The sequence below is a fragment of the Gasterosteus aculeatus genome, chromosome 8, assembly GCF_964276395.1.
Source record: "Gasterosteus aculeatus chromosome 8, fGasAcu3.hap1.1, whole genome shotgun sequence".
In the NCBI taxonomy this organism is placed as follows: domain Eukaryota; kingdom Metazoa; phylum Chordata; class Actinopteri; order Perciformes; family Gasterosteidae; genus Gasterosteus; species Gasterosteus aculeatus.
Genome location: NC_135695.1, coordinates 20,947,366 through 21,069,261, shown reverse-complemented (window position 1 = coordinate 21,069,261; position 121,896 = coordinate 20,947,366). Strand labels below are relative to the sequence as shown.

The window sequence follows — 121,896 nt, the reverse complement described above, 5'->3', positions numbered from 1 at the left end:
CAATGCCCGTTCTCTGCTGTTATAGGAGTATAAAAACGTGTGTGAGAAAAGCAGTGTGCAAACATAAAGCTGCTGGAGCACTTGGGGGGGGCGTGTTTGACCCCTCTGACCTTTCCTACACCCTAATCTGTGGAGTGGAGCGATATTGGCTCCGTGGTTTTTATTTCTAAAATCTTCCTCGTCTCTAATCGACCCAGAAAAAACAGCTGATAATTCATTAAAATCACAACGTCCAGATCAGCATGAAAAGCATTAGATGAGTGTGTGTGTGTGTGTGTGTGTGTGTGTGTGTGTGTATGTGTGTGTGTGTGTGTTGAGGGGGGGGGGGGGGGGGGGGGGGGGTTGAATGGGTAAGTTGTTCTGCTGTTAGGGCCCCTCCTCCTCTCCCCTCAGACTGCTCGCCTCCTCGCACCGGGGACGACGAAGAGGAGAAGCATCACCTCGTCTTCCTCACAGTGCAGCATCAGCAGCAGGATTCTCCGCCTGCTTTCTGGGGTTTTTTGGTGTGATTTTGACTGTTGGATGTTTATTGTTTGAATTCACAAACTCATCATCATCATCATCATCATCATCACTGTCCTCCTCTTCCCGTTTATCATCATCAAACTTTAAAGGTGAGTTTGTTCACTTACGCCTGCGTCTCTTTCTCTTCCACTCGCCAAAATAAAGGTTTTGAATTTGATGTTTTGAAGTCAGCAGCTTCACATTCCTGCTCCGTCACACCGGTGGGCTTTGTTTTAGGCTTTTTAGGAATTAAGCCCAAACGTGGCTGCACATTAGAGAGCTTAAGCCCACTAAGACGGTAAATGAACTGGTATTCCAACTATTCATGCTCAGAATCATTATTCTGATTTACAGAATGATACATAAGGGTTACGCCTAAAAAGGCCTTTAAATGGCTAAAACAATACAAAATAAAATACAGGGAGACTTTATAGCTGTAAAAAACTTAAATGACTTGCATCTCTTTTTTTATGTTTATTTTTTTTTACCTGTAACTCAAAATGAAAAGGACACATGAAATCTGCACTTTGTTTGTTGAAGGAAATGCGTCTCCAATCGATAACCGCTGTGAACGAATTAGGGAAGCAGTTTGTCTTCGTGGTCTCTCTGCAATCAAAAGGGCCGTTCTTCTGCCGCCTCGGGCGAGGACGTCACGCGTGACCGGCGACGGCGGACCCTTATTTTGAAAAAAACGGCGCACTTGTCATGAAAGAATAAAAAAATGCTCCGTCTGTGAATCAGAAAATCAGTTCCTGATAAGCTTTCATAACAACGGAGGATCACAGCGTCAGGAGAAGGATCAGGTACCTCCTCCCCTCGGGTCCAGAGTCTCGCTCCTCACGGAGGAATTACCCCCCGACGGCTCAAATGTCACGAGTTCCCGCCGCCTTTTTCACGGGAGCGATAATCCCGCCGACTTTCCCGCCGCCTCTGTGCTGGCGAGGGCCGCGCGTCTGCCTCCGCTGACCTCATCCGCTGACCTCCTGCTGAGGAGGCGCTTACATCTAAAATGCTCCCTGTGGACGGACTTCACGGCCTCCTCCTTCCTCCGTCTCCCAGGGAGAAGGAGCTCAGTGGTGTCCTAACGTGACGACGCTCCCGAGGTTCTTCAGTCAGAGTTTTTACTGCGGACGTTAAACCATCTCATCTTCTCCAAAGACACATGACTCCATTCACCAACAGGTCTCGTTCACACCGCGGATGCTGCTTCCATCGGGCAGTTAGTTGTTATTGTGTGACGTTGTTGATGCGAATTGACTCGTAATCAAACCAGAGTCACGTGATAACACGAGCTATTAACTAGTAGAAGGAGTAGAACTAGTAGAAGGAGTAGAACTAGTAGAAGGAGTAGAACTAGTAGAATGAGTAGCACTAGTAGAAGGAGCAGAACTAGTAGAAGGAGCAGCAGAGCAGCAGCCGAGTTCTAAAATCAATGTTTTTGTGAATGTTGACGGGAGCTTCTGTTGCCCCTTTAAGGCGGCAGTTTGCTAGTTAATGACTCATGTCACTGGATGAGGACTTAAAAGGGCATAAAAGTATTACTGCTATTATCAATATTACCGCATTACAAACGGGTCACATGACGCTGTCACAGACTCCGATCACCTGACTCCTTTTTAGTCCTGTTTAGTGTTTTAGCGGCTTTTGGCTCATTGCTCTGTTTTTCCAGCTGTAACGTGGATGTTTCCTTTGCGCTCATGGTTCTCGTAGCGTTGCTGAAGAGGCAGCTGGTGGAGACCAAAAACGGAGCAAAAAATCACATCACACAAAGTTTGCATGTTAAACTCGACCTGTTCTGAGATTTTACACTGGATAACCCCCCCCTCTCCCTCCCCTCTCCTCCATCAGCCCCAGCATGTATCTGGAGAACCAAACGGAGATGGAGATGTCTCCGGCGTCGGCGCAGGGCCACCAGGGCCGGAGCTTCGGGGACCTTCGTCTGCTGCAGGGCATCTCGGAGAGGAGAGACGCTCAGAAGCCTTCGGGCTGCGTCATCCACGCCGAGGGCTTCGTCCCCGTCCGGCCGGACGACGGGTACGAGGCCTTTTCTTCATTATTATTGTTATTATTATTATTTACCAGCGTTGTTGGTGGGAAAGCCGCCCGTTTGGATCCTAATTTCTGGAGTTGAAAGACGAGTCGCGAGTCAAACGTGGAAGAAACTAAACAAACAAGAGTTTATTTATTAATCAGTTATTAAAGACTAGCAATGAATGAACAGCAATGAATATCAGAATAAAAATACAAGCGGATACAAAAGTCCATCCTGACTTTTTATCCACACAGACTTGATTTATTATGCAGCACTTTATATGAAGCAGTTGATCCACATGTTTTGTGCATTTTCTTACAAAACGTGTCTCTTTTCTGCTCGTTTTATGAATTCAGTCTTTTAAAGTATAAACCGTTGAACCAGCAATCGTCTCTCTGAGGACATCGGACAGCAGACGAACAAAGCCGGAGGACAAAGTGCTAAAGACAAACTGAGCTAAAGGGAAACGCAAAGTAGATCTTCATCTGCCAAACGTGTCAGTGAGCAACTTTTTGCAAACAAGTTTCAGCTTAGTTCCAAATGTTCTTCATGTGGGTGAACCGTGGTTCTCTGTTCTCCCCTCGCTGTCTCTTGGTCTCAGGTCAAAGCTTCCGGAGGGGGGGGGGGGGGGGGGGCGCTAATCTTAAACCCGTGGGTTTGACGTTACTGGGATTAAATCAAGGGATTTTTTGCTTTGTGCGTTCAGTTTAAAGCTTCACGTGAAGAGCGTAGTACGGCTACACAACGTGTGCGTGTGTGATCCAACGTTTTCTCCTGCAGAGATTACAGGGAATTCTCTTTAATCTCTGAGGGACACTTTCAGCCCCCTGACTTTGTGTCGGGGGCCTGTGTGTGTGTGTGTGTGTGTCTGTGTGTGTGTGTCTGTCTGTGTGTTTCCCCCAACAATAACGACCATCACAAAACCAAGCGCCCAAAAGGCCTCTAACTCCCGCTGGTGTGAAGGAACTCACGAAGGCCCAGAGGCCGGGGGTCAAAGTTCAAAAGAACAGTTTTTTTAGAAAAGAGTTTCAACAAATTGCTGTTGTGTTTTTCATCTATTTGTCCCACAGTTTCAGCGTGGTGAATATTCTCAGAGGGAAATCCACCTCCGCCAACCTGACGGAGAAGTCGCCTCTGCTGAGATTCTCTCAAGACGACGGGTTTGTTTCTGTGGTGTTTTATTGATCTTCATTGATCCCCAAAGCAAATCTTGATTAACATGGAAACAATTCAAACAGGGTGTGTGTCTCCCCTGCTGGCATGACCTACATGACCTTACACGACCCCGGCTTCGTCGGCGGGGAGGAGCCTTGGCACGGCGGGTCGCTGGACCTGGAGAGGAGGTACCGGCTGGGCAGCGAGGTCACCAGTCTGTCGGCGTCCCGGTCCGGCTCCTCGGAGAAGAGCGACCCGCTGGACGGCCTCAACCTCAGCCGCCGCTTCACCAGCAGCGTGAAGTGAGAGACGCACAGATGTGCTACAGATGTGTGCTGCAAACCACCAGTATGAATCAAAGCATCTTAATGCTGCTTTATTTCGTTCTACTTTATGTCTTTTCAGATGCTGCTTCAGAGTTTCCAAAATTGCCACAATGTTTACAATCGTCGTCCTCTGCAGCGTAAGTCCAAAAGAACTTTTTCTACAAAATACTCCCATTTATAAAAAACACCTAATAACAGAATAGATGTCCAGGTTGTGTTACTCCGTCATTCATGATAACGTGTAACGTTTTGGTAACTGTGCTTATTGGATGTGTTTCAATCCCTCTGATTGGACCGTGTGTGTCCTGCTTGCAGCTCTTCTTCAGCATGTATCCAGACAGAGACAACCCCACCCGGCTGCTGGCCGTCTCCCCGGCAGACAGCTTCTGTATCCTTTCCTGAGGCTTCCAGCGTCGCCGTTTGTCTCTAACAAACAAGGGAGCATCTACGGATGGATCACTGAATGGGCCTGAATGGGGGCCTGAATGGGGGTCTGAATGGGGGTCTGAATGGGGGCCTGAATGGGGGTCTGCGGGTCTGACTAACTGGATGCTGTTGAAAGAGAGGCGTGAAATGATCACAAAGAGACATTCGATTAACACAAACACAAACAGAGCAAATTCAAACGACCCCAAAATGAAGACTCGGAGATGCAACGTGAATTCTAATCAACATAAAACGTCCACCAATGAGATGCAAGACTTCCAACGACCTGAAACGTTCAAACTACTATAAATACCTCGACTTAATTACAAAAGACCCAACGTGAAAGTGTCAATAGATGGAAAACAACCACAAAAAGATCCAAAATCTCAAAAGAGTAGAACTATGAGAATTGATCAAAATATGTTTGTTCGGAAAATGTCATTAAAAATAAGTAAAAGAAATACTAGATTGAAAAGTCTTAGTTGAAAGGTCGAAAGTCTTTTTAAAAAAAAAGTCAAAACATGTTATGGACAGAAATACTAATGTTTTGAAAAAGACGTGATTTCAGACGTGATCTCGTCTTCGTTCACCACATCTGGAGTGAACATGTGTCGCGTCCTCTCACACACACACACACGCTTTTCTCTTGACGCCGCGGCGCCTCAGCGGTGAACCTGACGGACTTCAGAGACAACGCTCTGCTCAAGCTGCAGGTGGGCGGGCCCTTCGCCCGCGGCAAGGTGGACCTCCAAGACCAGGACTACATCCTGGTCCAGGTGGAGCAGACGGAGCAGGCGGGACAGCGGAGGAGGAGGACTCAGCAGGTACGTCCACATCATCATCATCATCTTCTTCATCATCTAAACCTGTGACCTCATGGATGTTCTGCTGCAGGTGATTCATAACTGGACCATCCCTCTGCACGGGGAACGGAGCGACCAGATCCTGGTGACCAAAACCTTTGAGATGCTCAGCAGGTACTTTTATTTGTGTTTATTTAAACACCGAGGTCACTTCAAGACACTTGAACTTTACAGAAGGGAAGATTCATATTTCATTTCAGCTTTCTGTTGTATGTCTCCTTGTAGCTTCTTTGTGTCTCTTTGTAGTGGTTTGTCTCTTTGTAGCTTCTTTGTGTCTCTTTGTAGTCATATTTCTCTTTGTAGCTTCATTGTGTCTCTTTGTAGTCGTTTGTCTCTTTGTAGCTTCTTTGTGTTTCTTTGTAGTGGTTTGTCTCTTTGTAGCTTCTTTGTGTCTCTTTGTAGTCGTATGTCTCTTTGTAGCTTCTTTGTGTCTCTTTGTAGTCGTTTGTCTTATAGCTACTTTGTGTCTATTTTTAGTAATTTGTCTGTTTGTAGCTTCTTTGTGTCTCTTTGTAGTGGTTTGTCTCTTTGTAGCTACTTTGTGTCTCTTTGTAGTGGTTTGTCTCTTTGTAGCTACTTTGTGTCTCTTTGTAGCTTCTTTGTGTCTCTTTATAGTGGTTTGTCTCTTTGTAGCTACTTTGTGTCTCTTTGTAGTGGTTTGTCTCTTTGTAGCTACTTTGTGTTTCTTTGTAGCTACTTTTTGTCTCTTTGTAGTGGTTTGTCTCTTTGTAGCTACTTTGTGTCTCTTTGTAGTGGTTTGTCTCTTTGTAGTTGTTTGGTTTACTTTGCAATTGTTTTCTTGCAGTTATTTATTTTGGTTTAGTCTCTTTGTAGCTATTTATGTGTTTTTCTTGTTTTCCTTTTTTTAAGTGAAAAAAACATACACATTTATAAAAAATAGCTTGTAAACTTCCTCATAATTCATATACAATATTTCTTTCGTGGTTCATTGGACCTCTGTAGTTTGTAGTTCCTTTGTCTATTTGTAGTTCCTTTGTGTCTGATTGATTCATTACACACACCCAGACATTATTATGTCTGCATCCAGAAAGAGACTTTAAATTATTTCATGCTGGCAATGTTAATTTAATAATGTGATTTGATTTATTGTTGCTGAGTAAGTGGCGGCGTCACATAAATACAAACATATATCCAGTCCCATTAAACCACGCGGGTCATTGCGTCTGCCCCCGTCTCCCCCCGTCTCCCTCCCAGTGACCCCATCGTCATCACGTTCCAGGCCTTCCTGCCGGACAACGAGGTGGTGCCGCTGTCCATGACCCACCAGTCGCTCTACGTCACCGTGGAGACGCAGGTGGCCATCGCGGGCGTCATCCTGACCGGAGTCTACGTGCTCATCATCTTCGAGGTGAACGCACAGCCGCTGCCTTTACGGGAGGAAGTTTGACTCATTCTACTTATAGATGTCAAATAAACACATTTAGTTAAACTCTCCTTCTTTTAAGTAAAAACCAATACAAGAGAATTCAATCATCATCATTCAGGCTCCATCATGAGGCTCAAAGGTGAACTGCAGACACAAACGTTTTAGAATATGGAAGTTGCTCCACCCGGAGCAGGTTCTAATAACCACCGTGCATCAAACATGAGATGGCGTCTGTGAGATCACCTTTGACCTCTGCATTTCATACAAAAATGAAGAAAGACACAGTTAACTTCCCATTAAAAACAATACATCACAAATAAACGACAATGCAACAAAATATATATTTTCATTTATCTGAATATCGCGGCCGCGTTGAAGATGAACCTTTTGAATCTTCCAGATTGTGCATCGCACTCTGGCCGCCATGTTGGGCTCTCTGGCCGCGTTGGCCGCTCTGGCCATCATCGGGGACGTGAGTCTCTCCAGTCAGCTTGGACATCCACCAGTAATCTCTGGAAACAACGAAGGAACGAACAAACGTGACATTAATGTATGAACTCTCTTCTTAACGCCCCTCAGAGGCCCAGTCTGGTCACCGTGGTCGAGTGGATCGACTACGAGACGCTGGCTCTTCTCTTTGGCATGGTGAGCCTCAAACAATATACATATCATACATATATGTATATATTATGTGTACTCACGTGTCCTTTGGACAGTTTTACAAAAAGCTTTGTTTGAATTTGACTCATTTTACTTCACTGTCTCTGGCGTCGTCCCGACTGCTCATCTTTTAATAACGGATCACATCCTCTTATTATTATTATTATTATTCGCTCACAAGATCCTTCTGCCACACCAGTGATATAAATGATTAAATGCCACAGACGGTTGGACAACTTCCACAGCCGACAGCTGCTACTGAAATGTTCCTCTCAGTCTGAACGCGGCAGACGGACATTCTGGAAATATTCCACACAAATAAAGATTTTATTGAAATGTGCCGCAAGCAACGAGCCACAACTGTTTGATCTGAAGTCACGTCGCTGTATCATGTAATCAGAGCCTTCTTCTTTGATAAAAAAGTATCTGTGAAAAGAATCCACTAAAATCGTGATGAACATAAAACACCCTGTTCCATAAAGTGAGACGCTTTGTGTCTCTGTCCCAGATGGTGCTGGTGGCCATCTTCTCGGAGACGGGCTTCTTTGATTACTGCGCCGTGAAGGTGAGCCCTCGCACACGGGACCACCGCCCCAGACGCGTCAATCAGAGAGAGTCGTGATGTTGTTGGACGCGATGTCTCACAACAAGTCTCGCGTCTCCCTCACGTGTCCACCGCGTCCCCGCTTACCTTCGGGGTGCTGATGCTTTGAGTCTCTTTGATTTGTGAGGACGTCCGGAGGAGGCGACACGTCGGCGGCTTCACTCATCAGCGCCGCTCTGTCACCATGACAACGAGCCCGAACATCAAACCGGCACATAGAGACAAGAAAGCTGTAGAAAGCTACACGAGACACCATGACAAAAGGACATAAAATGACTGCATGAGACACAATTACCGTCTGGAGAGAATAAACAGCTGTGAAGAGTTTTCTCAGTGAGTGTCGTTAACGTCCGTCCACTGTCGTCCCTCCGAAGGCCTACCAGCTGTCCAGAGGGAAAGTGTGGCCGATGATCTTCATCCTCTGCCTCATCGCCGCCATCCTCTCCGCCTTCCTGGACAACGTGACCACCATGATGCTCTTCACCCCGGTGACCATCAGGTAGCCCGACACACGCAAGCTACAAAGAGACACCAAGCAACACAACTACACGCAAACCTTTAGTTCTTCTTAGTTCTTTGAGGTTTTGTTTCTAAAAGTATTTGCTGGTTATTTTATTGTGTTTCTAAATCGGTCAGTTGACAAATCACAGATTCAGAAGCTGTTTCCTGTAGTATCAGCTGGATGTGAGCCGCCCCCCCTCTGTCCTCCCTGCACCCCCCCCTCTGTCCTCCCTGCGTCCCCCCTGCGTCCTCCCTCTGTCCTCCCAGCGTCCCCCCTGCGTCCTCCCTCTGTCCTCCCAGCGTCCCCCCTGCGTCCTCCCTCTGTCCTCCCTGCGTCCCCCCTGCCTCCTCCCTCTGTCCTCCCAGCGTCCTCCCTGCGTCCTCCCTCTGTCCTCCTAGCGTCCTCCCTGCGTCCCCCTCTGTCCTCCTAGCGTCCTCCCTGCGTCCCCCTCTGTCCTCCTAGCGTTCTCCCTGCGTCCCCCTCTGTCCTCCTAGCGTCCTCCCTGCGTTCCCCCTGCGCCCCCCCCTCTGTCCTCCCAGCGTCCTTCCTGCGTCCCCCTCTGTCCCCCCAGCGTCCTCCCTGCGTCCCCCTGCCTCCTCCCTCTGTCCTCCCAGCGTCCTCCCTGCGCCCCCCCTCTGTCCTTCCAGCGTCCTCCCTGCGTCCCCCTCTGTCCTCCTAGCGTTCTCCCTGCGTCCCCCTCTGTCCTCCCAGCGTCCTCCCTGCGTCCCCCTCTGTCCTCCTAGCGTTCTCCCTGCGTCCCCCTCTGTCCTCCCAGCGTCCTCCCTGCGTCCCCCTCTGTCCTCCTAGCGTTCTCCCTGCGTCCCCCTCTGTCCTCCCAGCGTCCTCCCTGCGTCCCCCTCTGTCCTCCTAGCGTTCTGCCTGCGTCCCCCTCTGTCCTCCCAGCGTCCTCCCTGCGTCCCCCTCTGTCTTCCTAGCGTTCTCCCTGCGTCCCCCTCTGTCCTCCCTGCGTTCCCCCTGCGTCCTCCCTCTGTCCTCCCAGCGTCCTCCCTGCGCCCCCCTCTGTCCTCCCTGCCCCCCCCCCTCTGTCCTCCCAGCGTTCTCCCTGCGTCCCCCTCTGTCCTCCTAGCGTCCTTCCTGCGTCCTCCCTCTGTCCTCCCAGCGTTCTCCCTGCGTCCCCCTCTGTCCTCCCTGCGTCCCCCTCTGTCCTCCTAGCGTCCTTCCTGCGTCCTCCCTCTGTCCTCCCAGCGTTCTCCCTGCGTCCCCCTCTGTCCTCCCTGCGTCCCCCTCGGTCCTCCCAGCGTCCTCCCTGCGTTCCCCCTGCCTCCTCCCTCTGTCCTCCCAGCATCCCCCTCTGTCCTCCTAGCGTTCTCCCTGCGTCCCCCTCTGTCCTCCTAGCGTCCTTCCTGCGTCCTCCCTCTGTCCTCCCAGCGTTCTCCCTGCGTCCCCCTCTGTCCTCCCTGCGTCCCCCCTGCCTCCTCCCTCTGTCCTCCCAGCGTCTTTCCTGCGCCCCCCCCTCTGTCCTCCTAGCGTTCTCCCTGCGTCCCCCTCTGTCCTCCCTGCGTTCCCCCTGCGTCCTCCCTCTGTCCTCCCTGCGTTCCCCCTGCGTCCTCCCTGCGTTCCCCCTGCGTCCCCCCTCTGTCCTCCCAGCGTCCCTCCGTCCTCCCTCATTATTCGTGTCCCTCTCTCTCACTATTACGTTTCAGAAGGTGATGATGTTTAACGGGTGAAACTGGGCTCCAATTAGAAGCAGAGCAGCAGGGCGTAAATCCCGCTCGTCCAAAGGGTCAAAGGGTCAAAGGGTCTCTCCTGTCCTCTGACGTCCGTCTCGTCAGGATCCCGTCGGGCCTGAAGGGCTTTTCTGTCTGATGTTTCCGCAGGTTGTGCGAGGTGCTTAATCTGGACCCCAGACACGTCCTGATCGCAGAAGTCATCTTCACCAACATCGGCGGCGCCGCCACGGCGGTCGGAGATCCGCCCAACGTGATCATAGTGTCCAACCAGGACCTCCGCAAAGAAGTAGGAACCTCCGCAGACGGCCTCAGCGTCTTGACATGCAGACGTGGTCCAGCACACGCAAAGCTTTAGGACATTACAATGATGAGAGGAGCAAAAGATTCTTGTAACATTGGATACATCAAATGTCACAATGTCAACAACACGCTCTGTTCATGACGTACAGTCGCCTTTGAGGTGCAGACACACAAGAGTGTACAAACGGAAGTATTTCAGTTGTATGCGCTCCATCTCCTCCACCGTGACCTTTGACCCTCTGACATGCCGGTGTGCCGGCAGTGAATGAAGATTCAGTGGCGGGGAAACCCAATTTATATGTCCCGCCGCCGCTCATAAATCAGATTAATTGAACCTGTCAAAACAGTAGAGGAAGAAACCGGAATGCAATCTGATTCCAAGGAAGCTGCTGGCTGTTAAAGCGCACGAGGCTCAACGCGTATGATAATAATAATAACGCTGTCATGCTGTTCATCACACACCTGGAGCTGCTGTTTGCCTCATGCAACGTGGCCCAACGCGTCCTGCCGGGCAAACACCATTCAGCCTGCTGGAGGGAAAACTCTGTTCTATTGATCCTTGATGATGATGATTGATCAGCAATCAACAAATGTTCCAGTTCCTTCTTAAAGCCCCCCGGAAGGTCCATTTAGAATAGAAACCTTTTGTTTGCGTCCCTCTCAGAGGGGACAGACGTCGGTTTGTCTCGGCTCGGTGTCCCTGGTGGTGGGACGAACCCGGGGGGACGGAAGAGGACGGGGGGGGGTGGGGGAGACGCAGACGGCCTCATGCTTGGTTGTTTGCATGCGTGCTTGGTCGTTTGCAGGCGTGTTTGGTTGCAGGCATGTTTGGTTGTTTGCATGCGTGTTTGGTCGTTTGCGTGCGTGTTTGGTTGTTTGCATGCGTGATTGGTCGTTTGCAGGCGTGTTTGGTTGTTTGCATGCGTGATTGGTCGTTTGCAGGCGTGTTTGGTTGTTTGCATGCGTGTTTGGTCGTTTGCATGCGTGTTTGGTTGTTTGCATGCGTGTTTGGTCGTTTGCAGGCATGTTTGGTCGTTTGCAGGCGTGTTTGGTCGTTTGCATGCGTGTTTGGTCGTTTGCGGGCGTGTTTGGTCGTTTGCATGCGTGTTTGGTTGTTTGCATGCGTGTTTGGTCGTTTGCATGCGTGTTTGGTCGTTTGCATGCGTGTTTGGTCGTTTGCATGCGTGTTTGGTCGTTTGCATGCGTGTTTGGTCGTTTGCAGGCGTGTTTGGTCGTTTGCAGGCGTGTTTGGTCGTTTGCATGCGTGTTTGGTCGTTTGCGGGCGTGTTTGGTCGTTTGCATGCGTGTTTGGTCGTTTGCATGCGTGTTTGGTCGTTTGCGTGCGTGTTTGGTTGTTTGCATGCGTGTTTGGTCGTTTGCGTGCGTGTTTGGTTGTTTGCATGCGTGATTGGTCGTTTGCAGGCGTGTTTGGTTGTTTGCATGCGTGTTTGGTCGTTTGCAGGCGTGTTTGGTCGTTTTCAGGCGTGTTTGGTCGTTTTCAGGCGTGTTTGGTCGTTTGCGGGCGTGTTTGGTCGTTTGCATGCGTGTTTGGTCGTTTGCGTGCGTGTTTGGTTGTTTGCATGCGTGATTGGTCGTTTGCAGGCGTGTTTGGTTGTTTGCATGCGTGTTTGGTCGTTTGCGTGCGTGTTTGGTTGTTTGCAGGCGTGTTTGGTCGTTTGCAGGCGTGTTTGGTTGCAGGCGTGTTTGGTTGTTTGCATGCGTGTTTGGATGTTTGCATGCGTGTTTGGTTGTTTGCATGCGTGTTTGGTTGTGTTGGGGGGTCCAGAGATAGAATGAATGGCATCAGCCCCCCTCGCATCCCCCCCATCAGTTAGTGTGTGGGACAGAGAAGCCTCCTTTATGTTATCGGTGGCTCTGGTTTGCCACTAATGGGACGGGCTGTTGGTTCCGCGTCTTGTCTCATTCTCAGGACGACCTCGGCCACCTTTCAACATCAGGAAGTGAGATGGTGGAAACATCTAGAGGATTCGGCCTTTTCACATATTTCGTGTCATTATCACAGACTGAAACACAATGTTCTGAATGCACCTGAACGCCTCCATTCTTCGCCAAAAGCACCGAGCTGTAATCACTTGAGCAGAGACAATGAGCAGGTTGAGCCTGATGCTCTTTGTCTTTTGAGATAATTCTCTGTCTCCGTTGGTTCCCTCACAGGGGATCGACTTCGCCAGCTTCACAGGCTACATGTTCCTCGGGATTTTCCTCGTCCTCCTCACCTCCTTCCCGTTCCTGCGGCTGCTCTACTGGAACAAAAAGCTCTACAACAAAGAGTCCATTGAAATAGTCGGTGAGTTCAGACCAAAGGGCACTCATGGTGTGTGTGTGTGTGTGTGTGTGTGTGTGTGGCAGCGCAACTGCGTTATTGTTCTCATGAGCTGATTCATGTCAGAGAAGATTCCTCCCTTTTAGTATTTTGCTCTTTATTAGTGAGGATAGAGAGCAAAATACACCCATTGATCCCTTTCTTTGTCCTTACTGCTTATTAAAGCACTACAGTGTGTATGTGTATCACTCATTTATTAATATATGGATGCTTGATTGTGTATTTGTTTTTTTAGTATCCATCAAAAGAAGGACACTCTGCACGCAGAACCCAATAAAAACAGCTCTTATTTGTGTGAAATTCTCTCTTTGCCGGCGAGCAACTTGTCAGCCGAGTCAGCATGCGATCATTAAAACACAGACCACCAAGGGGAGGGGGGGGGGGGGGGGGGGGGGGCTGTCACACCGACCCGACCCGTCTCCACCGGGACGAAGCCTCCAGCCGGTTCTGTAGATGTTGATGCTCTCATTGCACCGCCGCGCCGGTTAGATCCCATTAAGCAACGCTCTGAAAACCCCCCCGCTGGCATCTCCAGCCCCTCCGGCCGCAGCTCTCCTCCCGCAGCCGGTTGAGGAGGCCAGATTAACCGACGCTGTCCTCCCCCCCCTCTACCCCCCCCCCCCGCAGAACTCAAGCACGAGATTCTGGTCTGGAGGCAGACGGCTCAGCGCATCAACCCGGCCAGCCGGGAGGAGACGGCGGTGAAGTGCCTCCTGATGCAGAAGGTCCTCAACCTGGAGAGTCTGCTCCGCAAGATGATGAAGACCTTCCACAGGTGTGTTTGCGTGTGAGACAACAAATACACACACATTAAATCTGTTTGGTTGTGTGGGAAACAGGCTGAAGTATTACCTGAATAAGGTTTATTATTCCAGGTTCATGAATGACACGTGTGACACACGCTCGTTTATGGACATACCAGTTCCTTTGACATGATTTCATTGCTTAAAACACATTCATTTATTTTTGTTTTGAGACAACGGAGGAGCTTCTACTTCTCTGTCTGTAATAGAAGGTTTCCTGCTTCTAACACGAACCAAATGTGGCCCCATTCAACAGTCAAATTTCTCAAGAGGACAAGAACTGGGAGCAGAACATCCAGGAGCTGCAGAAGAAGGTGAGCCGGCGAACTGCATCGACGTCCCCTCAACGACAGCGCCGGGGTCAGCGTGCACGGCGATAACACCAGCGTTGTCCCCGTGTTGTCCTCTGTCCCCTGTCTCCCCCCCCCCCCAGCACAGGATAACCGACACGGTGCTGCTGGTGAAGTGCGTGTCCGTCCTCGCCGTGGTCATCTTCATGTTCTTTCTCAACTCCTTCGTCCCCAGCATTCATCTGGAGCTCGGTGAGCACTGCTGTCTCATTACTGTCCCCCCACCCCACCTCGTCCCCCACCTCGTCCCCCACCTCGTCCCCCACCTCGTCCCCCCCCCTCGTCCCCCGCTCATGCAATTATGAAACGCAGCTTCTTCTGTCCCCCAAACAAAAGCACGGGAGCGATTCGATGGACGCTGAGCTGCATCCACAGCTTCACTTTGTGACCAAACCGGCGGTTTCATCCACAACTGTGTTTCCTTATTCAACACAAACGAGCCGTCCTCTCCGTCCCGTGTGAACCGCGGCAATATTTACACGTTCGATGTGCGACTCGCTTTGTGTGCTTCTCGTTCCAGGCCGACAAAAGCTCGTCGTTACGAATGAGGACACCGTTTTAAATAATGAATGGATTATTCTGGAAGGTTGCAGCCCTGAACATCAGAACATTTATTATTTTCTGTGTGCGTCAGGTTGCCGGTGTGTGAGTCGATTACCTTAACAACATCTCATTAAATGAAGACCCCCACCGGCCCCCCACCGGGCGCTGCTGAGGCCCTCCAGCCTCCAGTCGTGCTCAGTTAATTGCAGCGGCGGCGGGGGGGGGGGGGGGGACGCCTGTCCACACACGTCTCTGCTTAATGCCGCAGGTCACAGTCTTCCTTCACACCTGCTTCAGTTTCATTCACTTCCACGTCTGATTATCAGCTGCTCGCGGGGTCGTGGGTCATGTGACCTACAACTGCAGTGTGGGTAAAACTTTAAACGCAAAAGAAAAATGCTCGCAACAGTGTTTAGAATGTCCACCGTCGGGAACGTAGCAGCTAATCATTAAATAAATACTTAGTTTGCATAAAGAGCAGCTAGATTGTTTAATATTGAGGTTTTCTTGCGTAACGTTTTCTGGCCGCAGCACAAATGTCTTTCTTCTTTGTTGTTGTGCTCCTCACAGACGAGTCAATCACAAGCTGCTTAAGAGTAAAAGCTCTTTTTGATTGGGGAGCTTTCGGGTTTGTTGTTTCTTGCTTCTCCTCAAAGCAGCTCAGAGAAATATCCAACGTAGGGCGAAAACCAGAAATGTCATATTTCTCTCTATTATTTTCCTCCTCTGTTGCTTGAAGGAATCATAGATCTTTGGAGCGGTAAGATGCTTATTTAAAGGACACACAGTCAGGAGATAAATGAATATTGAGTCATTATGATGGTAAAGGAAATAATGGAACACCAGTGAGCTCTGGAGTGTGACTCCTGTTCTGGATTGGTCACTAAAGGGGGTTTTATACTGAGGGCCCCTAAACTGTGGACCTGTCTACATCTCTTCTAAACACTCACTTTTACCAGCTGGCTTATTTACATATTTGCCGGATTTTATCTGCCTGATTGTGTTTTGTTTAACTCGCGTGTGCGTATTGTTGTTTGGAAGCTGCCGTATCAATAAAAGACAAACCGAATGAAAAGACGTCACACCACTAAAAGCCCCGAAAGAAGGGAAAGGAAATTGTGTGTGTTTCGTCCTGAGGTCACGCGTGGTCTTTTTGGGCTTCTTCTCAGGCTGGATCGCTATCCTGGGTTCACTGTGGCTGCTGGTTCTGGCGGACATCCAGGACTTCGAGATCATCTTGCATCGGGTGGAGTGGGCCACGTTGCTCTTCTTCGCCGGCCTCTTCGTCTTGATGGAGGTATTTAACTGTTTCAGCCACCAAAGTCGTTCAAAGGTTCTCTTCAGAGTAGATGTTTCAATTTAAATTGATGAATATGATGCGTTCAGGCTCTGTTCAGCAAAAATGAGTGTTGGGAGAAAGTAAATGATCATGTCATGAAATGTAATCTAGTAAAATGTGGAAATGAGCAACAATTAGACGAGATATTACAGGAGAACAAGATGCTTTTACTGACACGAATATGTCGCGGTTTGTTGCACGTTAAACCATGAGCGTGTCAGAGAGCAGGGACGAAGCCCCCCGTGTCCCCCTGCTCTCTGCACGACACCCACAGCAACAACACGTCCGTCTAAACAAAAAAAACAATTGCTTTTTGTTTCCCATTCTAATGTCGCCTTGGTCTTGCAGGCTTTAGCTCAGCTGCAGCTCATCGACTACGTCGGGGAACAGACGGCGCTGCTCATCAAAGTGAGTTTTCTCCCCTTGGATTCTCAAAAAAGAAACAATCGTCCCTCGTGGGCGCCGCACGACTGGCAGCATTGATAATTGTGCACAGGTGATGTGTTATTGCGTTTCATGCATATTGATCCTTGTCGTTCGGCGCGGTTGGATTTATTGGTCTGCATCTGGGTCCCGTTGGCGGGCGGGTGGGGTCGGGGGGGTCGGGGGTAATCTTTGCAGGCCGTGTGTTTCATGCGGGCCGAGGATTGCTGCAGTAATGGAGACGTCAGCTCGTGTTTCGGGCCGCGGGCCTCGGGGAGGCCAATAATCACACGTGACAGCTGTGAGCGCGACTTTCTCACCTGCTCGGCCTCCACCAACGACAAACTGCATGCTGGGTAGAAGTGCACAGCACCACCCCTGACGCAAAGGGGGGGGGGGGGGGGGGGGGGCGGTCGCGTTTTCACCATTTTCGGTGCAACCCCTCGACTCCTCCGGCTCCTTCTCCGAGGAAACCCCACTTCCTGAAGTCCCCCCTGAGGAGAAGCCGGGGGGGGGAGGGGGCGAGAGACGAGCAATGAGCCGTGTGCTGTGATGTCCCCTCGCAGGCGGTGCCAGAGGACCAGCGCTTGGCCGTTGCCATCATCTTGGTCATGTGGGTCTCGGCTCTGGCTTCTTCTCTCATCGACAACATTCCCTTCACTGCCACCATGGTGAGGAGCCGCGTCAATGACACTAACCAACCGTCGACCGCTTCCCTGCTGCCCGCCTCATTCTGTCCTTCTGTTCGGGGACAGCAGGAGAAACGACTCTCGGACGCCGATGAATTTCACACCGTAGCTGTGACGCGATATTCTTCAGTTCGTTCTGTTACAACTTATTTACTCTTTTCTGCTCCGCCGCTTTTTGTTGTCGTTGCTGAGAGTCAACAGAGATGAACGCTTGTCTCAGGCGCTCTGTTGAAATGACAGTCAGACCAGCAGAAGACGTGATGCGGGCTGACAGGATGAGTCGGCCGGAGCGTCCAAGACGTCCTTTTCTCTGAGACATTTTCAGGGTGATGCTAAATTTATTCCCCCGATAAAAGAAGACTTCAAACTTGTCAAGAAAATACTTGTTTTTCCACATTCAGAACAATCAATTAAATAATTCTTTTAAATGTAATTGTTAAAAAAGGAATCGTATGACAGTTTGGGGAATATGTCACTTCCAAAACGCTGAACTTGAGACTCAAACAAGCGGGTGACGTCGCAACGACTACGTCCACTTCTTACGTAAAATCTACGATCATTACTTAGTTACCTAGAAAAATAACCAGTCAAAGTAAACCATCTTCTTGGTCCGTCCAACCGTCTTCTTATGATTGTAATGAAGATTACTCACTTTGTTAAACTAAAAAACGTCTCTCTGTGGATGTTTCTAATAATTCCCAGTCGTCTCTGTACTTTCAGATTCCAGTTCTCATCAACCTGAGTCAGGACGCAGACGTGAACCTACCGGTGAAACCTCTCATCTACGCCTTGGCCATGGGGGCCTGCCTCGGGGGTGACATGTTTCTGTGTTCTTTGTTTAGAGAGACATGAGGGGGAAGTGAATGAGAGACAACAGCGCGCAGCCGGGAATATGTGGACATGTGACCAAACCCACCGCGTCAACATCTCAGCCTGAAGTAGTGAAATACAGACGGTTGCTTTCTGAAGAAATAACGACAATTAGAAATCGCACACTAAGTGCATGTGACGTACTTTCTGATATCTGAGGGAAGGCGTTTGGTGGACGTGAGGGGAGAACGACGGGACCCGCAGGGGATGAGAGGGTGAGAGAGGGTGAGGGAGTGAGAGTGTGAGAGAGTGAGGGAGTGAGAGAGGGTGAGGGAGAGAGGGTGTGAGAGAGTGAGGGAGTGTGCGATGGTGAGAGAGTGAGATAGTGAGAGGGTGAGATGGTGAGAGATAGTGATAGAGTGAGAGGCTGAGAATGTGAGAGAGTGAGCTGGTAAGAGGGTGAGGGGTGCGATGGTGAGAGAGTGAGATAGTGATAGAGTGAGAGGGTCAGATGGTGAGAGAGTGAGAGAGTGAGATGGTGAGAGGGTGATAGAGTGAGATGGTGATAGAGGGTGAGATGGTGAGATAGTGAGAGGGTGAGAGAGTGGGAGGGTGAGAGTGTGAGATGGTGAGAGAGTGAGGGAGTGAGAGTGTGAGAGAGTAAGGGAGTGAGAGATTTAGAGGGTGAGAGTGCTGTCATTGTGTAGAGATAGTGAGAGGGTGAGAGAGTGGGAGGGTGAGAGTGTAAGATAGTGATAGAGTGATGGGGTGAGATGGTGAGTGAGTGAGACGGTGAGGGTTGCGATGGTGAGAGAGTGAGATAGTGATAGAGTGAGATGGTGAGAGAGTGAGACAGTGAGAGGGAGAGATAGTGAGAGGGTGAGAGGGTCAGATGGTGAGAGAGTGGGAGGGTGAGAGTGTGAGATGGTGAGAGAGTGAGGGAGTGAGAGTGTGAGAGAGTGAGGGAGTGAGAGATTTAGAGGGTGAGAGTGCTGTCATTGTGTTTCAGTTTTAATCAACTGCTCCGTGTCGTGTCGGCATCGATCGGCAGTGCGACGCTCGCCTCCTCTGACGCTGACACCTTGTCGAGACGTGAGCCGTATCGAACGGGGGGATTGAGACGCAGCCCAACTGTCAAAACGCAGCCTTGAGGGAATCAGAGTAAAGCTTCCTGCAGGATTCAGGCCTCTGACAGAATGCTGACTGATGCTGATTGTCTCCGTCCTCGTAGCTCTGCGTGAATGTTGGAGTCCTTTATTCAAGGATCATTTCCTGTCACCATCCAACCTGTTTGTACCAGAACGAACACTTGACAAACTGCTGTAGAGACTTTATCTAAGTTGCGTCATAACGAATGTAAACAGTAGCAAAAAAGACATCATGTACATTCTCACATTTTATTGTGCATCTTTGACAGTGTTTGAGCAGCAAACCTCGTGATGTAAAAAGACACAGTTCACATGTCTTCCTGTGGACAGCGGGACAGAAACCTCGACCTGAAGGGAGAATTAGAGAAGAAGTGAACATTAAACAGGAGCCTCATAAATCCAGTGGTGCATCTTCACTAAAACCCGAATGTCTAAAAACACTCTTCTTTGCTCGCCTGCAACCAGCGTGAAACCCCTCAATCGTTATTTCCTGAACAACACGCTCATGTTCCTTTTGGATTAAACTTGCTTTCCCGTCTGTTTAGGAAACGGCACGTTGATCGGCGCTTCGGCCAACGTCGTGTGCGCGGGCATCGCCGAGCAGCACGGCTACGGCTTCTCCTTCATCGAGTTCTTCAGGTGAGCTTTCCTCGTCCCCCGAGTGGAGAAACGCGTCACCGCGGCGCCGTTAAACATTTGGCCAGACTCTGGCACCAGTGCGAGCCCCGTTCTGAGGCCCAGAGGGCTGCTCGCATCTTAATGACCATCATATGCTCCGATACGAGAGCCAACGGCGCCCTGAGAACATTCAGAGATCTCACACGTGGAGACGAGGAGAAGAGCGAGGCATCTCCATGTGGGCTTCGGTTCTACAGCAGATGGCGTTTGAACGTCGACTGCTGGCGTTGACACGAAGCTCTGGGCTTTGTGTCACAGCGGGACGCTTGTTCTTTGAGGCGGCGTTGAAAACCAAAGGGCCACGTCGAGGTTACCAAGGAACGTTTGCACTGGAGCGAGTGACAAGAATTGATCGCGGCTGGCGAGCTAATGGAGAGTCCTCTCACGGATGAGCGGCCCTTTTGTCTGCCATCCTCTGGACATTTAGTGTGTTTGTTTCTTTGCTATTTTCATCCACCAGCGGTGGGATTTTAGGGATTTCAACGTCGGTCGTGGCTACATTTAAGTCTTTTGTTTGTCATCGTGTTTTATGGCGTCGTGGAAAGAAAATCCTCAAAGAAAATCCTCTAACTGAATTAAATGATGAACTAGATTAGTTTTTCAGAGGCTAAACGGTAACAAAAATAAAAACATAACAATAACTTTTTAATAATAATTAATTGGAGCTGTTGTGGTTGATTGCTCAGGGTTTTCCACCTCGTCAGGAAGTGGACAGGAAGTAATATTACAACAGCATTAGTGTAAAGAAAAACAAATGCACAATTACAGAGGGATTCCGTTATGCTCGTAATGAGCGTAAAAGATCCTCACAGTTGGTTCTAATTCTGTTTCAGTTTGTTTTTTGCGCAAAAAAAGACTCTTGTGATTTCCCCGTCTGCACGAGATCTCACAGGAATAAATTAGCGCCCTTGCAGCCTGTCGGCTCCGCTCCTCTCACACACAGCCGTGTTTACGGTTATCTGCCCCGTTATCTTCAGTTCAGCCTGTAATTGCCTTTCTGTGGCAAAAGGTCTCAGCTGGTCAGAGAGACAGGTAGGATAGTGGGGGGGGGGGGGGCGTCTGTCTGCAGACTGGGACTGATTGGTGCCGTATCAGATGGTGCGATTCGTGGCCCAGATGAGGCGGCAGAGACGTGGACGCCTTTAAAAGTGAGGGACCCCGGAGCGCTGGGCTCAGTTGGTGCCTGTTGCTTCCTTCACGCCTCCTGGTCCTCGTCCTCCTCCATTCCTCCAATTATCAACATGGGGGACATGAGCAACTTACTCAACAGCTGTCAAAATAGGATGAAGAGATTTTAAGTTTCCATTAAAGAGGCATAACAGCAATTACAAAGTACTGCCCACCTCCAACGTTTAAACGTTGTTTTCCGATTTCCTCTTTGAACTGTGACTAAGTTGTTCTCATGCGGGTGAATTACGGGGCCATACTGAAGACAGCTTGACACTGTCGCCAAGATGCCTTCAAGGTCTCTTACAGCAACCGTGAACAATATTACATTACAGGTCATTTAGCTGACACTTTTATCCAAAGCGACTTACATTGTGTTATTGACACATGGCTTTTTACATTTTAGCCTGGGGAGCAATTAGGGGTTAGGTGTCTTGCTCAGGGACACTTCCACATGGGACATGAGGGAAGCCGGGGCTCGAACTGCCAACCTTGCGGTTCCCTGCAGTTAGGTCAGGCCCTCTCTACTCCATGCGCCACCTTCGACCCTAATATCTCCAAAACGCGTCTAAACTGAATATGAGAGCACGTTATGGTCTCATCCAGCTCATCCTTCAAATACACTTCAGTAACTTGACTTCCTTTAATGAGCTAACATTGACACAGTGTTGCTGGATACCCTTAGGTCAAATAATGAAATATGAGCAGTAACCTTTCGTAAGATAAAATACGAGGCACCGCATCAGGGTACGTTTCATACATATCTGATTTTGGCGGGGCTCCCGGTCCGCCGTCCACCAGACAGGGAACAAACGGAAACCATTTTCGCCGACGCGAGTGGATTTAGAGAGAGGGGGCTATTATTTTCCACATGTGACAGGATTAATATTCCCATTTTCCATCAATTGAAAGAAATCCAGCATAAACTGCATGTTAGCCACAGTCACTCTGCCCGTTGAACGGGTCTGTCAGCCGGCACCGACTGACGACAGGGGCCCTCTGGTTTATCTAAACAAAGCCCGTGTGATTGCAATCGGTTCGTCCGGGGAGAGTACCCATCACGGGCAATTTAAATCAAAGTGGTAGATTATAAAGTATTTTTTTGACAAGGTGAACCTCGTGCCCTACCGCGGCAGATTTCTCATCTGCCCTCGGTCCCGTCGTGATGTGCCTCTAATGGGGGAAAGAAAAGTGTCTCTCAGCGGAAAGAGACTCACTTGAGTGGAGGTGAACTCGGCCTGTCTGATTGTGAGAGGTTACGGATTCCACGACCCCGTCCGTCTTCTAGTCGGCGTTCATTCATCAAAGAATAAAGGCAGCACTGCTCTAATGTTGATGGAATATTTAAAGAAATACTTCACCCACTGAATCTGCACATCAGTTGTTCTCCCTGTTTTATCGTGGATCCTTGAGGAAACGTTTTTTCAACAAAAAAATAAGAGAGAGAAAAAATAATTCAACAACTGTATAAAAATATCTGTTTACAAGCTATCACATATTTAATAAAACTTTAACCTCTTTTTCATTTTCAGAGTTTCATGTGTTAAAGCTGCATTCTCTCACATCACCACCAGGGGGCGACTCCTCTGGTCCCATAGAAGTCCATGAGAAGATAACTCTCTTGATTTATTCCCTCAGTAAACATTGTAAACACGAGTTTATGGTCTCAATCTCTAGTTTCAACGACAACGTGCGCTCCTTATATTCACTCTGTTATTCAAACGCTTATCACCGTGTTGTCTAGAAATAATGTAAATGTGGAAAAATGGAGTTAATTGCTAATTTTATCGAAAGGCAAAAGTCTCTTTCCTCTTAAGACGTTTCAGTGGCAAATGGCAAAAAACTTCTCAAAGGCTACAGGAAGTAAAAGGTCAGGATAGTCGGATCATGACAAATCTTTGTTTAGCCGGCTGACACGTCTGCCTCTCCCTATTATTAGAGCTTTTTTTCTGAGGTTTCCCTCATTATTCACATCCTGTTTTAAACCTTTGATGTGTAAATACAAATGATAATCACCTGACCTTTGCAGCTCAGTTCAGTTTGCCAATCAAAAAGGTGTGACTCCGTCACAATTTAAATGCACCGTCACGCCGGGCTGAACTCATTATTAATGAGCCTCATTAGTCCTTCATCAACTTTTAATTTGACATTTACACATGCATATTAAATAGAAACGCCATCATTTTATTTTATGAATAAATGCTGAATAGAAGAAATAGTTGAGGCGATAAAGAGTAATACATCAACAGACTCACACACAACAACATTTACTCTTGATTTACTTTCAACTTTAATTTGAGGTCTTCTTCTCCAAGAAGACTCGATACATGGAGGCTTTCGAAAGGTCGTCTTAAAATAGGGATCTGAAATGGCTCAAAGGAACTTATATAATTATATCCAGCTGCTTTTAGTCACTTTTGCCATTCAGCAATGACCATAATATGGCATCCGAATCAAAGGATTTATCATCTGCTGATTTTGAATTTCTGTTATTGATGTTTGATTAGACAAGGGCCTAAACTCCCACGAAATCCCCCAAACATTTCACTTTTTTCAGCTGTCAGAAATATCTGGAACAAGGAGCTTGTGCAATACCGCCTTAATTGGCCAATTGGGGGATCCGTAATTAAAGCTCAGTTTTGACCACATCACACATGTGAAGCTTGTTACACTCACACTTACATGTTCTTCCCTTGCTGTTTTGTTTATTGACCATTTTCTTTACAAAGTAGGAATATAAACTCATTGAAACACATTCTGAAATGATTGTTCACCAATAAGCGCTCCATAAGCCTTACCACAATACTCAATTAGGAAAGTACTAAAAACATCATGATAAACATCAGTTATCAGTGTGCTGAACTTTATTTACATGAAACGTATTGGCCTCCAATCAGCGTCCAAAAAGTCATATTTTCAGTAGTAAAAGAAGTGTTTAGCGCAACGAATGCCTGTTGTTAAAAATATATTGAACTCATATTTAAGGCTGGCCAGTGAACGGCTCATTAACCAACTGCTCTTGTTCGTCGTCATGACAACCGGACATGCGGGCACGCAAACCTCCGGCCTTTGGAGCAGCCATGTGTCCACATAGGACGTGGTAGACGTCCAAGTGACGGCCCATCAGCAGGTCCGGAGTCCTCTAGGGCCACGCACTAAATCTATGACGCTGGCTGAGGATCCCCAGAACCCGGGAGAGCAGTCTGGACTGTAGTTTGACTGTTGCTATTTAGCTCACTAAATTCCAGACGTAATGAGAATTGTCCTTTTCAAAGGCATGGAATCACTATTCAAATATGATCATATTCATAATTCAACGCGTGCATCACTTCTCCAGCTTTATGAACTAACTACTACTATGAGTGTTTTTTTGTTCAAGCTAATAACTCATGTTTACAAAAGACATCTACGAGACCAGAGGAGTCGCCCCCTGGTGGTCATTAGAGAGACGGCAGCTTTAAATCCTGCAGCATGGACACGACGACTTACACGATCCCCGACGCAAATCTGTCCTTTCCCTTTTTTCTCACAGGTTAGGATTCCCCATGATGATCATGACCTGCATGATCGGCATGTGCTACCTGCTGGCCACCCACATCGGACTCGGCTGGAACATGTGATCCATGCAAAGAGACATTTGGCTCGCTGTGATTCACCCGATGGAGCGATCAGATGACGGGCGCTTAATGGTGCACGGCGGCCATAATCACAGCAGGGACCAGAGCAACGGGAGCTTTGACCAGAATTCTGAACCCTACGTGCAGAAATTCAAAGTCACAAATTCTCTTTTTGTCCTCACAAAAGTTGATCCAAGGGACGTCCCCCAGGAAAGGTCCCAGTCCGTAACGCTGCTCATGGTGCTACTGGTGCCTCTACTGGTGTAACTGGTGTTATTCCAGGTAGTTCCTCTGGTGTCACAATCATTTCCGTTTACAAATGTTTTCCTGATGAATTGTATGACTCTGACTTGCTTTTAGAGACACTGAGGACACCGATGACTCACAAACATTTCCCTCACTGTGATATTTTAAAGGAACCGTTAATACCCAGTGAAAGGGATTTCATCTTTAAATGTTAGTGTGCTCAAGATTCCCAAATTTTAACGTGAATGAAAAGCGGAGATCAAACTGGAGCGTTGGCGGAGTGATTAAATAAGACGGATTTAGACTGTTATAAAGGTAATATATCAACAATTGTACTATGTACACGATGATGGCATGTAAACTCAATGATTTTAGTCTACCACATTTAATGTAGAAGATGCTGAGACATGTAATGGATTAATATCACCTGTATTTATTGTACATTTATGATTCACGTTTGAGACCAACACGAACAATAAAGGTTGTGATGTTTCTGCTTTTCACTTTCGGCTCAGTTTCACATTTGTCTTTACGAACTCTTTCTACTAAAAAGTCCTTAATGAAAAGCTTCAAAAGAAGCCAAGCAGCAAAACATTTTTTACATTATTAAAACATTAAAAACCTTGTGTACAACTGTATGGGAACTAAAGGAAGGTAATGCTGATGAACACCATCCAGAACGAGGTCGCGATGATGATAATCATTAATAAAGCATTAATAAAGCTGTTAGTCACAAAGCGCCAACTCTTTCCAAACGGGTCTGAAGTGGTTTACACAAGCTTTTTTTTTTTAATTATTCCATCCACCCACGCTTTGCCATCCAGCTACGGGAAACCTTAAATGTGGTAAATGGAAAATAGATGGATGCTCAACGCAACAGAACGACAAACGTGACAAAATAACTCTCGCCGAGGACGGAGAGCGTTCTCCTTTGTGTGAAAAGCTTTCTGGCGCTTCGCCGTGTTTCATCTGAAGTGCTCAACTCCTCCTGTGTTTATCATCCAGCTCTCCTGTTCCCCTTTAAACGAGTCCGTCTGCAGGCCAACTGGGTTAGAACTTCCCTCCCAGAGGACCACGCAGGTTCAAGAGAAGAACAGCCCTGTTTGATGGAGTTATTGGGGATCTGTTTGTGTTGTCCACTTTGTTGCCACCACAGAGCCGTTGTTCTGGATCACAACGTTAATTAGCAGCTAAGCTAATAGAGGCGCTAGCAATAACGCCGTGCATCCCAAGTGTCTTCAACGTGTAACTGGGGTAATTCTTGGCCGGGAGTTCAGACCCTCATTATTCTGCACTAAAATGAGCCGTGTATCATTTGCTAAAGAAATCATCCGATGTGGAGGGTGGGAACCTGACCGGGACGTTTCAAATGACACCTACTCAGATGTAATGGTGGAACTTTTAGCCTCTCTCATTTCACAGAAGGTGTTATTTTATTTCAATCAGGGCAATTTTCTGCCTTCACATGACACACAACTGACTTCAAGCAATGTCCTCCTCGTGTATGATCTACGGATGCTCTATAAATTGTGCATTGTCCATGGAGACACATGGACTTTTTAGACTATATTTCAGATTTTTACTCCTTTCGTAAAATTAAAGTGGTGTTTCCACTTCTTGTAGAAGTCAATGTGTTTTTGGTCAGATGTCTGAAATAAGGTGAAGGAATGTCATTTTGTAGAGGGAGCCATGTCGGACTATTAAAGTCATCCCTGCAGTTCAGAGAGAGAACCATTTTTTGTAGGTAAAGGACACATTTCACATTCTAAACATGCCGTCTCGTTGCATTGGCTTGTTTTGTTGATTATTGCCTTACTTTCGGTACTTTGCCTGAAAAAAGAAATGAGTTGGCTCCTGTCTTGTTTGCTGTGCTCTTTTGCATAACTGCTGACATTCTGTTGGGGCTGGAGGTAATCCAGCAGCTGTAAGCCACTTATCTTTTTGCTTTGCCCGTCCTCAGTGAGAGCTAGGAGCATATTTATTATGGACACTGATCCAGACGCCTCTATGAAGACAGTCAGCTAAATATTCAATCTTTGTTTCCTGGAACAAATATTCAAATCAATTACAATGACCCTGCTTTTAATGTAATCCGATTATCGTTTTCATAGAAGTGGTAATGCGCGGTCTTTTTTGATTTTGATGTCAACATTTATTAATAGAAAGCATTCTTAATAATGGGTGACAACTCAATTTTCCTGCCGATGCAAAGGTCAATCAATAGGATGGGTTTACTTGAGCAGGTTGTGTTTCTCTTGATACTATTGTTCCTGTGACCATGTGAACTAATTAATTAACGCTGGTTCAATGAGAACTCATTCTCCTCTCTGGCTAATGCTCTTATTCACCAAGAAGGGATTAAATGTTTTCTGCCCTCTGTAATTAAGAACCGGAGGGAGAGAGCTTAACAGGATTCACTTTAAAGGCTATTTTTAAAAAGCCGGATCCTCTTGTTACAAGACAAAGTAATGTGATATAAACCGGAATAAAAACGTCTCGCTTTGATCAGCCTAACAGCGGGAACTGACCTCATGCAAGGTCTTTTTTAATTAGCACGAGGGGGAGAATTACACAGGTCATTATCAAATACCAAATAAGTCTTTTATGTGAAATGTTATTGTTGGATTAACATGTGCAGATGATAAGAAGGTTGCAACAGTTGAGGAAAACACAATGTGAAGAACAAGACCTTTTGAGTTGAAACAAAGGTTGAGAAAATGCCGATCAAACCGGATTTTATTATAGAAATAACTTTTAGGACCGATAAAGATGAAGATAATTGGAAATAAAATAAAAGTAAAGCGAGCAGGAAAGTAATGAATAGCCTATACTGAGAATCGGAATATTCAAAAAGGAAGCTGGAACGTTAGATAAGAGAATAGTGACGTTCAGATCGCTGATACACTGTACGATGCACGAGACTAAGTGAACTTTCCAACAACCCAGAGACTTTCTACCTTTCATGAAGATAAGTGCTGCCACCATTTTGGTTAGCGAAAGCATTAGCTAAAACATTAGCAAAAGCGTTAGCTAAAACATTAGCAAAAGCGTTAGCTAAAACATTAGCGAAAGCATTAGCTAAAACATTAGCAAAAGCGTTAGCTAAGACGTTAGACAAAGCGTTATCTAAGACATTAGCAAAAGCGTTAGCTAAGACGTTAGACAAAGCGTTATCTAAGACATTAGCAAAAGCGTTAGCTAAGACGTTAGACAAAGCGTTATCTAAGACATTAGCAAAAGCGTTAGCTAAGACGTTAGACAAAGCGTTATCTAAGACATTAGCGAGAGCGTTAGCTAAAACATTAGCAACAGCGTTGAAAAACTGTGAAAACTGAGACTGGAAAACTTGTAGAACTAGAAACTTAAACCCGGGAGCTTTTAGCATGAACAGCGGGAGCAATAAGCTTGAATCCTGGCAGGGCAGGGTTCGTACGGTCATAGAAAACCTGGAAAAGTAATGGAATTTTAAAAAAGGTCGTTTCCAGGCGTCGTTTGCAAATCCCAAAGGTTTTGGAAAAGTTATGAAAATTAGTTATATGTGGTTTATTTAGGATACGTTTTAAATAATTCAGATGGTTTTGAAAGAGACGCTCAAAATATAAGCAGGACGCTCTCAAACCATTTCCGCAAGTTTGGTGGCCGTAAAAACAGTAGCTTAGGGAAGTGTAGATTTAACCGTGGTTGGCTACATATGGAAAAGTGCATGTCATGAGTTACAACAAACAAAGACCCGGGACGAGCAGAATGTAAGTAATGTGGAGGCAGAACATTAGATATTTCAAACATGGGAGAGCGGCGTTAGTGCTAAAGGAAGCAGACTGCTGGCGAAGCAGAAAGCCCATCAGAGGGCGACTCCTGGCGAAGCTTCTACGCCGACCAGCGCGTCTCTCTCTTCGACCACCGGCTCCGTACACGACACCGACATTTTCCAACGCACGCTGTATAATATGTACACTGTATGAACGCTGTATGTACGCTGTAAAATATAATTGAGCCGAAGCGAATGAGGTGTGAACATGAACCCCCATGACGTCTTTAACGAAGGCCTTCCTGAACAAACGTTCTGCAGTTTTTAAATCCTCGATGCGTCTCATTCGTTCAGGTCATTGAGGTCCAGCTCCGATCTGTACCCGGAGGTCTGGGAGAAGTTCAGGGTCGTCTGGTTCTCCTCGCCGACCTGGAGCTTCGACAGCCACCCGAGAACGTTGTCCAAGCGGCGGGAGGAATTTCCCCCCTGAGACGCCGGAGTCGCCGCGTTTACTGTGGAAAGTAACACAAGGCCACGCTCAGGTTACCATGGTGATGACGGGGAGGATAAGCCCCACCCCTCAACAGGAGCATCATGGGACATTGTTTTCCTGGTGTCCTTAAAGGTTTAGGTTTAAGTAGGCTACTAAGTTCAACGTCTCCTCATACCAACGGTTTGTTAAGTTATTCCTTGTGCCCTTTCTACAAAAGCCACCAACATGTGACAGTTCAAAAAAAAACTTCTGTCCTCACAGGAAACAACTTTTTGGAAACGACTCATAAAAGAGTCGCTGGAGTAAGATCCAGTATATTTTGAACAGAGCTAAGCTAGGCTTAGCTAGCTAGCTAGCGGCTCAACAGAATGTCTGTTTACCGTCGTACAAATTAGGTTGAATCATCAGTGAGCCCGGAAGGGGCGGGGCTTAGCCTCATTACTTACAATCGGGGAAGATGAAGTCCATGCTGCTCTGCACATCAACTGAGGATTTTGTTTTTTCCATTTCCTTATCCAGCTTTTCAATTTCCAGGCAGATTGTTCTGTCAATTATTTCCTCCTCCTTTCCGACTTCCTTCTTCTGGAGGAAACCTGTGGCTTTGAAAACGACAAGAAAACAAAATATCAGAAGAGCAGGATATCGATGGGGTAGAAATCGAAGGACTCGCGAAGCTCGAGGGACTCACGAAGCTCGAGGGAATCAAGAAGCTCGAGGGACTCACTTGGCGACTTTGATCTGCTCCTCACGCTTCCCTGCAGGCGGAGGAGCGTCTCCTTGAAGCTCTCCATCAGCTCCAGCTCCCTCCGCCTGAACTCCGCCTCCATCCGCCGCTTCTTCACCTCCTTCAGCCGCGTACTCGCAAACTTCTCCTCTATCCTCAGGTGGACCTTGCCCGCCTCGGGGTGGAAGAGCTGCCCGCCGTTTCCCGCCACCATTTCCTCGATCTTCTGGAAGAGCTCTGCGGTCTGACCCGGCTCCGCCCTTTTGGCGTTGTTAACCACGTGGTAGCGATGCTCGCACCTTTCGACCAGCCAGCGCAGGGCGCCGCTCTCCAGCTCGATGTGCTCCTCCACGGGTCGGCCCGCCAAGCTGTCCCCGTGGGTGAGGAGGACCACGGCGTGCCCCCAGACGCCGGCGCCCAGGAGGCCCACGTGAGCCTCCAAGGCGGCCCGCTCCTTGTCTCCGAAGTTCTGGTCCAAGGCGACCACCAGCAGGACGGCGTGGACCCCCTGGGGGCTTAGCGAGAGACCTCGGACTATTTCTTTGTCCCGCGCTTCGGTGCAGGCAGAGGGATTATTCCGCCAGCCCGGGGTGTCGATGACAGTGAGAACCCTGCCGGCGACTGCCCCCCCCGCCACCTGGCAGGTCTTGTTCTTGCAGGTGGGGAACACCTCTTTGCTCAGGAGGTGGTTTCCCGTGGCGCTCTTCCCAGAGGTCTTCTGACCGAGCATCACGATGGTGATCTCCAGAGGCTCGCTAGTGGCGTCTGAGGAGGGAAAAAAATGAATAAATAATACAAAATATAAGAAGTGGACGAATAGCTCTTGTTGGTTTGTGGTCGATCTGAAGCCTCTTGTTTGGCATTTTGACCGTCGCCATTGGTTGTTTGACTCTAAATGGACCATAATTTACTAAATGAACATCATGCTGTGTCGAAGAAGACCTGAAACTAGAGATTAAGACATAAACTCTTGTTTACAATATTTACAGAGGGAATAAATCAAGTCATTTTCTTATAGACTTCTATGGGACCAGAGGAGTCGCCCCCTGCTGGTCACTAGGGAGAATGCAGCTTTAAGACATTGAGGCTTCCATGCGGCAGTAAAACAGATTTTGAGGAAGTGAAGCTTTGAGGTGCATTTGAATCGTCGGTAAAACGTCACCTGGAAAGAGTTCCCTCCTTTGTCTCCTCTGCTCTTCGGTCCTCCTCTTCCTCTCTTTCGCCCTCTCTTCCGCTTCCCGCTGCTTCTCCTTGACGGCGTTCAGCGTCGCCTCGTTTAGCCGGAAGAAGCCGCCACGCTGCGCCATCTCCTCCACCTTCTCCAGCAGCCCCTGTACCTGACGGAGGTTCCCCTTCTCCTCGTTGTGGAACACGTGGTACCTGTTCCCGCACCTCTCCGTCAACCACCTGAGCGACTCTCCCTCGCCCTCGATGTGCTGCTCGATGGTCTTCTCCCCGAGGAAGTCCCCGCAGGTGAAGAGCAGCAGGGTGTGTCTCCAGGCCGCCTCCCCCAGCAGCTTCATGTGCTCCTCCACCGCCCGCCGGCTCCCCGACGAGAAGGCCGTGTCCAGGGGCACCACCAGGAGGAAGGCGTGGGGCCCCGGCGGGCACGCGGAGGCGTGGAGTTTAAACCGCTGCTTCTCGGCGAGGGAGAGGGAGCCGCTCCACCCGGGGCCGTCCACCACCACCACCAGCCGCCGGCCCTCCACCCTCGCGTGCCTCACCTGGGTCTGAGCTGTCCGCGTGCGGCCGCACTCCAACGCGTCCTTCCCCAGGATGGTGTTGCCGGAGAAGCTCTTGCCGGACCCCCGGCCGCCGATCAGGACGAGTCGGACCTCCGTCAGGGTGGTGCTCCCCGGCTCCCCTGGAAGCAATAAGATAAGGTTGACGCACAGCAGATATCAAACATAAGCACCACCTCCATAACTAACACAGCGTTAGTTTCACTGTTTTGACGACCTGATGGAGTTTAAATAGTTTTGTCTCTCTACAACTGATCCAACTGGTTGAGGAATGCTGTGTGTGCAGTCTTAAAACCAAGGACCCAGAATGCATCTCTGCAGGAGCTGGTCAGGAAGATGAGACGGGAACCTTTTCAGAATGACCCTGAACCAACACAAATCATTTAGAGGCAAATGAAAAGAAGCTGCTGGGGGAAGAAAAGAGTGACTCATCACCAAACCTCATCCCACAATAAGACAACCAGCAGTGATGAGACAGGAGGCAGAAAGTGGACACGTTCAGAGGCTTTTATCTGAGCGTCACAACTTTAAAATAGTTTGTCCGTAGATATACAAGTAAATAGATCCAAAGAATCTGCACCGTTAAATGCATTCTAGGAATAATGGAACAATTAAGAAGGGTCAATTTAAATTCTAAAAAGCATAATTTGTGCGTGTGACGCCTCGGCTCCTCTTACGACTCGCTGTTCACACGAAGCCGTCGGGAGTCTTTGAGGGAAGAGTTTTGTTCTTTTTCTGGAGATCTAGTCGGGTCCAAGCGGTTTCTCACCAGTCGGAGGAAGCGATCAAAAGGTCGTTGCCATGAAAACGAGAGTGCTTTAACAGCTGATCTGAGCTGTGAGTAAAACAAGGGGGGACCTGAATGCCTCTCGCCGCTCAGACGTCCTGGTGAAGGTTGATTTGATCTGAAAACAACCTGCACTGCAACTTCCACTGATCAAATACAATCACAGTCATATGAAGAACAACAAATCTATTCCTCGTTACTTTTACATTTATCTGGACCATAAACTCACCGAGAGGACTTTCCATCGTTTACCCGTCTCCTCTTCTCAAAGCCGGCTGAAGAGGGACGAGCGTTTCTCCTCGAACACCCAAGAAAACATGAAGTGAGGCGTCTGTTGCCGCCGGCGGCCTCTGTTCCCACTGAAGGAATGAGACAGCAGAGCGAGCGCCACGACCGGTTCCACCGGTTCCACCGGTTCCACCGCTGCCTCGTCATAGATCACGTGGAATCAGAAGCATCTGCAGACCCTGACATGCTTTCATAACCTTTGTGCTCTTTGTGTTGAAGTCCAGGGAGAAGAAGCAACAGTTTATTAGCATCAGTATTTATGAGCAGCAATGAGCCAAAAACAAGTGCGAGTTAACTGGGACTGAAGACGGATTATCGGATTTCATCACATACTGTGAAAACACCACAAGCCCTAAAGACAATACAAATTATAAATAATATATTTAGTCACAAACACATGCACGTTGCATGTGTGATTCCTGCAGAGCGCCGTGCCTTCACGGACAGATATAAATATACTAATACACCCCACAAGTAAAGGTCCTGCCTTAAAAACTTTATTCAAAGCCGCTATGAGGAGCTTTCGTGTCGTGTTGCTTGTGTCTGTTGAAGTGTCCCCGACCACCAGAGTCCCTTTAGAAAACCTCTCCTTCTACTGCAGGGCCTCACAGTCGGTCCCCCCGGTCCTGCTCCTGGTCCTGGTCCTGGTTCACCTCGCTCACCGCCTCACTTCCCTCCAGCGGGTCCAGCACCACGTCCCGCTTCAGGAGCTCTGCAGGAGGATCAACCCAAGTACTACTAATCACAGAGAAGTTCAAGTGTCATAATGACCATCAATGCTGAATCTGTTATTATTAAGTATTGCAGATGTGATTAGATGCGCAGTTGAAGGAGCAGCTTCAGAGGATTTGGGGATGAACGCGTCCAGCGACAGTATGAAGCTGACTGCTGTGATGGGCTCAACGCGGGTATTATTCTTTATTTGAATTAACCAGGCAGGAGCAGGTGATGGTACAGGTCACCTGGCAGAGCCCAAACCCTCAAACTGTCTGACCTCCAAAGCACGAAAGGCTTTTCCCGCCCGGGTCCGACTGGACGGAGCAAATTACTCGCGACCTTTATCGCACGCATCAGAAACCCTCAAACAGGCGCCATCGAAGGCCTATTTTTCTTTTCAAAGCGGCTGCGAAAAGGTCTCACAGGGTAAAAGCTGCAGTGTCTCTAACTGGTTGAACCCCAGTTGTCATTGCAGCTAATCAAAAACTCACTCGTTTTGTTACCGATCCCTCCCCTAACAATAGAGCATTTGCATATCTATGACGAAAATGTATTACACTTTCAATGGCTCATTGTTTATAGACATGTATGAGATGATGGGAAATAACCCTGTGCTGCATCGACTTAATTGGATTCCTTATCTCGGCATTGTGTGCGTGATGAAATCGAATAAGAGTGCGAATGTTGAAGTTATGAACCACGCAGAAGAAACTCTCTTGGACAAACTTTGTTTCTTGCGCTCAAACAATCAGATTTATATCTACACGTTAGACGCTAAGAGATGAGCTCCTTTCACGGGCTCACGCAAAGCCAACCTGCATTTTATTGCAGTGTCTTTGTCCTGGAGAAGGGGGCCTGAGCGGGGACTCGATGGCTTTGTGTTGTAGAGAGAGGACCTGTGGGGTACCAGTGTATCGTCATGGCGACCCGTCCAATACTTTTCTCGCCATATTGTTTCCATCGGTGAACCAGATGTGATCGCAAGCGCCGAGTTACAAAAAGTTAAGAGAGCGGAGAGAGAGAGAGAGTTAGCGAGCTACCGTAGACGGGCGGAGCGCAACATGGTGTCAAGGCCGGGAGACAAAGCGGTGTCAGATTCTCCCTCGCTGCCTGCCATTCAAATCTCTCGCTGCACACACTTCAAAGAATACGGTTACCGTGGCAACTGGCCACTTGTAGTGGCGAGCGGGCGACGGTACGAGATGAGACTGGCTTTTGGTTTGTTCTGTAGCTCCATCACGCAGATCTCCTTAGAGCCGTGGTGCCCCACTTCCCCTTTTCTCGACCCCCAACGACACGCTGCTCGCTGCCGGGACACTAAGAAAGAGACTGAGGACGCACACCAGACACAACCCAAACCCCAGGTTAGACCGGTGACTCTATGAGGCTCTATGAAATGGATGTCTGAGGATTGATTGTGACACAGCACTTAATAAAAGTCACATTTGACAGTTTTGATTCTCTAATCCATTGATTAGGTATTTGAGAAGTATAAAAAACATGTCAAGTGAAGTCAAAATGCAGTTTGAATAAAAGAACCCTCTATTTAAACGTGCATAAGTGGTACTAATTTGATTTCACTTGTTTCTGTTCATCAATATAAGCAGTTTAAACATGTTTTAATAGTTTTAATGACAGAAGAGAACAAATGATAGTAATGGTTGGATTAGTGTTAAATTCAAGAACATGAGCTCTAAGCTGTGATGCAACAAACATCACAGGCCGGGTTGGACTCACCGGGCTCGTCTCCGTCCACACTTCACCGCTCCCACAGCAACATCTGGAGGTCATCGACCCGCTCAGCGGTCACGGGCATGTTCTACTAGTAGTGAGCGAGGAGTCAGTGGCCGAATAAATGCAAGAGCTTGTGAGTTTACTGCACCAGGATGAGGCGATTTGTTTCTTTTCACTGTTGATTGAATGTTTCTCTCGCTGGTCTCCTACACACAGTTGGTTTAAAGGACGTGCATGGTGATAAATTGACGGCAATGATTTACACTTATGTAAAGAATACTTTATTACAAAGAAAACAGTGGTATGAAAAAAGCACTTGAATGGATTGTAGATGCTTCAGCAAAAAGAGATGAAACTCAGCTCACTAAGAGGACGCCACGCTGCGGAAGCCAATGACGTCTACGTGACGCTGAAGCTGCAGGTATGAAACACAACCGGGCCAATTATCTCCAACGACACGTCACGGCGCTGCAGAGAAAACACGGAAACCAAAGCCTGGACCCCAAAACACGGCAATCAGAGAATAAACTGAAACAGAGACATCTTTGGCTCATTCGTCACATTGACAAACTGTCAGGCAGCTCCAGCTTGTTCAGAACGCCGCTGCTAGAGTTCTAACAATCATTTAGTTACTACGCAACAAACAGCTGGAATAAACTTCCTGAAGATTTAAGACTTGCCCCAACTCTGACCACGTTTAAAACAAGACTGAAAACTTTTACGTTCGTAAGAGTCCAGTTTGTGTGTCCAATCTGTCATCTAAAGCATCGAGTGTGAACTACAGCTATAATCTAACAATATTAGAAATGACATCAAATACCATGACAACTATCATTATTGTCCTGCATGTAAATCACAACCCTAAAACACACACGTTTAGCGTTGGTTTGCAACACACCTTCTTATGTCACGTTATGAGCGTGGAGAAAGAATAACCTTTGACCTTTTGAATTTGAGACACTGTTGCCTGATGATACATAGTCGGCATGATTTGAACAGTCTGTTGTGCGTTCGTGGTGCTCGGCATTGACCGATGGAGGGATGAACACTCACCCCTGATTTGTATTGTATTAAATCACATTGTGGCGAAACAAAACTTCCTCGTGTGGCAGGTCAGAGTTTATGATTAAATATGATTAACTAAAAAAAAAAAAAAAAAAGCGTAAAGAAACGAAGTGCTTGGCGCGATGAACACATGAACCACGACTCGGCGTCAGTCGGTCCCTCACACACAACGCCGGAGCCGTTTATTACCACACAGAATGATCGACAGGGACCAAAGCAGCGAGCATCATGGGACATTAATCCACACTTTACTCTGCGCCTCCTGTGGGTGAAGTACACATTTAAGGTTCAGTATCAAAACACACACTCGTGTCACCGTTACTGGGCAGTTTGAACTCGCCTGAAAACACAGATGACACGTGGCACATACGTGAAATATCCAGCGCATATACAGCAACTATATTGAAAAAAAACACAGTTCAAAAAGGGACATAAAAAGTCCCACTTCAGTGAACTGCCAGGCGGAATGAGTGAAGTCTCACTACCGGAGGTAAGGACGCTCTCGTGGGCGCGGCTACACTAAACGCCAAAATGAAACACAACATGATTAGAAGATATCCATATTGGAACTATAATCGTAACCCGGATCGTTTAACAACTTCTTCAGCGGTCGAAAGTCTATTGCATGCAAACAAGAGTCAGACGGGGAGATAAGTGATGCCGAATAACATACGTGTGCCTGCCGTCATGTGCAAACGTTATCCGTTATATTGACTGTGGGAACCCGGAGGTCGTCGTGAGAAGAATCTATCCGTCTATTCACTTCATCTAATCGGTGACAGTGCAGCCGGACACGAGGTTTGTGTCCACATACGTTTAAACAAAGAGCCGTTATTTGTACAACAAATACAGTCACGCCCCATAAATCAAGTATTACTCCCAATGATGCAAAAGGAATAATATTTGCAGTTTAAATATGGAGCAGAAAACGAGCATCCTGATTAATATCACCGGGTTTGTGTTGAGCTAAAGACGTCTGCTGGGCCGATGAATACGTGAATAACGTATAATAATAATAATAATAACGTTGAATAATGTCCAACCCGAGGACAGCAGTCCACAGAGCAACATATTTAGTGTGAAGATATGTCTTAAAACATCCCAAAACTCTTCCTGTGAAGGAAAGGTATTTAAAAAAGGTGTCGTTGAAACTATCGGCGAGACACTCGGGCCGTTAGATCTGCGCCAATGAACACGTGAAATACACGAGAAAAGGGGACAAATTAAAGCCTCAGAGCTCCAACGAGAGCAGCCATAATCAGTCAAAGCCAGGCCTTGTATTAATAAATGACTCTTCCCTGATAGTTGCAGCAGACAGCATCTACCCCTCCAGAGGAAGGCACTGGGAGTGTTGGAACGTCCTTGGCTTTTTCATCGACTGGGTTTGACTGATTGCTGGATAACGGTCCGCTGACGCGCCCCGCCGTTGGGGTAGCGGAGCCCGTTCCCTCCTCCTCCTCCTCTGCCGTAACGCCGCCATTCGCGCGCCGAAGGGAATCGGCATTGTGGAACATTGAAGGCGTCTCCGGGGCAGAAAACCCCATCGCATCCGGGCGGTGACGGCTTCAGAGTTTTATTGGGTGTTACCGTTTTTTAATCTCCGAATCGATTCCTCCCGTCGCACCGTCCCGGCGTGGCGGGTTAAAGGTAGAGGTATCCCACCCAGTACACGATGTTGAACAGCAGGAAGGAGGTGGGGAAGAAGACGCGCGAGTACGCGTCCAGATCCAACAGGTCCAGGTGGACCCGTCCTTTCCTCCAGCCTCCTCCTCTGCACTCCTCGAAGCAGCAGAAGAAGCTCCGGCAGTCCTTCCCGTCCAGACAATCGTACACGCACGCGTCCTCAAAGTCCTGCCAGTACAGCGAGTTGTTCAGGGCGATGACGGCGTGCGGCGGCCTCGCGTCCAGGGCCGAGTAGTTCTGAAAAGAAAAGGGCGGGTCTTAAAAAAGAAAAACGATTTCTGGGTCTACGTCACTGCTGCGTCGACGAACCCGACCCGACACACACGCGCTCATATTAAAAAGACGATAGAACGCCAACTCACGGGTCGCTTGGGCTCCCTGCATCTGGGTCCGCGGGCGCCGCTTGAGTAGTAGTTCAACGCGGCGTACTCCATCAGAGCCGCGAAGACGAACAGGAAGCAGACGGTGACGAAGAGGTCCATGGCGGTGATGTAGGACACTCTGGGCAGGGACGTCCTGGCCACGCTGCTGAGGGTCGTCATGGTCAGGACGGTGGTTATGCCTGCAGAGGACACCAACGCGGGAACCCGTCACGCGGCGTTTGAAGGTCCTCTGGGCAGCGAGGAAAGCGGAAGCTCGGCTGCGTCCGTCCCTTTTCACAACCACATTTAAAGAGCCGTGACGCGTATTACCGAGGCCAACAACTATCACCTTGAACAAAGATGTGTCCATTAACTAGTAACTAACAGATACAAACCGTAAAAGTAACCTCATCTTCATCTTGACACCTAGTTGCAGTAACGTGTCGCCGTGGCGACCAGATGTTTTCTGTGGACACACGTTCTTCTCCTCTCTCCCGTCTCCTGCTCCAGGAGCATTACGGAGGAGACAAAACGCCTGTGACTGTTTCCCTGGCGTTGCCATGGCAACAAGCTGGCGCCGTCTATTTCGGGACCTCGCACTTTTCCTCGAACCTCCGCCTGCCACATCTACTACGCTCACCTGCCTCCTGCAGGCGCCGGGGCACAAATTCCGAAAAATACTGAAAAACAGAATGAACATACGAGCTTGAAGAAAATCGTTTGTAATCTCCTGATGAAAACTTAAAAGAGAGACTAAAAGTGAGCTCGAATCTGAGCCGCACCCGAGTCGGTCGGCCTGTAGCCTCTTTGCTAAACCTCCCTGCGTGTCTGCACTAGGATCCGTCCGCAGGCTTCATCCTTCCCACGAGTTGAACGCAAAACGATCCAGACGCTTCGCGGCGGGGGCGGCCGATACGTAGCGCACATTCATTTCCCGCCTTCATCTGATACAGCTTGAGTGACACAAGCGACGTGGGTGAGTGGCAGGTGAAATGTTTGACACTTCGGGTCACTCGTGAGAGGACGAACACGTGTTTTCCGCGGTGAGCTCAGAGAAAATCTGCCGTTCACACAAACGATTCATGAAAACGTAAGTTTGGGTGGTTACTTGTTTCGACCGAGGAGCCCAATTCGACTGGCGAGTCGCGGCTAAGAGGCGGGACGATTCCAGTCCGGCTGCATCTGAATGTCTGATTTAACTTTGAGGGGCGTCGGCTCGTGTAAAGCGGGTTTCCGATCGCGCTCAAATTTGGTATAAAGTATAAAAGATCCAAATGTTTCTTTGTCACGACTCCGCATCAGCTCACTCCACACGGTCACGTTTCATGTCTGTCTAGAAGAGTGACATCATTCTTTCATTGAAGGACAAACGGCGCCTCACTCAAACGAAAGAATATCGATCAAATGTTAACAGAAAAAGAAAAATGGATGGATGTAGTGAATTACCTTCACCAAAGCGTTCCACGGGACTGCACAACAACAAGTGGAGAGCATGCAGCAGAGAAAGAAGCAAAACAAAACCGTGACTCAAGATAACAAAGATGAATAGTGAAGCGGAGAGTATTCAAAACCCGACGCAGAGACGTGGCGTTTGCATCAGAACTTTCCTCCCTTTTAACAGCCGAAGTGTCGCCGACGTGAAGATGCCGCTGAGTCTCGGACTCGTTGAGAGGACGGAGAGGACGGAGAGGACGGAGAGGACGGAGTACCTAAAGCCGTTCTGGCTGGCGTGGCGTCTTTCTTGATCCAGAAGGACACCCAGGAGAGGACCACGGTGAGGATGCAGGGGATGTAGGTCTGGATGGTGAAGTAGCCCATCCTTCGGCTCAGGTCAAAGTACACCGTCATCAACACGTACTCGCCTGTGTGCGAAAGGGACGGCACGAGCCGGCGAGACGAGCCGGCGAGTCATTTAAAGAGAAATCAGTGAGGGTTGAAAAAAGGAAATGGACTCATTATCCTCTCTGGGTCACAGCTGGTTCCTCTGAAGTGGAGAACAGAGAAAGTAGCACAACGGTTTACATGCATGAGGCTGTAAACATGTTTATTCCTGCTTTAAACGTCATTTTAACATTGAGTTCAATGGGGATTGAGTCACAACAGTCAAAACTCTGGGATTTAGTTACTCTTTAAACTCTCTAAAGATCATCCGACACGTTAAACGCAACTTCATATGAATGTGGAAGACGATATTTATCAGAGGAGGACGAAGTCGTCTTTAGTGCTCATTGCTCATAGAGTCAGAATCAGCATTAGACGGCTATTTTTGTGAGTTGCCAGCTCAGTAACAATGACAATAAACAAGCGAGGACGGGTCAGCGTGTCGGCTAGTTTGTTTATCTTCAATGGACTTCAAGTTCACAGAAACCGAACCCTGTCGACGTGAGTTGCAGTGCTCATGCTGGGAGACGTCTTCAACGCTTCAGACTCTCCAACCGGTTCGTCCAGACTTTATTTAAGAAAACGGGCAAAAGACTCTTCGGTCAAGGGGACAACTGTGTGAGAAGTCACGACAATTTCAAGCCAACCGACCTGCCGTAGTCTTTATTATGTCCGTGGTGTTTCTCAGTCCCATGAAATCAAACTGGTAGAGACGCCAGGACTTCTGGTCAGCCGCCTCCACCGAGTTCTTCCGCCACTTGTAAATCAGCTCATCTCGTGGGTACCCATCTGCAATCACACAGAGCATGTGTGTGTGTGTGTGTGTGTGTGTGTGTGTGTGTGCACGTGGTTGCTTACGGGCCAGAACCTAATGATGGAAGTCCTGAGCAGACTGACCACCCAGGGCAACATTTGTCTCCTGCTAAAGGCAATGGAGGCCTTCGACACACAGGCAAACGGGCAAGTGGATTAAATGAAAGCTTAAAGCTTATAATAATGTACGGGATCCATCTTGATGTCGGGCCTGACCTTCACGCGGCGCGCCAGGAGCCTGGCAGTGCTTTAACAATCGATCATGGGAGGTTAATGGTGGGTTAATGATTCCAGTTCTGCCGCGCTGTGGCACTAGCCGGATCTTCCCCGTCTTCAACGGATGCATAATTGTTTTAAGAAGGAAAACAGAATTATCGTCTTGCCTGACAGCAGTTTGATGTAACAGGCTTTCAATTAACAAAACCATTAACTGTGGAGGAAGATGCTGCCCGAACTACAGATTGTTTAAACATGAATGGATTCTGCCCCAGTTCTCTCTTTTGTTATTAATGATTCCATCAAACATTCAGGAATACTTATGTAAGGCTTTTAAATAAAACATCTAATGTGCTAATCGGTCACAATTTATGATGCATTCGTTTTTTTTTAACAATATTCTAAGCAGACTAGACTAAATACTCCTTTTTTATGTGTAAACTCTACTTGAGGATAATCAAGAGGAGAATGATGATCTTACGTTAACTCCCTTTCCAACTCTGTTTTTGGTCTCCACCGCCTTCCGAAGGCAAACTGGCTTCATTCTGTCCGCCAAGTTGCGGCTGCCGTGTCCGTGTGCCACATGGTGCGTGCACGTGCACATTACGGGTTGTTTTTAACTGCTGGTCATTGTGCAGCACGTTTACTGTACTTAGTTTCACTGTAAGACGCCCGCTGTCTGAGCTTCTGCTGAGTCTCATTGATCAGATGTTGCCACGGTTACCAACAAAGCAGCGAGCGGCTAAGGATTCGACATGCTGTCCCTGTGACGGCCTGCGAATCAATAGGTTTTGGGGGCAGGTACGACGCGAGGCAGGAGGTATTATGTGGATCTAGTTACCGAGGGGGGAGAAATAATCATCTCTTTGTCCTTTCATATGGCCTGGAGTCATGAGCAGCTTATATCGTTATAAAACTATTATTGTATAAGTATTATATATTATATTATATATTTATTATATTATATTAAGAGAAAATGGGCCCCTCGTCTCAAATATGTAAAAGTACCGCCATATTTTTTTTAACATATTAGCAAAACATTCAGACATTTCTTTTGTCTCTTTGTAGTCTTTTTGCATCTGGTAGTGTTTGTTTTTTGTCTCTAAGTCCTTTGGCGCCCACATGGTCACCTTGTAGAGTTTTCTTATTGTTTTGTCATTTTTTTGTGGTTGTTTTCCACCACTTTGTCATCCTTTGTGTTTTTCTCTGGTCCTTTAAGTCTATTTTCTTTTTGTTTTGTAGTCACCTGATTGACTCTTCCTCAAAACACCATTATACTTTATACCTTTATCCTGATTTGGGATCCTGACAGGGCTGTAATTGTACGTGGCAGTGATCCATCCATTATACAATTAAACGTCTCTTTCTGATTGAGGTAGGGGGCATCGGGTGGAGACAATCAAGCTGCAGGGGAGGGTGGGGGCTTATTTTCCCTGCTGGTACATTTGAGGCTTTTAAGCCGTCACAGCGAGCTCTGAGGAGCTGTGGCGTGAAACGTGAATGTCCTCCAGTCCCTCGGCCATGCGGGTCTTCTACCACCACTTTCACGGCTAAAACCAAATCTTGTGTTAATTAATCAAACACTTCTAAAAGTGAAGCTCAACCCGGGACACTAACATCAGCTCACATTCAGCGAGCACTTAGTGCGCAGAAATAATTAAGAGAACAGCACAATCACCTGAAACAGAGGAAATACGGTACTCCAAAAATAATACCTGTTTCATACTGGGTACTTCTGGACCGACAGAGAGGACGACATTGTACTCACAGCTGGAGAAGATGAGCGGACAGGAGTGTTCGTCCATCGGAAAGTTGTGCAGCTGAAGCTGGCATTCTGCGTTTATTGTGAGTCTGTAGAGAAAACAATAGTAATGAGCAAGTACTTTATTTTATCGATTGACACCAAACCACATCAATACAGTAATGTCGGTTCAGACTTTCAAAGCAAAGTAATTTGTTTTACATCTTCTTTTTTATGTTTTCTAAATGAGACCAGAATATGGAAATGCATCAGTGCAATTTGGAATAGAAAACAATCTCTCAACCTCAAATGGAATAGCTGTTTGTTTTACAGAAGTCATCCACGTACAGGGTACACAATGAAAAACCATCACTTGGACAGCTGGGAGTGCAAACTGTGGGACGTCATTATAGTTAATCACCAAAGTGCAGAGGTGGAGGAAGAATCTGTCCTTCGCAGTGGAATTCCCTACAAACTGCTTCTGGAATTCCCCTCAAGACTTTCTGCAGTCATTAAATGTTAATCGTTGGTGTCCCTCAAGGTTCGGTTCTCGGCCCGCTCCGATTTGACCTTTACAGGCTCCCACTTGCCCGCATCTTTCAGAGAACCAATTGTTATTATAATTATACTGACATACTCTCATCAAATGATTGCTCATGGAGATAGATGAATACCTGGAAGGTTAGAAATGGCTTACATTCAAAGAAAGACAAAAGAGAGATCATCATATTTGGCATATTAGAGGGTTTTTTCTCCCCTATAGGAAACAGCACTAAAAGTGGAACTGCAGGTTAACAACCTTAGTGTTTTAATTGGCAACCAACAGCGCTGAGAATGATGGACCCGCTGTGAGACGTCTCTCCAGTTAATCACCGAGCTAAAGTACAAGTCCTACAGGGGCAGAGCGCCAGTCTGCCCTTTACGGCCGGGTTCTCTATGAAGTGCTTTTTGAGCTCCGCTCGAGGCCATTTGTAGCCATCACGTGTTAATGGTTTGCTTTTCTGGAACAATTTAAATAATTATCCTGACGATCCCCAGATATACGTAGTTCCCCCATTAAATGATCACGGCCAATAGAGACCGGTAGAGTCTCAAAATGACTTACAATCAAACAAAGACATAACAGGGATCATTATATTTGGCGGCGTAGGGGAGAGCAGGATTGTTTCTCACCTTAAGGGAAAAGCACTGAAAGTGGAAGAGCAGGTTAAGAACCGTGGTGCTCTAATTAAAGGACCTGCTGTGAGTGGAGACTGTGGGATATTTCCACAGTTAATCGCCAGACTGCAGCACAAGTCCTACAGGGGCAGAGGTGGAGAAAAAATATGCCCAGACAGCTCGATTCTCTCGGGCTTCTGGAATTAACCTCAAGGCCATTTGTAGTCTACAAATCACAACGAAACATAAAAGGGTAAAAACATGTTATAACTAAAGTAATTTATAAGATATTAAGTCAATAACGTGTCCTTTTATGACCCTAACCCTTTTTCTAAAACACACAATGATGTTTTTTACCTTGAAAGCTAAAGTGTTTTACCACTTGTTTAGATGCCGAGTCACGTTCTTCAAGTATCTGCACGGCGAAACACGTCTGCCCTCATATAGTGATTACGATGCAACTTCTTTGGAATCCACAAAGTACAATTATTTTTTGTAATGAATACAGTATAAGGCCAATTATGCAGCAAGTACGTCACTGACCTTCAATTATGAACCGTTTGTAGAAGCGAAGTAACATTTCTGATCTCAAAGGAAGCCCGAGGGCACAGGAAGCATTAAGAGTTCACTGACCTCTATAAACAGGATGAAATAACACTAATGAGCCCGATGCTTCAATGAAACTGGAAGTGGTGTTTCCAGTACGAACCATCTCACTGAGGAGACACTCAGCCTGGTCAACGTGGGGTTGTGGTGGTTAAATGCTCGCTGGTATTCAATGGTTTTGTTCTCTCGGACACGGAAGCAAAAGATAAAAAAAAAAGTTTGGATTCAATTATAGACCTAATGTTCCAGAATAGACACATATAACAGGAACTAGCCGGAGATAGACTCCTCTGCAGGTGTGATCTTTAAAACTTAATTAAAGCGTGGAATTGGGACAAAAAATGAATGTTGGAGAGTCACGGATATCACAAAATGTCATCTGTGTTTACTGTGGCCAAGCCAATGGACAATTAATACCACCTGACATTTCATATTCTTCCTCACATGCACATAAGCAGATATTGCTCCTGAACGTTTGCACTCATTTGTCAATATCAGTAGAGCTGCATCAGGAAGAGCGGTGCAGGTTGTTGGCAGATACCGTTCCTCTTCTCTTGTGGAGATGAAAAAAGTTCTGCACAGTTCTGCAGGAATGAGTCCAGAACAACAAACTGGATGTGACCATATTTGGACTGTCTCTGGTAGAAACCTATCAATCATGAGGTAGCCCCGCCCCTAAAGCATGCATTATGGTCTTTTTGGCTCTAAATTGACCATTATTTTTGAATTATTCATGAAATGATTATGCCGTTTTAAAGACTTCAAACCATGAATTAATACATGTTTACAATGTTTACTAAGGGAAGAAATCAAACGAACGAGGCGTTTTCTCATAGACGTCTGCAGGACCAGAGGAGTCGCCCCCTGGTGGACATTAGAGAGAATGCAGCTTTGCTTCACTAGCTACAGCATGAGGGACCCGTTAGGTTCTACAATAACACTCGTCCTGCTTTGGCTCAGGGTTGAGACGTGGAGTCATGTGACCGTTGTGGAGTTCCTTAATAGCGTGACATAATCTTTATACTTAAAAAAAAACAAATAAGGATGTTCATTCGTGAGGATATTTAGAGAGATTCTTTTCTGTATGATTTAATCAAAATGGAAGAATCAGTGGATTGAACCAGCGATCGTAAAGTACAGTGTGTGGACGTCTCACAACAGAAGCACAGTGCCATGAAGATTGGGGGAGAAATGTGGAGAAGCTTATTACTGAAGGAGCGGCTTTTATTAATGTCTAGTGGTCTAATTACAAAGAGAGCTCTGGGGCATGAGGGGGGCAGCCGGCAAATTGGTCTGAAAGCTCAAGCAGCCTATTTGCACTCACGGTGGTAATGACGGGAGCTAATTGCGTTTGCGCTGCTCTTTCTGGGTAATGTTGGCACCACAAAGAGTTTTCCGTACAGGGCCAAGGAACCAAGGAACCAAGGAACTGCTTGGTTGATTCCAAAAGGAGAAGTTTAAACTGACAGACTTCTTGCAGATGGAGAAGAATTTTTCTGAAAATATGGATCCAGCTATCAAATACAAAGGGAAAATTTGGGTACTACGAGGAAACCAAGAACTCCAGACAGTGAAAGCCTGAAGCTGTGTGTTCCTTTGTTAAGTAGTAAACGGCAAAATAAAGTATTTAAGCATTTTGTTTAAGAAACATAACTTGTGTAAACTAGCAGACCTAAACTATTAATTAAACTATTAAACTACTACTATTTGGATGGTTAACTGTATATAAATAAATACACACTACGTTTTGTGGCTACATCCTCTGAGATGCTTCTGTCATAAGATCATCAGACATTTCTTTCCACAATTATTCTGAATTTTGATGCAAGTGGTGAAAACAACATATTCTGTCCAGATTTTTTAATTTTCGGATTAAATCATGTCTAATATGGTGTCATTATTCAGGTCTTAGGAGCTTTAAGGAGCTTCACCACGAGTTAAACGCGTTTACCTCAAAGTGTAGAGTATCTTCCCGTCGTTCCATATCCGGAGCAGCTGGTTCGGCGTCGTGATCCAGTGGGAATCTGCGTTCTTGGAGTTTCTGAAGATGGTGTCGGGCAGCCAGATGAGTCCGACCATGTTACTGTTCAGAGTCAATCGCTTCATGGTGCCGTTGTAGCTGAGGCGGCTGTCCATCCACGTCTGGGCGAAGATGATGTCGATCTGGTATTCCTAACGGACAGACGTGGGAGGAGAGTGATCCTGCTACTCAGGATTAGATGGCTCTTAGTAGAAGCATTACGGCTTTGAGAATCACATCTTTCTTCCTTCGCTTCGCGAGTCGTGAAGTGAAGTTGCTGCTTTAACGACATGTGACGTTGACACAGAGAAAGTCTTTGTTTTTTTTCAGTATCCAGAAGTAAAACAAGGTATCAGAAGATCTCTACAAGGAAGCCACTCAAGGTTTTAATTACTCTGCACGAGCAGACGTCCACTGACTGGTCTCCACTTTGTAATCTGACAAAACCAAACAGTTATTAGGCTCCGACAAACGCAGAAATATGTCACCGCATAATCAATCAACCAATAATAACTTCCCTCCTTTGGCCCTCAACACCTTTTCGTACTGCTGCCGCCGCCCGAAATGCATTCAACCTTTTCTCCGGTCCGAGCGAAAAACATTATCGAGGATTTAATGACCAATAGGGGGCGACGCGGTGGTGTGGCGTATTAGCACGAAACCCCCCAGCAGTCAAAAAATCGAAATGTCCATCTCTGCTATCTCATAAAGGTTTTCGCCTGCTGAAGGCGTATTGATCTCACTCCGCTCCCTGTGGTCTCAGCTGGGTTCTTCGGCCTTCACAGCGGGCTTCGCTGTAACAGAAAATGGGTCGTTCACCTCGGCGGCCTCGGAGGAGCTGCTATTTTAAGCCTGCTGGTCCGAAGCTGCTGCGTCGCAGTGAAATCAAAGCTGTGCAGTAAGAAAAAAAGATTCCCGCGTGATAAAATGTGCTTCAAACCGAAGTACAGAACAGCGGATCTCCTGAGACGTGAGGACCTGATGGGACGGGCCAGCCAGGAGACGGAGGAATACTCCATCAGTTTGCCTTTTGAAGTTTGAAAAAGAGCCCGCAGAGGTGGATGTGTCAAAAAAAACTGTCTCCTCCTAGTGTGGAAAACGAAACGCTGAAACACCAGCAGAGAACCAGGCTTTTCCTCTCTGGGGACCCAGGACGTAGTGCTGGACCCAGGGAGGCCCAGGAGAACCAAACCAGAGGGACTGTGAGAGCCTTCTGCAGTAGAAAGAGGGGTTTTCTAAAGGGACCCTGGCAGGAGACACTTCAGTCCACAGGGACACAAAATAGAAGTTCTTAGTAACTTTGATTGAGAAAACACAGTCTTTTGCAGTTTGTTTGTGGGCTGATGATCTTTTACTGTATTTTCTTGTATTCATGCAGGTTTTTGACATCTGAACATGCAAACGGAAACACTTTTTCAGTGTGCAGTAAAATGCTCCACATACCGTAAACTAGGACAAAGTATCCGTCTCAAGTGTGAAGCCGGCCCTCTATGATTATGCAGCAAAACGCATCTGTCCTGTGCCCCGAGACGTCTTGTCATGTCGGGTCTGTCCTCGTGTCCTCATTAGCTGAAGGTTGTTCGGAACGAGGGCGCAAACTTTCCCCGTGCACCTGCTGTGTGCACACTCTTTAAATAACTCAACATGCATACGGTAAGGCCGTGGTTTTCCTTTCTATCTGCTGTATGATCTGCAGATGCACGTTTTAAAGCTGCATTCTCTGCGGTGACCAGCAGGGGGCGACTCCTCTGCTCCCATAGACGTCTATGAGAAAATGACTCTTTTCTCTTGATTTATTCCCTCAATAAACATTGTAAACATGAGTTTATGTTCTCAACCTGTGGTTTAAAGTCTTATTCATGCAGCATGATGTTCATTTAGTAAATTATGGTCCATTAAGAGTCAAATAAGTCCACAAACCAACGGGCGACGTCACTATGCTCCCTGTCTTATTAAAAGGTTTTTGAGAGACGAGCAGTTACATTCGCTGCTCCTCATCTGCATAAAGTTAAGGTCAAAACTACTTTATGCAAATCAGAGGCTCGAGCGTGACTCGCTGCCTTTGAAAAAGTGCCTAAAGACTTTTAAATTAAAAGTTGTTGATCAAAAATGAAAAGGGAAGCGCCTTGTTTTGAAGCTCGTCAGGCCTCCTGTGTGGACTCACGAGGTAACAAAGCACCAGTTACTGTATTCTATCTATTCTATCTTCATCCAGGATGCAGGTAACAGTCCAAACAACAGCCTCATTCATTCAAGCCTAAATTCATTTCTAAAGAGCGAATGCCAACACATCTGTGTCTATTGAGACAACGGGAAAAAGCCCTAAAATGCAGGATTTTGTAATCGATTCCCATTTCCTGTCGCTCAGGATAACGGCAGTCCAACATCATTCAGACTTAACGCATCTCCGACTGCCTACAACAGGGAAACCTACAGGAAACACATAATGTCACCTACGCGGGTAAAACGGGAAATGTATATTAGCGGGGTTATTACAGGCTGATTGAAACACGACAGAAGGGTAATAATGAATTAATATTGCAACCCTCCTGTTGATGAATTCATTACACGAACCCACCCAAGCAAATAAGGAGGCTAATCTGGTGAAATATTTTCTTTTCTTTTGTATCCGAGACATCAGCTGAAGCAGCTGTACGGCCACAAAAAACGTCTTATAGAGCGAAATGAAAGACATGTGAAACCCGTCGAGTCAAACGACGGGCCTGCAGTTGGCGGCACGAAACAAACGGCCGTGAACACATGAACTGGCATGACTGTTGTATTTGGTTGGGGGGGCGGCGTGAGAGCTCTCCACAGGGGGCACCGGCTCCTGGTCTGCCAGGGACTCCTGGGTGACACCCGGTTGCCTTGGACACCGAATGACCCGGCGGGGATAAATGCGGCGTCTTCACGACGACGCAACCCGAGGCTCCTTCAGCTTCCCTCGTCCGTGGCGCTCCGTCGGGTCCGATGAGGAATTTAGGGAGATTTTTACAAACCGTTGCGGATGTGCGAGCAGCAGGAGGCAGAAAGAGGAACGACGCTGCGAAGGGTTTAGAAATGAAGCAACGTAGACGTAGAAAAAGAACAGTTTAAATCACATTTAAGACTTTACTACACATTGTGTAAATGAGGTTAGCATTAGAGAAGTAGTGTTAGTATTAAAAAGTACTATTAAGTAATGATAGCTTGTTAAGTGACGTGAGAGAACATTAAAAGAGATGAATTAAAGTACAAAGATGATTTGAATTAAATAAATGATACAAGCATTTTAAAAGTAACATCATTACCAAAATAAATTAACTACATGAATTACGTTGTTGATTTTCTTTTTGTGTGGATGGCTCCCGATTTGATCATTTATTTCTCTCTTTTTGAAGTGACGACATCATATTTTTGTCAGTATTCTTGTGTCTTCTCTGCTCATGCTGCAGCTTGTGCAACATTCAGCTACTAAATAAATTGAAATCCTTGCAGGCTAATTGATTCCCACCGACGGAAGCTTTTCCTGCTGGGACGCGCTGTTGATCAAAGGGCTTTGGACCACACGGAAATGGATATTTCATGGTGATAATAGGAAACGTTGGGCTTGATGAAGGTGCATTGTGTATTGATTTGGGACGCAGCAATAACTTCCCACCTTTGGTCCATTCGGCCACGAATACATCGGACCAACAGCACAAGTCAACTAAGGAAAAGAAGCATTGGTTCACTAATTATGTAATTAATATATGTCTTCTTTCTTTACATGAACTGAAATGATATGGCCTCAAACCGGTTTGAATCCACGTTCTATTTTAAGAGTTTTTCATTCACTGTGTTTTTTTAATGCACCACCATCATTAATAAGATGATTCTACATTCAAAAGGTTTGTAATGAAGGTGGAATAAAGTAATGCATGTTGAACAATGGAGTCCTTATTAATATGATGAACTTTCGATAGGTGTATTTATTAGAAGTAGTGAAGAAATGAATCACTGACAGCTCTTATCTGGACCTCGTTCTCCATATTAAATAACACATAGTGTGAATCTGGAGAACTTAGAGCTACATAGATATAGAGTGATGGAGCGACTCATTGGATGGATTATAGATCCATGAGTGGCACATTTCTCTTGTATTTTTAAGCTGAAACGCCATCACAGAAGTCTGACCTCATTTCTCCTGAGTTCATCCCTGGAGGAGGCGGATTAATCACCGTCTGTCTCCAGGAAAAGTCACGACACCCAGAATTATACACTGCATTGTACTTAGAAACAATACAGGAATGACATCTGATGGCGATTATGAATCCTTCTCTCACAATGGGGCTTAAATGAGCTCGTCACACTGCGGGGGTGTCGAGTGCCTTGCAGCGCCGCCACCGGCTTCTACTTAACATGATGTTGTACTTTAGTAAGTTGAAATATATCAGTCTAAATAATCTCATCTGAATACCAACACGGAGCACATTACGATTAAGACGACAGGAGAAGGAGGTTGAAATGACAGAGCTGTATTGTTCAATATGTCTTGTTTAAATTCTAAGTCCCTTAAGAAGCCACGATTGATTCATCTGGGACCAACAGAGGAGAGGCTGTGAAACTGCGATGAGCTCAGCGCTCCGATTGCGACTATTCTGCTCTTTGGGTTGAACACGTTCGGACTAATCAAGAGCCCAATGTGAGACTGAAGATCATCAGACGCTCAGAGCGGAGAAGCTGCTGCGTGTGACAGACATGAAGAGGAACCGTCACCCGGTCGGACCCGAACACGCCGTCGCTCAGCAGCAACAGCAGGCGTGGGCTCACCATGTTGATGGAGGAGACGGGCCCGATGCTGTTCACGAACAGGCCCACGTCGACGACGGTCGGCTGGACTGAGGAGGAGCAGAGAGAGAGGAATCGTTATTGATCAGAGGCGGCGTTTTCCGGTGGTATGTCACTCTGTGGTGCCGAACCGCTGCCGCCTGGAGCGGGGGGGGGGGGGGGGCGCCTCGGGGGGGGGAGACGTCGCTGACCGGCGGCAAAAAAACACTAATTGTTTGAGCGCGACAGGCCGCATTAAGCTCCCCGCTGTCGGCCCGTCGCCGAGGACCAGAGCAGCGGCGGCGGCGGCGCCGGGTGGTCCACCAGGAGCTCAGTCAGCCCGCTAATTAAGACCTGGATGGCACCCGGGGAGCCGGATGGACGCAATTAACTGATAAGCAGAGGAGCTCCGATCGGTAATGGAACCGTTGCAAACGGACCTGAAGCGCTCGAGTGGACCGAGATGGTTTTACATTGTAAACAAAAACATATATACACACATATATGTTTATATATATGTATAATATTACAACACATCACGTGCTTCCAAAATGGAGCTTAAGCTTTTTATCAAAAACATTTTATTGATAAAGAGAAGATTCTTTTGTCTGTTTGACGTCGAGGATCATCGTCACCATCATTTAATTACAAATAATGTTGAAATATGTGCAAAGGTGAAAGGTCACGCAGCATGTTGTGCTGCCTCATTATGGGATAATAAAGAGGGGACGGACCAGAAGGAGAGAGACAAAACATGAAATTGATTTTGCCCCTTTATGTAAAACGTTTTTGCTTGTTTTGATTTGGCGACCAAATATTTACTGAAACATTTTTCACAACTTCCTGTTTCTAAAGCGTCTAAAAAACGAATCTGTTGTTCTTTGTAAAAATGCTCCAACGTGCAACCGGTGTTTAATCAGTGACCTTCTTCCGACCTTCCCAGGATCCACTCCAGGCCGCGAAGCGCTGGTTTTAATGCGAGTCGGGATCGGGATCGTTCCCACGGAGCCGCTTGGCAGCTCGCCGCCACTCGCTCCACGTGAATCACCCGTCATTCATCGTCCCGATTACACAAAGCAATACAAGTTTTCCCTCTGAAGAGAGGAGGAGCAGATTGTAACAAAGGAAGACAAGAGAATAAACGAGAGTCACGTCTCTCTGGAGACGAGGAGGATGAGGAGGACGAGGAGGACGAGGAGGACGCGCCCTCTCGGGGTGATTCAGTTCGTCATTCGGGAGGGGAGGGGATGATGAAGATGTCCTATACATATATATGTACATTATGTAATGTGTATATATATATATATATATGGCAAAACACGGGGACGCTGTAAAATTGTCATTGTGTGAAACTAGAAAGCGTCCTTGTCAGGACACGTTAGTCCCTCGTTCTTAGACAAAGAGACTAACAGAAGAAAAAGTAAAAAGCGTGAATAATAAATAGTGACAAAGAGTCAACAGTCCTTCAGTCGGCTGTCGTCTCTGAAGTGTTTAACACACGTCCGTCCTCACCGAGGCGACGGAAACATTTCATGAGTCATCGGCCTCATTCTGCTCCGGAGGATTCACCAAAACAAAGGGAGGGCTTCACATCGGTGATAGACGGCGTAGTTTAACACTGCGGACCCCCTGACACCTCGTCTGATGTGACCCATCAGTGGAACCTGGTTAATTAAAGTCCATGTGATCGATCCATCACTGTCTCCGCTCAGCGACCTCGGCGGCGACGTTACCAACAAAAAGGTGGAGCGACTGATCCGTCCGACTAAAAAGCCAAAATCTAACACATTCTGATCAGGCTTCTTTCAGCTAAACCCTTTCGGTGGACTTGACCTCTGGTGAGTCCGCCGGACTCCTGCTGGATTTCACATTGGATACCGGAGTTATGAGAAATTTACAAACTGTATTAAGTAGCTAACATTTTGTGCAGCTGCCAGGAAACAGACTGTTTTTAAGAACAAATAAGGTACGGTTGAGGAAAATATTCTTGAAAACACGTTGACTTCTTATTTCCCATAAAAATTAATAACTGAACTTACTATGTTTATTATCCGTAATTAATAAATATAAACTACTTAGGGACCATTTGTGTTGTCGATGACATCGTGCTGTCGATGACTTGGTGCTCTGTCGATGACATCGTGTTGTCGATGTCATCGTGCTCTGTCGATGACATCGTGCTGTCGATGACATCGTGCTGTCGATGACATCGTGCTGTCGATGACTTCGTGCTCTGTCGATGACTTGGTGCTCTGTCGATGACATCGTGCTCTGTCGATGACATCGTGCTGTCGATGACATCGTGCTGTCGATGACATCGTGCTCTGTCGATGACATCGTGCTGTCGATGACATCGTGCTGTCGATGACTTCGTGCTCTGTCGATGACATCGTGCTCTGTCGATGACATCGTGCTGTCGATGACTTCGTGCTGTCGATGACATCGTGCTGTCGATGACTTCGTGCTGTCGATGACATCGTGCTGTCGATGACTTCGTGCTGTCGATGACATCGTGCTGTCGATGACTTCGTGCTGTCGATGACTTCGTGCTGTCGATGACATCGTGCTGTCGATGACATCGTGCTGTCGATGACTTCTTGCTGTCGATGACTTCGTGCTGTCGATGACTTCGTGCTGTCGATGACATCGTGCTCTGTCGATGACATCGTGCTGTCGATGACTTCGTGCTGTCGATGACATCGTGCTGTCGATGACTTCGTGCTGTCGATGACATCGTGCTGTCGATGACTTCGTGCTGTCGATGACATCGTGCTCTGTCGATGACATCGTGCTGTCGATGACTTCGTGCTGTCGATGACATCGTGCTGTCGATGACATCGTGCTCTGTCGATGACATCGTGCTCTGTCGATGACATCGTGCTGTCGATGACTTCGTGCTGTCGATGACTTCGTGCTGTCGATGACATCGTGCTCTGTCGATGACATCGTGCTGTCGATGACTTCGTGCTGTCGATGACATCGTGCTGTCGATGACATCGTGCTGTCGATGACATCGTGCTGTCGATGACTTCGTGCTGTCGATGACATCGTGCTCTGTCGATGTTACAGAGTTCGGTGACGTCACACACAACCTCCGTCTGTCTTTCCTCCTCTCGCTGATACCGGGAGATGAACACGTCACCTGAGAGAGGAAGACCTCTATCGCTGCACCTTGCTGCCCTGTGGGAGAATTGCTGTGTAACCAACGCACGTTTTAAAGAGGCACATTTATTCAAGGTCAAATGACCTCAAAGCACCATCTGCCTTCAGAGGACCGGCGCCAATAGCAACGATTCCCTTCTCGGGGTGTTTAGGCAATAAAATAATGAATTAATCATTAATAAAGTGAATTGCAAATATTCTATTTATCTTTGACATTTTCCAGTTAGTCAGCAACAAGCAGGGAGGGATGTGTGTGAGACCCAGTAGTGCCCCGTGGAATGTGTGTGTGTGTGTGTGTGTGTGTTTTGTGAAAAGGTCGCTCTGTTTACGACAGCTGAACCCTTCTTGGGTTTCTATTGAATTGATTCAATTGTTTGAATTTTAATCAAACCTTTGGAATGTATGGAACATGAATGAGAGGAGAAACAGCTGATCGGTAATGACAAGTTGAATGTTTGCGCCTTCGTAATTTATTTAAATAAACCGTTGACATTAACCTCTTCAAGCGGGAGTAAAAATGATTTAATAATGCGACACTTCTCCGCATAACGCACAACTTAAAATATATCTCTGGTCATAGATTTCACTGTTTAACTGGATTACTAATTAGTGGCTGTCATTTCCGAGACGCGTAGCACCACCACACACACACTCAATGCATTGGACGTGATGTACTGACCACACGTGGTGGTGAAATACCCGGGAAGAGGATCCGGCTGTACGGAGCTCTAAAGCCTTTCAGCTCGTTCTTGTGACATCGAATAAAGGTTCAATAAACCTTGAGGTGAGATTGTTGTTGTGAGCTGATGTTTGACTTCACGGCCTTTGACAACAGGGGACATTTCAAAAAGCTCAGCAGTAATGACAAGGAATGTATTCTCTCTAATATATTATTCTCCTTCTGTGGGGAAACCAGGTCAGAATAAACACCCACTGTTTTTCCCTGCCGCTGTTTTCAGTGAAGCAAATAAGGAAAAATAGTCCACAAGATAGACGACCAATTCATGAGATGGACAGGAGGAGGTGACCATTTATAACCCCTGTAAGATGTTTGTAGGTATGTTAAGATGTTTAAAGTGGCCCAGATGTGTGAGGCGGGAGAGATCTGTGAGAGGTCCGAGTTTTCTGCCCGAGGCCAAGTGGCGCGAGGAGGCGGTGACACCAGGAGAAGTGGCACTGGAGCTGTGATGGAGGAGTCCAACCCTGTCAGGACACCAACAGGTCTTCTCCGCCGCCCCGGGAGACGCCCGGTTGCACCGTGGTGTGTCTCCTCTCCGCGAGCCCCAGACAACAGAGCTCTGTGTCCATAGCGACAGCCGAAACCGTGGCGAGACACCAACAGGTGTTTGTCAACAGGACATGGCCAGAGAAGGACCACCTTCAGCTGGATAGTGGTTTAGTTCCTCAGATGGATCGAAACCTTCTCTCTCTGTGGTACGTCGGCTCTTATTATGTCCTCATTACAAACCACAGGTCACGCCGACGGGAAACTGCAGCAGGGCCCAGCAGCATCTCACATCCTCACACACTGCGGATATAAACCCTGCTCTAAAAGTTGTAACCTCTAAATGTAATTTATATTCATGAGGATATGCAAATCAGTTCAATTTGGACCTGCAGGTCAGCTACAAACAAACAAGATTGGAGGTTACAATCAAAAAAGGATTTACGTAACTAGGACTTTATTATTATAGATTATGAAGATAATGACAATTATATGAATACGCTGCTCAGTGGTTCTCTGTATGACATTTAGAACGTATGTACAACCCCTTCTCACAAGTCAAATATCGACGCTTTGCTAAGACTCTGCATCTGAATGAGACACAACAGGCTTTAAATCCGCAATGGGGCAGGAAAGTGCTGACTAAAGATAAAGATCCCCCCAAAAGGAGACACGTGTTCCCGTCCCAAACTGTTGATCTGTTGATTTACGTTGTACGTTGTACAGTGACCTTGGCGAGGGTCGAGAGTGTGACGGCGAGCTCGAAGGAGAAAACGCTGCGCTCTCAACAAAGCGATGACTGAGCCGCAGGCTAGCAGATAGCGGCGCAAACGGCGCTAACAGTGTTTCCGTGAGGGGCTACATCTCCACTACACCACCACCAGCTACCAGGGGCCGATATCATGAATCCCACTGACCGACGGGTGACAGAAGGGTGACTGGCAGGTGACTGACGAGTCACAGACGGGTGACCGACAGCTGACTGACGGGTGACAGAAGGGTGACTGGCAGGTGACTGACGAGTGACAGAAGGGTGACTGGCAGGTGACTGACGAGTGACAGAAGGGTGACCGACGGCTGACTGACGGGTGACTGACGGGTGACAGAAGGGTGACTGGCAGGTGACTGACGGGTGACCAACGGCTGACCGACGGCTGACTGACGGGTGACTGACGGGTGACAGAAGGGTGACCGACGGGTGACAGACGGGTGACCGACGGCTGACCGACGGCTGACCGACGGCTGACTGACGGGTGACTGACGGGTGACAGAAGGGTGACTGGCAGGTGACTGACGGGTGACCGACGGGTGACCGACGGCTGACCGACGGGTGACTGACAAGTGACAGAAGGGTGACTGACGGGTGACAGACGGGTGACCGACGGCTGACTGACGGGTGACTGACGGGTGACAGAAGGGTGACTGGCAGGTGACTGACGGCTGACCGACGGCTGACCGACGGCTGACTGACGGGTGACTGACGGGTGACAGAAGGGTGACTGACGGGTGACAGACGGGTGACCGACGGCTGACCGACGGCTGACTGACGGGTGACTGACGGGTGACAGAAGGGTGACTGGCAGGTGACTGACGGGTGACCGACGGGTGACCGACGGCTGACTGACGGCTGACTGACGGGTGACAGACGGCTGACTGACGGCTGACTGACGGCTGACAGAAGGGTGACTGACGGGTGACTGACGGGTGACAGAAGGGTGACGGACGGGTGCCAGACAGGTGACCAACGGCTGACCGATGGGAGACCGACGGGTGACTGACGGGTCATGACCTTGACCCCCCTCAACCTCTAACCGATCGTCTCAGCCTCAACATGTACGTTCCCATGCATTGCAACATGCAACATTAAATGTTGCATTGCAACATGCAACATTAAATGTTGCGCCTTTAATTATTCACTATAGAGGAGGAGCTATTGACTTGACTTGCGATGTCAATAGCAACATATTTATTACACACACGCTATTGATCAGGTGCATAACGTCCGACACCTCCCGACCGATGGTGTCACCACCTCGTGACCTCCATAGGTGGCGCCGTTTGACGTTAAACAACAACTCCTGCGTCCCTCGCGACCCGACACACCTGCTCGTTTGTCCCACCATCCGGGGACCGGCGGGGACCGGGCGGCGGAGGAACTTTACCTCCGATGTCCGGCCGCAGTTTCTTGTCGTACTCCCTCAGCAGCGCGTTCAGTATCTCCGTGGCGTCGGTGTCCTGCGCTTTGGGGGCCAGCATCTGGCTCGCGGCGACGTCCCCCCCGTAGTCCTCCTCCTCGTCCCCCGGAGCCACACAGCTGTGGAGGCAAAGTGAGACAGAGCTGATGCGTCTCCGCGGGAAACCACCGCGTGTCCCTTATTCGCGCGGAATAAAGTTTCCGCGTGGGAGAAACAAACACCAAGTTTGGATTTGATCAAAACAGCCGCGAACGCAAAGCGTCTCTCGCTCCGTCTCACCAGGTGAGAAGGACAGACAGCAGGAGGACATACGCCAGGACTTTGGGAGACATGTTCGTCTCGGGGGACCCGAGTCGGCGCGACCGAGGAGCTCCGCGTGGTTCGTAATCCAACGGAGGTGTCACTCCCCCCCCTCACCCCTCCCCCCTCTCCCCCCCCCGGACCGCGACCTCCTCTCGCGCAGGTGCGCAACGTGCCGGATGCAGAGACTCCAGGTGGGTCTGGATCGATCCGGACCAGCGGGGACTCGTTACAACAAAAGCTCCTTTAAACGTCCTGGTGGAACAAAGGAAAATGCAATCCTTGTTTGCCTGAATGCAATACAGCAGTTTTATAATGACGACAATTGCATTAATTAAATAGGACAATAAATATTGTCCGCTGATATGAAACGCATGGACAGATTTTGACTTTCAGAAAAGGGATTTTTGTTTTGTTGCAGCAGCACCTTTTCCAGATCTCCCTCTCTCTCTCTTTCTCTCTCTCCTCTCTCTCTTTGTCTCTCTCTCTTTCTTTCTCTCCAACTCTCTTTGTCTCTCTCTTTCTCTCCTCTTCTCTCTCTCTCTTTATATATACAATATGTATGTATCGTATATACCGTCAACAATATGTATGTGTATGTATATATATATATGTTTAAATATACATATCATACATATATATATATATATATATATATATATATATATATATATATATACATATGTATGATATGTACACACACACACACATACATATCGTTGACGTTCATCCGGCTAAAAGCGTTCAATGTGGGTTCATTGTGCCTCTGTAGGTGTTTGTGTCTCCTCTCAGGAGGATCTAGTCGCTGCGATTCTATCGAGTTACTCGGTGCGACACCATGAAGTCAGGAAGAAGTCAGCACCAGTGCATCGGAGGTAAAGATGACACTCTGCTATTAAAATGAGCCAAGATGCAAAACACACTGAATGCTGCGTTTCCGTTATTAAGCCCGAGCCGGTGACCCTGGCAACGTGACGATGACATCATCGGAGCAGGTAAACGGAGGGTCCCTTTGATAAAGAATAAGTGACACGCAAAGACACGCAGAGATATGCTGCGTATTATGAGGTAAATATTAAATCGCATATTCAGGGAATCGTGAGACTGATTTCATCAGCATCCTTTCAGAAGAATCTCAGTGAAGATGAAAAGATTCTGGAAGCTGCTATTACTGTTATTATGATTACTATTATTATTATGAGGTCAATGATGATAAATGTAGGTCCGGTTGACTTTGGATGGTATGAAATAATTAGACTCTTGAGTTCTCATCATGAGAGTGAGAATAAAAGAATCCAGAGACTCGACCAGGAGTCTTTCTATTTCTGTTTAGTTCTCTGCTGTCGCCCTCTGCTGGTTCCAAAGAGACTCTGGGGGCAAATCAGCTGTTAATCCCTGCAGGGAGTCCATTCATACAGTTTACTTAAAGTTACTGTGAGTCAGTTCAGTTCATTTCACAGGAACTATTTTCTACAACGAGTGTCTCCGGTCGGCAGCCATGACGTCACGAGATGAACACGTGGTGTGATTAATTACGTCACGTATGCTCCCATTTTATTGAATGTCCTTCCTGTGAGCACAGAGCCATATTTCATGCTACTAATTGCACCTGTGTTCACTTACGCGGCGGCAGGTCAGCCTGGCTGCTCTGTGCACAGGGGCGACTACTCCGTCACCGCGATGCACGCCGGTGGGATTTGTGTCCGACCTGCTCTGACATCACGCAGTGCATGATGGGAAACACCTGCTCGACGCCTGACCTCTGCACACTGATTCAGACGGTTCAACGTGCAGCACGAAAGGTGGACTGGAGTTGTCTTAAAGACATTTCTACGGCTGAATTCTGAGGGAATGGGGATTAAAAACGTACTTTTACCTTCAGGGCTGGTGACTTTTATTCCCGTGCATCATTTGGAATTTGATAGACGGCTAAATGATCAAGTTTCCTTGCGACCTTTCAAAGACAGAGACCCCAGATCTCGTTAATTACCTGACTGTTTGAAGAGGCTTCATATCTCTACATACATGACGAACACGTCCCTGCTGCGTGCATCGCCTCGGAAGGAAACAGAAGGTCACGTGAATTTGATCAAAGGTCACGCTGGTAATGTAAGTTTTATTTTTACTTTTCAGCTTTTTTGCATCAAACACAAGACTTTTTTTTCTTCAACTTTCTGATCACTTTTTATGTCTTGTTTTATTTGACCTATTTGTTTTCTTCATCCTTTTGTTACTGCATTCTTTTGAGATGGCTGTTATTAACCGGGTGCTACTGCAGGACTTTAATTAAGGTGACCCGATGATTTAGACAAAATAAATCATAATTCGATTGCTTAATACTTTGTATGCTTTCTTTAAATATTACTTTCGTGGTGAGCTGCGAATGTCTAAAATCAACATAAAATGTTTGTCCCTGGTGTCATAAAGGGTCCGTAGGAAGTTCTCCCAGAACATTGACCCTAATAACAGCGAAATGCGCTGGAATCCACAGGCCACACGATTTCAAAGATTACAAATGTTTTATATGCTGAGGAAGTGGTGTAGATAATAAAAACTGCTTCATATTTGAACAATAGATATTCTTAAAGCTGCAGCCTGTAAACTCCTCACTGATAACGCTTTATAGTGTTCTTGCTGCACACATCTGTCTCCTCTGTGTGTAAGAAGATTGTCAGCCAGCAGCAGCTTAGCTTAGCTTAGCATAAAGATGCTTACATCATACAAATATGTACACACTATGTAATCGTTCACTGTGTTTGCTTCGGCTTCAACTGGGGACGCAGTCGGCATTTGGATGGGAGGGATTTGAATCCACAGCCTTTATTTTGTGTGAAAATGAGTTCTAATAAAAGCTTTTGATTTCATGAAGAGTTTTTGGACGCTTGGTAAGAGTCTCTCCTTATTTCTCCTGCAAAAAAAGTCCAGCAGCATGTATCAATCTCTCTTAAAAATACATAATAAATAGGTTAACGTTTTAATGGACTTTGTTTCTACGTAGTGTGCATGGAGGGAGTTTGCTTGGGTCGGAGTCCAGTGTGTTTAAGCAGCATGTTTGATGGAGTTTTCCTCGATGCTTTATTGTTACTGTGGAGGAAAGAGGTCCATCTCTGCTCCTCCAGCTATACGCTTCCATCAGTGGCGGCTTAATTTGCAGAGGAAGCCACGGACCAGCTGAAAGGAGAAAGCAACTTAAATGGAGCTAAATCCTTGACAAACAGATGCGAGCCAGATGTTGAGACCCCCCAAGATGGATTTGTTAGCCCACCAGCCATACAGGCTGCGTGATCTGCATGCATGCGTATAATCAGAGGACAGGCCGCACGTGCAGAGCGTTGTTCCATCAAGGAAGATTAAGGGAGCTTTTTATCACATCGACTGCAGAAACACATCAATATAAACCGTACTTTCATTTGTCATTCCGAGGCATCATGCTGCATCTTTTTCTGTAATCTCTCAGGAGAGAAACAATCAACATGGAGGCTTTTGTTATCTGAGCATCTTGACCAATAATGGCAGACTGAGGGAGTCAGTGAAGCTTTATTGGGAATCAGTTCCGCATAACAAGTAAGAAAGAAAGCAAAGTTTAGGTCTTCATTGTGTCCCGGACCCTTAGATCTGTGCAAGTACTTTACAAAAATAAATGAATAATAGATCATGGTCAGAGAGAACTGTGCTTCCAGAGATGGAGGGGCTGAGCGAGAGGGAATCAGGGCCGTTATAGAAAAAGACTGTCGTCAAATCTGGATAGAAAGACGTCAACAAAGTTGAAGTCAATTATCACCACAAACGGAAGTCATTAATTGTATGAGAATTACTTATTGCTTCAGATATTTGCATTTAAAGAGCTGCCTGCACCTAAAAATACACACGTGTGCGTGTGTGTGTGTGTGTGTGTGTGTGTGTGTGTGTGTGTGTGTGAATAGAGGCAGGCCACACAAAAGGCATGAAGTCACATGATCACATTCAGATCGACGCCGGAGACGAGGCGACTGCGTGCTGTTTAGCAGCATCATCATGTAAAAGGCTCGAGTTCCTTCTGATCGAGTAACGTGAGAAGATCAATACCACTCCTACGTCTGTGCATTCTTAGCTTAGCTTAGCATAAAACCAGAGGGAAACGCTAGCCGGGCTCTCTAGAAGAATGTCTTTCAGCATTTCTAGAACTTTTTAAACAACAACCCTTCTTTTTATATTTCTTATTACAACTTGATCGTATTTACCTTTTATCACTTTGAAATCAAATGAACAATTATTTAATATTGGCTTTTTCTTTTTCTTTCATCATTTTTCGTAGGCGTTAATTGGGGTGCTTTAGTCTTTTCTTCTTCTTTCCCTTTCATCTTGTTTGTGTCTTGTCAATCATTTCCGTTTGAAAGGTGCTTATGAAATTAACCTTATTTAACCTTATTTTATTGGTTAATCGTTGCTTGATGTGTTCAAAAATGAAATAAAAGTTTAAAAAAAGAGTTTCACTGTGACCTCAAAAACTTTTGTTGTGAAGAAGTGAAGACATTTGACATTTGACAGACTTTGATATAAACTGTAACTTGACCAACTGGTGGAAGTGACTCCAGATGGAAATCTGTTCTTCAGCGTGAAGTAAGTCACCAGATTCAAATGTTATCATCGTATCAACGCTTACATTCCTCAACCAAGACACGCTTCATATCACCATTTCAGTTTTAAAACTGCATTCTTAACTACTTTTAGGTTTAGTGAACAAAACCAGCACCTCAAGTTCCTCCCCTGACCCGCTGACCCCACTTGACCTCATCAGGTTTGCCAAAAAAACAATAATGATCCGAACGCAATAATCCTCACGACTTTTAGTCCCTTGGATTTTCCTTATTAGCTCAAGTCAGTCTCTTAACTACAGCTGTTACTCACAATGATAACAAACAAGTGGTCCTGCTCAGAGCATCCAAATGTATGTATGATACATACTATGTATGTATGTATGTATGTATGTATGTATGCATGCATGTATGCATGCATGTATGTATGCATGCATGTATGTATGTATGTATGTATGTATGTATGTATGTATGTATGTATGTATGTATGCATGTATGTATGTATGTATGTATGTATGCATGTATGCATGTATGCATGCATGTATGTATGTATGTATGTATGTATGTATGTATGTATGTATGCATGCATACATGCATGCATGTATGTATGCATGCATGTATGTATGTATGTATGCATGTATGCATGTATGTATGTATGCATGCATGCATGCATGCATGTATGTATGTATGTATGTATGTATGTATGTATGTATGCATGTATGTATGTATGTATGCATTCATGTATGTATGTATGTATGCACGTATGTATGCACGTATGTATGCACGTATGTAGTATGTATGTGTGTATGTATCAGGAATATGTGCAGGCTTCCCTCCAAGCTCAACTGAAAATGAACTACTCCTACTACTACTACTAGAAAAGAAGCTATCCCGTCTGAACATCCATCCAATGAAGCACTAGAGTAACACTGAGAGGCATATCACATAGAAGCTAACCTTACTGGCTTAGTGGTGCTTTTCTAAAAGCAGGGCATATATACAAGTTCCTTAAACTACAACTGTGCATCCGTACAAACAGGATTTTCAACATGGTGCCCTGGGAACAGAAGGTGCCACCGTCACGTCAGCTCAGAATCCGTCCTCATTTAAAAACTCATCTTCATGAAAAAGTGGCATTTCAAAATTTTGAGGAAATAGCAAAAGAAGTAGCAAAACCAGACCACGATTCAATGACTACGCCTACAAGCACCATACAGTTGTTATTATGAAAAAAACAATACGTGTTGACACGGCTGATAAAACTGAATAGTCCACTCATATTCCCGTTCACAGACGTTGTTGACCTCGTGCCTCTTCCTACTCCTCTTCTTCATCACCAGTGACGGACTCGCTCTCTTCTGCGTCCCAGCGTGTTGTTCATCACGTTTGAATTTGGAAGAGTGAAAGATCAGGAGCTTCTTCTGCTGCTTCGCTTCTTAGCGCCACGATCTGTTTTTACCAAAGTGTTCCATCGAAAAGGTCGGCGTTGAGATAATTGTATCCAAAAACCAGTTGATATCCAAGTCCTTCATAATGTTTATAAGTAGGAGGGTTTCTCCTTTTTTTACTACTGGACGTGCGTCTCTGTTCAAACTTTACAAACTGTAAAAAACCTCCTAAAACCAGCAAAATATCGACAAATCACACACGTTTTCATCTGAAAAGGAGCCACCTGAAATAGAACTGAATACCCAAACAGATTATTACTTCAACATTAAATTGAGAATATTGTCTTGTATTATTCAGAATATTAACGGTACATTAATGTGAATGCAAACGTAGTCAGTGAAAGTTAAATGTGGCTTCTGGCAAAAGTAACTGCAGGAGATTTCAGTGCATTCAAAATGAGTAATCACACTCTGAAGGCAACACATTTAGCATGGCTATTCATCTGCTTTTGACAAGGAAGCAAAGTCCTCACTGTTCCCCCGGCCCGACCTCGTACACCTGCACCTCCGGCTCCTCTGTACAAAGTGAGAGCTGCTCTGGCGCAGTGACACATGTAGAGATGTAGCTTTGCATAGCATTCGGCCTGGCTGTACACGTCTACTGCGGACTCGAGGAAAATTAAAAACATTTCACAATTTGGCAGAAACGAACCAGTGACTGAAGTTCTAAAATGAGATTAAACAGTTTTTAAGGAAAGAAAATCGTAACTCAAGGCAACATGAAGTTGACGGACATGCAATGTTATCCAATGACCTAAAAAAACACTTCCATTTACCTCTTTGCACCTGGCATTAAACCGTGTCTCATATTCAGATTGCATTTACTCTGTTCCACTCAAACCACCGAACGTCACTTCCTCCTCCTGCTTGTATTGCACCCACAAACCTTCTCCATGACTTACTTGGGATAAGAAAGGTTCACCTGTGTACCTTTGACCGACGAGAAAGCCCCTCGGTCTCGTCTTGATAAATGTCCTTTCTCGCCAGTAGCGTAGCTCGCTAACTTGCCGATGGTCGTTTCTCTGTGGTTTTCGGATCAGTCCTGCAAGATGTTCCTCCAACATGTGGTGAGAGAGGTGGTCAGTTAGACCACAACCCGTCCTTGACGCGCGTTGGGTGCATTTACACCTGGACTTTCAAGAGTTCACGCTCTATCCGAGCAGCCAAACCACGTTTTAATGCCAAGTGTAAAGGGGATTCTATGGTAAAAGTGGTGTTGTTTTTTGTTTGCGTTCCAGTGGTGAAATCCTGAAGTGGTTTTCAGGAGGATGGAAGATCTTAAACTGCTCCTTTGATCACTGGCTCCCTGTTGAGATACGTGGCCCAGTACACCAGGTTGAAGGTCCCAAAAAGCACCGGGAATACGATTCTGGACATCTTGTCGATCTTGCTGACACTGTTGTAAGTCTTTTTGGGGTCCGGGGCCTTGGTCTCAGAAGGTTTGAGCTGAACAGCCGTGCTGTTGGAGATGGTAGAGATGGACGAGTCCTTCGTGAGGTTGGTCGTGTAATTCACGCCGGACAAACAGGTGTTGTTGGGCTTTTTAGACAGAGCCAAATGGTCCTTCTTCTGTGGGGCCAAAGAAAGAGCAAAGACACACTTCGGTTAACAGCACAGTAACACGCGCACATACACAAAAACACAAAGGCAAGAATGAAAGATGGAAAGTGGCGATCGATGTCCTTGGGCGGCGAGGAACTGGAACAACACTGACCGACTGACGCCGATTCATCTCTTAATTCGTAATCATGTGTGACTCCTTTCTCCATTTCCACAAAGAAGATGGAATGAAAGCAGTCGAGAAGAAAAGAAAAGCCACTCAAAAGCTGCTGTGGCATTAACTTGTAATGTAACATGCTAGAAAACCGCGGATTTCGGGAGGGATATTTTTCATAACGTAACCGCAGATGTAGATCAGCACTTCAGTTTTTCCCTTTTTTCAGTCACCAACCAAGAGACGATACTATGAAAAACGACATCCAGACATTCACACAACAACAACATGATATAATAACATGACAATGGTGAGGACCCCACAACGTTAGTCAGCTGGGTCTCCACACACACACACACACACACCTTGGGCTGCTGGGCCTCCATCGCCTTCTTTCCATCCCAGGCCCAGCTCCTCTTGGTGAAGTAGTTGACCGTGGCGAACTCGATGAGCGCGGAGAAGACGAAGGCGTAGCACACGGCGATGAACCAGTCCATGGCGGTGGCGTAGGCCACTTTGGGCAGCGAGTTGCGAGCGCTGATGCTGAGGGTGGTCATGGTGAGCACGGTGGTCACACCTGGTGGAGCAGAAAGCCGGGTCACCTTTGGCCGAACGTACACATCGACCGCGCAAGCGAGAACAAAGTGTTTCCATTTGCAGCGCGACTTCACCGCGCCGGCTCACCAAAGACGGTGCGCGCCGGCACCGACTCCCTGTTGAGCCAAAAGGAGACCTGCGACAGGATGACAGTCATGAAGCACGGCATGTAGGTCTGGATGACGAAGTAGCCGATCTTCCTCTTCAGGTAGAAGTGAGCCATCATCACGGTGTATTGACCTGCAGGTGAACAACGAGACAGAGGACGGGGACACGCGGCGGATGACTCGGGCACTGGAGGAAATGTTCAAAGATTCGGCCACAGAGTTGTATTAAAGAAAAACTGATGGTGTTTCATCGAAGCTCTTAAACAGATGAGAAAACACTTCACGGAGGAGTACACGAACCCTGAGGGGATTTTGTGTTGACTGTTCATTTATTGGGGTTAATAGCGTTTACTGGGTACGAAATGATCTATATGGAGAAAGAAAGATTTTAGGTTTGAGGGGAAAAGAGAGATTGGAGTCAAGAAATTAGTGCGACTTAAAAGTAAAATCAATACAAGCAAACCAAGGTCTCAGACACGTGATGATGGTGATTATGATGATGAACACAGTGACCACAGTGGGAGCAGTGTGCTGCTGTAAAGGCGCCCGGGGAGCAGTCAGGAATTAGGTGTCCTGCTCAGGGACACTTGGACACGGGGACACGGGGACATGTAGCAGCCAGCGTTCACTTCATGCACCACCGTCGCCCCAAGTTCCTGTTTGAGGTCCAGCTTGGCGCCATGTGAAGTGCAGTTTTCGGCTGTGTTGGCTTCCTCGTGCGGCCGCTCAACTTAAACCGACTCATTGACAAAGCGGCTTTGGCGAGTAAACCTTCACTTCACCGGTCAATCAGCTGACGGTCTCCGTCCCTCTGATGCACTAAAGGAAATCCACAGACGGCTGCTGCTTTCTCAACATCAGGTTTTTCTGTCCCGCTAATCCCTCGACACAATCTGCATCCTGTGCGTGTCTCTCTCCCTCTCTCTCTCCCTCTCTCTCCCCCTCTGAGTGTGAGAGGGACGGACAGCCGGCCCCATTCAGGACACTCCTGATGGGGGGGGACACACATCCTTTCTGTTCTGACGTCCGAAAACAGACCTTGGATCAGCGGAGATTACCAGCAGGTGTCCAGGTCGGATGAGTGAGGCCGGGGGGAGAGGGAGGGGTTGAGAGGGACGCCGGCAGAGGGGGGGGGGGGAGGAGGAAGGGTGAGAAAGTTTGCGCCATGCGGCGACGAGCATCGTGTCTTTAACGAAGGGGGGACACGCTGCGCTGCCTTCGCTCCGAGGACGAGCTCGCTGTGGGGGGGAGCCGGGAGGGGGGGGGGCGAGGTCGGCAGGCGCGACCCCGCTCTGTCGTGACCTCCTGATGACGGGACCCCGGAACCGGACGGAAGCCTCACAGGCGTGAAGGGAAGAAGATGCGGTTGTGGTGGATTTTACTGGCGGGCTTGGGGAGCGTCGGCGGCGAGCTGCCGTTCGTGGGGGAGAACGACGCGGCGATGCTGGTGGACTGGTGAGTGCAGAAGACATAGCGACGGTTGTCTCCTACGACAAATTCCTGTGTCTGTGTTTTCACGCTCCCGGGCTTAACCTGTAAAGGTCAAAGGTCACCCTTTGGCTTTGCTGAGCTGTTCTCGGCTTGTTAAAGAGGGCTTGTACCTCAGATTAGCAAAGCTAATTAAGGCCGTGGTGTGTTTGTCTGAGCAGCGCATGCTGGGTGTCGGGGGGGCGTGAGGGGTGTGTGTGGGTGGGGGGGGGGGGGGGGCTGAGGGGGCGACCACGTTTGGCTGCATCAACCCAATGAAGCACGGCGACACATGAACAACCTGCACGCATCCATTATCATTTACATAGCAGAGTTGAGCAGACGCCGTACAACCCCCCCCCCGCCCCCCCAACTAATGTGTCCCCGCCGGCGGCGGTGACATCACTGGGTAAAAGCACAACTGATGGGCCTGCGTATGGATTAACCCGACACACCCGGATAAGTGATTTCTGTGGTCTCTGTCAGAGACAGCTGGCCGACACGTTCCCAAATCCTTGTGATTCATTTGTTTGGGACACTGTGATAACAACACGGAGCTGGGCGGGGGGGGTTAACATGCTGATGGATCTATTTATATATATATATATATATAAATACAACATTAAGTGTCATTGTAACAGACGATGAAGGGAGGTGAAGTGAGTTTAATCCTGTTCCGTTCTCTGCAGTCACAAAGAACTAACGACGGAAAACACATCTTGCGTAGCTGCTTTTTTACTGCTGATTGGTTACAGAAACGACGCACTTATTTGGCTGTGGGAAAAAAGACGGCTGCATACAAAGAATAATGGCGAGAAAAAAGGGTGTTTGAGCGCCGTTACAAAGCAGCGCTTTAAGGTCCCTCAGTGGAGGGGCTGTAAAAAGCTCAGTGGCATTTATTTCCGTTATTTCTGAGTGAGTGAACGAAGGGATGCCGCCTTGAATTATGGGTATAATTATTCCCTGAATGAATCTCTAATAGTTTAGTACATTAACAAAACGTGCTGTCCTCTCTAATAGTTGAGCCTGTTAGCATTAAGCGGTGTCCATCACGAGGAGCGCTGCGCGTCGGTACCTCGGCTGGTGTAGATGTCCTCGGTCCCTTCAGTCTGACCGATCAGATGGTACTGATTGAGGCGGGAGCCTTCCTCTGCCACCACCACGGACTTGGCTTGTTCCCCAGACCACATGTAGACCACCTCTGAGACGGGATACGCATCTACGACAGCAGCACAGACACAAGGACACATCCAATCGTGATCTGCATCTCGTTTAAGCTGAAAAGGCCCAAATGATTTGAGTAGATGTTAGTGAATTGAATGGTGAATTGCACACGCACACACACACACACACACGCACACACACACGCACACACACACGCACAGAGCGGCGGAAGCCTACAGGTGCATGTTTTGTTTATTACGTTTACCTCTCTTGGCTTTCGTTGTTGTCGTTGTTGTTTCGTTGTACTTTTACCAAGAGTTTATGGATGTGGAGGTTTTCTTGTTGAAACTACCTTTTAAAATAATTAAATATTGCCTTGCTTACAGTAAAATCCCATAGTTATTTTCTTATTTGAACACTCTTGTTGTGAAGCAGCAGAATCGGCACATGTTGTGTGCGTTCACCTGTTCAATCAGTGACCTCTGAGCTCTACAATGATTCTGATCTCCTCCTCGTTGATGCTGATTTGCTGATTGAAAACACGCGAATCGCTAAAAAAGGAGCCGCGGCTCTCAGGCGCCGCGCTGCAGCCTCACGCATCGTGCACACGCTCTGAATCTGCAGCATTAATCCAACAACTGTGGTGTTAGAACAGGGGGGATTTAGATTGACCTCGGGCCTCCCGACGGTGGATTATCGCCTGTGAGACGCGCCGCGTTGTCTCCACTGGGTCTTTGTGCAAGTGCGTTACGTCGTCGGTTGAGTCAATTCTTCTTGTTGTTGTCCGTTTATTTTTGGAACGATCGTGATTTTATTTTTTAAAAGCTCAACCTTCGAAAATAGACAACAAGATCCCACTAACTTGAAACTATAAAGAGTGTATTTGGTTTTGAAGATGCAGTCTGTGCATGTCCTTCTTCTCCACATTCAATAGCTCCACTTTATTTTTAAAAGAACAATGGTCTGTAAATGTGTTTTAAAGCTCGTTGGCTGCCACTAAAATCGCTTTTTACAATTTCACTGCGTTTATGTAAATGTGACCGCATGCTTAAAGGTTGGTGGATGGTCGAATTTAAAATGTATAAAATGTTATTGATCGATTCCACAGTGTTTAAAAGTCTGGAGAAAAAAGGTCAAGCGGAAACAACAAATACTGTTTGAGTTCCACAGCGTTGAAGAAGAGTTGGGAGGCTCAGCTTTAATCTACTACAAACTACATTATCCAACAATGACCAGTTGTCAAGCCTTTTTTAAACCTGTTCCTATTTCGTGCACGAGAGACCATTTAGATCCCACTGAGGAAATCCATCACTTCCTTTTCCCTCCACGGAGGCGGTGGTTTGCAGATGCAGATTTCAGCGCGTGGACCCAAAGGTTTGGACCGCTGAGGACGCGGGCCGTCTCCTCACGAGATGATTCTGAAGAGGACACAGATGAGCTCACCCAGTGACGGGGGTCCAGAGAGGTGATTAACAGGCAGGTCCGGCTCTCATGCTGAGTGCCCCCCATTAAGGTCGAAGGGTTAGCGAGGGTCAACGGAGACAACGGGACACACTGAACTGCCCCACGGTGGCTGTGGCGGTTCATAAACTCCCTGCTGCGCGGTTCCATGCGTGATGTTTCACGATGATTTAACCTGCAAGTTGTATTCGTTGCACTTATGCCGGATTTTGCTTTTATCAATACGTCAACTTTTCGTGCTTTTCCGCTTTTTTTTTTACCAGTGAAATGACCCGTTTGCTTCCTGCGGTGGACTTGAGTGGTGTTTACGACCAGTGCTCAAAGTGGGCCGGTACTCTACGCCCCGTCCGTCCGTCCGTCTACGACAGACCAAACATGGCGTCCGTGAACGCCTCCTGACTCAACAGCAATCGCCCTGAATCTCGGGCCTAACCTGTATTTAGATCTTGTATAATTAAATCAAGCAGGTTTTGTTAATCCACATCAGAGAGCACGCGGACCGACGTGGGCCGGGGTTACTTCCTCAGATTAGACCCGTCCTGGTCATGGCGTCCTGAGGGATTTAATGGCGGTCGGCTGACCGCACGAGGTGCGATTACTCTCCTCGCCTGCGCGGCAGGGAAGACCTCAAAGCCTAATCTTAAACCGACACAACGGGAGATCCTCAAATGTGAGGCCTCTTAAGCGGCTTAGGAGTCACGGGGAAGCCCGGGCACGTGTCACACGCCTGGATTAGCTTTGCATGAGCAAGGTGTCGGGCTTTTAAAGGTTACCCTGGTGGTAAATATAGGCTGTGTGTGTGTGTGTGTGTGTGTGTGGCCGAGGCAGGAGAGCAGCTCTGACACAATGATTAATGGTTTAATCAGGAGTCGTGTGTCGGCGTCTACATGGTTATTTCCTGCACCGCGGCCACAACAATAAGGCTTTGCACCAGAGGGACACGGGCTGTCGAACACACACAGGTGCATCTGCCCCATCCCCCCCCCCCCCGGGTCCAACCCCGTCCCCCGTCCTCCGTGGATAACAGACGTGAAGCATTGTACGCGTGGTCTCATTGAGAAGTGTCGAAGTTCACAAAGAAACTGAATAGGAGCAAAGGAATAAATGTCCTTCATATTAAGAGGAAGTATGAAGCCCGACCTTTTGTTATTAAAGAAAACAGTAACACTCGAGTGTATTGTCGGTAACACACGCGAGTGTACGTGGGTCATGCGATGCGATTGGACCGGAGGTTTAAAAGCCACGCGTATTGGTGGATGCGGCCTCGCTGTTACACACATGTGGAGCACATTAAACATCTGCTCTCTGGACATTCAAAGCTGTACTTTGTGTCTACTCACAGCTTCCAAATTTCAGGGGACAAGCGTGAGCGTCCATTGGGAAGTCCTCCAGCTGCATGGGACACTCTGCCGAGATTGTCAGTCTGGAAAACGGAAGCCATTCACCCAAAGTCACAACACATCATCAGCATCAGCATCATCATCATCAGCATCCTGATCATCAGTTTATTTTACTCTCTGATTATGAATCGTTTCTTTTATTTTGGGTTTAGTTCAGCCAGCGAGAACCATGTTCCGTCTCCGTCGGTGCCTTCGGCAATGAGCCGCTGAGCCGCCAGAGGGAAACCGTGAAGGTTCCCGAGGAGGACGATGGGCGGCGAGGTGGAGCGAGGCTGCCACCTGTCTGTGGAGCTGAAACAGAGCAGGGAACCAAACGAAGGAGCTCTTCTGTGTGCAGCGTGAAGCACGGCGGGGTGCTGACGTCTCCTGGCCACCGACATCATCCCCATGACTCTAAACACACGCTGCTGGTAGATGGTCTACATAGGAAGTAATATACAAGGTGCTTTATACTTCTACCTCAATACTTTTAAGAGGGATGAACTGGACCTTTTCCTGCACTTACCTACTTTTTACACCTACAGTAAAGACTCTATCATTTGACCTAAAGCATAAGCTTCTCTACGGTCTATCTGACTCTAAAAGGAACTTACTCAGAGAGTAATGGAGGTTTGAAAATGTTTCTCTAACAACGCATTACAGGGGCCATCGTGACGACTTTGCTAATGGCTCGTGGTCTTTGACCATGTGAAGCATTTCCTCCAACTTCCTGTGTAAATATTTTATCGGGAGGATTTATCGTCCTGATAAGATGGAGGCGTGAAGGTGGGTGTTTCTATGAGCAATATATATTATCTCTTTCTACATTATGGGGCCCATTGAGGATTTATTATTTAGACCGTAACCTGATGCTCTCAAAAACCATCAATTAAAGCATGAAAAAGATTAGAATGCTTAGATGTGGGAGAACAGTTGGGGACTGAAGGGATGCAGAGCGGAGTGTAGTGGAACTTTAAAATGTTCATTATAAGCTACTGAAAACACAACAATTCCCAGTTTTAAGTTATTATACATTAAACAACTAGAGAGGATCTCTCCACTGAGAAGATCAAACCTTCTTCTCCTTCATATCTTAAGATGCCAGCAAGGAGTTTGTTAAGTTGCTGAAGCTCTCTTAGCTTTTTTTCATAAAACTGTTGAATATCAGTCACACAAGAACCAGAGAATAAATTAAGCTACCTGTTGTGATTTTTGTTTGAATCACAATGACTTCGACTCAACACGTTAGCCTTTGTGCTACTGGGTTAGCCTTTGTGCTACTGTGTTAGCCTTTGTGCTACTGGTTTAGCCTTTTTGCTACTGTGTTAGCCTTTGTCCTTCTGTGTTAGCCTTTGTGCTACTGGGTTAGCCTTTGTGCTACTGTGTTAGCCTTTGTGCTACTGTGTTAGCCTTTATGCTACTGTGTTAGCCTTTGTGCTACTGTGTTAGCCTTTGTACTACTGTGTTAGCCTTTGTGCTACTGTGTTAACCTTTGTACTTCTGGGTTAGCCTTTGTGCTACTGGGGTAGCCTTTATGCTTCTGGGTTAGCCTTTGTGCTACTGGGGTAGCCTTTATGCTACTGGGTTAGCCTTTGTGCTACTGTGTTAGCCTTTATGCTACTGTGTTAGCCTTTGTGCTACTCGGGTAGCCTTTGTGCTACTGTGTTAACCTTTGTACTTCTGGGTTAGCCTTTGTGCTACTGGGGTAGCCTTTATGCTACTGGGTTAGCCTTTGTGCTACTGGGGTAGCCTTTGTGCTACTGTGTTAGCCTTCGTGCTACTGTGTTAGCCTTCGTGCTACTGTGTTAACCTTTGTACTTCTGGGTTAGCCTTTGTGCTACTGGGGTAGCCTTTATGCTACGGGGTTAGCCTTTGTGCTACTGGGTTAGCCTTTGTGCTACTGTGTTAACCTTTGTGCTTCGGGGTTAGCCTTTGTGCTACTGGGGTAGCCTTTATGCTACGGAGTTAGCCTTTGTGCTACTGGGTTAGCCTTTGTGCTACTGGGTTAGCCTTTGTGCTACTGGGTTAGCCTTTGTGCTACTGAGGTAGCCGTCGTGGTAAAGTTACCGACTTTGGATCACCGTTGGTTCCTCGTGTGCTGGGAGAACAGTCCACCTAATCTGACACAGTAGCTAAAAGCAACCCTCAAAACACAACCTAAGAGTCACTTTCACCCTCGATATTTGCAGTGTGGACACAACAACTTAGAACGATGAAAAATGTCATTTCATGAACATTAGATATTGTTTCTATGAAAAAATCCTACACTGCCTCACATTGGCCCTTCAACGGCTGTTCACCTGTCCAATGCAGGTGTAACACAAAACGCTATGAATCTCGTACACCAGTCATGCATGTCAATATTCTATGCAGTTACTGTGATGCGAGCAGGGGAAGGAGGAGCACCAGGTCAAGCCAATCATTTGAAGTTCCTCCCCTCCCGTGTCCACTACGAGGACAACGCGATGACGCATCAACGCAGCACCAGCGCACAGTGCGTGGGCTCGTCGCCGCAGCGGGGGTCTCACAAGCCACCACCTGTCACAGGCCGAGGGACGGCTCGGTCCGCTCTAACCGAAATTGCAACGACACTCCTGCACCGCAATCGTCACTCTGGGATTCAACGTCTCACTCGTCGGTCTGGTTGGTTAGCGGTGAACCCGGCGGAGGGGCTCACCTCATGGTGTAGAGCAGCGTCCCGTCGTCTTTCAGGCGCAGCAGCTTGTTCGGTGTTGTCATATTGTGGGCGATGGATTTCTTGCCGTTGAGGAAGAAGGTGTCCGGAGTCCAGATGTTACTGGCCAGGAGGTTATTCAGAGGAAGCATCTCCATCGGGCCTTTAAAGCAAAGCCTTTCATCTTTCCAGCTCTGACGGAAGAACACGTCGATAGTGTATTCCTACAGGACGAAGCGCATGATTTAAACACATCAATTGAGTAGCACAACTACGACAGGTGTAACAGGGCCGGTTTAGATAAAAGCAAAATGAATAATAATGTAATCAGGTAGAATCAGCCATGATGCAAATGCTTTGAACGTAGTGATGCGTGATGTCCTTGTTTTAATAAGTAGATCACACAATCAGCATTAAGGCTGGATTTGATCAAAATAATTAGTTACAGGAGATGACAACTTAATAAAAGAAGCTTCTTACCATTTCAGTGTCAGAGACCGGACCAAAGCTTGTGACAAAGATGTTGGTTTTGATCTCTGTCACCTTCTCTGTAAGAATAGAAAGAAAATTGATTATTTTTTAGCCCTAAAATCCCTTTTTTTTAATTTTTTATTGAATACAAAGGCTAGATGCAGGTTTTTGTTTTCCTTGATTTTACAGAATTCAAAGTAATTCATTATAAATCCCCTGATTTTAATTCATGAAAGTATAATTTGTCGCAGCGTCTACTGCACATAAAGCAAATACTCACTTTTACTGGAAAACGTTTAAATGTTTAAACAGAAAAACGTTTTCATCAGATTCTGCATTGAGAGAAGAACTGGGAGGACAAACACAAGACTTTCAGCCAGGAGACCAAGCTGTGGCTCGCGTGAAATAACATGAACTTAATAAACTTAATGTAGATCACGTTGACTACGTAAGAAGCACAACAAAACAGCAAGAGTGGCGGGACAAGGTGGCAGGACAAGGTGGCGGGACAAGGGGGCGGGACAAGGGGGCGGGACAAGGGGGCGGGGCAAGGTAGCTACCATGCCGCTTTTATTCTGTCCCTCGCTTTGACCAAAAGAATGATCAATATTCTGAATGCTGCTGCTGTTTCTGATTCACACATTTGGATGAAAGTCTGTGAGAGACTCGGTCATCCTTTGAATAAATCAATATAAAACCACAGTACCAGTCAAAAGTTTGGACACACCTCATTCACTTCGAGGAGAAATTCCAAAGAAAGAACATTTTCTGTGACACTCAACACACAGAGGTTCCTAAACTGGACGAAACTTTGTGATTGAACATGTGTGTTTTACTCTTTATTCATGAGAATACGTTTAAATGCTGAACGTCCTCGACACCACGAGGCCAACAGAGCAGCTCGGCACAACGTACACAGCAAATTCCACTCTGTGAGGTTCGGCCCAGTGTGAAAAACATTACAGGTTTATCCAAAGCAACTTACATTGCATTTTTAACCCATGGTTTCTACATTTCAGCCTGCTGAGGAATTAGGGCTTAGGTGTCTTGCTCAGGGACACTTTGAACCTGGGATACGTAGCAGCCGGGATTCAAACCGCCAACCTTGTGGTTCCGAGCTCGCCATCTCTACTCCACGCGCCACAGTACAACACCAAGAGGTTACATTTCAAACCTATCAAAGAGTTAATTTAACTCTACTGAGTGTCGCTGAATGAATCTGATCCTGACGCTGAATAATGACTCCAGCTCTTTCCTACAATTGACTCTGTAAGAGTTGAATCAACTTTTTGCAGTGTGATTTCAACTCTGCACTTCAACACTTTTGCCAAACACCGGAAAATGAACGCTAAGGATTTTGCTGTGTACGCCTGACCATCGTGATGCAGACAACGGGGAAATGTGCACCTCAAAGTGGGATGTTCGGATGCTAATAGCGTTCACTGTACAAAGTCTATTGGTGTTGCGATCTAAATGTGATCTATTTCATTAAAGCATTAAGACACTAAAAGCACAGAGCGGCAGAAAAAGACAAGTGTCCTCATTTTATTTTAAAGACCAGATTCAGCATCTTTTCAGAGAATCTACGGAGCATCTACGCCAACAATAAAGCTGCTGTTTTATCAGGAATATCGGCCCCCCTCAAGGTCACGGCGGCACACTTTCAGCTCACTGTGACATCAAACCACACGTAGAGGAGGCAGACACGTGTTCTCGGGTGGAATGAGGAGACAGATGTTCTCCGCGTGGCTCTCATCTATCCAAACAAATCTTCTTCCATCACAGTCTGGAGCTCGGCGCATGAGACATTTATAGAATGACATGTTCGGGTCTCCCCCGCCATCTGTGTGGTCGTCCCAATTAATGAAATGTGGAGGAAATGACAGCGGCGTGGAGGCGTGGAGGCGTGGAGGCATCCGGGGAGCCTACCTCCCAGTCCAGGCCGCAGTCGGTTGTCATACCCGTCCAGCAGGCCGTCCAGGATGCGCGTGAAGATGGTGATGTTGTCGTTCAGTTCGGCCTCTTTGGGGGTTCCGGCTACATCCTGGGCGAGGCTGCAGGTGAGAACACCCCCCCCCCTCAAAGTCAGACTCACTTTCAAAAAGCCAACTTGAAAAAAAATGCATTTCAATCATTCAAGAAAAAACAGAACCAGAGCTTTTTTTTTTTTTTTTTTAAATGTGTATCTCTTCCGTCGGAGGTTGTTGAAGACCAAGTTCCCAGCAGTCAGTTCTCACCTCAGACGGCAGGCGATGCTCACAAGCAGGACGCAGACCCACAGACGTCTCATTGCGGAGCTGCAGCACATTCCATCGCCCATTCCTGAAACAACACGTCCAAAAGCACAGGAACTGCAATGTTCACTGGCGGCTTCTTATCAGAGCGGCGTTTATTACATTTGTTTTCCTGCAACCAAAAATCACAAATTTGCCCCCCGGAGGACTTTGGAATCTGTACAATTAAAGAGGTCTAAACGAACAAACGGCTGCTTCTCGTTGCTGTTTTCACTGTGGAAACTAAATGGCAAACATCTCTGAGGAGACAGCTGCTCGTGACAGAGCTTCTCGCATGCAATAAACTGACAGCATCCCAGCACACGATGCAGCACCCAAATGTGTGTGTGTGCACGGGTACAACCTGCGCTTTTCTAAAGAGCAACATCTGTACAGATGTTAGCCCAAATAAAAAGAGGAAAAAAAAAAAGGCTGATCATTCAAAGTTGTCTCCACCTCACTGCAGGCGCCTCTGGTCAATCCCACTCATGCACCTCCTCTCTGTGAGTTGGCGACGGACACGCTGAGCTGCTTGTACACCTGCACAATGTCACATCTGCACGAGCACAGCTGTAAATCCCGCTAATCGGGTCCGCGGCGCAGCGGGACTCTCCTCCTACACAGAAGCCCGCATCGCGCATCCAACTCTCCAATCCCCTTCGGTGAAAGTGTGATGCCTACAGTATCCCCGGTGCAGGGTCCCCTTCGTCCTCCTCCTCTTCCTCCTCCTCCGGCAGCACGCCGTCAGCACGCCGGCCTGGATGTCAGCGCTGCGCACACCGCACAAGACGATGCGCATCCAACTTCTTTCCCTCTTCTCTCTGCCCCGCGGATATCTCACACGCAGATCTCGCTGTTAGTATTTGGCATCAATCCTGCAGAGCGGCCGCTCCATCCAGAGAGAGAGAGAGAGAGAGAGGGAGGGAGGGAGGGAGGGAGGGAGAAGGAAAGGGGTGAAGATGAAGATGATGAAGATGTGGACTAATTCCACAGTCAGCGAGGTTTATTTCTCCCCAGAGCGATTAAAAGGTTGGCAGCGGTAATGCAAAGGGCTTCATCCCAACACTTGTGCTGACTGACCATCCTTTGCCCCCCCCCCCGCGCACACACACAGCCCCCCGCCCTCCCTCCCCTCTGAGGAGGAGCCGCGAGCTCTGCAAGAAAATCCAATACAATGGCGAGGTACAATGCAAATAGACTTTTGGTGCTGATGAAAGAGAGGAGGAGAAAGAAAGCGCCGGTACTGCACGGAGGGGGCGGACTGGAAAGAGTAAGCATCTCCACAATAACACGAACCTCCAATATTATCATAATGCTTCAGCAGATAGAATCCTCCCACACACCTTTATTTCATTATGTTTAACTTCCATTGATTCTGACAGCGTTTATAAAAGTCAGCTGTGCCACGTGGTTAAATTGAGCCACTTGTCATTATTCAACACAGGGATGCACAACAAAAACACAGTACTCTGTGCTGCATTTTCGTTTACATTGTAATAATTAAAACACACAGATACCTACAAATTAGATCATTGTGTAACTTGAGACGTTTTGTGTTTACTTCAGACTCTTGTCAAGAGAATCGACATAAAAGTGAGACAGGACGTCAGGTGACGTGGTATAATGAAGACCAATGAGGAGGAGGTTGTGGTGGGCGGAGGAAAACAAAGGGGGAGTTACAATCAGGACGCCGCTGTTTGTGTCCAATTGGATGAGTGAACGCGGGTAGATAAATAGGTAGACAGCAGGCCAGACCGGCAGACGGGTAGACCGGGGGGTAAGCAGACAGGTGGACCGGGGGGTAAGTAGACAGGTAGACAGGGGGGTAAGCAGACAGGTAGACCGGGGGGTAAGCAGACAGGTAGACCGGGGGGTAAGTAGACAGGTAGACAGGGGGGTAAGCAGACAGGTAGACCGGGGGGTAAGCAGACAGGTAGGCCGGGGGGTAAGCAGACAGGTGGACCGGGGGGTAAGTAGACAGGTAGACAGGGGGGTAAGCAGACAGGTGGACCGGGGGGTAAGTAGACAGGTAGACAGGGGGGTAAGCAGACAGGTAGACCGGGGGGTAAGCAGACAGGTAGAGCGGGGGGTAAGCAGACAGGTAGACCGGTGGTGAAGCAGACAGGTAGGCCGGGGGGTAGGCACACAGGTAGACCGGGGGGTAAGTAGACAGGTAGACAGGGGGGTAAGCAGACAGGTAGACCGGGGGGTAAGCAGACGGGTAGACCGGGGGGTAAGTAGACGGGTAGACCGGGGGGTAAGTAGACGGGTAGACCGGGGGGTAAGTAGACGGGTAGAGCGGGGGGTAAGCAGACAGGTAGAGCGGGGGGTAAGCAGACAGGTAGACCGGTGGGTAAGCAGACAGGTAGAGCGGGGGGTAAGCAGACAGGTAGAGCGGGGGGTAAGCAGACAGGTAGAGCGGGGGGTAAGCAGACAGGTAGAGCGGGGGGTAAGCAGACAGGTAGACCAGGGGGGTAAGCAGACAGGTAGACAGGGGGGTAAGCAGACAGGTAGACCGGGGGGTAAGCAGACAGGTAGAGCGGGGGGTAAGCAGACAGGTAGACCGGGGGGTAAGCAGACAGGTAGACCGGGGGGTAAGCAGACAGGTAGACCGGTGGGTAAGCAGACAGGTAGACCGGGGGGTAAGCAGACAGGTAGAGCGGGGGGTAAGCAGACAGGTAGACCGGGGGGTAAGCAGACAGGTAGACCGGGGGGTAAGCAGACAGGTAGACCGGGGGGTAAGCAGACAGGTAGACCGGTGGTAGCGCACATCGTTTCATGGTACTGACCTCAAAGCACCATCTTTTCTTCTCATCTCAGCTCTTCAGCAGGTGAACTGATGATGTAAAACAAAGAGAGAAGTAACCTTTGGATGGTTACCATAGTAACTGAGGACGCGTTGCACAGTTTCAGTGTCGGGTATCAATATGGATTTTAAAGAGAAGACTGTATCGGATCACAATCGTCAGTCATGATTTCAGATCGAATAATCTCTTCCCTCTCAAGGAGATTCACCGCTCAACTACTTGATGAAGCCTTCAGTTTGTTTTCCCTCTCCTGGTCGGGCGGCCTATATTAGGCCTTACGATGTGGGACACAAACCTGGGAAGGCCCTGATTCTTTTTGGGTCAATGGTCCAGATTGCAGGGGAAGACAAAATGTCTGGAGCAGTTTATCTTCACTCACCTCCTGCGGGCAAGCGGGTCAGCCCGGTCCTCCTGGTTCTTCAGAAACTAAGACCAGTATTTAAAACCTCCTTGTTTTGTGTTTGCAGGAACGCTGTTGACGGGAACAAGAAGCTGTTCGCCATCTACGACACCAGGTAACAATCCCCACAGGACGTCTCCTGAGGAGTGCAGCTCCAATTTCATCACAGATTCTTTCTCACGAAGACCTTTGAAGAGTCCTTAGAAATCCATCCACGCAACACGGACACCCTTATATTTTAGTTTAATTGTTTACTTTATTTATTTACTCTTATTTCTATTACTTTCTGTGTCACACTGTTACCAGTACTACTTTTATTTTTACACCTAATTGTTACTTTATTGCTCACATATGTTTCTATTGTATTCTTCTGAGGATTATCTTTGATCTAATGTTTGACCGAATAAATTCTGCATGAATATACTGTACATACATGTAAAACCAGTGTTTTAGTCCTTTAAAACTCCTAGTACATAATTATGACGTATCGCCATTTCTTAAACCTAAAAATCATTTGAATGATCCTCAGATGACTTTAAGACCCCAAAAGAATGTGTAGCATTTGTTTGGATTTAAAGGAGCCAAATCACACCCATTTACTTGTTTTCAAGGTTTCTATTGGGACATGTTTGCATGGTTTCATTATGAGCTATCGGTAGGTTGAGTGCTAAAACGTACCGGGAGGGTGTCCGTCCATCGCGGGTGTCCGTCACCATTGTCTTCTGTGTGTTTTCAGCGTGAAGGAAACGAGGGACATGTCACATGTCAAAGACACTGTGGACAAACTGTTGAAGGGATACGACATCCGTCTGCGGCCGGACTTTGGAGGTAAACACGTGCGCGATCGCACCAAATCCTCATGGTCTATGATCAATCAGTGTAATGAACCGTGTTCGGTTTGTTTCAAGGCGCACCGGTGGCTGTCGGCATGAGCATCGACGTGGCGAGCATCGACAGGGTGTCAGAGGTCAATATGGTAAGTTAACTGACTTTCTGTACTATTTTATTGATTGGTTAAATTCCTTAGAATATAGAGAACCACTTTCATATGGGACACAAATGATCATTTACTGATGCTGACAACATGTATTTGTTTTAAGATAAAAGAATACTGTATTAATCCTAAAGGAAGATTCTTTAAAGATGACAAAATAATCATTTTTAAAAACGAGAGAATAAAAATATCAACATATATGAACAATTGAACAACAATTAAGTTTACAAAAAATAACTGACACGTCTGCCAATCAGAACAAAATATTGATCAGAGTAAGTAATAAATAAATTACAACATTCTACTGAATTACAAAAGATAAATACAAGAGTAAAAGTTTACAATACTTAATTGGAGGAAGTATTTGTTGGTGTCTATAATAATATAAAACCTCATCTTACCCTGCTTTTGAGTCAATCAAATTTAGAAGAAAAAGTGTGATTTAAGGATGTCGGCAAAACATTTCAGAGACTGAGAGAAAGTCCTAAACTTTCCTGCCTCTCTGCCTCACGCATTGGCTCGAGGAGAGCAGGAGCTAACTAGCCAGCTAACTAGCCAGCTCTGGCTACCTAACGTTAGTCCAGGACGTGCTAGCTAGCTAACTACCCAGCTTTGTAGATAGACATGGTGGCTACCAGTAGCCCTGGACTAGCTAACGTCATGTAGCCCTGTAGATAGCTAGCTAGCTAACTGTCTAGCTGTTTTCCCCGAAGCTCAAACGCTCTCCTCCAGGTCAAGTTGTCTGCCAATGGCGCTAAGGTGGTGCTAAGGTGGTGCTAAGGTGGTGCTAAGGTGGTGCTAACGCCTCACATCCTTCTCAAAAAGTAGTTTTGCATTTCACAACCTTGTAACCGAAAAACTGTTCATATAAATAGAATGTATTAATAGTTGCATTAATATAACAGTTATTAAACCGGCTGGGGCTTTATCTCACAGTTCGGTGCTTCAAAGCATCATTAAATGTGTGCGGTGACACACGCATGTTCTCACATCTAATTTCTCATAAAAATAAAGAATTCAAAGCTCCATTCAAAAGTTTAATAGAAGCTTTAAATGATATTCCTTAAATGCACGAGAAGCACCTCAAATGAAAGGTGACTTGTTATCAAGTAATACCATCTCTAGAACAAACATAAATGAATCTGCACAATCTGCACTGCCTGAACAGTCTGGTTTGTGAGCAGGGCGCCGTGTTGATGTCCACAGCGGTTTGCGTCAGATAATCCTCGCACGGTTTCACATCCTGGTTCAGTGGCCGACTGACTCCAGCACTGACGCCCCGGTGCTCCTGCTCCGGTCGGAGCCTTCAGGGCCTCCAGATTAATGTCTTATGCCATCTATCATCGGGCCGGGCTGCTGACGGAGCACGATGCCCCGTCACATGCAACCAGGAGGAAACAGCGGTGCTGCTGTTTTTTTGTGCGTCTCCGCCCGGCAGCCCAGTGAGAAGAGAAAACACAACCTTATTTCATTGTTGTAGATAATGGGATCAGGTTTTTTTTTTTGTTCTTCAGTTGTGGGAAAGTTCTCATTTTCTCTACAACACATTTTACAAACATTATGCGATGTCAAGGAAAACAAATGAAATGCTGAGCAGAAGTTTTCAAGCTGGCGACGCATTTTTTGTTGTTGTGGTGCCGTTAGAGTGCTGCTTTTGGGGTAAATTGTTCATGCAGATGGAACAGACGGGAATACGTTTCCTCCTCATCTGAACTGGACACCATGAACTCTCTCAGCCCGTCCAGTCAACCTGTGTTACGTATGTGTGGATTACTGTGAGTTGCTCTGAGGCAACACAAACATCAGTTGTTACGTTGTAGCATTTGCATGTCCAGATTATATATTTGGGTAAATTTATTCAAAGTCAAATCTTGTTCTTCAAGTAATTCAATCAATTAATTGCCCTTCTCAAACTGCTTTGATCTCTCTTATGAGCAATTCAATCCTTGATTCTTCCCGGAAAAGATTACATGAAGTCAGCGGGATTTAAAATATGATCTGTTTACGTGGTGAATGAGTTCAAATGCCACTTTACAGTTTACACAACCGTTTGACCTTATGGATTCAATCGTACTCCGTTTTGACAGACGAGGCCGCGTGTCCAGAGCGGTGACGCGAGCCGTCAGTCATCTATTTACAACCCAGTGAACGGACGTCCGTCAAAAGCTGAGCCTGGCCAAAGGAAACACAACTCTTACAGAGCGCCTCACAAAGTGTATCTGTGCACGATGGGCCGTTAATCCGCTGATCATAGACTATACTCCGAGCTCTCAGAAGAGCGGATCTAAAACCAAGAGCAAGTGTTCTTCCTGTTAGCAGCTGGACTCTTCATCCTCACATGTGGGGCGGTCTTCCTCAGCCCAATTCCACTTTACTTATGGAGTGATGACGAGCAGAGCTGGCTGTCCTTCAGAACATCCATCACACGTGTCGTGGGACATTTTTCACTTTTCCACAAGTTATTTTACTCCTTTTTTTAAGCCACATTTCACCAAGTGATCCACCAGGAACTCCCTCTCTTATTTTGAAATACGTCAATAAGATCTAATTCAACAAGGATTCATCGTGGAGCGTATTTTTTTTAAAGTTGTCTCAACAAAATAATAATAATAATAATTGATTTGACTGGCAGTTCTGCTCCTGGAGCCTCCTCACATCCAAAGGACAAAAGAGATTATACATCTGCAATCCATCCTTCGCGAGCCGTCGGACGCGTTTCATTCCTTTTGGAGATGTGAAACGTGGTCGGAGGCGACTTGAGAGTGGGACGAGTTTGTGGTTGAGGCCTCTCTCTCTCTCTCTCTCTCTCTCTCTCTGGTTTCTGTTTTCACACAAGTCTCCCGCCCGTTTTAGCCCGCGTGGGCTGAGCCGAGGCTCGTTGTCTAGGAAATGAGAAGTATTTATAACGTTTCTCGCCCTACTCTGCCGCTCTCCTTTTTCATTTCTACTTCGTAGAGGCGACGTGGAGCGCCGGCGTGTTTTTCGGGGGTCGCTCTTTCGGGGGCCTCGTCCCACCGGTTCCCTTTCTAAAAACAAGAAGCACCCGTCCAGGAACAAGAGCTGCGAAGCACCGACTCCCGGCGGGGCTGTTGGTGTTAAGACTAATCCATCACGCGCTAAACCTCCACATCCCTGCGACACTTTAACATGATCCGACCTCCTGCCCGGAGGAGGCGTCGGCCCTTAAAGCGTCGCCGCCACGACGGATGTTCCCCCGGATTTATGTCCAACGGGTTTATTCGATAGAATAAGTCACGGCGACACATCTGTTGGCCCTCGGGGCTCCTCGGGGCTAACAAGGACTAAAGGCCTCATCATTTTTCTTTTCTTTCCTTTTCCTCCATCTTCTTTCTCCTCCATCCTCTTTTGCTTTGTCTTATTTTTGTTGTCCTCCTCCTTTTCCTTTCAGCTGTAAATGGCAGTTTAAAGGTCCTGATGGTGTTAAATGGGTCCGACTGCACATCTTCTTTTTTTTTAAATCAGATTGACGTTTTTATCCTTGCTAAAGAAGTTTTACTGTTTAAATTGAGACGTATTTAATCAAAGTAATTGATCGAAAGGAATATGCTTTCCTACCATTTTGAGTTCTGGCCTTTTTTGGAGATGAGTAAGCTTAGTTTTGTGATGACGAGAGTTTCTTCAGTTATTGCTCTATTGATGAGATGTTATACAGTTGTGTAGAAGAATTTCTACAAGTCTGATTTTTCTCTGATAGAGTGATTGGAACTGCACCAATTCTGTCAAGAGGATTCAACGAGAAGCTTCCCAGAAGATTGTAAATGGACCAAAAGTGCCACTTCTTTGTCACAAAAAACATTCATGAAGTTTGGTTATTTTATGACTTTATTATGGGTCAACAGATCAAATCTGCTGGGTCAAAAACATACAGTGCATCCGGAAAGTATTCACAGCGCTTCCACATTTTGTTATGTTACAGCCTTATTCCAAGATGGATTAAATTCATTACTTTCCTCAACATTCTACACACAACAACCTGCAAATTTTGCAAAAAAAAATTTGCAAATTTTTTCAAATCTGTTAAAAATAAAGAAGGAAAACATAACATGTACATAAGTATTCACAGCCTTTGCCATGACACTCAAGATGTAGCTCAGGTGCATCCCGTTTCGGATGCACTGTACATACAGCAGCGCTAGGTTTTGGTTACATGTCCGTTGGCCATTTTTACTTCAATTAGGGGCTTTCGGTCCGTCCACAAGCTTCTGGCAAGCTTCTCGTTGAATCCTCCCGACAGAATTGGTGCAGTTCCAATCACTCTATCAGATAAAAATCTGACTTGTAGAAATAACGGGAAACTCAAGAGAGCCTCGACATTATGTTCTTTACAAGTGTATGTAAACTTTTGACCACAACTGTACTTACTCATAATAGTTATTCTTAATGGGCAGCTTCATTTGGCATCACATGAGGCTAAATCCTGATAAGACTCAGGTAGACTTCAGATAGTTTATGTTCATCTGATGTGTCACCAATATCAATATGTATAATGGTCAGGGAATGAAAATGACACTTTGGCACCAAAGAGCTGGTTTAGGACCCTCCATTTGTCAAACCCAACGCCGTCTCCGTGGCGTTTCAGCTCTCCGTTGAGCTCCCACCTTCGCTCTGGTGAGACAGCGGCAGGACATCCGGTGACACGGAGTCGCGTGGGCGGACGCGTGGACGTCGGTTGTCCTCGCCGCGGAGCACGGATCCGCCCGGCGGAGCGGGCCGGGCCTCCCCCGGCAGACGCTGCCTGACGTGGACGAGGTTTGACTGGCGCGCCGTAACCACGTCTGAAGGAGGACAACAGCGGGGAGCGACGCGACCGTCTCGTCCTCCCACCGGGCCTCATTTACTCGCCGGTGCTGAAAGCCGAAACCTCCTTCTGTCCCCTGTGGTTTACGTACCTGACGGCTCCCGTGAATCAGAGGCAGGGGGCCGGAAAACTGGGGTTTTTTTTCGGGATGGTGATTGGAATCCTCACAGACACAATATTATACTTCTTGGTTTTCAGTGGAATGGAGAACAGGAATAAAATATGCCGATATTTCACGTTACGATTCTTGAGGCCAGTTTAGCGACGGCATGCTGACGCGTCGAGTTCCTTCAAAACGTTCCAAAAAAAGGGTAAAAAAACGTTAAAAATAAAAAATGTGCTTAAAGGCCTTTAGTTGTGTGTCAAAAGTCCCTGTTGGCTTTGTATCATATTCAGTCACCTGGTTGTGATAGTAAACACAATATTAAACTCATCAATATTAAAAAAACAATTTTTAAATTTTTAAAAACTGAACAAAATTGTTGGCAACTTCACCATCATAGCGTTAAACATAAAAATATAATATTAACATTTTTTTGCTGCGCAACATCGTTTTTGTGTGCATGTATTTTTTTTCATCTGGTATTTAAGAGAAAGATCAAGCTACACGAGTACACAAGTATTACACAAATTATCGAGTTAAATGAACCTACTAGATGATCCTTGTGCTGCAGAGAGGTGACTTGAAACTAGAGACTGAGACCATAAACTCATGTTTACAATGTTTACTGAGGCGATAAGTCAAGAGAGAAGTAGATTCATTTTCTCATAGACTTCTATGTAGGCAAAGGAGTCGCCTCCTGGTGGACATTAGAGAGAATGCAGCTTTAAGACTTCACTGCTGCATGCTTGCTCACACAATGAAAAACCCTTTGAGGCCTAGAATAGAGCCCTGCGGGACCCCCTCGCCCCCCCGCAGCTTACACAGGGTACGAGGAGGGCGTTCGGTACAGTGAGTACAGGGAGACGGACGCGTATACATTCGTTTCTGAGACTGCTGCTGGGGTGAAATGATCTGGAGGATCTGAAACGGACGGAAATAGTCGAGGTCCAGACGCTGAGTGAGCGGGTTGATAGATGGGCTCCATCTCTGTAGTGGAAGAGCTGTTGTGTAAAGCTGATTCACTCGGCCCACAGCTCAGCTGCATGTGGGAGGGAGCGTAAAGGGGGCGTCTTCTTACCAAGTCTCAAGCCTCAGATTTCCTACAAATATGTTACACGGCCTTCTCCCTCTGCCTCTCTTTACATGCGAAAATGGAGTTCATTATATAACTGGAAAAATACTTTCCAAAACCAGAAATACATTAAATGGAGGAAAATAAACTTTTCGGCACATAAAATAAATATGTCCTCTGACTGTACAAGCAGGCTAAATCATTCACAAGAATCAATACCATATTACACTGTCGGTCCAACCTCGTGGCTTAATTCATTCTAAACACTGAACCAGCCTCCGGTTTTTCAGCCGTGTCGTTGAGAGAATCAACCAAAATAAAGCAATCCTTTATTATGTCAAAATGAGATCAGCAGTTTGGAACCATGCGCACTGGAGATAATTAATTCTGTCTGGAAGTTGTGCTATTGCTATTGATTTTTATATCCAAAGTAAAGATCTGGGCATTTCTTAAACACTTTTTTATGAATATGAGATTGCACCAGAGGATTGAAATGTAGGCATTTTCTGCGATGCCAAGTTTTTGTGTATTTCCTGCGACCTGCTTATTTATTTAAGAGAACATTAGTCAGCAAAACAGCCGAGCGAGCTGGTAAAGAGCTCCATTAACGGACTCGAAAAGCTTTTGTGGCTGATGGATGCAGTAGTGGAGCAAGCTGCGAATGCCAATAAATTATTCAAATAGACTCATGTCGTTGCATGTAAGGCTGTTAATATGTGATGAAATCTATCCAGCTCGCTATCCATCCATCCACCATCTATTCATCCATATATCTATTCTTTCACCCACCCGTCATCTAGTTTTCCGTACATCTATCTATCCATCCCTCCAACATATATTCTTCTCTCTATCCATCCATCCATCAGCTATTTCTCCATATATCCATCCTGCATCCATCCAGTTATCTCTATCCACCCGTTAACATTAACCATCATCCATCCATCCTCCAACAATCTGTCCATTCTCCATCCATCGACTCATCATCTTTTCATCTGTCCTTCATCCATCATCTACCCACCCACCCTGGATCCATTCTCCATCCGTCCATCATCAATCTTCCATCCATCCATCGCTATCCTTACCTCCCTATCTAGAAATACAGTGTTGGTGTTGTCGGGTGAACGTGGTCAGTTGCTGGACTGGAAGCGAGGGGTAGATGGCGGTTCCGCAGTATTGGGAATCCATGTGAAGGCCAGTGCCAGTCTCGTGCACAGAACAGCTGAGAGAGGTGGACCTTGAAGAATGTTCACCCGGGGGCAGACCAAAGAGAATCCGAGCTGTTTGACGATTCTATAAATATCCCCATTGTTCCTTAAAAACAATCCTTCCTGAGCTCCGGGCTGTAGACACTGAAGATAAATTAGAAGAAAGAGTTTGGACATTTCTGTAAATCTGGCCTGAAGAACCCGCCTGGAACAAAAAGCACTTTATTCGTACCGTATCATGTCGTATAGTCGCACATCTCCGACCCCTATTTATTGTTGAGTACATAAAAAAACCTCACACGCTGCAGTTTTTCTCCCCTCAGGACTATACCTTGACGATGTACTTCCAGCAGTACTGGAGGGACAAGAGACTGGCCTACGCGGGGATCCCGCTCAACCTCACGCTGGACAACCGAGTGGCAGACCAGCTGTGGGTCCCGGACACGTACTTCCTCAACGACAAGAGGTCCTTCGTTCACGGCGTCACCGTTAAGAACCGCATGATCCGACTTCACCCGGACGGCACCGTCCTCCACGGCCTCAGGTGAGCCCTGTTGCTTCTCCGATGGTCAACGCCCGTTACCCGGTTGCAAAAAGAACACACTTCGTGTCATTATCAACACCCCCGACGATCGGCTAGCGATCCATTGCTAACGGTTATTAGCCGCATTCGCTGGCGGCTTTTAGGCCTCTCGTCTGTCCGTCGCCGGGAGGCCTCAAGTGGCCAAGTGTCTCATCTGTTTGGTCGACGTCCTCCGAGCTGCAGATCACGTCTCCCTCAGGTTTATCAGGGTAAACCTCTGAAGTGCCATTTGCAGTAACTGACAGAGAGTCTGATCCTCAAACACAGAATAATGAATGTTTCCGCACCGCCGGGATGTTCGTGTCTTTCCGTGAGTCTTTGTTCCGTTTAATGTGTTGCTACAGGGCCCCGGGAAGGAGCTCATGGCTGAGACTTCACTTTGTATCTTCCTCTTCGATAACGTGTCTTCATTACCTTTTTAAGAGACGCTCTGAGTAAAGAACCTCTCGTGTGTTCAGAATCACGACGACAGCAGCCTGCATGATGGATCTGAGGCGATACCCGCTGGACGAGCAGAACTGCACTCTGGAAATTGAGAGTTGTAAGTTTCAGCCCCACATCTTGTTCTCGGGGAAGAAATACAGCTTTGCTCGCTCCCCTCCTTTTGAAAATATGAACAGCGCCATGATTCCCGTAAAAGAAAAAAAGCTTCTCACACAAGAAGCACCCGGAGACGGAAAACTGCACCGACGGCTGAACTGCTCTTCGATTTATTAAGCGGTCGTATCTCAGCCAGATTGCTCGCGTCTGCGTCTCCGGCGAGAGCTGCTGAGTCGCTGCAGTCGTTTCTGTAGTGAAGCGGCGAGGGATGTGAGACGAAACTATATCAGGAAATGATTAAATTAACTAATCCATCATTATTATCCTCGTTATTTGATGCTGCTTGATTGTCAACAGAAATAAATACACCACGGATTAAATGTGTAATTTATTTATTATTTTATAAAAAAATATATATATGCATCTCAACATACCCATATTCCTTTATTATTTTTAGTTTTTTGGTTATTTACTTAACTTATTCAGACACAGTGCTTAAGCGAAATAAGTCGATTTCGTTAAAACACTTTAAATGTAAACTTTTAGAACCACAGATTCCTCCACTCGTAATAATCCCGCCTCCCTCCTTGTTCCCCGTGTCCACGTTTGCAGACGGTTACACGACGGATGACATCGAGTTCTACTGGAAGGGAGGCGACACCGCCGTGACCGGGGTGACGCGCATCGAGCTCCCTCAGTTCTCCATCGTGGACTACAAGCTGGTCTCCAGGAACGTGGTCTTCTCCACAGGCGAGTTTCGCCTGAAGCTCACGCCTTGAAGCTTTTCTGGTCCCATTGTCGGCAGAAAGTGTTGTTGCTACAAAGAGCCTTTAAAGGTTGAAGTGAGGCCGTGGATCAGTGTTCACATTAGTCAGATCAAACTCTCTCCCCCCAGCAGCAGAACCCTGATCCAAAGAGCGAGGGCCGAACTCACACCATGAATTACTCTCTCATTACACCAAAAAATGATTATTCCCACAGACGATGTAGCAGAGGCTGAACATTTCTGAGAGGACGATACAGGTGTTTGATCTGATCTTTTAACGTCTTCTATGTAGCGCCAGGAGCTACACCTTTTGGCGGATGGCATCTTGTGGTTTTTACCAGAAGAGCACATTTGGATGATGTTAGCAAAGGTTAGCTCGGTTAGCAAGATGCATCTGTAATTTCCCGCCTACTTTGATGTTAATTTGAAATGCAAAACATGCTTTAAACCAACAGTTTTATCCTTTCTGTCAGACAGAACTTTCTGAACGAGAACTCTAGCTGTTATTTATTATCTCTTCAACGTCACCAAACTCCATTCAGAAAAAACGTCATTTCACCACTCAGAATACGGCAGCTGTTGGTCTGCTGCTGCATCCGTCTGTTGGTTGGTTTCTGTTATTGTGAGACTTTCGTGTTTTAAAAGTTTGGTTCAGTTCAGCGAAGTCTGTTTCCTCACTAATAATCTCAAGTTCCATAAGATGATTTGCTTGCTTCCTGTTTCTATGGCGATGGAAAAAAAAAACATGGTCCCATCGCCATAGAAACCAAAAGAAAGTGCCAGACGTCTGCTTGTTCGTCTTGTGTAACAGTCTTCCTCCTCTTCGTCTCCTCCTGCAGGAGCCTACCCTCGACTCTCCCTGAGCTTCAGGCTGAAGCGGAACATCGGATACTTCATCCTGCAGACGTACATGCCCTCCATCCTCATCACCATCCTTTCCTGGGTGTCGTTCTGGATAAATTATGACGCCTCGGCTGCCAGAGTCGCATTAGGTACGGGCGCGCGGCGGCGCGCGGCGGGTCGACCCCGGGCCGGCTTCACCTTGAGTCCTGACGTCCGTTTTGACCGATGGACGAGCCGTTCATTCCCGCGAAAGTTCCACGTGAGGCAAAGACTTCAGTGTGATGAAATCACCCGAATCCTCGGCATCCAAAGGGCGACGCAGAGCTTCTGTCCCCGCGTCCTCTTACCCTCTTAAAGGCCTTCAAGTCGTGACTAGCAGCTACGAACTGCTAACTGCTAAGAGCTTAAGCTCTTAACATAAGCTCAGAGTGAAGGTTTTATCAGGCTGATATCTGGTGTAAGACTTTCTTCTGACCCCTTGGACTGAATCAATGACAGAAACACACTCAAAATACGTAACTTAAAAGGTCAAACAACTAAAACTTAAAAAACTAAAACGCAACTTGAAGTTGAACTTGAAATCAATACTTAAAAATTTCTTAATAACCTAAATGCATTGACTTGCCTCAATAAACAAACTGTTCATCTTTATAAGGACCGAAATGGACTCGTGTTGCTGCACAAAATTTACCAGAAAATGAGCAGTAACATTTCAGAGGAAATAATCCAAACTGTTGCGTGAGCGTTTGGGGGAGGAGTTAAGCGAACCGCTAGTGATGACACCCTTTCGTAACGCGTCCCTGCGCCTTTAACGGCCGCCAGCCCAGCAAACTGCGCTGAAACCATACGTTTCTTCTGGTGGAGGACCTCTCCGGGTGAGGCTCCTCTTTGTTCCGCAGAGATCGATGCTGTAAAGCCACAGAGGCCTCGCCTCCCCCACGCTCCCCCCCCCCCCCCCCAGACCCACGCTCGCGGCAAACGCCGCCACGCTCGTGGTGTAATTATGTAAGCCTGAGTCGACAGGAATAGACGCGGCCTCCGCAAACACAACACGGACCCGTTTACTGTTGATGGTGCACATTACGGAGGAGAATTACTACGCCGCGGTTTGTTGTGTATCTGCTGAGTGCGTTCGCTCCGAGAGCCGAGCGGTTTTCTGCTTATCCGACAACCAGCCGGGGTCAAACTTTAAGAAGAGACGCTCGGGAACTTTCATCCCAACTTCTCGAGTGTTCTTCATATCAACCCCAGTATTGCCACACTAATGGATTTTTGATTAAGAGGAGGTCCGTCACATCTTAAGTCACTGATGTGGATCGTCAATACAAAGAATCGATCAGGCTCCTTGATAATGATGTTGGGCTTTGGAGAAAAATGCTTCTTTGGTTTCAGAAGGCTGCTCCGTCTCTCACTTCAAGATATGCAAAGGACAAACAGATAAGATGAAGAATCTTTCCTTTGTAGTTCGATCGTGTCCTGTAATCGACGCACAAAGCATCATTTAGCATTTCAGCTCAAATTGAGGGCCGCAAAAGGGAAACTATATATAAGTGCCGTAAAAGTGAAGAATCTTCGGATGTTCTTCGGAATATATGTTAAAATATGTTGTTTCTGAAAGGTGCTTCTGCGCTCTAAGAGTTACGAGACAAGGCCTAACGTTTATTGGTGTCGGACACCCTGCACCAACCCCCCACTTCATCAACTTCTGCAGTGTTTTTAGTAGTAATAACTATTAGTAATACTAAACACGAGAACGTTGTCTTCGGACAAACATCAGTTGTTTGACCACCGTACATTTTGGACTTGGGTTCAGTCGTGTTTATCTTTAATTTGCAACACTGTGACTCATCTTTAATCTTTTGCTCCTGCAGGGATCACCACTGTCCTCACCATGACGACCATCAACACCCATCTGAGGGAGACTCTGCCCAAGATCCCCTACGTGAAAGCCATAGACATGTACCTCATGGGCTGCTTTGTCTTCGTCTTCCTCGCCCTGCTGGAGTACGCCTTCGTCAACTACACCTTCTTTGGAAGAGGTCCTCAGATGCAGAAGAAACAGGCTGAGAAGGCCCAGAAGGCCAACAATGAGCGGGAGAACTTAGACGGACCCACGGTGAGTCACAGAGTGAGGTTCAGGACCACCAGTTTGAAGCCCATCCCCGCTGGAGATCACGGGTGGGGAAGATGACACTGTGACATGCACCACCTCCTCACCTCTTAACCGACCTCCACTTCTGAACAGTGAAGCCAATGCCTCATGTCTTAAAGCTGCATTCTCTGTAGTGACCAGCAGGGGGCGACTCCTCTGCTCCCATAGACGTCTATGAGGAAATGACTCTACTTCTCTGTAGTGACCAGCAGGGGGCGACTCCTCTGCTCCCATAGACGTCTATGAGGAAATGACTCTACTTCTCTGTAGTGACCAGCAGGGGGCGACTCCTCTGCTCCCATAGACGTCTATGAGGAAATGACTCTACTTCTCTCTTGATTTATTCCCTCAGTAAACGTTGTAAACACAAGTTTATGGTCTCAGTCTCTAGTTTCACGTCTTCTTCATACAGCATGATGTTCATTTAGTGACTAATGGTCCACTTAGCGAGTGAAAACATGCGATAACACAGTCTGCCCCACTTGAACATCTACAGGAGGTCTGTTTGTCATGTGGAGCAATGTATATATGGGTATTGAATGTTCACCTCTGGACTTCTCCGGTCCGACAACTTCCTGTCTGCCTGTTTGATCCCCCGTGGACCCGTCCAGCTGACCCCAGCTCAGTCAAAGGGCTCTCTGTCTGTCTTTCTCCTGGCTAGTCCCTTCTGGGTGGAGGCCATTGCAGAACTTGGTCTGTTAGACTGTCCAATCAGGCAGGAGGGCGTTGTCCCTCTCGGCGGGTGAGTGTCCGACTCCGTCTCCGGCTGTTGTGTCCCATCCGTGAGACGTCCATCAGTCCCTCACACCCCAACCGGCCATATTCATGTCACAATCGCCATCACAGGGAAGCAAATTCATCCGTCGGTTCGCTTCTCGTCTGTGGTGTTTTATTGTCTCTGAACCCTGAATGAATGAATGCGAACAAGCATCAACGTCTAAAAACATCCACGATGTACAAAGTCTGACGAAACACAAACAAAAACGTTCTACAACAAAGACGAAAACACACCTCGTGTGTACCAACGGTTGTGTTGCAGGGGGAGAAGTTCTACAGCGATTACAATTAGTCCTTTTCACAAAGATTCAGATTTCCCCTTTTCTTAATCAGTCACTGTCTCTGAAAGATTCATGCTGCCGGCCCGTTCATATTTTACCACGTGAACTCTTGTCATATGAAATCCAGGATTTATGTCCTACGTCGGGATTCACAAACAGGGGAAATATTTATCTCCCATTTGAAGGTCACGAGCTCCTCAAGCAAACCTCCTCTCGCGTTAATCTCACACGTCTTCTCCGGCGGGTCACACGTCCTGGTTCTGCATCTTTTGAAAGATAACTTTGTAGATGTCTTTTATTTGGAGAGCTTGTTGCCGTTCAAGCCGAGCGCCGCTCAGAGCGCCGATGTGTTTGTAATGTTGTGTAAATTATACAACGTGCGTTCTCATGAGTAATAAAACCACCGTGGGAAGTTTAACGGATCTGATGGAAGGTCATATTTCTCTGTTAAAGGAATCAAAAGTTTGGTCTTCAGATGAATTTAGAATGTTTTTACCATTAAACCATTTACCATTATGTTTTTTTCCCATGTAAAATAATAAAATAGTATGAAAGTGAAGCTCATCAAATGCAATTAGTTGTGACCGGTCAGGATTTGGTTTGAACATTAATATCGACGCTAAAACAAAGATATTGGAACAAAGAAATGAATACGAGCAGGTTTTTCACATCTGAAAATGTCCCACAGAAGATGAATGTTCAGCGTGTCACTTCCTGCGGTGTCTCGTGGCCACGCCGTCGCGTCGCTGTGTCCACATCGCGCTGGGAATGATTTACGAGCGGTGACTTCAGCATCGGAGCGCATGCAGCCCGACCTTGAGCTGATTTGTGAGGCGTGATTTGACTTTGGGACGGGGGGGGGGGACCGGGTCGTGGAGGCCGAGCCTCAGCCCCCCCCCCCTTCTTCTTCTCTCTTTTTAACATGTTTTTCTTGCTTTTTTTCCGTCTAGGTCGACACCCGGGGAAACATTCTGCTGGCGACCTTGGAGATCCACAACGAGGTGGGCGGCAACGATGTGGAGGCCCACAACTGCTCCTCTTCCTCCTCCTCCTCCTCCTCCTCCTCCTGCGTGGTGTTGGACAACTCGGGCGTCCAATACAGGAAGCCGAGCGGCATGAGCGAGCCGGGGCGCCTCGGCCCGGCGAGGGACGCCCGGCTGAAGAAGATGCGCCTGCGCAGACGATCCTCGCAGCTCAGAATCAAAATCCCGGACCTCACCGACGTCAACACCATCGACAGATGGTCCCGGATAATATTCCCCTTCAGCTTCTCCCTCTTCAACACCATCTACTGGCTCTACTACGTCAACTGACGCACGCGTCGGTGGGGCGGTGTTACGTCACGTGACCTTTTTAAAAGAAAATCATAGCAAGCCTCTATGCGGAACATTTGTCTCGCAAGACTTTGATGAGATGTGAAAGACTCCGTCGTGGCTGCGCTGCGTTCAGGTACAAACGGCCGTTGCCAAGGCGAGTCGTTGCCAACGTGGGCTCGGACTCTTAGCTCATGATCCGATAGGAAATCCAGACCAAGAACGGATCTCCGGCCGTGGTGGTCACGTGACAATGTTAAGAAGAAAATGGCGGCCGTGGTTATTGGTGGGAAAACACGTCAAGATTTTGCCAACGCGGCGCACTTGAGATCATGTGACACGTCGCTCATGTTATGGATCCCACTGCTCATCGGTTAAGGGATGGTCAATGACCTCGAGTGATGAAGGGTCCTAATTCCAATCCAAGCGGGTCGAACCGCGGCCGTTGGGATTCAAAACCCGGCGTTAATCCAGCGAAGTAAGTTCATGCAGTTGGTAAGTCTGTGTTCTTCAAAGTAGTGCACATGAAAATGGCTGCACTTAGCATCCTGCTAACGCCTGTTCTACTCTAATCAACCTTATTGGGGAACACAATTGTTATTGTCTTATTGGTTGATTCTTCCACTACCTGGAGTTCTGCTTCGGTCCGTTTGCTTTGAAGCCGACGTTGGAGCTGCTGTGACGTTTCTGTCGGTTCTGCCGATATTCAGAGGAATATCTGGACACTTTGTGGGAAAATTAGAGAAGATCTCCACTAACCAAGTTAGCTTAGTTTAGCGTTAGAAACTGCTAGCATCTCTTTTATCAACCCTGAAACTCTTTATGTGAATTAACTGTTTAAATGTCAAGGTTTTATTTCATACTTGAAAGGAAACTACTTTAAATTTTAACATCTTGGAACCAATTCTCTGTGTGAACACATCTGTTTGCCTCCGCTTCCAGTCTAAGCTAAGCTAAGCTAACTGGCTACTGGTTGTAGCTTAATGTTTAGCTCACAGTAAAGGACAGTGTTCTGTAAATATTTTACCCATAAATACTTCTACTAATTTTTCTGTCGTAAACCAACAACAATGTTTGAGTCACGTGACCGCTGTTTTTTTTGTTATTTTATTGTAAAACTGTTTTTGGGTCAATGTGTTTTAAAGATTTCTGTGAGGATATTTTGTTGACTTTGTGAAATTCAATACATTGTACGTACATCACAAAGCGACTTATTTTTAATAGATTTCATCTGCAAACTGTCCCGTTTTCTCGACTTTCTGTCTTTTCTCAGTGATCCCTGAAACAACGTTATCGTTCCCTCTGTGTGTTGAGAATATAAAACGATATCACAGCCCGGAATTATTTCCATTCCTTCCTCAATCCTATAAGTGAAGGAGAAAATCGCAGGGAGGAGTGGGGGGGGTGGGGTGGGGGGGGGCGTATCTCCACGGCAACCGCTGTGGGCGTTCACGGCTCTCAGCGCTCCATCTGCCCCGTTTAAGCGACTGACAGCGTAGGAGTGACACCACCTGTCACAAGTCGCCTGACGGAGGCCGACACACACACACACACACACACACACTCTGACGGAGGGTTTCACTGCTCTACAGTTTCATGCATGTTTCTATAAAATGTTTAGTAACTAGTTTAAATAGTGAATTAACTCTCAATGTTTGCAATATATTATAATGTAGATGATTGTTGATACAATATGTAATGTTTGCAACCCGGGATGACATGAAGCCAAAAGCTCATATCGAGGCCTACTTACTATTCAGTGTTCACCAGTGGATCGACTTAATTAGGAACGAGTCCTCATGCAACAGTTCATGGTGATGTCGCTTTGCAGACGGCCCCTGCGTCCTCGTCTCACTGCACATTAAGATTAAATTAAGTTTTGAATCTGAAAACATAAAATCTGCAACCAAAAATATATATATATATGTAGGTGAAGATTGAGAAATATTTATTTTACTCAAAGAAATTATAGAACTGAGTAAAAACTGTATTCCACCCAAAAATACTTTTTGTCCACTTATTTTTATTTTGAATCCATTGTATTTTTCAATGTTCAAGACCAAAACTTAAACTTTCAGGTTCCCTTTTGTTTTTCAATTAATAATGGCTCCATGTGACGGCTGCTTCAACGGAGGAGTTTGAGTTATTTGCATGATTCTTACGTTTTTTAGGGTAATAAATGCTAAATAAAGGGGTTTGATATCGCGGATGAAATGAAGAAATGGTTGGCAAATACTTCTCCTGAGTATCGGCATGATAAAATAAAACATGGCCAGTAGGACGGGGTCGATTCTTTCAAATCTGGCTCAAGAGAACTTTTTTAAAGTTGCGTTCAGAAGCGAAGGTTTGTGCACATGAAATAAAAGAAGTTTGACCTCGGATTAAATAACCAAGATCTTCCACTGACCTTAGTCCACGGGTTCCTTTAGCTCCGCCTCCCAGCCTTCAGTCCCGCCTGGTTCTCGTTCACAAGGAGGGACAAAGGAAAACTTTTACAACGTTATGGACCCGAGGATGTAAATTAGAGCTTTGCATGTCTTCAAACCGCAAAATGGATTCACCTCGAAAAAGGAGCAGAAGGCCGGAGTGATGAAGATTGTGAAACACGGGTATTATGGTTCACATTAGTTTTCTGTTGCTGTTTGTTTCTGGTCCACCGGTTCTCCAGGCTCTCCTCGTGAACCGTCATGTTTTGCAATGAAAGCAATAAAGGAAACAGAGCCGAGGCACCGAGGAAGCTAATGAGACCACAATGACACCGTTTGAACACGTTGACATTCACACGCTGATTATTAACCTCAATGAGCGATATTAAAAACTGGAGGAGGAGCAGGAGGGAGTCACGACACAACAATGTGGTGTAAAATGTTAATAACATACTCGAGTGCATTATTTTCTTCCTTCCTTCCTACAAAAAAACGCGAGTATAGTTCTACAGAATAAACTCTTGTCCATCACCACAGGTGATCCGTCTCACGGGACGACGTGATGCCTCATCGGATGACGGATGTCTCATCGACTGAAAACGAATACTTGAAAGAAGTAGTTTGTGAGTGTTGGTCTGTCAGATTTAATTCTCCACAGATGACAACAAAGATTTTTTTGATGCAACTGCGGAGTTTCGAGCATCATATATTTATATGTATGATATATATATATATATATATATATATATATCAACATGGATAATGACTTGAGGGCTTAAAAACGAGTGAACGACTGATCGAGAGTTCACGTTACATTTCTCTTTTAGAATCCACTCCATTTAAGGGTCAGTGGTCCTGAGCACAAAAAAGAGACATTCGTGGTTTTAAGTTTGTGCTAAAGGCTTAGCAAGCAGCCTGCTGCACTCCAGTAAAACTCAGCATCAGTTCCAAGGTCAGTAACCAAGGCGACGACCGACTGTGATGTGAGGTTCTGATGAAGGCGACTCAGAGAACAGCAAACGCACCTCACACAAACACACACAGGGAGGCTCAGTTTAACTTCAACTTCTCCTCCACCACTGGTTCCTCCCCTCTTCCTCTCCTCCACCACTGGTTCCTCCCCTCTTCCTCTTCTCCACCACTGGTTCCTCCCGTCTTCCTCTCCTCCACCAATGGTACCTCCCCTCTTCCTCTCCTCCACCACTGATTCCTCTCCTCTTCCTCTCCTCCACCACTGGTTCCTCCCCTCTTCCTCTCCTCCACCACTGATTCCTCCCCTCTTCCTCTCCTCCACCACTGGTTCCTCCCCTCTTCCTCTCCTCCACCACTGGTTCCTCCCCTCTTCCTCTCCTCCACCACTGGTTCCTCCCGTCTTCCTCTCTTCCACCACTGGTTCCTCCCCTCTTCCTCTCCTCCACCACTGGTTCCTCCCGTCTTCCTCTCTTCCACCACTGGTTCCTCCCCTCTTCCTCTCCTCCACCACTGGTTCCTCCCGTCTTCCTCTCTTCCACCACTGGTTCCTCCCCTCTTCCTCTCCTCCAACACTGGTTTCTCCCCTCTTCCTCTCCTCCACCACTGGTTCCTCCCCTCCTCCTCTCCTCCACCACTGATTCCTCCCCTCTTCCTCTCCTCCACCACTGGTTCCTCCCCTCTTCCTCTCCTCCACCACTGGTTCCTCCCGTCTTCCTCTCCTCCACCACTGATTCCTCCCCTCTTCCTCTCCTCCAACACTGGTTTCTCCCCTCTTCCTCTCCTCCACCACTGGTTCCTCCCCTCCTCCTCTCCTCCACCACTGGTTCCTCCCGTCTTCCTCTCCTCCACCACTGATTCCTCCCCTCTTCCTCTCCTCCACCACTGGTTCCTCCCCTCTTCCTCTCCTCCAACACTGGTTTCTCCCCTCTTCCTCTCCTCCACCACTGGTTCCTCCCCTCTTCCTCTCCTCCACCACTGGTTCCTCCCCTCTTCCTCTCCTCCAACACTGGTTTCTCCCCTCTTCCTCTCCTCCACCACTGGTTCCTCCCCTCTTCCTCTCCTCCACCACTGGTTCCTCCCCTCTTCCTCTCCTCCACCACTGATTCCTCCCCTCTTCCTCGCCTCCACCATCGATTAAACATCTCAGGATGGAACCTTTGTGGACTCGTCTTTGCAGAGTCAGCAGTCCTCAGCTGCACAGTGTCTCGGCTCCTCAATGCGTCCGTTTCAATCGCCGCAGTCTTTAACGATAGACAAATTACTGCAATCAGCAGGAAGGCGTTTGTGTCTGTCTGTGTGTGTGTGTGTCTGTGTGTGTGTGTCTGTGTGTGTTTGTGTGTGTGTGTGTGTGTGGCGCCGTGTTTCCAAAAGAACGGAGAGAAAGAAACAAACGGAGCACAATGAGTTCAATAATTCTCTTTTACCTGCAGAGTGAGGCCGTCTTTAAGCTCCTCCCACAATGTGTTGATTTTGATTGAGGACACGCCCCCCTCACTGAACACACCTGCGTCATCTGCTGCCTCCGTCACCAGAGAGCACCTCAGAGCCCGCAGTCCGCTCCAGTCGACCCTGTACAACACTCACCTTTGACCCCCGCGTGTAACGAAGCCGCCTGAAATATCTCCAAATGACATCAGCGCCATGATGCTCCACCACCTTGGCGGCCTCATCGCAGTTGGCCAGACGCCCAGAAGCCCTTTAAATTAATGAGACAACTCTGCATAAGCTGTGTTCACCTGATACGGACGCGGCTCTCGGCCTCCCGATTCACTTTGAAGAGAATTTACACGTCAGTTATGTGAAGGAGATTTCCATGTGGAGCCAGAAAGGAGGGAGAGCAGCTCCGTCTCTTTGTTTTTAGATAAAAGGGGAGAAAAGATTGTCATTAATCAGCCCCTCAGTAGGGAGACCATGCAGCAACGATGGCAAAAAACGAGAAACTCTATATTCAAATTAACTTGTGTACTTATATCATCACACTAATTATCATCATGGCATTCGATGAGCAGGTTGCCTGCAGCTAACGTGCTAACAGCGCTACCTGGTTGTGGACATGTGTCGGAAGATTTCCCCCTAATTATAGTCAGGACATCAATATGTTGTGATTCAGTTCGGTCCCATTGGTTTCTATGGGAGGATCATCCCTGGATGCCGTTTGTATTTGCGTGTAATAGTGGCTGAAGGTGAAGGTTCCTCCGTGGTGACACGCGGGGAGCGCTGTAGCTGCTCCAGCAGAGGGGCGACAGATGGGCTGCAGAGCTCCAGTGTGTAGAAGATGTGCTGACTGTGGACAGAAAAACCTCCACACTGTGATTTATTACAGCTTCAGCCGCAAAGTCCTCTTAAACAGTGAATGCAAAATGAAGAAGAAGAAGAAGCAGAAGTGTAGATTTAAGGTGATTTAAGGGGAGATATCTCCCTCTTATTAGAGCAGGAACAGAAGAGCATAACTAAGAAACCTGCCTGAAGAGCGTTTTGCTGCAACTGAAGCTATGAAAGTGTTTGGGAGAGTATAGGTGTGTGTGTGTGTGTGTGTGTGTGTGTGTTGGATCACAGCGCTGTTCATGGGTGTAATGATTGATGTCCTCAGCAGGTAGCAGCCCTGACCAGAGGCATGGATTTTACATTTATTACACCCACATTCAAAATGAAAAGCTTCCATCGTCTCTGTGACATATAGCGAGATTCTGTCGTTTTGTGTTGAATTCGCCGTGAGGACGTGTGACGTGTCGCAGTGACTGAAGGCCCTCCACCACCCTCTAACACCACCCAACAAGCTTTCTGCTGTGGCTTCACCTCAACATTTCCTTTCGGCAATTCGACCTCGGGGGTCAGAAGCCGTTGAATAAATGCGAACAAACAGGCACACAGAGTGATGTGACCCCAGTGACCCCGCGGAGCAATAGCTGAATCATTTGAATGATTTTGGTGCAATAACTCTTCCTCAGGTCTTAGAGATCAATACCTGCCTGGGAACAAACTGCTGTTAAAATGGAATTAAATATTGATTCAAGTTGTTCAACAATGTCATTGGAATCATTGAGAGCTGCTTTACATTAAAGGGACGTTTCCATTCATGAGCGAATTGTCCGGCGGTGGATGGATTTACAGGCAGCTTGCACAGGTAGCATTGCTCCCCAGAGGGTGAATCTTCATCATCTAATGATCCGGACGGCTTCTCCAGCCCCACCGTCACGAAGAGTCTATGAGGCTCCGTGCTCTGGATTTCATGGAAATGTTGTGCACATAAATACAACATTATTTTTGCATCATCATCAGGTTGAAAAAAATGTCTTTATTTCAATGTGCTACTGGGATTTATGAATAAATATCTGCAAAACTAACAAAGTAAATTCACTCACCAGCAAGCAATAGGGGACCATTTTTGGACTGAGGGGTGAAGAATGAACGGTGCCAATAACAGTGAGCCCCACCCTAAATCATCTTTATGGTCTGTTTGACTCTACATGGACCATAATTCACTAAATGAACCTCATGCTGTGTTGAAGAAGACTTGAAACTAGAGACTGAGACCATAACGTCATTTTAACAAAGTTTACTGAGGGAATAAATCAAGAGAGAAGTGGAGTCATTTTCCCATAGACGTCTATGGGACCAGATGAGTCGCCCTCTGCTGGTCAGGAGATGTAGTTGTTGCCAGCGAAATAAATGCAATGACGCGTTAATGGCCAAAGTCATCACACTGAATTTCATAGAGAATATGAAGCAAAGAATCGTCCCACTCTGTCGCTCTCATATTTTCTGTGCGCAATTATAACTGTGGGTTGTTTAAATCTTACAGAAGTGATGAAAGAAGATGAGGCTCGTTTTCGGAAATCGCATTTGGGAACAATCGTTATCTGCTCGACAGGAAGTGTCTTCCATTCTCCGCCTTAATGGTCTCACCTCACCTGGGATGTTTCCACCACTCAGTCATGAATCAAAGGGTCAAATCGTGGCTGTAGATTCCATTGTGTTATAATTAAAAGCGTCTCGCCCTGTGGCTCAACGTGCTCATTGTTTGTGGATGCGATTTTTCCCCGGAGCCCCTCCGGCTGCACATTTCTGCACGCTTGGCAGAAATGTCTCCATTTTGCCGGCAAATTCATCAAATCAATTATTGAGTTAATTACTTTGATTTATTTGGGCCTCTGCACGGTGAACTTCTGACTGCATTACACATCCATAAGAGGCAGTCAGCTGAATCCTTTGATGAGCGGGTGGTGCACACGCAGCAGAGAGTGACTGCTGCTACGGATCAACAGTAATAACAAAACAGGAGCCGGGTGAATTATTAATCGGTGCAGCTTTCTGTGGAAAACAAAGACTCCACCACCCCGCCAGAAGCTAAAGTTGACCATGTTCTACGTCTGGACTTGGTGAGTCAGCGGGACAGTGTTTGCTTACTTGCACTGGATGAAAAGTACGGCTGAGTTTTGCTCACGAAACAAACGTAAATAACCAGAGGATTGTGTTGTAACAACCTGACATGAGGAGCAAGGTTTGTGTTCTAACGTCTTATTCACCGAGTGGATCGCTTGTTTGCGATACGGCAGAAACAAACACAACCCACACGCAATATGCTGAGTGAGTCACACGGAGCATCTCACCGGCTGTCCCTGCGAGTGATCGGATCGACCTTCTGTCCATCAAACCTCCGCCGAAAGGAGTCGGGGGAGAAGAAAGAAAACACGTTTAGACTTTAGCAACTTTATTATTGCGGGTCCCCCCCCCTCCCCCCCCTCCATTAGCCAGCAAAGTCCTTTTTTAATTGCCCTTCCTTGTTTGTGTCACATCAGACCGAAGTCTCAAGAGGTGCAGAATCTAAAATTAGGATGCTCGTTCGCAGCCGAGGGGGATACTCATTTTAAACTCGTCGCCATCAAAAAGGCGACGCGTCTCTTTAATTAAGCACAGCGGGATCCACTTTGTGAACTCTCCAGAGAAAGGTTCCTTCAATGAGCTTTCTCATTAAACATCAATTAGGCCCCGCGTGCTTTGCACGCGGCCCTTCGCTTGAAGCTGCTGCTCTTTGCATCCGCTAATAAAAGAACGCCGCTGCAGCCGCCACGTCCGCGAAACGCTATTAAAGTCAATGTCACGCCGTTAATCCGACTGTTTGTGATGATCTCACCGCTTCAAGATCCCAACCGGTATCTCCTGTTCCCCAGAGGACGGGGTTGGACGGTGTGGGTGGAACCAGAGGTGCAGATGTTCCAGTTGTCAGCTGACAAGAAAATAAGCTTCAGCTTATCAGACGTGAATGCGTTGCTGCTACGTTGTTACGTCGCGTATAACCTCTCGCTGCTGGCGTTACGTTGTTACGGCCATTGCGTTGTTGTGTTATGCGTTGTTGTTCACCTACCATTGATTTATTGCCCCAGTAAACTTTGTGAACATGAGTCCATCAATCGCTTCAGTGCAGCACCATGTTTATTTGGTAAACGACGGCCCGCTCGCAGTGAAACAGACCACAGCGTGGGGAAGCTTTAGGGCGGGGGCTACCGTGTGATTGACAGGTCTCTGCCAAACATGGTCACTTCACGTGAGCCAAAAAACAACATGGCGACGAACCAACGCGTGACGGCGTACACCAGGTACACGCCAACTGCTCCATCGAACGCGCGAGGTCTCCAATCGTCCGTCCGCTGGTTCTGCAGGTTCTCCAAGCGAGGCCGCCTGCAAGTGACGGATCCCCCACGTCGTCGGCGCCGATCGATCAGCGGCTTCGACGCAATCAGCAGGTTTACTCCTGAAGTCGGGCGTGACGGAGGTAATATCCATCTGGAGTGGATTCGTTACCAGAAGGGGCTGAATGAGAATGTCGCGCGCCTCGCTGCTCCGGCTCCTCCTGACGAGTTCAGCCGACATGGGTTTCAGCCGCACGTGGGACACGTGTGGGACACGGTGGGACACGGTGGCGGGACAAAGAGGGACGTGTGTTCGAGTGAGTGGGAAGGATTTAGTAACTGCAACTCTTCAACCCGACAGGCGACCATTCATGGCCTCCCTGCTGTTTCTCCACACCTACAGATCCCTCCAGACAACCGGGGGCCCCGTCTCCAGGCAACAGGACGATGGTGTCCTCGGCAACAGACGTTGTCTGGTTCCACGGCCGTTTCGTGTCCCGACCATCTCGCCTGAGCTCAAGGGCAAACGATCCCTGGTGATCGGCAGGTGTGATTGGACACCAATGAGAGATGATGCACCAGGTTGCATTCGCACACCTACGGAATGATCATTTCTCTGCACCCACACACACACACACACACACACACACACACATGCTGTTGGTAGACGTTGCACTGGGGGGAGTGACGCCCCAGTGTGTACTGGTTGCAGTCTCATGCCCCCTTCAGGATGTTTGCTGTCTGTGAGACACGAGGAGCTGCAGCCTGTTGACCTCAGTGAGCTTCACGCACCACACTTCTTCTTCTTTGGAGTCTCAAAGGGAGTTTGGGGCTTTTATTTTCTTCATTTATACTGAATTTGCACAAATACTTATGATTTAGCATAATGTTTTATAATTTGCGCCGTACTTAAGGGCTGAATCCTTAATGTCTCTTAATGTCAAATTCCAGGGAAAGTATTTCTACATTCTTGTTACTTCATGATTATTGTTTCACAAACGTTAATACAACGCAATAAAAAAGTTACTACAACTTTCATTTCATGTTGATTCTGGCTGATGGTTGATCCCCTGGACTAAAGTGGTCTGCCCACGGTGGACTGGTCTCTGCTGGAGGATCTGGATCTGCCCACGGTGGACTGGTCTCTGCTGGAGGATCTGGATCTGCCCACGGTGGACTGGTCTCTGATGGAGGATCTGGGTCTGCCCACGGTGGACTGGTCTCTGATGGAGGATCTGGGTCTGTCCACAGTGGACTGGTCTCTGCTGGAGGATCTGGATCTGCCCACGGTGGACTGGTCTCTGATGGAGGATCTGGGTCTGCCCACGGTGGACTGGTCTCTGATGGAGGATCTGGGTCTGTCCACGGTGGACTGGTCTCTGATGGAGGATCTGGGTCTGTCCACGGTGGACTGGTCTCTGATGGAGGATCTGGGTCTGCCCACAGTGGACTGGTCTCTGCTGGAGGATCTGGGTCTGTCCACGGTGGACTGGTCTCTGCTGTAGGATCTGGGTCTGTCCACGGTGGACTGGTCTCTGCTGGAGGATCTGGGTGTGTCCACGGTGGACTGGTCTCTGCTGGAGGATCTGGGTGTGTCTACGGTGGACTGGTCTCTGCTGGAGGACCTGGGTCTGTCCACGGTGGACTGGTCTCTTCTGGAGTGTGAGCTGAAGGAGGTTCTGGTGAACCTGCATGATGTCTTCTGGTTTCACCGGAATCCAAATCTTCTCTTTGATGGTCTCGTTGGGCGGATTTGTTTAGAGGATCCGGATTAAACTGAGACTGATTGAAACAGAAAAATGTGGTAATTATTTTAAAGGAGTCTGGCGCTCAGAAACAAACTCACTTCTGCCCACGAGGATCAACAAATCAACACAAAGGGAAAGTTCAATGTTGTTGCGTTAAAAAAGGACAACAAAGACACATAAACGCCTTGTGCGATTAACTAATCATTTCATTTCCAGGCACTAATCAATCAAAATATGGGAACAATTTGGTTGGATTGAGGTCACAAATTACGATTTACACAATGAGCCCAAATTAGTAAACCAACGTATACTCTATTGTGTGCAGGCAAACTAAAGACAATAAAAGGCTTTTCCACCACCTGATTGTAACATTAATATCTGTGATCTGATGTTCGACCCTCAGGAGGAAACAAAAGCATGTAGATGATTTTATTTTCAGAAGAACAGCCTGATTTAGTTTTTGCTTGCTGGGAGCGACGTCTGAGGCCGTATAGTCTCAGTCCGGTCGTTCATCACGGGGAAATTAGATTGTTCTCCAGTGGCGATGCCGCGGTAACAAGCAGCGTGTCCCCGTGGCAACCGTCTGCAGACTGTCCTGGATAGAGCTGTGATTTATCTCCTGGTGGCCGTCAGAGAGTTCAGCCTCATTTAGAGTTTTATTATATTTCATGTGTGAGGGTTTATCTTCCTATTCGGCTCTGGGACGGTTTTAATCAGAGAATCAATCTCTGTTTGAAAGTTCCTCTGTCCAGGCGCTGAACAAAGAGGTTCAACCTTTATTGTTTTACTTCAACGCGGTCGAACAAACTCAACATATTCATATTTGTGTGTTGTTCTGTGCGTCTTTCAAATGTTCTGTAACATCTGTAATGTTTCACCGTTGATAATTCATCATCATATAAGAGTTCAGATCATATTTTGTTGACGTCAACGTGTTGAGTAACTAAAGTCATCACATATGTGTAGTCAACAAATGTTACGCATCGATGACTCAATTAAGTTATAGTTGTCAACTCTTAAATTAATAACCAAGTACTTGACAATTAATTGTATTTTTTTTGTTTTTAAATATTAGTTAGAAAGAAATTTGACACATTTTTAAAGCATATTGGGTTTTAATACCCAATGCCATATATTTTATATTAACAGACATGGTATGTCTGTAAGTTGTGATAAACCTTACACTTTTTATTTTAATTCAGATATATTGGACTTATTAATTTATCGTCTTTTCTTCTATTTTTTTTCTATTTTCGAGTTTATTATTTATTTATTGTTATTGGTGATGTTCATAATATTCTATTTTGATGTCTTTCACAACTGAACCGTGTTTATTTTATTTCATCCTACAGCATCTGTCGTGCAACCTGCCTCGCTGTGGGACTGAAACAGTGAGATAAGTTAGCAGCTCTTCTCTCCGGGCGCTCGTCCGCTTCCTGTGAACTCCAATAATACCGCGTGGCACTCGGAGACACACACAGGTCTTGCGTCGAGGAGGAGCCAGCGAGGGTGGGGGGAGTTTCCAGAGGAGAGAGAGAACCTCCCGTGACGTCACCGGACCGCGCTTCCGCCTGCGCGCATGCGCTGATCTACACGAGCGAACGCCGACGCGCGGCCGGCAGAAGGGGCCCATCCGGATGGTTTGCAGATCGGGCGCGGAGCTGAAGGGGAGGGGAGTTTAAGTTGTGACTCCCGACTTTCTCTCAGCATCCTTCCAGCGGAAAAAAAAAAGAAGAGAAGCCAAACAAGCAAAAGTTTTTCCTCCGAGCGGAGAAGAAGAAGAAGAAGCGACATGGAGGACAAGTTTGAGAAGACCGACGGAAGCTCTCTCCGCACAGCGAGAAGACGATGACTTAGCTAGCGACTTGGCTAGTTGTTGTTTAGAGGGAGAGAGACGGGCGAGGAAGAACTTTTTTTTTTCGGGGGTGGGGTGGTGTGGGGGACCAATGGCGGGGGACACCGAGGACCCCACCGCCGGGACCGACAGCGCTCCGAAAGTCAAGCGGCCGCGGAAGAAGAAGAAACCCAAGGAGACCAAGACCAGGACCGTGCACGCCAACACGCTGCGCGAGCGCACCAAAGGCGGGGAGGACCCCAACCGCCACCACGCCAACAACCGGATCAAGACCACCAAGTACACGCTGCTGTCCTTCCTGCCCAAGAACCTCTTCGAGCAGTTCCACCGCTTCGCCAACGTCTACTTCGTCTTCATCGCCCTGTTGAACTTCGTCCCGGTGGTCAACGCGTTCCAGCCCGAGCTGGCGCTCGCGCCCGTGGTCTTCATTTTGTCCGTGACCGCCATCAAGGACCTGTGGGAGGACTACCGGAGACACCGGTCCGACACCGAGATCAACCACATGGACTGCCTGGTGTACAGCAGGTACAGCCGGGGGGGGGGGGGGGGTCGGTGAGGATGACCGCAGAACCGCGGCGGAACAATAGAATGATGGTGTAGAGGCTTTTATTTTGGTAGTTTATAGCCTTAAACCGTCCGAGCGGGTTAACAAAGTAAAGTGCGATAAAGACGAATAAAACCCCGCAGGAAACTATTTGGAGTTTGAGTAAGAATGACGAGAAGAATAAGAAAGAAAATATACAATAAGTGTATTTAAACAATATAGTAACTTATGGAGAGACTTTTGTTTTGGTGCTTTAGATCCTCGTTTAGGCAAAAAAGAAAAGTTAAGTAAGATGAAGACTAATACAGAACTTAATTAATACCGAAAGGAACCCTTGTTAGAGTTTCAGTAAGGATGACAACAGAAGAATACTAAACTTTTTTCCAACAGATTCATTAAGGAAACGAACAACAGACGATGACCGCAATGACCTCATTTAAGACTCTTTTATTCATAATAGTCATCCTGTTGCTTCACAGTTCACACCCGAGACCTTTTTCAAAACTTCTGTAGATTATTCATCAAAACTCTACAGGTGTAAATATTCTGTGACGGCATCAATATGTTTTAATCTCCATTATCACCCCAGGTATCAGTTTTCGCCCCAAAAAACGTTTCAGAATCTTCCAGCCCTTCATAAGAATTTGTCAAATCTGCGTCACCACATTCATTCATCACATGTTGTGATGACGGACGCGGCCTTCGCTTTGGATCATGTCTGTAGTCTGTAAGTGGGAACGTTTTAAAGCCTCGAGTTTGGTGATTTCTTCTCTGCCATCTTGGATTACGGCTTTCTTTTGTGAACAGGAAGTGACCATTTAGGAACGTTGATTAGGGAAGTATAACTCTGGTAGACACCTGTCAATCACTGTGTAGCCCCGCCCTGAGGGTCACCACGCTTTATGGTCTGTTTGTCTAAATGGACAATAATTTGGTAGATGAGCATCGTGTTCTATTGAAGAAGACTTGAAACTAGAGACTGAGACAACCAGAGACACAAGCTCATGTTTCTAATGTTTACTGAGGGAATAAAGTTTTCTCATAGACTTCTATAGGACCAAAGGAGTCGCCCCCTGGTGGTCACTACAGAGAATGCAGCTTTAACATGCAACGCTTCGGTTTCACTGAAAGTGTGTGTGTGTGTGTGTGTGTGTGTGTTAATGAAAAGCAGCACTGTCGCCCTCGTACAGAGCAGAGTTCATGGCAGTCAAAAGGCTCAGTGTTTGAAGGCTCCGCTCTCGTGGAAGTAGATCCCGACCCGGGTCGTTCTGTTGAGGTTGGACGTATTTTAATTTGTATCTGCTGTGGCCGAATTGTGCAGAGAAACATTCGGCTTTGACAGCTGAAGCGACCGCAGCTTCCCTCCTCTGCTGCCGTTGATTACTTCACCGCGCTTGTGAAGCTGATCTCGTGGTTTACGCACAAACTTTCTTTTTCACACGTGGCGCAGCAGCAGCAGGAGGAGGAAGTAGAATTTATGATTTTTGATAAAAAAAATGCTAATATTTACTTTTAGAAAGTCTCTCTTATCAGGAACGTCTCACCTCACAGGACGTCTCCTGAAGGTAGTTTGCAAAGACGCAGACTAATCTGATGAGTTAAGTTTACTGGAATGTAAATGGTTTGCTCCTAACTTTCTGTTCGGACAACATCCACAGTCGAGTTCTTCTCCACAGAACCAGCGTTTACTACAGTAGACGGAGCAAAGGGAGCTTCTGCTGTGGACGAATGGTAGAGACCTAAAATAAATATGTGACGGTTATATTAAGAATGTTTTCACCTCTTTAACTTCCTGTCAGAAAGGACTGAAACGCCTGCGTCCCTCAGTCAGTTTGTGTTGTGTGACTTTACTGTTCCTAAATTGTCTCAAACCACGGATGGAGGTGTGCTGAGTCTTTGCAGAGAGCACATTGTGCCCAATACACGTCTGATATTCATGTGGTTATTTCAGGTGTCGTCCACAGTGGACTTTACTCCATCTAGTGTACTAACACACTGGCGCTACGGAGAACATCCTCATGCAAACGGGCTTCTGGGCTCTTGAGTATCTGAGCGGATTTATTCCTCCGTCTCTGGGTGGCTGAGAAGCGACGGACTCGAGCGGGCTGCAGGAAACATCTTCATCGGGCCGTCCTCGTTTTCCTGCCGGGCTTCAATGCAAACGTAGTAAAACCAACTGGACCACCGTGTCGTTGTAACAGTGAAGCGTGACCTTTTTAAACAAAGTTTCCCACTGAGAAGAGTCCTTCACGTATACGCCTTGGTATGTTGTGATTAACGTGGAATATGTACTTTAATCATGTGTGAGGTCAAAGATGGAGCCTAGATTCTTTATTCAGTGTTTCGGTCGTTTGCTTTGTTATTTCTGAGTTTTTTTTAACATCTATTTGCGGCTCTAAGCTGCTCCTCTCGCTTCTTGAGGATGTTTGCAGCTCGAGTCGATACATAATTTAACTCATTAGCTTTTAACAATGTTCAGAGATGTGAGTGGGATCCTCTCAGGAGCTTTTTCACACATCAGAAGGTGAGAGAGCAGCAAGCAACTTGGTTTACAGGGAGACTCCACGCGCTCATCCATCGATCCATCGATGAATTGATTGGCTGCGTCGACGTGGGCCGAGAGTAGATAAAGAGATTGATTTGAAACCGTGTCGTTCTTCCTGACTGTCTGTTTGTTTATCGGCATTACGTTTGTGTTTTAACACGTTGAGGGAGAAGTTCAGAGGACGTCATAAGTTGGTGGTCTCAACAATTTTCTTTTCCCGTGCAGATTTGTGGAGGTCGATCTGACATTTCTGTTTATAGAGGCGGCAGTTATTTAAAACAATAACGTCTCTCAGGGCGGATCTTTGCTGCCGCTCACTGTAATAAAAGTCATCCATCTTTTTGTGATTTGTACAAACAAATCATAAGAAAATAAAGAAACACGGAAAGTCACATTTCTTTGATCATTTATTTTATAGAAATTGCCAAATACTGTAATCTTATTTATGCAACATGTTTCTGAGTGTCACAAGTGTTACTAATGATGCGGAAAATGTATGTTATATTTATTAAACTATTCAAATTTGTGCACCCTGAACATTTTTAGAATATTCGGTCTCCGGTGAATCAAGCGCAGCTTCATAGTTGAACCGAGGAGCTCAGAATTGAATGTTCTTAACAGAATGATTGTGGTAAACGGGGCTCTTTAAATGAGACGTGTTGAATACAATATTTCTTCACACGTGATGTGTTCGAGGGCCGTGGGAAAGATGACAATTTCTAGCTAATCCAAACCAATGTGGCTTCGGCCGATGTCGGACGAAAAGGTGCCGTCGAAGACTTAACGGGGCTCTGGCTGCTCCGGCAGGGCGGAGAAGCGCTACGTGGAGAAGTACTGGAAGGAGGTGCGGGTGGGCGACTTCATCCGGCTGCGGTGCAACGAGATCCTCCCCGCCGACGTCCTGCTGCTGAGCTCCAGCGACCCCGACCGCCTGTGCCACATCGAGACGGCCACGCTGGACGGGGAGACCAACCTGAAGCAGAGGCAGGTCGTCCGCAGCTTCTTCGACCTGGTGAGACGCACTTCTAGTCGCCTTTGAAACCTGGTCTCTGAAGCACTGACGGTGCGGTGGCCGTCTTTAGGCAATTTACATTTGGATTGATTTAAAGTTGCTGTGGGGAAGCTTCAGCTGGTCCTGAGCCAGCCCCCGGTTAGTCCTGATCTTCTATATGATCTCCATCAGTAAACGAGATCAGGTACAGGATGGATTCAGACGATGTCCTGCAGGTTCTCCACACCCCACTGCAGCCGAGGCTCCAGCAGAGACCAATCCGCCGCGGACGTCATCTCCTCCTCCAGGAGCAGAGCTTCTCTGACGAAGTGCTGGTCCCGCTGGACTGATGGGAGGCCGGGAGAAGCAGGAGGGAGGGGGCAGACTGAGTGCTGCAGTAGAACGAGACGTTTTCTGAAGGCAGTCTGGTGCTCGCGGGCCTTTAAAACAAACCGTGTGTTAGTGTTCTAGTTACTGACGCCCGTTGTTCCTCTCTAGTCAGACTACTTTTGGACCCAAAAACCTTTATAACCAGTAGAAGATTAATGTTGACAACCAACAAATCATCCGTCAATAATAAGTGTTTGTTTGTGTGTCTGCAGGATTGTGATTTCGACCCGCTGAAGTACGACAGCGTAATTGAGTGCGAGAAGCCCAACAACGACCTGAACAGATTCCGAGGCTACATGTGAGTACCGCCACCCCCCCACCCCCCAGGAATCGAACCCGCGGCGCTCGCCCTCGTCCGTCGAAGGTTCGGCTTCACTCCAAATCAACGCTTTTCGTGGCAAAGCGTTGGGAACGGAAACGATGTGAAGCTGCGTTTTGTGGGCGAGTCTCTTTATCATTGTGACACAAACAGTCCAGATTGCGATCGGCTTTTCTGGGGACGTGGATGTCGGGTTTTGCCCGTTTTCAAGTTGTTCGAGTTTGGTTGTGAGCAGAATAAACCGTAGTTCCTGGAGCTGCCGTGCGGACAGGCGGCCCGGGGACGGGACGTTGTGGACATATTGACAGACGGAGGCGGGGCCAGTAGGACCACACCCGCCAGGTGTGTGTGTCTCCTCACCGAGACCGTGACAGACGTCCCCGAGCCGACCGCGCTCTCCGCCGACCGTGACATCTGGTCTCTTTGCTCAGCGGCCGACCAGATGCTGCAGGTATTCGGTTGCCGGGTTACGGCGGCGGGGAACCGGAGCGGGTTGGTCTCAGCGGCGTTTTTATTAAGTTGCGTTTTATTGGCACACGGTCTGAAGTCAGCGCTTCCTTAGGGGCCCCTTTATCCGGTGGGAGTGTTACTGGGAGCTCTGGGACACGGGGATGGATCTGTACTGGTGGACAGGAGCTGGGAGAGACTTAAAGGATGAGCTGTTGGGAAACACGCTGACAGACCTGAACATTTGTTCTGATATCTTCTACAGAACACTTAGGACCAAAATCAGCGTCAGCATTTTCAATTTCAAAGTCAGGATATTTTAGCTCCTAAATTAAATTCACTGAATATGAACCAAATGAAATATTTTGTGTGCATTTTTTTGAAATTTCAAATGAATTCTTAGATGCCAAATACCTTCTTTTACGTTCTGAAATATCTTCTTATGGAACTGTATTTAGTCTGTCACAATATTAAGAAGTCTTTTTTTTTTTAACACCACATGATGATTTGTCAATCAAACCATTGAGGAGGGGATGCTTCAGGGCGGGGCCTCCTTGTGATTGACACATCACACCTCAGTCCAAAAACTCCCAACTGAGGACAAACAAAACACCAAACTCGAGGGTTCAAATGGACGAACAGACCAATCAACGTCGTCCTGACAACTACGTCCACTTCTATGCACATGTCCTTTTCTCTTGGATCATTACAGAAGGAAATATCTGTGCCAGACAAACGTTAATGGTTCGTTTTGACTTTATTCCAGAACCCTGAACGGAAACCAAATTCATAAAAACCCACTTTGAGCCCAGAGGAGAGGATGTGCTGACTCATGGTCTGGTTTCAGGACTCATTCCTGCAGCTCTGCGTAACATAAAGAAGATGAAAGGGTTAAATGTGAGAGTCTGGAGTGAGATGTGCGGCTCAGCGAGAGTGAGCAGTGAATGATTGACTCTGATTGTGGGGGGGGGCTCTAAGGGGGAGATTTGTGCTGAGATAAGGACTCTGAGGAGAGAAACTGATGCTTTACAGTCTGATCCATTGGAGCAGAACAAACCGACGTTCTATAGAGACGTTCTTTACTTCTGCCCGAATCACCGGAGTTGAAACCAACCGGGATTTTCTTCTGCTGATCGATTTGATCTATAAAATGGTGAAAAATCAGTTGAGGTTTTTCTAAGGCGACGTCATCAACTTAAAGAAGTTTCTTTTGCTGTCTGAGAGGAGGAAAGAAACCAGAAAATATTCACCTTGAGGAAGTGATTCATTCATCAAAAAATGTCTTTATTTATGTAGTTTGGGTCCAAAAAAAAGGACCGATGTAGATTTAAACACGGTACAATTGATGAGAAAAATAATCAATTCTAATTGTAAGGATAATAAAATAAAAGCTGTAAAAGTGTGATTAGAGAGTCCAACCCCGAGAGCTTCGTCTCTTCAGGCAGGTCGCATCAAAGCGAGTCGCCGCCTCCGGCTCCGGCGCGGGAAGTCGTGGGAGGATTAAAAGTCAACAACTCAATAAGCGGTCGCCGACACGACCGCGAGGACCCTTCTTCTGCTTCTGTTAGTGCCGTGACCGTTATCTCTGTATTCAGTCTAACGTGTCACCGTGACATCATTTGTGTTTTTCCACTCTGATTCCTGACGATGTCACAATGTGAACAACCAATCCGTGTTCAGATCAACCGGGAGGAGAGAGAACGCACCATTAGCGGCACTGCTGATGCGTTCAGGCTCTGCTCAGGGAAAACCGGTGTCGGTCGACGGTAAATATAATGTCATATTTTATCTCGTCCCCCCCGACAGACTCCACCGGAGCGGCAGCCGGGACGCACTTTACAAAGACAACCTGCTGCTGAGAGGCTGCACCGTCCGCAACACGGAGGAGGCGGTGGGCATCGTCATCTACGCAGGTGAGCCCCCCCCGACCCCCACGTTACACGTGACCTCTGACCCCCACAGCTAACGACCCGCCGTGTACACCCCCCCCCCCCCCCAGGTCACGAGACCAAAGCCATGCTAAACAACAACGGGCCGCGCTACAAGCGCAGCAAGCTGGAGCGCCAGATGAACGTGCACGTGTTCTGGTGCGTGGTCATCCTGCTGGTCATGTGTCTGTTCGCTGCCGTAGGTCAGTAACCCCCCCGCCCCGCCCCGCCCCCCTTCCAGAAGAACCTCTTGGCTGTGGTTTGTCGCGTGTCTGCGTGCTGCGCTGACCCCGCATGTTCGCCGCTGCAGGTCACTGGGTGTGGATGTTCCAGTACGGAGACGAGAGGCCCGTGTTCGACGTCCTCGGCCCCGAGGGGACGGACCTGTCGCCCGTCATGTCGGCCGTCTACCTCTTCCTCACCATGATCATCGTGTTCCAGGTAGGAGGAGGAGGAGGAGGAGGAGCTCAAAGCATGAAAGGTCCACGCGCTGCCTCCTGCCGGAGGAAGTACTCTCCTCACACAAACACCTTGTTTGTTTTGTTCTTTGTACCTGAGTGTAGAAATGCCGGTGACAATGTCACCGCGTCGTGTCGCTGCTGATAGCAGGTTAACGAACGAGACGGGACGACCTCCTCTGAACCAACACGAGGCTTTGATAAATAAACACGCAGTCGAGTCGGGGCCGAGCCGTCCTCCAAACAGTACTACTTCCCAGAAACGTTGCCTGGAAGTGGTCCCAGGGGGCTTTGCCCACATTGTTCTCTGTGCGTGCGTGTGTGTGTGTGTGTGTGTGTGTGTGTGTGTGTGTGTGTGTGTGTGTGTGTGTGCGCGTGTGTGTGTGTGTGTGTGTGTGATTTCTTAACCTTCTGGACACACACTGTTTTTCAAGGTCTTTTTTCCTTCATGGGAACATGACTGGAAATGAAAGCTTTTTCTGAAGTGTTCTTCACTCATGATGTGTTCAGGGACTGTCGGATAAACGTAGTTTTAGCCATTTGTTTTGCTTTTCTATTCCAATTGACTCTTTCTTTTTATACTTTCAACTGTAAATCACAGCACACTTTCAATGAGGTGCTCCTCTGTGTTTCCATAACCACCCTGTTGACGTGATAAAGGTCTGATGAGCTCCTCCTCCTCTTCCTCGCCCCCAGGTGCTGATACCCATCTCCCTCTTCGTGTCCATTGAGATCGTGAAGATCTGCCAGGTGTTCTTCATCCACCAGGACCTGGACCTGTACGACGAGGAGACGGACTCTCATCTGCAGTGCCGAGCTCTGAACATCACCGAGGACCTGGGCCAGATGCAGTACATCTTCTCCGACAAGACGGGCACGCTGACGGAGAACAAGATGGTGTTTCGCCGCTGCACTGTGGCGGGGGTGGAGTACTCCCACGATGCCAATGGTGAGAGCGCGCTCAAGCGGCTTCACGAGTGAATATTTAGCAGCCAGAACAAATAGTTTGCATTCAAACCTTTTAATTCTTTATAATAGAAAAAGTCCATAAAAGATGGAGGTTCATGTCCTCTGATGCGACTCAAGCGGCGCGGCTCTGCTCGCCGTCTGTCGCTACCAAACGTCCTCACCGATGTGCTTCCCCTTGTCTCCCAGCCAGAAGACTGGCGATGTACCAGGAGATGGATTCGGAGGAGGAGGACTGCCCGTCTCGCGGCGGCACTCTGCCCAGACGGGACAGCGTGACGAGCCACCAGAGCGCCCGCGTGGTGCTGCGCTCCCACAGCACCAAATCCCACCGCCGCACCGGCAGCCGGGCCGAGGCCAAGCGAGCCAGCATCCTGTCCAAGCACACGGCCTTCAGCAGCCCCATGGTCAGCGCCGCGCTCGTCCTCGGCGCCAGCGAGCCGCGCTCTGGTGGTAACGTGCCCTTTTTGTCCTGCAGGAGAAAGACGTGACCCCCGACCCCCAGCTGCTGGACAAGGTCAACGAGTGCAGCGGTCAGATGGACTTCATGCGCTTCCACAGCCAGCACGTCTCCCAGCTGCCCTCCGACCTCGCCGACGTCCTGGACTTCTTCATCGCCCTCACCGTCTGCAACACCGTGGTGGTCTCCTCCCCCAACCAGCCGCGGCACAAGGTACACCCCCCCCCCCCCCTCCACCGCTGATCCCGTAACCATCACAGGGAAATACGGTTTTACTGTCATCCGTCGCTTGTTATCCACCAATATTCAGTCTCTGAACCAATCGGTGTTTAGATCAACAGGAGGAGAGCTAGCAACGTTAGCTAACGGCTAATCGACGAGTTACTTTATGATGCATTCAGACGTGTTCGTATGTAGCATTTTAAAGTTTGGGCGTAGCTTCCACCTTTTTTGCCTTATTTTTCCTCAAAACAACCCTCGGTGGGTCTCCTGTGTCGGCCCCTCCCAAGTATCCGTGTTCTGTTCGCGGGGCGGCGGGTGTGGTCGTCCTGTTCGGAGGTGATGAATTCTCCCCCGTGTGCGCCGCTCGGATCGAGCTGTGACGCGTTATTTATGGGCCGCTGTTTCCGTCTGGAGGTTATCTGATCAGATGGGACGGAATGTAAATCCATAGAGAAGCTCCGCTCGCCGCTCTGTTTGTAATTGTTCACATTCTTTTATTTATTTTTATTATGTTGCCCTTGTGGCCAACGCGGCACCTGAATGATTTATACGAGTGAGTCACTCTCTGCTGCGCCGCAACGCCTCCCGCCGCCTTTTCATCGGGACTCGGCTCTTTCCACCTTTTTTTACAGCGGATTCTCACGAGATGAAATCATCAAGAAACACGTTTATGAGTTTGAGTGTTCCCCACAAGCATTTGAACTCAACACTTATTAGAGCTGCAAGGTTTCATCAATCGGCTTTCAAATAATTCGATTAAATTCATTGGTTTTAGAACATTTGAAGGTAAAAAAAAAAGCTTCCAAAAGTTTTTTTTCTGTTCTTTTGCATTGATGTAAAATTATTGCTAAAAAAGAACTAAAGGGACGAAGCAATAAGAAAATATCGCCCCCACCTTTACAAGCGATCCAGAAGAACGCCGGAGAGGGGGGGCGGGCTGTCGCACCCCGCTGCAGTAAAACCACAGGCCTTTCAAAGGGGCCCTGGTGCTCGTGAACAATAACCCCTTAGACCACAGGGGGCGCCAAAGGCAACACCAACTGAAAGGTCCTCGTAGCTTTGAGGAGTGACTGCGGCTGGGAGGACTGATGTTTGATATTTAGTCAGTTCATTATTAAGCACCAATTAATCCAAATGTGCTCCTCCTCCTCCTCCTCCAGGTGCGCGTGAGGTTCGAGCTAAAGTCTCCAGTGAAGACCATCGAGGACTTCATCAAGCGCTTCACTCCGAGCCGACTGACCTCGGGCTCCAACAGCAGCAGCTCCTCCAGCCTCGCCACCAGCCGCTCCTCCAACCGGGGCTGCTCCAGCCTGCTCTCGTCCCCCTCCGCCGAGAGCACGCTCACCAAGCTGCGCGAGGAGCGGGCGGCGGCCGCCCCGCCCTGCTGGGACGAGAGGCCGCGGGGCCCGGAGGACGGCGAGCTGCGCTACGAGGCGGAGTCGCCCGACGAGGCGGCGCTGGTCTACGCCGCCAGGGCCTACAAGTGCTCGCTGGTGGGACGCCTGCCGGACCAGGTGGCCGTGGAGCTGCCGCACCTGGGCAAGCTGAGCTTCGAGCTGCTGCACACGCTGTGCTTCGACTCCACCAGGAAGCGCATGTCGGTGGTGGTCCGACACCCGCTGACGGACGAGATCACGGTCTACACCAAAGGGGCGGACTCCGCCATCATGGACCTCATCAAGCCCCCGGACACCGGTAGGAGGCCCCCGTTGGTGTGCAGTTTTAAGATACAAGTTGGACGGAAGCGAGTGTTCAGATTTGCAGAGGCCTGTCAATCGGCACAGGTAACAACTGCAGCTTTGGTTTTACTGGTCGGCCATCTTGGGTTTAACCGTGACGACGGCGCTGTGAGCCTCTGCACACGTCACGCTGTGTGACCGGCTGCAGGTCAACCGATGCAGTCTTCACTATGCAAATGATCCAACGTCGGTCCGGTCAAACCCGACCTGGTGGTTTGTTTTCAGTAGAAGCTGTATATCCTACAGGCTTTGCACTGAAGTGATTCTTTAGCGTCTTTAGCGTCCTAATGGAGGAGGGGGACCAGCTGGTTAGTATTCCAGGCACACAAAGAGCCACACTGTCACTTTTCCCACTAACGCTGCGCACACAGTCGCCAGACGTCTGCGCGGAGCCGCTCCGCCTTACGCTGCAGATCATTGTTTTCATTATTCAACACATGAGCTTATTTAGAGCCACCGGAAAACAGACTTACACAGAAGGTTCATTCAGATCGACTCATCATTGAAAGCAATTGTTCAGTTATTAATTTACCGCAAAATGTGTTGTGGTTTACGATGGAGGGAGGATGCGTGGAGGCACCAGGAGAACAGCGCGGTGAAAGGTTTCACACTCTGGACCCGTCTGGAAGTCTTTCAGGGCACCGTTTCTCTCTCTGGCCTGTTTTGTTTTTACTGTAACAACTTTTCTGCTCCCTCATGGAAACCGAAGAATCCGAGCTACAGGCAGCGAGAACTCAAACATTATCAAAGTGCAGAATAAAAAAAGAATTAGAAAACAATGTAATCTATATATCCCAACACTTCCACGCCAATGGTAGAGAAAAAACACCTAAATAAATACCTGCCATTAACATTTTACAGCCTGTCCTGTGTTCAGCAGAACGTTTCACATCGTTTTTTGAATCAATCACGTTTTCATAGTTTCATCGTCACCGAGGCCCCCAGAAAGGCGTCTCCCACGTTTCACAAGGGAAAACCAGCCAATGAGAGCGCAGCGCGGGGTTGGTCCTCCTCATGACGGAGACCTCCATAAAGGCTCCATTCAGAGCGGCTCGGCGTCTCCATGGCAACGCTCTGGGCGGGTGTCATGACGTGACTCAGTCGCTGCTGACTCGGCTCCAACAGCTGATTACACCGTAAAACGCAATTCATATTTCATTTAACTTAATTCACTGTTTTAATCGATAGAATATATTCTATATTTAAATAGAATGAAAAGTAGTTTATTTCAGCTCATCGTTTTGGTTTTTCTGGCCTGCAACTTGTTTTGCTTCATTCTCACGGCTCTCATTGTTTACACCGAACAGCTGTGTTTTTGCTCCAATGTCTCTAAAACATCTGTAACGCCAACAAGCGGGTCTAGTAAAAAGCCGATTTTTCCCTCTGCAGCTAAAGAAACTAAACAAAGGCCTCTCGTTGCAACACGACTTCCTGTGAACGAATGCTGACGTTGTGAATCGTGTCTGCTCACACGTTAGCCGTAGCGAGCTAAAGGTCAGCTGGGTTCTGCTCCCCACCTGGTCCATAGAACACCTCCACGGTTCCACTCGCACACACGTTGTTTCCTTCCTCTTAAAACATTTGGAACCCGAGTGTGTTTTATTCTAAACAATCACCATCACTATAATGTTTTACTGCCAGAAGCAAAAAGATCTGTCAGAATTGTGTGATTTTCATTTTCATCGGCGCCTTCAGATAAACAGTTTTACTTTAAATTAAACTGTCTATGTCTATGGTATTATAATATTTGTATGTTGGATATATATATTATATTTAAATATACATTTTAATGATTTTTTTTTGCTGTTGTGAAAGCGTAAAAATCACCCTGAAAGTGATTTTGGGTCCAGAGGGTTCGAATGAATTTCATTTTCTTCTTCGCAGCCTCTTCACATGGTAGTCGTTACTTTTATTTTTGCAAAATGTGAAATATGTTGACAGCTTTCCTCCTCACCTGTGGGAGCTGGCCGTTCTCATGGCAGCGTGTAGATCAATACGCCAGAAGGTACTGATGTTATGAGCCTTTCATCTGCTCTTCTGGGTACGAGATGATTGGTTAAAGGTAAACATGAACCTGCACCAGTTCACTTAATCTTTTTTTTTTAAAGGGAACTCCAAAGGAAGGCGCCAGAAGAAGATTGTCAGCCGGACTCAGAACTACCTGAACCTGTACGCTGCGGACGGCCTGCGCACGCTGTGCATCGCCAAAAAGGTAAA

The 121,896-nt window shown here is 47.3% G+C and overlaps 6 protein-coding genes and 1 long non-coding RNA gene across 16 annotated transcripts in view; 4 read left to right on the top strand and 3 right to left on the bottom strand.

Annotated features, from left to right (window-relative positions):
* Positions 1-378: 378 nt before the first annotated feature.
* Positions 379-25,110, top strand: oca2 (oculocutaneous albinism II). 2 transcript variants are annotated; one of them, XM_040183834.2, is made up of 24 exons: positions 380-614; positions 2,353-2,538; positions 3,607-3,696; positions 3,775-3,993; positions 4,097-4,154; positions 4,333-4,405; positions 5,110-5,267; positions 5,338-5,420; positions 6,522-6,675; positions 7,094-7,165; positions 7,273-7,338; positions 7,862-7,918; positions 8,332-8,456; positions 10,298-10,436; positions 12,626-12,758; positions 13,422-13,569; positions 13,854-13,911; positions 14,031-14,139; positions 15,660-15,787; positions 16,178-16,237; positions 16,819-16,923; positions 17,662-17,755; positions 19,445-19,538; positions 24,277-25,110. In XM_040183834.2, the coding sequence occupies exons 2-24, from the start codon at positions 2,360-2,362 to the stop codon at positions 24,362-24,364; spliced, it is 2,490 nt and encodes an 829-aa protein (XP_040039768.2). In that variant the 5' UTR covers positions 380-614; positions 2,353-2,359; the 3' UTR covers positions 24,365-25,110. The 2 variants fall into 2 exon arrangements, with proteins under 2 accessions (XP_077964831.1, XP_040039768.2); XM_078108705.1 differs by lacking the exon at positions 16,819-16,923 and having other exon boundaries at positions 379-614.
* A 2,008-nt stretch (positions 25,111-27,118) lies between these two features.
* LOC120823662 (GTPase IMAP family member 8-like) lies at positions 27,119-32,477 on the bottom strand. 4 transcript variants are annotated; one of them, XM_078108706.1, is made up of 5 exons: positions 32,331-32,477; positions 30,735-31,436; positions 29,537-30,337; positions 29,295-29,447; positions 27,119-28,867 (listed from the first exon to the last, which is right to left on the bottom strand). In XM_078108706.1, the coding sequence occupies exons 1-5, from the start codon at positions 32,344-32,346 to the stop codon at positions 28,698-28,700; spliced, it is 1,842 nt and encodes a 613-aa protein (XP_077964832.1). In that variant the 5' UTR covers positions 32,347-32,477; the 3' UTR covers positions 27,119-28,697. The 4 variants fall into 4 exon arrangements, with proteins under 4 accessions (XP_077964832.1, XP_077964833.1, XP_077964834.1 ...); XM_078108707.1 differs by having other exon boundaries at positions 29,295-29,441; XM_078108708.1 differs by having other exon boundaries at positions 29,573-30,337.
* Positions 32,478-36,726: 4,249 nt separating this feature from the next.
* Positions 36,727-58,186, bottom strand: gabrg3 (gamma-aminobutyric acid type A receptor subunit gamma3). The gene is made up of 9 exons (XM_078108710.1): positions 58,035-58,186; positions 57,723-57,874; positions 51,177-51,244; positions 46,317-46,537; positions 42,629-42,711; positions 40,483-40,620; positions 39,660-39,812; positions 37,951-38,150; positions 36,727-37,825 (listed from the first exon to the last, which is right to left on the bottom strand). The coding sequence occupies exons 1-9, from the start codon at positions 58,085-58,087 to the stop codon at positions 37,547-37,549; spliced, it is 1,347 nt and encodes a 448-aa protein (XP_077964836.1). The 5' UTR covers positions 58,088-58,186; the 3' UTR covers positions 36,727-37,546.
* Positions 58,187-58,823: 637 nt separating this feature from the next.
* Positions 58,824-60,389, top strand: LOC120823666 (uncharacterized). The gene is made up of 2 exons (XR_005712866.2): positions 58,824-58,930; positions 59,004-60,389. It is a non-coding gene; the product is annotated as an uncharacterized LOC120823666 (long non-coding RNA).
* A 1,930-nt stretch (positions 60,390-62,319) lies between these two features.
* Positions 62,320-78,277, bottom strand: gabra5 (gamma-aminobutyric acid type A receptor subunit alpha5). 2 transcript variants are annotated; one of them, XM_040183841.2, is made up of 10 exons: positions 78,066-78,277; positions 77,349-77,433; positions 77,041-77,165; positions 75,121-75,188; positions 74,644-74,864; positions 71,928-72,010; positions 69,038-69,181; positions 66,476-66,628; positions 66,157-66,368; positions 62,320-65,646 (listed from the first exon to the last, which is right to left on the bottom strand). In XM_040183841.2, exons 2-10 carry the CDS (start codon positions 77,429-77,431, stop codon positions 65,356-65,358), a joined length of 1,380 nt encoding a protein of 459 aa, XP_040039775.2. In that variant the 5' UTR covers positions 77,432-77,433; positions 78,066-78,277; the 3' UTR covers positions 62,320-65,355. The 2 variants fall into 2 exon arrangements, with proteins under 2 accessions (XP_040039775.2, XP_040039776.2); XM_040183842.2 differs by lacking the exon at positions 78,066-78,277 and adding an exon at positions 77,841-77,982.
* On the top strand, positions 67,646-97,379 carry gabrb3 (gamma-aminobutyric acid type A receptor subunit beta3). Of its 2 annotated transcripts, XM_040183835.2 has the most exons (11): positions 67,671-67,950; positions 80,659-80,706; positions 81,328-81,419; positions 81,500-81,567; positions 89,108-89,328; positions 89,826-89,908; positions 90,520-90,657; positions 91,513-91,665; positions 93,388-93,632; positions 94,330-94,410; positions 95,677-97,379. In XM_040183835.2, the coding sequence occupies exons 1-11, from the start codon at positions 67,856-67,858 to the stop codon at positions 96,037-96,039; spliced, it is 1,587 nt and encodes a 528-aa protein (XP_040039769.2). In that variant the 5' UTR covers positions 67,671-67,855; the 3' UTR covers positions 96,040-97,379. The 2 variants fall into 2 exon arrangements, with proteins under 2 accessions (XP_040039770.2, XP_040039769.2); XM_040183836.2 differs by lacking the exon at positions 94,330-94,410 and having other exon boundaries at positions 67,646-67,950.
* An 11,056-nt stretch (positions 97,380-108,435) lies between these two features.
* The window catches only part of atp10a (ATPase phospholipid transporting 10A), a 21,962-nt gene continuing 8,501 nt past the window's right edge, over positions 108,436-121,896 (top strand). For 2 of the 4 annotated variants that reach the window (XM_078108701.1, XM_040183966.2), the window contains exons 1-11: positions 108,436-109,195; positions 112,567-112,771; positions 113,353-113,438; positions 115,713-115,819; positions 115,906-116,037; positions 116,145-116,275; positions 116,989-117,241; positions 117,448-117,665; positions 117,737-117,931; positions 119,101-119,635; positions 121,788-121,891. In XM_078108701.1, coding sequence (XP_077964827.1) covers positions 108,762-109,195; positions 112,567-112,771; positions 113,353-113,438; positions 115,713-115,819; positions 115,906-116,037; positions 116,145-116,275; positions 116,989-117,241; positions 117,448-117,665; positions 117,737-117,931; positions 119,101-119,635; positions 121,788-121,891 — 2,400 coding nt within the window. In that variant the 5' untranslated portion in view covers positions 108,436-108,761. Of the gene's footprint in view, positions 109,196-111,223; positions 111,478-112,566; positions 112,772-113,352; positions 113,439-115,712; positions 115,820-115,905; positions 116,038-116,144; positions 116,276-116,988; positions 117,242-117,447; positions 117,666-117,736; positions 117,932-119,100; positions 119,636-121,787; positions 121,892-121,896 lie in introns of those variants that run through there. The other 2 variants (XM_078108703.1, XM_078108702.1) reach the window with 2 other exon arrangements.

Bases quoted from the DNA above. Each gene is read 5' to 3' on its own strand.
- oca2 (XM_040183834.2), top strand. From the start codon at position 2,360: ATGTATCTGGAGAACCAAACGGAGATGGAGATGTCTCCGGCGTCGGCG. The intron at 7,919-8,331 runs GTGAGCCCTCGC...GTCCCTCCGAAG, and splicing joins TTGATTACTGCGCCGTGAAG to GCCTACCAGCTGTCCAGAGG. The intron at 10,437-12,625 runs GTAGGAACCTCC...GTTCCCTCACAG, and splicing joins ACCAGGACCTCCGCAAAGAA to GGGATCGACTTCGCCAGCTT.
- LOC120823662 (XM_078108706.1), bottom strand. The intron at 30,338-30,734 runs GTGACGTTTTAC...TTCCCTCCTCAG, and splicing joins AAGGAGGGAACTCTTTCCAG to ACGCCACTAGCGAGCCTCTG. The intron at 28,868-29,294 runs GTAAGTAATGAG...TACTTTCCACAG, and splicing joins GGACTTCATCTTCCCCGATT to TAAACGCGGCGACTCCGGCG.
- gabrg3 (XM_078108710.1), bottom strand. From the start codon at position 58,087: ATGTCTCCCAAAGTCCTGGCGTATGTCCTCCTGCTGTCTGTCCTTCTC. The intron at 46,538-51,176 runs GTGAGCCCACGC...TCTGTCCGTTAG, and splicing joins CCGTCTCCTCCATCAACATG to GAATACCAGATCGACATCAT. The intron at 38,151-39,659 runs GTACTCCGTCCT...TGTCCTCTGCAG, and splicing joins GCCAGCCAGAACGGCTTTAG to GCATAACCACCGTCCTGACC.
- gabrb3 (XM_040183835.2), top strand. From the start codon at position 67,856: ATGCGGTTGTGGTGGATTTTACTGGCGGGCTTGGGGAGCGTCGGCGGC. The intron at 67,951-80,658 runs GTGAGTGCAGAA...TTGTGTTTGCAG, and splicing joins GCGGCGATGCTGGTGGACTG to GAACGCTGTTGACGGGAACA. The intron at 81,568-89,107 runs GTAAGTTAACTG...TTCTCCCCTCAG, and splicing joins GGGTGTCAGAGGTCAATATG to GACTATACCTTGACGATGTA.
- gabra5 (XM_040183841.2), bottom strand. From the start codon at position 77,431: ATGGGCGATGGAATGTGCTGCAGCTCCGCAATGAGACGTCTGTGGGTC. The intron at 77,166-77,348 runs GTGAGAACTGAC...TCTCACCTGCAG, and splicing joins AGCATCGCCTGCCGTCTGAG to CCTCGCCCAGGATGTAGCCG. The intron at 75,189-77,040 runs GTAGGCTCCCCG...CTATTCTTACAG, and splicing joins ACTGCGGCCTGGACTGGGAG to AGAAGGTGACAGAGATCAAA.